The following is a 144179-nucleotide window of genomic DNA, read 5'->3' on the forward strand; positions in this document are numbered from 1 at the left end:
GAGAGGTATTCGGGAGGTAACACTGACAGGAGTTGGTTACTGTTGTTTGATCTTGGTGGGCGCCACACTTGGCTTCATTTTGTGGTACCTTTATCCCCAGCAAATGGGACTCCTTAAACGTGTTCTACGGAACAGCATGCATGCGGTCATTAAAAATGGTGTTAGGCCGGGCAGTGGTGGCGCACACCTTTAATCCCAGCACTCGGGAGGCAGAGACAGGCGGATCTCTGTGAGTTCGAGGCCAGCCTGGGCTACAAAGCACGTTCCAGGACAGGCACAAAACTACACAGGGAAACACTGTCTCACCCCCCCCCCCAATAAATAAATAAATAAAAATGGTGTTGTACAGTAAAAATGTTTAAATCTTTACATGTATGTATATGATATGTATTATGTGTGTGCATGGGGGCACAAGGGTGTCACAGCACATATGTGGAGGCCAAAAGATAACCTTGCACGTTGTCCAAATCTCTACCTTGCTTGAGACTAATACTGCCCACTCCTATGGCCTGTTTTTGTTTTTGTTTTTGTTTTTGTTTTATGTCAGACAAGCTAGCCTATGAACTTCCAGAGATTTCTCTGTCCCTGCCTATCCTGGGATTATAAGTGAACGTAATTCCACATCTGACTTCTCATGATTTCTGGAGACTTGAACTCAGCTCTTAAGATTGGATGAGAGCTTTACCCATTGAGCTATCTCCTCAACTATATTTTTTGATAAGAAAGATTTTAAAATATTTAAGAAACAAGTTACAAGATTGTGTACAATGAAGTAATGGCCAATTTTGTTTTTAAAAAGTTAATTAATAAGCTGGGCAGTGGTGGTGCACACCTTTAATCCCAGCACTCAGGTAGAGGCAGATGGAGCTCTGTGAATTTGAGGCCAGCCTGATCTACAGAGGGAGTTCTAGGACAGCCAGGGCTGTTCCACAGAGAAACCCATGTCTTGAAAAACAAAACAAAAACAAGCTAATTAATCAGTTAGTTAATCAGTGTGCATGTGTGTGCAGGTAAGCATATTCCACAGCACACACATGGAGGGCCCTGGAAACTTGGGGAGTTGATTCTCTCCTACCAGGTGGGTTTTGGAATTAAACTCAGGTCGTCAGGCTTGGCAACAGACGCCTTTCCTCCCTGAATCATCTTGCCAGCCCAATCGTGTGCATTTTAAAAGCAGCTCTGAGAAAAAAGCACACTGGTGTTGAACGTGATCTCTAGCTTGAATTTTTGAAGCAGTTTTACATTTTGGTTATAGATTTTTCAAGTTTTCCACAAAGAACATGCACTAATTATAAAATACGAAGAAGGTAATTACAAATATTACAAAAGTAGAGATGCGCTTTAAGAACATAAAACAAAAATACACAGAACCCCAAAGGGCCGGGAAGGTACCAGCAACAGCCCCTGCTCCTTCCTCCTTCCTCTCCGAAAGGCTTTTTACACTATGAACTTGTGAGCAAGGATCCGACCACTCATCCAGAAGTTGTGCCTGGAGGCTGCAGGACACGCAAGGGGGCGAGTTGAGTTCAAGCCAAGGGTTTGAAATCCACAGGCTTCCCCTGCCCTTGACTCCAGCCGTGCTGGTCTGCCCTACCATGGAACGTCTTGCGCAAGCAACCCAGACTATTCTTGCTGTTCCAGCCCCAGCCCTCTTCCTTCATGTAGTCACGGTAGAAGCACCTGAATGAATGGACCGACCCCTGCATTCCTCCGGGAGATGCTTCCTGGCGGCCACCCGTCCCTTCTTGCTCCAGTTTTCCAGGCTCCTTTGCTGACTCCTGTATCTCCCATGTCTTAGTTGCGGAGTGTCAGAGGGCACATCTCCTCTATCTATGCTTCTTCCCCTAGGGATTCCATCCAGTCTCAGCTCTCTGGGCTACCAAACACACTGCTAATTTCTAGCTCCCTCCTGGAGTTCCTCCCTAAACTCCAGGACTCGGCATCCCAGTTGACGTCCCGCATCTGATCTTTTTTTTTTTTTTTTTTTTTTTCTATTTTCATATTTTATGTGTATATTTTGCCTACGTGAATGTATGTATGCGCACTGTGTGCATGCTTTGTGCCCTCAGAGAGGGTGCCGGTCCCTGGAACTGGAGTTACAGACAATTGCTAGGTACCATGTGGGTGCTGGGAATTGAACTCAGGTGCTCTTCGCCACTGAGCCAGCTCTCCATGTCCCCATCTGATTTCTAATGGCTGCATAAGATAAATTATGTCCTGGGTGGAGGCCTGCTCTTCCCCAACCACAAATCATGTCTCCTCAGGTTTTTCTTGGTTTAAATTCACAGCAACTTCAACCCACCTTGGCCCCTAACCTTTGCCCCAACAACTGTCCAAAACTTACTGGTGCCAAGTTAAACCTGCAACGGGGTATGCCTCCCCCTGCCCAGTCATCTGCATTTGGCAGCTGCAGGTTTTTAAGGGTTTCTTGCCTCCTTCCTTGTCCTCTCCAGACCCTTTCAACTTTAGATGTCAAAAGACCAGTTCTTGAAGTGAACTTCTGATGAGCTCACTTCTGAGCTCAGATAATTCTTGACAGCCAAGCGAGAACAAAGCAAACCCCAGCATCCTGAATGTCTGTGCGGCCCGTGGAGGACTGCTCCTCATCTCTCACTGCGGACCACCCAACTCCCACCCGTTATTCAGGCCACGCCCTTCCCAGCATCCCCAGGCAGCTTCACTCTGCGTTCAGATTTCAAGTCCTTTGCTCAACTGTGAGGCCTTCCTTGACTTCAAGATTTAAAGCTGTAACCCTCCACCACATCTTCAGGGGCTCCTTCCCACAGTGGCTAACACCTTCTGGCAAATGCTAGCGTTTGTTTATTTCTTTTGCCATTTTTGGGGGGGCCCTTTGTCACATAAAGTCCCAAGCCCAAAGATTTGTATTTGTTTGCCCCCAGCTCCACACCCAGGAGTAGCACCTGCAATGGAATGCTGCTCTCTGATGCTGACAGTCAGTGTGTTGTGTGTTCTAGTTTTGTCTAGAGAAAAGTTTTGTCAGTAGCCTGAGAGCTTCTAAAGGCCTGGGTGGGTTCCATTGTAATCTCCCATACCCAAGTGTCTGTCACATAATTGGCAACCTGGACATAACTGAGTGATGGAAACCAGAAGCATCCCCCTTCACCGTGGAAAAAGGACCATCCGGGAGAGACCTACTCAGTGTTTAAAGGGCAACACAGCAGACACCACTGATGCTCTGAGACCACCTGAGTAAGCTGCACTTGCGGTACACCAATCCCTGCACCTACCTTATCCCCTTGATCCTGGTAGAGAGTACACAAGGAGTTAATGTTCTGGGGTTAACATTCAACTAATAGAGGTAAAAGTTAGTGTGTAACCGTCCAGCATTGAGGCAAGATGGTCAGGAGAAGATGATGGAACAGTGTCTTTTTTGGTTTTGTTTTTTTGTTTTTCGAGACAGCATTTCTCTGTGTAGTTTTGGTGCCTGTCCTGGATCTTGCTCTGTAATCCAGGCTGGCCTCGAACTCACAGGCCTGGCTCTGCCTCCCGAGTGCTGGGATTAAAGGCGTGCATCACCACCGCCCTTTAAACCTGATGGAACAGTGTTTAAGAGTTGGCAAGTAGAGTATTAAACATTTGAAGGGTCATCTTAACCATTACCATGCCACAGAGCAACCTTTCATTTGAAGTTGTTATTTCTAAAGCCCTTAGCAAGTGACTGCATCCAGTAGGCACTCAGTGGATGCCTAGAAAATGAACAATGTATGCTTGGAGAACTGTGTTATAAAAAGGTGAAACAATTATATTCTGAATGGTTCTATTTACCCTCAAACCCCAAGTGTACATACACTTTAAATTCCTCCTCCTCCCTTCCTCCTAGGAGTTCTGGGAAACGGCACCTCACCAGTGCCCTCACTGACCTAGGATGCCCCCCAAGATCACCTGGCTGTGGCCAGAACCTAAACATCCAGCCTCCCAGAGTCTAGTCTGGGTTTCGACGGGAGCCACTGCAAACATTCTGAAGAGAATAATCCTAGAGGCCAAGAGCCGTATTTTCAGATTTGATTTCAACCAAGTGTTCCCATTTAAGAAAGCCTGCCAAAAAGATAATGGAGACTTTAAAAAAAAAAAAAAAAGTGCTCTGTAAACTGTGAAGTGCTACCAAATAGTTAGCTATCTGAGGATCACTGCCAAGGTCAACAAATTGAAGCCTGGGTGTAGAGCCAGCTCTTCAATTGGAAGGGCTATGGAAAGGCTGGACACAGGGTCTGTGTATTTGCCAGAACCAGGACACAACTTCCTGTGTCCCACTGTGAATCCCTCTGACTATAGGAGGCACAATGCACTTGCACCCCAGAGAACCAGTGTTTCTTTTACATTTGTATTAGGATCGGTTTTCAGGACTCCTTCCACCCCCCACCCCACTTGCTTGCATTTTGAAGACACACTATGCTCCAACTCCCTGACTGTTCGTAAATGGCTCTTCCCAAAGTCCCCTACTGTCTGTGTTTTCCTTCCATACTCAGTCCCAGCTGCATTACAGTTAGACTTGAGCTCTGGCTTTCAAGCCACATTCTTTTGCCCTCAGACTACCTCTTTGTCGTCTACCAGCTGAATGGGCATTGTTCCTCTAACTTGGATCGTGAAAGGGGACCCCATGGAGAATAAACTTCCCATTTTCTGGCTTCCTGACCCCAGCATCCAACCCTAGCAGGGCAACCGTGTGGGGTGACCTCTGGCATTAGGTTAATGATCTGGGACTGAGCCTAGGCTAGATAATGAGCCTGCTCGCAACGGGGAGATGACTGTCGAAGCTTTATCAACAGAAATCTGAGAGGAGAACCCCTTTGTCCTGCACACCCTGCCCCTTCTCCCCGAGCTGCGTTTCCTCATCTGTGGGAGCTAATGGGTGTTATGTGGCAGACACACATTCCCCACAAGTTCCCATTGAAGTGGCTGTGTACCAATTCAATCTTTGATGTTTCTACACTTAAGGGCTTGTAAAACAGCAAAAGAAAGATAGGAGATAACTTACAGAAAGCCTTCTGTTATAGGCTCGAAGAGGCTCTACTTTGTCTCTACACTGTAACAGGAGTCTTGAACACCTCAAGTAAAAAGTGCATAGCAAGGATGAGACAGGAACCCTGCACACAAGATGCTACACAGCTTTGTCAATGACTTCCTTCCACATCTCTTAAGTGTTCCATGTGTGTGTGTGTATTGTATGTTATGTATTTTTTCCCAAGAGAATGCCATGGAGGAAAGATGCCAGAAAAAAAATAATAAAAACTATATATATATATATATATATATGAAACATAGTCTTTGTTGCTTACCAGTTTTCAAAATACCAACCAAAGGGGCTGAACCAGAAACTCTGTGACTAAAAACAAACAAACAAACAAAAAAACCCATCTAGTTAATCTTTGCACACAATCCAAGGTTCAAACGAATCATGCTTTAAGGAGAAAAAAATTACTAAGCAGTCCTGGGGGCAATTTTAGCTCGCCTTGTGTTGGGGTAGGATCCCTGCCTCCAATGCCTTGGATCAGATGTTTGTTTTTGTGTTTCTGCTTTTCAAAATAGGGTTTCTCTGGATAGCTCTGGCCGTCTTGGAATCCGCCCTGTAGACCAGGCCGGCCTCATGGATGAGATTTTTAACCCTTCACTTCTTTCAACTCCATCATCCATTTTAGTAAGGCTAATTGTTGAAGACGGGGGTTGGGGTAGGGAGTTCAGAGGAAGCCCAGGCTCTGGCTTGCTTGAAATTAAAACACGGAGGGCAATAAAGAGGCAGGTTTTAGGAGTGTATAAAGGAAAGCAAACTTCTTTATTGTACACAGTACAGAATATAACGCAGCTCGGCAGGATGTACACAGCCCTGCGCAGGGGGGAGTATCTCAAATCAACTGGCAGGCTAAAGCCTTTCTGCACTGTAGACTTTCCACACTCTGGAAAAGAAGCAAATGAAGGAAAGAACCCCCACACCCTGAAGGAAACAGCTATGGGGAGAGGGGTACATGAGTCGATGGGAATGCAAAGTGACGCTGCTGTCCTATGTCCCTTATAGCGCATGCTGCGCAGTCACAGCAGGGCAGGGGCAGTTCAGGTCACAGAAGGTTCTTTTCATACCCAGTAAAACAGCATAAATTCATTAAAAAACAAAACAACAAAAAACCCCAAACCAGTATAAGTAAAGAGAGGAAGAGAAAACAAACAGACAAACAGAAAACCAATCTATACAGCATTTACAACAAATAAATCTCTAGCCAGCTGGGTAAAATTTGCATCTATGTATAGACTATGTTTAGATTAGAAAGCTATAAATAGGCTTTAGAAAAAGTCCTTTCATTAGAGTACAATGCTCATTAAGGCCCAAGCTTCAGGCTTGACACCTCTGTGGGCTGACGAGCTTTCAAGAGGAAAACCTTAGTTCCCCTGTTACAAAATGCACCCCTCATCCCTGTGAACCTCTTCACAAGTGTGCTGTGTGGGGGTCATGAGAGGGTTATGGAGAGCCTCCTTGTAGGACAGCAAAGCCTGTCCCACACTCAGTCAGCTCTGTGTCCTGCACACGAGGAACACTCTTTAATGTATGTGGAGTGTCAAGGACAGCAGACTCCTGTAAATGGGGAGGGCAGCAGCAAGATACTGGTGCTTCCTGGTGATTTTTCCTCCACTCCACTCCAAACCCAGTTTTCATACAGCTTCAGTGTGGTTGTTTAAAACATTCCCAATATAATACAGCAATCAGAATAAAAATTGAAGAGAGAGAGAGAGAGAGAGAGAGAGAGAGAGAGAGAGAGAGAGAGAGAAGCCAGAAGCCGGAATGCTAGCTAGCGCTGTTTTACTGTCAGTGACAGGCAAATTTCAGACCCTAGGCAACCATTATGCAGGGTTGAAGGTCCAAAACTGAAAAAGGAGAACAGAAACTGATGTCTATTAGGTTCCCACCAGATGACCAGGTGTTACATGGACATGACAATGGAGTATGTACATCTGCTTCCCAGAGAGGGCAAGTTAGTGAGCAAGGAGAGCTATACACATGGAATCTAAGCTGTGTCCAGGCTGCCCTGCACACTTCAAAAATGTACAAATTGAGTGTAAGTGTTTCAACAGGTTGTTGTCTGGTGCCCAAGGCACCAAGCAGGCTTCTACACTGGCGAAGGGAAGCCTCAGCAAAGCCCCTCTCAAGCTGCAGTGTCTTCGGAAGTGGGCACGGCCCTCGCTACGTAAGGGATATAGTGCAGTTACCAAAAAGTTTTTGTTTTTTGTTTGTTTTTTTTTTTTTTGCTTTAAATACCAAAACTACAAAACTCAGTTTATATAAACTGTTTTCCCCCCCAAAACAACCACCAAAACAAAATGATCCCCCCAAATCAAAGCAAAACAAAATACTGTCAAGTGTTTATCACTTCTTCTAAAATGAAAGCCATCTACACTCAGCCATGAGACTGGGAGGAGAGGGGCTTGATCTACATGGTGACCACTCTGGCTGGAAGGCTCAAAAGGAGCTGTGGTCAGAACCATGGAGTGGGTAACAGCTGTCCTGGCCGCTCCAGTTCTGGACTAAGGGGAAACATTCCAAACTGAGATGCAGGAGTTTTGCAAATTTCAAGCCTTAGTAAGCTGCTTCCCAACCCAGCCTTTCAACTTTCCTATGGGTGTGCGGTTTTTTTCCAAAGAATTGTGCAAGTCAAAGCCCTTCTATGTAAAGGCATTTAGTAGTACATGCTCAACGCAGATTGTCATACACTCGGTCCCCTTTCATGGGCGCTAACCTGAACAAGGTATTGCTCTGCACATATTGTCCATGATGGCAAGGAGGGGCTCCACTTTCATCTCTTCCCAAGACTCAATCAGAATCACCAACCGCTTGGTGGTTTTTCTGTCTCTCCCTGTTCCCACTCCCTAGCCAAGGTATTTGTCTTTAAGGGTGTCAATCCAGAGACGGCTTGGGTTCTCCAGATAATACTCAAAGGGCAAGCTTTAGGAACAGCCAAGAACACAAACAAAACCACTGCCCTCATTTGCCTGAATGGGGACTGCTAGCTCTAGGGTTTGGCCACTCAGCCATTCAGAAACTTAGTAAGCAAAGCCTTCAGCATAGGGGAGGCTGCTGCAGCGATCCATGTCCAGGAGGTAAGCAGGGTTGTCTTCAAAATGAGTCAGAGGCAGGGTGTCCTCCTCGTTGAGGGGGCATTCAGACTCTGCCTTCAGGAACGGGCGCTGATTGTCTGGGAAGGCCATGGAGAAAAGCGCATCCGGGTCACAGACAAATTTGTAGACGTACCGTTCCCCAGCCACCTGCATGAGGACACACAACACAAGGCTCAGCTGGAACAAGGTATGGGGCTCGAGCAAAGAATTTTTAAGGTGCCAATCTCTCAAGGAGTCAAGAACCAAAAGGCTAATTAGTAGCTGATTATTCCAATCGCATCTCAGGGACCTATTACCTGCCAAGGATTTTGTTGACACCACAGCTCAGTATTTTAAAAGATGGCATTTGAATTTCAAACACATGCCAGTTAAGCTTTTAGCAGCAAGCCTCACTGTGTCTTACATGGCCAGCTCAGGCAGCCTGGCTGCACTAGGGTTGATTCAGGGACTTAAAGAATCAATGCAGATGCCAGACCACATTTCCAGTGACCTCCCAAGTGTACAGTTTTCCCAGGATGGAAGTGCTATTTTGAGGGGTTCAGAGGCCCCTGCTACTTATCTCTTTTTACGTGTGTGTGTGTGTGTGTGTGTGTGTGTAATGTGCAGAGGCCCATGGCATAACTCTTTCACCTTATTCTTTGAGGCAGGGCTTCTTCCATCAGACCCAGAGCTTGCTGAAGTAGCTAGCTTTAGAGATCCACTCAGCTGAATTCCAAGGCTGGAAGTGCAGATGGACTATTTATCTGGGGATCTGAACTCCACCCCTCTCACATGGAAAAAACTTTAACCACTGAGCAACCTCCCAAGCCTGGGTTAAGAATTTGATTAAGCCAGGCGGTGGTGGCGCTCGCCTGTAATCCCAGCACTTGGGAGGCAGAGACAGGCGGATCTCTGTGAGTTCAAGGCCAGCCTGGTCTCCAAAGTGAGTTCCAGGAAAGGCGCAAAGCTACACAGAGAAACCCTGTCTTGGAAAAAAAAAAAAAAAAAGAATTTGATTAAGACAGCCTCTGTGGAACTTAAGTATGTTCCAAGCCAAAAACCCTGCCTCTGACATATCTGTTATTACCGCTCATGCACAGGTCTACTGCACTGGAACTCTCTAGGCAGCTCAGGTTGGTCTTGAATTTAAAATTCCTCTGCCTTTGTTTCCACATACATTCGCACTTGATGATCGTTCACTCCAAAGGTAGTGATTATTCAAGGACCTTGTCGCACAGCTGACAGGTCAGCTAGTTCAGTGATTACCCAGGCTTTTTTAACAACAGTGAGAGAAGGGACAGATTCCTGACAGGCAAATCTAACTGTCAGGCATTGTAAGGAGAGCAGCTACAATTCCCGATTACGTAAGCAAGCGCCTAAGACTAAAATAGCCCAATGCTGGGCTAGCCCAGAACTGTCATTCTGCTGAGATCTCACATCCCACTGTTAACTGAAGCCTGGCCCCTGCTCCCCAGTCTTGTGTTTAACTCTGCTGAAGTTACTAGAAATCAGGGCACCAGGCTTATCAGCACGGAGAACACAAGCACCAAAGCAAGCTTCAGGGGCAGCAGATGTTCATAACTGACCATCCCTACAACTCATTCGTTCATCCATCCATTGATTTATTGATTTTAAGATGGAGTCGTCACTATGCAGCCAAAGCTGAACTGGAACTCACTATGTAGCTCAGGTTAGCCTTGAATTTAAAATCCTCCTGCCTGAGCCTCTTAAGGGACCACATGTCTGTGCTACCAAGGCAGGCTCTCTCTATACTCAGTTCTTGTGTGGATGGCAACAACCCAAAAGCAGCCTGCCTCCCAGCACGGCATCATCACTAAGTCTTAACTCTGTTCCCCTTACCAACTGAGGGCATGAACCACCTGTGACACCGACAGGCTAATTTTACCTTTTAAACCATCTCATTCAGCCAGTTGTAGTAAAGCAACGGGTAGCGCATTATTATTACTTAGATACTTTCAGATGTCTTACCCTGAAATTACAGCAGGGTGCTGCATTTTCCCTGTAAGGGGTATGAGAAGTTACTGGACCAAACAGGCTACCAACTAAGAACCCGCCAAAGCCACACTTCTGGGTTGTCCTATACTGGGAAATCACTAGTCAGTAAGAGGTACAACTCTTCCTTCTTAGTTCTAAGCCACTGTGCCTCAGATTACATTCCTTCATATTTGATCTAGAGCTCTGGTAATAAAGTCGGAACGATGACATTTTAGATGAGAAATGCACCCATAATCTCAGGTATCTGAACACTTGGTCCCTAGTTAGTGGCACTATTTGGGGAGGCTTAAAGGTGTGGCCTTGTGGTGAAGTACATAACTAGGGAAGGGCTTTGAGGTTTCAAAGCCTTGTGCTGGCCAGTTCCAGCTTGTGGCTGAGGATGTAAGCTCTCACCTAATTCCTGCTGCCCTGCCTGCCACTTCCTGCCATTGTGGACTCGTAAAGCCCTGGAACCAGAAGCCCAAATAAATCCTTCCTTCTACAGGGTGTTTGGTCATGGTGGGTTTTCTGTTTTTGTTTTTTTTATTCTTCCTCTTTCCAAGACAGGGTTTCTGTGTGTAGCCCTGGCTGCCCTGGAACTGGCTCTGTAGACCAGGCTGTCCTTGAACTCACTGATATCCACCTACCTCTGCCTCCCGAGTGCTGGGATTTGTGTCACCACTGCTCATGGTCATGGTGTCTCTTAATCAGAGCAACAGAAAAGTAACTAATAAAATGATGCTTTCTCCTGTATTTGAGATGTGGTCTGATAGTAAGTGGGTTGGGGGGAGGGGGGAGATGGAGGATAAAAATCCTATAAAATTGACTGCAGGACAGCTGCACAGATTAACTGTTAAAGTCTATGCAAATACTCTAATTTTTTTTTTTAAATTAAACTTCAAAATGTTAAATGCTTCTTGTCACAAAGGCTGCCGCAGTATGTGAATGCTAGACTCATCTGGGAAGATGAACAGCACAAACGTGGCATTGAAGAAAGATATATCAGTCTATCTTCTACTTACTAAAGGGATTTTAAGGCTTTGGTTCCTTAACCCCTATCCTAACCTGGACTCTATCCTGGCTTTTTCAAAATAAGCTTCATCTTCTACTCTCTAAAGGAAAAACTCTTACTGAATGACCACAGCTGCTGCTTGACAAATTTTGGGCTCTTTCAAGTTCCAGGCTGTACAGGTTTAAGAGAGATTTCCTTATTCTTCTAACTCCTTGAGATGGTTTCTCACTGAGATGACAGGGAAGATCGCTGTGCCCCAAATGTTTCTCCAACTAAGATGTCAAGCTCTACAGAGTAGAGATCTTAGGTTGATTTTCATGTCTTCCTTTACATGTACAACAATAGCTGGCCTAAGTGTTAGAGTTTTTCGTAACTGGAAGCAGCTTAAAGAGGAAGCCAATTTCCTCTTGTGTCTTTCACATGCAACTTCTGTCAGGCATGGACTCAACAACATTAAAAGCACTTTAAAAAAAAAGAAGTGTTCATTTTTTTAAGTGTGTACACTTGTGGCCTGAGTATGTGTATGTGTATCACATGTGTACAGTACCCATGGAGGCCAGAAGATGGCGCCAGATCACTCAGAACTGGAGTCACAGAAGGCTGTGAGCTGTCTGATATGGGTGCTGAGGTCTGAAGTCAGGTCCCACGAGAGCAGCAAGAGCTCTCAAATGCTGAACCATCTCTCCAGTTCTAAAGGGACTTTAAATATCCTATTTGTCTCCTTTTTATTTTAAGTTTTTGAATTTTATTTTAAGAATTTGATATGTAGGTGGCACTGGCCTTGACTTTTATCCTCATACTTCCACACCCCAAGGGCCGACATTATAGGTGTGTGTTATTCTGCCTTATAATGCCTATCTTTCTGTTTCTTCCAGGTTCTTTTCTACCAGAATAACTTAGGAGGCTCATATTTTCTTCTAGTTACTGTGAATGGCCTTATTACAGAGGTTAGGGACATTCCCTGAAAGGAGCAGAGGGATTTAAGCATCTGAGGTTGCTCACCTTCTGCATAATGCCCTTTTCATAGTAATAGCGTAGAGAGCGGCTCAGCTTGTCATAGTTCATGGCTGGCCGATTCTTCTGGATGCCCCAACGCCGAGCAACCTGAAATGACAGGACACCGAAGATGCAAACACATTTGTAAGAGTGACTGTTCTGTAATGATTAGTTTCTCTAGCTTGGAAAGTAAAGCATTTAATTCTCTCAAGATAAAATATTAGGCAAAGGTGATGATTCGGCTACAGTTCTTAGGGGGTGAGACCTGGGGGTAGAAGATTCCTAACACTGTAAGACTGTAGAGGACTTGGTTAGCATCCCAGAGGATACAGGCTCTCTATTTCTCCATTTATGAATTATTGACCAATACTCATGGACCATTAACATCTTGCTATTACGTGCTATGGTTTCTGTAGCAGTCAATAAGGAATAATTAGAACGGTCACTCCTGAAACATTAGGAACATGCTAGTGAGTTGCTAATGGGCCTGCAGAGCAGAAGTTCAATTCTAATAAGATTGGAAAGGGGCTGGGAGATGTTTACTTATTGCAGCTCATGGACTAAGGGGGATTCAGATCATTTTAGCCTGCTGCCAACCAGCCCTTCACTCCCAGCAGACCCACAGAATGGACAGTAAAGCGCACAGCACCATTATCCATTTAATGAAAAATTAACAGGGCTTCTCACATAGTTCTAAAGGGCATTACAGCAACCCAGTGAACTTGAGGTGCAGGGATGGGGAGATGTAATTGGAGCTTTGGGCAAAGGCGTTACAGCGGGGGAGTTTCCTACTGGACTTGACCCAGCTATCAGGGCAGCAACTTCTGTTCTCCAGCATCTAAACTTTCACGATCCCACTTAGGAGGGTGGCTGTCAAGGCAGATCAACCGTGGAAATGTGAGCTGTTTGACGTCTTCATTTTAGTCACCTTTAGAAACTTCAAAAAAAAAGACCACCTAACTATATCCTTTTGAAGTTTTTCTAAATTATGTGTTAATTGGAGGCAGGATCTCTCTATATAGAGCAGGCTGACATCAAACTCTCTATCTTCCTGCCCCTGCTTCCCAGTTGCTTGGATCACAGGCATGCACCACCAACCCCAACTTGCTCTTTTGAGACAGACACACAGACACACTCTAGCTGAAAAAGGTAAAGGTTAAATGTAGAGGTAGGTGGAGAGAAAACAGCAGATCACATCAACTATGTGAGGGGCAGGAGTTGACAGAAACTCTTCCTGAATTCAGGATTCTTAATATGACCTCTAGAAAACACCAGAGACAATCTGGGAAGGAAGAACTCATCTGTCCTAATTATATCAGAGCAACCCACCAGCTACGTTTCTACTTTGCCCTGCAAGAAATCCTGGGCAAGTTCAATTTCCGTTTATTGTTTAATGTTTCTCAGGCAACCATCTTGGGGCTCTCCTTTGCTCCATTTTTTATCAATTCAAGTCCATTGAATAAATAAATAAATAAATAAATAAATAAATAAATAAATAAATAAATGCCCCAAAGGCAAGACTTAGCAAAAACTGAATCCTGGTTAGAAGTCCTTTTTATTTGAGACAGGGTCATCTTAGGTAGCTGTGGCTAGCCTAGAACTCAGGCTGGTCTCAATTCACAGAGATCCACTTGTCTTGGCCATCTGAAGTGCTGGGATTCAAGTTGTGCACTAACCCATCTGGCAAAGAGAAATATTTCTAATCACTGGAAATACTGGTAAAAGGGAAATTTGCTAAGTTAATCTCAGTCCTGCAAGGTTCGACAGAAACCCACGCTCTGACAGCTACTTGCCAACCTGCCTGCCAGAAGTGACAGGGATGTCAGGGCGGCTGGCTCCATCTCCCTCCTCCACTGGGTGGTGGAGAACAATCTGCCTGGTCTTCAGCCTCAGTGGTGTCCACTCTTTGCTGCTGTCAGCGCATGCAATAGCTAACTGGAGAGCGGTTTTGTGTATGCGCAGACTGCAAGGCTGCTCTGGTAGCTACAGCTACTGACTCATCCTGCAGGCTGGTGCCCTATGATTCAGTGGCCTCGCCACACTCCTCCCTCTACAGCAATGCGTGATGCAGCTGGAGACTCGGGCAGTCCCTATTTGGTGTTAGGAAGAGCAGGCGAGAGCGCCTTGCCAGCTCGCTCCTTCTTTCTGCTCCCCAAGCACTAAGTTACAGAATTCACGTTTTGGGAACAGAGGCTAAAGTGGGGGACCTCACACATTCCTCTTCAAAGAGCACATAGTCACAGAACAAGGCGTGGCTCTCTCTAGCAGCCCAGCCTTTAAAACTTCCAGGGCATCATTTATCTGTCACATGTTCAACAAACAACCCTACCCCCCCCCCCAACAAATATTCATATTAATGCAGATTCACAGTTAAAATGGCTCCAGATTAAAGCCGAGTCAGTCATAATTGAGAGGGTGCTAAGCTGGATGACTATCAAAAGACATTTGATTAGGGGGCCTGCCAAAACGCAGTTCTAAAACCACAATTTCCATGCACAGTGTAATGGATATTATGGATAATTACCCAGAGTGCACTACTCAGCCACACAGCTGCCTACAATTACATCCCCAACAGCTTCCTCCTCTGCTTCACCCTTTAAGCTCCCCCTGACAAGTTCTTACAGCTTTCCCCGGGAGCTGGTGGTATCTTCCTGACATTAACAAGGACAGGGCTGTCACAGTTACACAAAGAACAGAAGAGGGAAAATCGAGCATCATGCAGGCCAAGGCTCCAAAGATTTCAAAGGGCCCTGCATTAAGGAGCGTGGGGATGCCAGAGACCACAAGGTAGGGAGTAAAAAGCAGTTCCTAAAGAAATAATGTTGGAAGTGGTGGGGTGGCTCAGTGGGCGGAGGCATGTGCTTCCCAGGATTGGATCTTCTGGACCCACAAGGAGAATTCACTCCTGTGGGCTGTCTTCTGATGCAGCACATACAAATTTGGATGTGTTGCCCCATAATAAAAAAGCAATTGTTATTACTATAATTATTATTACTATTATTTTAAAAATGCTGCTCAATCAAAAGAGAGGCTCAGGGCTGCCATGGCTTCCCATGTATGACTTGGAGCCGCTTGGCATTTATGAGCATTCTGGGTTAATATTAGTTCCTTCATTAAGTAAGAAAGCAGGGGCCCTCTGCCATCTGTTCATCATTTTCCTGACCGCTGGTAGGAGAGCGGCAGATTCAATAACAGCCTTATAGAGGCTTATAACCAGGTTTACTTGCAGCTGGACAGCCTGTGCTCAGGCCCGAGGCGGTGGCAATAAAGCCATAAAAGCTCCTGTTTGTGGACTGAGATGAATCAATAGGGCTGCCCTCAAGACAGGCTTACCTTCATTTCTAAAAGCCTGGGTGAGTCAAGGTACCATCCCATCACCAAGCCTCACATAAGCCAGGCTGCATCATAGGAAAGCAGTGACCCCACCCCCTCTCCCCCCCAGTACAACTGGAGCTCAGCCTCCATCTCGACACAACTGAGCTCAATCAGAGGCTGTGTGTAGTGCTCCTAGTTGACAGCCTTTCTGTGAATAGGAGACAGGGAATGCCATGGACATATTTGTGTGTGTACATGAGTGTGTATGTGGCCTTAGGTTCACACGGAGGCCAGAGACTCAAGTTGCATGTCTTCCTCGACTGTTCTCTACTTTCTGAGATCAAGCCTCTTTAAACCTGGAACTCATCCATTTGATTAGGCTGGGCAGCCAATGAGCTCCAGGGAGCTGCCTGTCTTTACTCACGGAATGCTGGGATTACAGATGTGTGGCGCCGTGCCTGGCTTTCACATCGGTGCTGGGGATACACAATGGAATCTCCATTCTTAGGTGGCAGGCACTCTGCTGACAGAACCTTCTCCCTAGCCTCAGGAACGTATGTATGTTTTATACTACTTTAAATGAAGCCTGCCTTATATTACCAATGCAGGACACCCCAAGATTTTATTCCATTTTTTCCTCCACCTTATCCTATATCTCAACTTTCAGTCCATGTCCTTCTTCCAAACACAGTGTCAGGTTGTTGCCTTCTGCTGCCAACTCTGCAGTCCTTAATGGAATGCTTCCCCAGAGGGCTATTCTCATTTCTATTGTACCAACTCAGGGGCAGCGTTTGCCTAACCACGCACTATCAAAGAAGTGCATGTCATCCAGTGAGTGTGTGTGTATGTGTTTGTATCTTTTCCAGCTACAATTTTTTTTTTTAAAATCCCTAAACCAAACAGAAATGAAGATGACTCCCTTTGGCATGGGATATACCAATAACCTGGTTTAATTCTCCATGCTATATGTTCAGGTCCTATGGGGGCATCTTTACTGAAGACAAGGCGGTGGGTTCTGTCTTAGGTTTTTCTGTTGATAGTTCTGGGCAAAAGGGTGGTAACAACGTATCCTTTTCTGAGGGGGCCTCAATGGAGAAAATGCCTCTGTGAAATTGGGCCAACAGGCAAGCCTGTAGAGAAGCAGTTCTCAACCTGTGGATCGTGACCCCTTTGGGAGGGGGACGTTGGACAACCCTCTCACAGTGGTTGCCTTAAATGATCTGCATATCTGATCTGATCTGTAAATAGCTATCAGATATTTACATTACAATTCACAACAGCAGCAAAATTACAGTTATGAAGTAGCAATGAAAATAATTTTATGGTTAGGGGTCACCACAACATGAGGAACTGCATTAAGGGGTTGCAGCATTAGGGAGGTTGAGAAACACTGCTGTAGAATATTTTCCTAATTAGTGATTGGCATGAAAGGGCCCAGTCCATTGTGGGTAGGGAACCCCCTGGGCTGATGGTCCTGGGTTCTATAAGAAAGCAGATTGAGCAAGCCAGTAAGCAGCATTCCCCCATGGCCTGTGTGTCAGCTCCTGCTTCCAGGTTCCTGCCTTGACTTCCACGGATGATGAACAAAGATGTGGAAGTGTAAGACAAACAAACAAACAACATCCCATAAAACCAAAACCAAACCAAACCAAACAACAAAAAAATTTCCTCCTCAAGTCGCTTTGGTCACGGTGTTTTATCACAGCAACCCTAACTACTACGACAACCAGAATCCTACATAACATACTTAAAAAGAAAAAGAAAAGCATTTACGCTCTGGGGCTAGATGGAGAGCTGGCTCAGCAGTTAAGAGCACTCTGCTCTTGTAGAGGATTCAGGTTTGATTCCCAGCACCCACACAGTAGCTAACAACCACCAGTAACTCCAGTTCCAGGGGATCCAGCGTCTTCTCCTGGCTTCCATGGGTACTGCACACACATGATCCACCTACATACACCCAGGCACACACACATACATTTTTATAAAATAAACACATACTTACAAAATTCTAGGCTTCAAGACTTAGCTTTGGTGGCTTTATTTTTCCAAGTTAGAGCCATGTGAAGCATGTAGTGGGGTCAGTGAGATGGCTCAGCAGGATGCAGGTTAAGGCGCCTACCGCCACTACTAATCCTGGCAACTTGAGTCTCCCTGAGACCCACATATAGGAGTGAACCGATCCCCTACAAGTGGTCCTCTGACTTATACACGCATGCCACCAATTTAGTGCATGTGCATGCAGACACATTAAATAAATGAAGGTTACAAAGGAAAAGAGGTATGTAGTGGGGTAAATGTAGTCCATTCATACAGCCTCGGCCATGGGCTGTAATAGACCAGGGTCGAGTCTGTGTTACAGATAGCATTAACAGGAGGAGCACAGCCTGTATCAGGGTTAACTCTTCACGGCCTCACCCCTCATTTTGTTTTTTTCTTCCTAGGAGTGTTAGGATACACTCTGATGGAGAACTCTGTGTTTGGCAACGTGCAGAAAACCGTCCTACCTATAGGACGGCCGCCGGCGGGAAAGAACATGAGAAGGCAGCGCACACTTCAAACACAAAAGCCACACTCACTCACATCCATCACCAACTGTGGTGGCTTAAAGAACAACCCCTACCCGCTCCTGCATTTGAATACTAGGCATTTGGTGGAGCAGCTTGGGGAAACCTAGGGGGCGTGGCCTCGCAGGAGGACGTGCACCCTCGGAGGAGGGCTTTGAGGGTTCAAAGCCCTGAGCGCTCACATTCCGGCGCTCCTGCTCTCTTCTCCTGCCACCATGCCCGCAGCCTGTTGTCTGGCTCCCCGTGCCAGAGTCCAACCCTCTGGAACTGGAAGTCTAAACCAACTTTTGTGTAAGTTTCCTCGGTCACGCTGTTTCGTCATAGCAGCAGAAAAGACACCCAGACTCACCTCCTCGGGTTCTATCAGCTTAAATTCCATGCCTCGGCCAGTCCAGGCAATGAAGTGGGCATTGGCTGGGTCATCAAGAAGGGTGACGAGGAACTGCCACAGCTGAAGAGAGCCTCGTCTCTGATAAGGGGGCCCCTCTCGATAGAGGGTGGGCTCCTGCTTGACCTTGCCTGTGTGGGACAGGGATACTGAGGTTATAATTGAGGTTGGAGTTTCTCAGGGATTTGCACAAAACAGTGTGGTTGCTGATGATTTTGTCACCGAACGGGCTGGAACTGACAGGTCAACCCTCTCCCTCAGCTTCAAGTCTTGGATGGGCATCTTACCTTCCAGTCTTTCAGGCACCACGCAGGTGTCATCAAAGTACAGCCTGGGATCCTTTTCATAGGTAAATCCTGAAAGAGTTGAAAGAGAAAGACCACACTGCTTAACAGCCTGTGTTGTACTGAGAACTAAGAGTTAAGGACTAAAGAAGCATCTTTAACATAATTTAAAAACAACTTTTCTATTGTGTGTGCATGATGTGTGGGGGGCACACACATGTGGAGGTCAGAGGGTGGCTCTCTGGGGTCAGTTCTCCTCTCCTACCTTTTACAGAGGCCTCTGGGGACCGAACCCAGGTTGTCAGGGTTTCTCGGCAAGCGCTTTTGCTGGTGGAACCCTCTCACTGGCCCATAACCTTTCATTTCTGGTTCCTAAGTCCTACTGTCTTACCTATGCCAGACTGAATCTTCAGAGACTTCCAAAGGACTCAAGTTCTGATGTCACTACCTTGGCTGAATCAATCCGTGCTATCAGGGCTCAGGCTGCAGGAAGCGCTGAGTCACGAAGGTTCCCTCAGATCTTAGGAAGTTTGCAGGGCCAGTGTGGCTACAACTAACCTATTTATTCTGGTTGGCCTAAGGAGATAGCTTTGTTTCATTTGTGTACAGAGCTGTCATTTTCCTTTCAGCTAATAGTAACTCAACCTTCCTGGCAGATCTGTCCAAACTATCCTCATGTGCTACAGCCAAGTATATATAGAAGGAAGAAGATGCAGGCCCACAGGAGACTGGGAAGAGCGGCACACTCAAACAAGTTGGAGCACTGTCCCCAGACACAGCGGAAGGAATTGAAGCCCTCCTCGTGGTAGGCTTATCACAGGTAGGGGGTCAAGAAATGGGAACCGAATGGTCTGAAGATAAACATCAAGAATGAAATAGCTGAGGCACAAAGCAGAGAGGACACGGGAAAGGACGGTCAGATGTTCTCCACATACTGGCCTAGGTGCAGTTCCGACCATCAACAAGATCTGTGGTTCAAACCCAAGGCAGCTAACAACTCCCTGATGAGGACCCCGTGAGCACCTCACAGGTATTGAGGTATACCCTTGGTATACAGTCCTTCATCCCGTCTCTTCTCTGGCTTTGTCCCTGGTTGATTCACCTGGCTGAAGACTACTAGTCTATGTGTGATAGATCTGCAGAGGGGACAGACAGGAGATTCTCTGCGACATGAAAACCCCCACAGGTCAAGGAGCCCGCATGTGATCCCTCCCCTGATATCCCTGGTTTCTCTGTAATCAGTTCAGGTGAGGGAATGTCTTGGCAGGCCTGGCGCCATCTTAAGATGCCAGGGCCTGGGGGGGGGGGGGGGGGGGGGGAACTCCGTGCAACATGCAACAGATTATTTTGATATTTAAGCCATTCACCTTTCTGTCTTTAGCCTCAGGCATGATTTATCTGTTATTTAAATCAACGAGACCTATATGGGCTGTAGAAATGGCTCAGTGGTTAAGAGCTGACTATTATACTAGAGAACTCAGGTTTGATTCCCAGCACCCACATGGCGGCTCACAACTGTCTGTAACTCTAGTTCCAGAGGAACCCACTGACATCTTCTGGCTTCTCTTTTCACTGAATGCACATGGTGTATAGCCATGCATGCAGGCAAAATACCCAGATACACAATTTAAGAAATAAGTAAGACTGGGCGGTGGTGGTGCATGCCTTTAATCCCAGCACTCGGGAGGCAGAGCCAGGCGGATCTCTGTGAGTTCGAGGCCAGCCTGGACTACCAAGTGAGTTCCAGGAAAGGCACAAAGCTACACAGAGAAACCCTGTCTCGAAAAACCAAAAAGAAAAAAAGAAAAAAAAAAAAAAAAAAAGAAAAGAAAAAAGAAAGAAAGAAATAAGTATATTTTATTGGCTTTTTTTTTCCTGATTGATTCAACTAAAATTCTAGGCCACATATTTTGCTACGCAGCCATAGACTTTGTTCTTATGTGTTTACATCTCAACTCGAAGCAGGAAGCAGATAGTAAAAGAACAGGCAATAAACGATTAGCATAGCATGGGGATTAAAGAGTGCAGGCTCTAGAAGAGACAGGCTGACCCCAATTAGCTGTGTGACTTTGAATATGTTAATTGCACTGTGTTCAAGTTTCCTTGCTGGGACCGTTCTGAGGATTGACTAGTTAATGTGCGGTCTGTTCTACCAGCCACTGCTCTATCTTTACAACAGGGTAAGTATAGCTTCTGGTACACATGTGCGAAGTAAATGCTACTTAAAAACCAACAGAGTTGCGGATTGTGACAAGCACTGTTAAGAAACTGTGTGATGCTGTGTCAGGTGGGGTGGCTCATCCTTCCACCCCAGCACTCTGAAGGCAGAGGCAGGTGGATCCCTTTGAGTTCCAGGCAGCCTGGTCTATAGAGGGGTAATAGTGAGACTCTGCCTCAAAAACAAACAAGCAAACAAACAACAACCAACCCTGAATGATAGTATGAGACCTGTCATCTTGACCCCCCTGCATGGAGTCCGATATTCTCAAGGATAAGGGTACTGTCCTATGCATCTGAGTGTTCTCACAGCGCCTTGCCTATAGTTAAGTGTTCCATCAATATTTGAAATACAAGATCTCCTGACAATTTAAGCAGAGAATGTTGACATTCTTTCCTTTGAGACATGGTCTCACGTAGCATAGGTCTACCCTGAACTTGCCATGTAGCTGAGGATGACCTCAGACTCCTGATCTTCCTGGAACCCTCACCTCCCAAGTGCACACCACCTGGCAAACTGACTTTTATGACAAGCTGGTGTACTTCACATTATCAGCAAGACATAATTCCTCATGCGTCACGCTTTTTCTCCTTTAGCTGCCAGGAGGTGATATATTTCCCACCTTCCATATGTGTTTTGATATTCCAGTGCTGTTTAAATGGTCTTATTATAAAGTCATTGTAAGGAAACCGCTTGAAAGTTTACACATCTGTCAAATGTGCCGTGGTGTTATTTCCAGCACTGCCCTCTAAGGGAAAGATCATTCATCCACAACCTCACAAGAATAAATTCTTGTTTTGGTTTTCAAAAGCTTATAAGGAACATCATTGGGAACATTTTGTGGTTTCTAGTTATTGCCACACAAGGCCCTCTAAGACACCTGGAAGATGTTTCTGGTTTGAGTGATAATGGCAGTTGAGTTTGCATCTGCAGTTACTTCAGTTGTGGCCAGAACCACTCAAATAAAGGCACCGGAAGGAAGGAAGACCCTGCTTGATAGGCAGTGGAAATGAAAGGCCCAAAATATCACAAGAGGATTCCAGGTGAGTCCCCGAGGCAGGACGGCTATCTTAGCAAATCAGAGATGCCAATCAGAAATGCTTGTTTTGATAACTGTTTCCTAGGCGTCTGTGGTCAAGACCTTAAAGGAAGGATAGAAAAAAATCGGACCAAGATAATTTAGAGCAGTTTAACACGATGGCTTTTTTGAAATTTACTTTTTCCAATGTGTGCGGTCAATTGGGCAAAGCAATAGGTTGGAGGGCGGAGGGCGGAGGTGGCTTCACAAGATGGTTCTGTGTGTAGCAAGCAACCCAAAATCTTACTAAAAATATTTCCCTTAAGAGCATACTCTTTGCTAAATGTTGTAATTATACAAAATGTTTGCCTCTCTCTCTTCCCCGCTCCCTCTACATGTACTTGCTGCAGACATCAACTGCCTCTGTAGAAACAGTGAGGAATCTGGAAGCAGCCCTGCACAGCTGTGTCTGCACAGCCAGCAGTCCAGTAGACAGCCGGCCTGCTCAAGTCCGGACATTCACTGAGATTATCACAGGGCGCACAGCAGGGGAGCGGCACTGGTCTTGCCTAGCCAGGGGGAAGCCATCTACCCAAGAAACCACTCTAGCCAACTAGTCACTTGCTTTTGTTTGTTTTTCCAGGCAGGGTTTCTCTGTGTAACCCTGGCTGTCCTGGAACATACTGTGTAGACCAGGCTGGCCTTGAACTCAGAGCTCTGTCTGCCTGTGCCTCCTGAGTACTGGAGTTAAAGGTGTGCACCATCACCATTCAGCTGCAACTATAGTCATTTGTAAGAAACAACCAATGCTTCCTTCCTGAGTATCTAAAATGCTATAGATGGGGGTTCACAGCCTCAGGTACATGAGATCTTACCCTGGAATTTGAGGGTCTCACCACTTAGGGTAAAGCTTCATTCACATCAAAACTTCAATTAAAAAAACCCTTCAGATGAGCCTAAGGTACAGCTGAAGTTGAGTGTGGTTTTCAAACTTGAAAAGAGAAACTTCTGGGCTCTACGTTGGGACTTTTGATTCAGTAGCTGTACTGGGTGGTTTTGGAGAGGAAGGAGCCTCAGTAAGGCATTTTCTCATTTAGAGATCAATGGCAGAGGGCCCAGTCCATGGTGGGTGGTGCCATTACTGGGCTGGTGGTCCTGGGTTCTATAAGAAAGCAAGCCAGTAAGCAGCACTCCTCCATGGCCTCTACATCAGCCCTTGCCTCCAGGTCCCTGCCCTGTTGGAAATCCTGTCCTGACTTCCTCCATGATGAACAGTGATGTGGAAGTGTAAGCCAAATGCAGCCTTTCCTCCTCAACTTGCTTTTTGATCATAGTGTTTCACTGCAGCAATAAACAGTAATTAAGACAGCAGCTCTTGAGAATTCATTGATCCAGGTTTCAAGAGAAGTCGGTGTCATCAGTTTGGGGGAGTCAGAGAGCTCTAATATATGTGGACAGATGTGTTTAACAGGAAATGAAACATACTTCCAGGGATCCACACTACAGCAAAGTTCTTCCCTATCCCAGTGTTTGGAAACGAGGTCCTGACCTCCAAACTGCCTAGAAGAGTAACTTCTAGCCCACTGCATACTCTCAAGGCCTCTCAGACCCCACAGGGCTGCTTCCCATCACATGAACTGACTGATCTGCCATGGCCATCCATTATTCACGAAGGAGCTGTGTATCCTGCAAATGTTCCCCGCAGCTCTGACAGTTCAATTACCCTCCTCCCACACTGTGCACTCACCTCTCCTCTGATTCCCATCCAATTACTTCTTCAAACAAGTCCTTAAGACTTAAACTTGTCAACTACACATTGAAAACATAACAAAATGCTGGCCTTCAAGAAACCTGGCAGCAGACACCCCCAAAATGTCCTATCCCTTTAACCCAGAAGGTTCAGGAATTTAGCTTCAAGAAGTAGTCAAGCTGGGGCAGTGGTGGCACACACCTTTAATCCCAGCACTCAGGAGGCAGAGCCAGGCAGATCTCTGTGAGTTCAAGCCCGGGCTACAAAGAGAGTTCCAGGAAAGGCGCAAAACTACCCAGAGAATCCCTGTCTCGAAAAACAAAACAAAACAAAACAAACAAAAAAAAAGGGTAATCAAGGAAACACGGAAAGATCTAATTAAATGAATATCCATTTATAATTATTTTGTGAGGTATCTATGAATATTTAAAACTTAGCAAGAAGGTCCTAGCCAAATGCATCCCCACACATTAAGTACTATGCAGCCACTACGGAAGAAGCTGCTGAGAAATGGGGGATCTGAGTGATTACACTGGACAGACACGTGGAGAGATGAAGGCTGGTTTCTGGGCCCTTGGGGGTTTGTCTCAGAATTTTGGGTCTACCTTCCAAGCCGTATCATTTAGAGCCAATCTTCTGACCTCTTGGAACGTCAGTGGCTAATACATCTATCTTACAGGACGGCAGGATGATTCAAGGCTTGAATGTGAGTCAAGAGCTTAGGACAGGGTTTGGAACGTAGTAGACATGGAGTGAATTAATGACTCCTTCTACAAGACTGAACAAAAGGAATTCTGGTATGAGCTGTACAATTCTGTACAGATGTATGCATAGACAAGCAAGTTCGTGACCGCCTTTGGACAGTGAAATCTGATTTTTATATTTGTGTCTGTCTATAATCTCTAAGCTGTGTGTAATCCATATTTATTGCTTACAGAAAGACGAAGCTATGAATGTTTACACTGTGAACAAAAGCAGCACAAAAGCAAAGAAAGGTTCTCTAGGATTCCAGCTCCATTCTGACCATTTCCTTGAGACTACACGCTAGAGAACATCTATGAATCTTTTAAAGAATTCTATTCATTACATTAGAGGGCATACAGTGTGCTGCACTGAAGGTCAGAGGATAATCTGTAGGAATCACTTCTTCCACCATATGGATCCTGATGATCAAACTCATGTCAGAATGATTGGCAGCACCTTTAACCTCTGAGCCGTATCGCTAACCCTTACTCTGTTTTAGCCAAGGATGGCCTTGAACTTCTGATCCTGCCTCTACCTCCTGAGTGCTGAGATTATAAATAGGCATGTGTGTCTCCGTGCCCAGTTATGTGCTATGCTGAGAGCCTCACACAGACTTCCTTGATTGGGCAGGCAGGTACTCTACCAGACAAGCATGTGGGTTGATTTAAATTAGTTAGTCCAATTAGATTGATGTCATTCGTGAAAGATAAGGACACAGGCCCGACTCTGCCCACCGCTCGCTCTTGCTCCTAGTTCTAAGTATCTCAGACATCTGATCAATTCGTGGATTCTAAAGGGACTTGTGTGTGCATAAGAACCTGAACAGACAGCACACAGCACTCATATTTTGTGTATATAGTTGTATGAAACCGTGTGAGTACACGTGGAGGTCAGAGGTCAATGTCAGGTATCTTCTTCCGCCTTCACCTTATTTTTTGAGACAAGGTCTCACATTTGTCAGAGTTCATCAACTGGCTAGACTGGCTACCTAGCAAGACCCAGATCTTTCTGTTTCCTCCCAGTGCTGGGTTCAGGCAGGCACTGCCATACCTAGCTTTTTCCATGGATCCCAGGAATCTCAAGCCAGAGGCTCATTCTTGGGCAGCAAGTACTTTATACACTGAGTCTTCCCTCAATCCCTAAACCTTTATGTGCATTCATTCAATAAACATCAAGACATTAGTTCATGCTTGTGGGCAAATCACTTCATTCTTTTTTTCTCATAGCTGTCCTTAGTTTATCCAATTAGAAAACACCTCTGTTGTATTCTGTATTGTTTTGTATGCAGTATACCTCTACATAGTCTTAGCAACCTTCCTATCTCTACCCCTTCCTTCTACCAGATGCCAGCTCTCTTCCTCTCCAGTTCCCTCAAGGCCAGTAAAGAACTCTTGCGATTTCCCTCTTGTATTAAACTCAGCAATCGCCCATTACATAATCCTTACAACAATGCACCACCCACCCAAACGAGGTGAAAACCAGAAACTTGTCCTAAATTCTTTCCCAAGATGTCCTTGGACCCATGTAAAACTTCCTGACCTAAGCCCCAAGGGCCCAGTTTAGGCTGACACAGCTGAAAACATAGAAACCAAGTTCCCCTTTTCTTCAGTGTCCTAGGGACTCTGAAGTTAGGGCCTTCACCATTTATAAACGATGACAGCCTCAGTGCTTAGCCGGCTGCTGGCTCAAAGCCTATGTGCAAAGGAACCGATGATTACTATTACTTAGCTCTCATCCTCATGAGCTACAGAAGGCCGAACCACTGACCTCAAAGCTCAGTTTAGAAACAGGGTAATTTTAAGTTAAGCATATGCATTACCAAAAAACATTTAAAAAGAAGAGGAAGAAGAGGAAGAGGAAATCCTCCAACTTCCATGTGTGCTATGGTGAATACAGCCCCTGCCCCCAAACAAACTAATATTAAAAGGGCAAAAGAAAGCTCCTAGCCCCTTACCTTCATGGTTGCTGGAGAAATACCCTCCTCTCATGTAGGACGACTGGCAGTTAGGCACTTCTGAAAGGGAAGCACAGATGCATGCATTCTTAACCATTCCTGCAGAACAGCAGAGATGCTGGGCAGCGAAGCCCCTAAACCTCACCCTCCAAGGTCATGGTGCTGCTTTGGGTTTTGACAACTTGACACAAATCAGAGGTACTCGGGAAGAGGGACCCTCCAACCGAGAAACTGCCTCCATCAGATTGGCCTGTGGGGCATTTTATTGATTAATGATTGATACGGGAGGGGCTGGCCCACTATGGGAAGTATGTGTCTGAGGCAGATCGTCAAGGAAGTGTGTAAGCTAAACAAGACAAGGGGGGAAAACATCACGCCAGTAAGCAGTGCTCCTCTGCAGTCTCCGGTACAGTTCTTGCCTTGGTACCCTCAATGATGATGACTGCAATCCCTCAGCCAAATACGCGACCCTCAACCCCAGCCCTGCACCGGCACCACCAAGTTGCTTTTGATGAGTGTTTTATTACAGCAACTAAGAATCGACCTATGACAAATGGCCAGTCTTTGAGGCCTTGTTCTGTGGATGGGTACCATGCTAATAAACAATATGGTAAACACTAGAACCCACCACCCGCAAACAAGACTCTTCTTATCAACAGTCACAGGAGAAAGAAGAGCCCTGCTTCATCTCGATCTCACTTTTTTAGAGAGCAGTTAACAATGCATCTATCTGGCTAGCGGTAACACAAGAAACTGGCTTTCACAAAAGGGCTTTGGGATGGAGGGGGTGGGGGAGGATGATGGCTTTAGATCTTTCCCAATCTGCTCCTTTGGCCACTGATGGTCATACCCAATTCTGTTGCCAGAGATGAGGGTATTTAAGGCCAAAGGGATTAGGGCAGTAAAGCTCTGAAGCCAGGATGAGCACTGGCAGGGTGGGTACTATAGCCTGGCAAACATGTTTTCTCCATGTTGGATCTGTTCTGCTGAAACTAAACCACACAAGCCATCTCCTCTTCAGGTCCCAGGAGAAGAGAGTGCTGGGTGCACACTGGGGCCAGACCTCTGATGGGAGCATTCTGGAGTGCCTTTCTTCAAGGGAATGGGATGACAAAAGGTGGTTGAGATAGACTACAATGTCAATGCTGGGGGGCTGGGGAGATGGCCCAGTGGTTAAGAGCACACACTGTTCTTCCAGAGGACCCGGGTTTCAATTCCCAACACCCACATCAGGCTCACAAGCCCTGTAACTCCAGCTCTATGAGGATCTGACTATTCTGATCTTTAGAAGCACTCACATACACTAATACATACATATAACTAAACTAAACTAAAAACCATACTATTAGTTATAAAATAATTCTATATAATAAATTATACATATATGTGTATATAAAAGTCAATACTAACCATAAAAGTAAAAAAAAAAAAAAAAAAAAAAAAGTTACCATTGTGACTTCTCCTGAGAAAAATATTTCCACATTTTCAAAAATATTCCAGTGAAAATTGGTATGGGTCACCAGCAGTTATTTTTCTATCATAATGTGGTAAATTTCTTCCTTGGCCTACCTTTTCAGATTCCCCAAACTACTTTCTATCCAAATGGCAATCTATGTGCTACCTCAAAAACCAAGAGCAGATCTACACCCCACCCCACCACCCACAAGAGCCATTCAGCTTCAGATTGCTCCTTCCCTCCAAAGGGGCTTAAGAAAGTCCACAGTGAAGGAAGAACACCTCCCACCCACTCTTGGGTCATTTCAGTCCTAACTGTAAGGAAAGCCAGGGAGCATTTCAGTGACGAGGAGAAACACATCCTTACACCTCCAGCTTGCCAGGTTCCAGGCCTGCTTTCCTCTCGGGGTCTCAAAGAGTCTGACCACAAGACACAACTTCTTCATAGCTGAAGCTGCTAGGCAAACAGCAGGGACCCTCACAGGTTACACCTCTGCCTGTGTTAGCTAACAGTCTCTGCAGGACATGAGCACCAGCCCACTGTAGGTAGTGAGAGAAGAGACTCTGAACCAGTACTCTGTGGGTATCAGGCACTTCTCAGAATGATTATTTCAAGTCACAGAACTGTGTCTGACAGGTGAACTCTTTTCCTTATTATACTGGGTCCTGCTGTACTGAAAACATAGCCACAAAACTAAAACACCCAATTCTATTCCTTGTATCCAGTGCACTTAAGGGTAGGGCACCACCCAAGTGTGGGACCAGCAATCTTCAGCCTTGACTCAGAGGTGTATTCTATACATTTTTGAATACCATTAACTAATTCATTAAGTTCTTTGAGGGCAGTTTTTTGTTTGTTTTTTGTAGTGCTGGGCACGGAATTCTATAGACTGAGCTACATCCCCAACCCCTGAAGGCAATTCTTATACAATGATTCCCCAAAGCATTGAGGGACAGCACACTCAACACTGATCAGGCAGATGAATGGGAGAATACCGACGTCAATACAATGGGTTTATGCTATGCTAACCTGAGTCTGCGCAGTAATCTCGGGGCTCCTGCTTGATTCCCATTGGTGACTGGAACCCATGTGCTGGGGGGCCAGGCATCCCAGGGACCCCATGTTCATAGAGTGGGTCATGGTACTCCTGCTTGAATCCCTGAAGGGGTGGGGGAGCTGCAGGGACAATAGGCTCTGACATCTGTCGGTGGTAGCCGGGGCGGTTATCTCCAGGAACTCCGGACTGAGGAGGGAAAGGGTGGCAGGGTTCCGACAGCTGCCGCTGAAATCTGGAAGAAGGAGAAAGTTGTACTGTTTAATACGAAATCAGTACTTACTATGATTCAGCATTGGGGATTAGCCACAACATCTGGTTTAAAAAGATGAATTAAGTTCTAAAACAAAAAAAAATGTTGTTTGTTATTAATGTGTCTGTGTATGTATATGGATGTGGGTGGGTGGGTACACATTAACATGGGGGGGGGTACATGTGCCACGAACACATGTGAAGGTCAGAGGATTGCTTTGTGGAAGTCATTCTTCTAAGGGTTCTGTCCTTAATTACATCATCAGCCTAGGACGTGGGTGAGCCCTCTGTGCTTCCATCCCCATCCCCGCCCCCTCTTTTCCCTCCCTGCGGTCTCCCTGTTTCTCTGGTCCTTTCTCCCTTTCTCTCCCTCAAGCACAAGGCCCTGGGTTCAATCCTCAGCTCAAAAAAAAAAAGAAAAAGAAAAAAAGGGGCAGGGCGGTGGTGGCGCAGGCCTTTAATCCCAGCACTTGGGAGGCAGAGGCAGGCGGATCTCTGTGAGTTCGAGGCCAGCCTGGTCTACAGAGTGAGATCCAGGACAGGCACAACGCTACACGGAGAAACCCTGGGGGTGGGGGTGGAAGCTCTAAAAAGGTAACCATGGCTTGTGACTCTCCAGCAGCCCCTCTATCAGCATGACCACTGCAGGCGGCGGCGGCCAGCCATGAGCAGCACCGATTTAGCCAACAATTTTTTCTTGCTACCTTTGTGTAGGTTCCAAAGATTGAACTCAGGGCATGTCAGGCTTATACAGCAAGTACCTTTAATAATGGCTGAGCCATCTCACTGGCTCATGAATTAATTTTGAAAAGAACCAATGGCTTACTTGGTATGGATGCATACCATAAAACTACCATGATTACAATATAATAAATGAAAAGTTGATTGGTAAATCAAAGGAACTGAATAAAAAATAGTTTTTATTACCTGTTAAATTACAAATATATACTTTTATTACCTGTTAAATTAAGCATTTCAAATTTGTAAGGAAGTTTAGGTTTCACTTTATACTACATTCTTTTTTTTTGGTTTTTGAGACAAGGTTTCTCTGTAGCTTTGGAGCCTGTCCTGGACTAGCTCTGTAGACCATGCTGGCCTTGAACTCACAGAGATCCACCTGCCTCTGGGATCACAGGCGTGTGCCACCACCGCCTGGCCCACTTTATACTACATTCTAAAGTAAATTTCATATAGACAAAAGATTTCAGACTATGAAGCAAATACATGGTTCCAGATCCTCCTGCCTAGCCTTCCCAGTCTTTTGATATGCACCAGGTGAGTATCACCATAGCTTTAAAAAGGACCTGAAGATCAGCATTTCAGTGTGGTTTTGAATGAGAATGCCCCCCCCCCCCCCAGGCTCAGGGAGGCAGGACCTGAAGGCTTAGGAGGATTAGGAGGTGTGGCCTTGTTGGAGAAAGTTGATCACTGGGGGTGGGCTCAGAGGTTTCCAAAGCCCATGATAAACCCAGTCTCTCTCCTATGATCAGGACTAAGCTCTCAGCTACTTTATCAGCACCATGCTTGCTGGCCGCCATGCTCCCTGCCAGGATGATAACGGACTCTGTAAGCAAGCCCCCAATTAAATGCTTGTCTTGATTAAGAGTTGCCTTGGTCATGGTGTCTCTTTATAGCAATGGAACAGTGAGTAAGACACTCAGTGAGTGAGACAAATGGGAAAATCAGTAATGAAATACTAATGGCCATAAATAAAGTTTATTAGTGATCATAAAAGGGGGCCGGAGAGAGGGCCTGGAGCACCTGCTGCTCTTCCAGAGAACTCAAATTCAGTTTCTGAACCCTGCTGAGAAGTTCAACTGCTCAGAACTCAAGCTCCAGGGGACTGGACACCCTCTTCCGGCCTCCACCCTGAACACACAGATACATAAGGAAAAGGGAGAAAAAAAAAAAAAAAGACAACGTTGGGCTAGTGAGATCTTTCAATGGGAAAGGAACTTGCCACCGGAGGAGAGTTTGGTCCCCGAGACCCACATGGTACAAGAAGTGAACTGACTCCCATAAATTGTTCTGAGCACACACATGCGGTGGTGTACATACTCACACACAGATAAATAAATATAAAAAACATTTTTTAACTAAAAACAAAATTACCTTGGGATTAGACTAACCAAGAAGTAAAAGACCTGTACCATGAAAATTTAAAAATATTGAAGAAACTGAGATGACAGCAAATGGAGAAATCCCCCGACCCTGGCCAGGCCCATGGATTGGTAGGATGAACAACATGAAAATGGCCACCCTAGCAAAAGCAACCCTACAGATTCAAAACAATCCCCATCAAAATTCCAGCCCGAAAATTTCCACAGAAATTGAAATAATAATAAAAAAAATAATAAAAATAATAAAAACCCAAACAACCAAAACAACACTTAACAATACCAACACTAGACATAACCATAGGACGTAAAAACAGCAGATCTTTGTGAGTTCGAGGCCCGCCTGGTCTACAGAGCAAGATCCAGGACAGGCACAAAGCTACACAGAGAAACCCAGTCTTGAAAAACCAAAAAAGTAAAAACAGCATGCTAATAGAATAAAAGCAGACACATTTATCAGTGGAACAGAATCAAGGACCCAAGTTAAGTTCACGTTCCTCTAGCCACCTGATTTTTGACAAAGACAGAAAAAAATTCCATGTGAGAAAAGACAACATCTTCAACAAATAAAATGGTGCCTGTCAAATCCGGCCAACTCCATGTGGAATGAAACCTCATCCTTTCCACTCACCCTGTGCACAAGTCAACTCCAAATGGACCCAAGATCTCAAAGTCACACCCAAAACCCTGACACTACCAGAAGAAAAAAAGTAGGGAGTATACTTCAAGATACAGCCTTAGGTAAGGACTTCCTAAATAGGATTAAAACCATCCAGGAAACAAGACCATCCACCAAATGGGACTTGATAAAACTCAAGTTTCTGTATTGCAGGAAGCTGTTAATGACTGAAGAGGCCACCTAAATGCGGGTGGGGAGTGGGGGGTTGTGGGGGCTTTGCAAGGTTATAGCTGACAGAGGATTAGTATCCAGAATATACAAAGAACTAAAAACTAAACTAAAACTAAACACCAAGAAAACAAATGATCCCAATAAAACATGAGCTAGAAGAAGAAACACATGTGGCTAAGAAAGCTTTTTTAAAATGTTGGCCACCCTTAGCCATCAGGGAAACACAAACCACATTCAACTAAACTACTTCGTGATTCCATCTTAACTCCAGTCAGAATTGCTAAGATTTAGAAAACAAAAGACATGGTTCTTGTTAATAGATTTAACCAAACAACTGGGCTTAAATTTTAATCAATCTGTGTCAACAGGTGGCTAACAGATTTCTATGGCATCAAAACTTAAACCCTTAACCTTAGAGATCTGGGTACAGATAACACCGTGAGATCAGTGAGATCAGTGCACAGCACAACTGCTCCTGGGGGCGGTTTTTAACACCTCCCACCCCCACCTCCCACCAGAAGCACCATAAAAATCACCACATTATAACATCACCTCTGAGCAACTTTACACATGCACATTCTCTTGTCCCAGACACAAAATGGCACTCTCATTCTCCAGGCCCACATTCTCCACACACCCAACCACTGTGAAGTTCAGGTCCGGAAGGTGCACTATCTCACCAGCAGCAGACAAGGGTCTCCAAACAAGCACCTGTTTGCAGCTCAGGCTTGGGCTTGACATTTCAAATACAGGCATCAGCCAGGGGCTCGAAACCCGAATGGGAGCCTTTCGGAAAAGCACAAAGACATTGTCCAGGCTTTACTCTTATTAGCTAACCAAATCCCTTGTTACTTGGAAGAAACAACAGCAGGAACAGCCCCTCCAACGCTCTCTTCTCTTGCCCCTCTGCCACCATGTTAGCACCTTCAAAGGTGACCCCCACGAGTCAGTTCCTTTGATGGCTCCAAGATGGCCCGCACCACTCAGTTCTGTAACCAGAGCCTCGGCAGCTGGTGGGACCGATGGTCCTGCTTCCGCCTCTTCTCACCTTCCAGAATGTAACTCTAGAGTTGGCCTGGGATGGCCTCCTTAGGAAAAGACGCTTTCATGAGCTCTAGCCAGCAACTATTCCCTCCCCACCCCCAGCTGAGTCCTAGGATCCATGAAGCCAAGGCCTGGATGGATCTCGAAGATCAGGTCAGAGGTTTTGACTAGCATTGCTCAGCATCGCATGTTTCGAAAATGGGGGGGTGAGGGTGGGTGGAAAAGGATTCCTGGGGTAGGTCACGAGACCAACATACCCCCAGAAAGGATTGGCTCAGAGCTGGCCGCTGTAATTGCTATTTGCAGAGATTAATAAAGTAATTCAGTTCTCATCCTCAAAATATATCCTGTGAACTTTACTCACTGGCCTCCATCTGAACCTCACCCACCCCCGCTCAGCGGCGATCTTTCTGGAGAATCTAAGAATGTGTTGTCCACATAAAACAGCCACAACCAAGATGCTGTTGGGATCGGCCCCAAAGGAGCGGCAGCACAACCAGACCAGTCTTTCTTCCTCACACCCGACCCGTGATCCCAAAGCAGCTCATGAGTGACGAACTCACATTTGGTGGGCAAAGGGAGACAGACTCCCGAGCAATGCCTCTGAGTGCCAGTTTATTTAAAGGACAAATTATTTATTTATTTGTCAGATTTATATAGCGCCTTTCCTCTCAAGAGCACGCCCACGCCACCAACATTTGGTTTACGTTATGAAAACTGTTAGATTCTTTTTCTGCATTTCCTTTTCGGTCTCAGCTGCCGACACACAGAGTAAACATAATGGTAACAGAAATAAAGGGGGAAAGTGCAGATTCAACGCAGGGCACTCAGTGTCTAGGGTTGGCAGATGAAACAATGACAGTTCAGAGGTCATCTCCGCGACGATAGGTAAGACTGAACAGGAACCACACCACACACTTAAATCTCACTGTTAGCAGCTGAGAGAACATGATGGAAAACAGAGACATAGCAGAGGCAACTGTGTGCCTGGCTGTGAGGTCAGAACAAGCTGAGCTGAAAGCCGGTCTCTACCACTGGCTCCCCGCGTGACTTTAGGCAAGTTATGCAACAGCTCTGAGCCTTCATTTTCACATCAGCAGAATAAGGATGACCAGGACACCTGCCCCAAAGGTCTGCTGAAAGATTACATAAGATAATGCATGTAACTGGACGGGAGCATGCTAAGTTCTCGATACACAAGACCTTCAGTCTCCCAGCTAGAATCACAAGCTAGGCAAATACAAAGACCTCATGGGGTCAGGTGATAGCCATACACACCTATCCAAGAAAGGCCCATGAAGTTGTCCACAATATCCAGTCCCCTTCTGAGACAGAATGTTGGGTTTTATTCTTGAGTGACTCACTTATGCCTACCTGGGAAGAAAGGTGAGGCGGCCTCGGCATGCCGCAAGGGCATCAGCGGGACAGTATCCACACACAAGCATAACTCCAAATGGCCAGACAGGGACAAAGACTTCACATTGTAAAAACTGTAAAAACACAGCAACTGAAGTCTCTACATTTGTGGCAGCCACATTTTAGGAAAGAATCCTTTTGTAAAAAGTACATTTATAGAAATAGTTATATTTTTTAAAATTATTTATTATTATGTGGGTGTGTATGATGGGGTGGGGTGGTGGGAGCAGAGGTCAGAAGATAAATTTCAGGACCTACAGGATCTCCTTCCTCCTTGCTTTCAAGTGGGTTCCAGGGATCCAAGCTCAGGTTGTCAGGCTGTGTGGCACAGATTTGCCTGTTGTGACATCTCACTGGCGCTGAAGTGACGTTTAAAAAGCACAATGGAGATGTCAAAGTACAAAGCAGGATGATGGCTCAGCAGTGAAGACATCTCCCAAGCCTGACCATCTGAGTGTGTTCCCCAGGACCCACACAGTGGAAGGAGAAGTCTGACTCTGTCGGCTTTGGGGCTCCACAACTACTTCCCATCCCCACAAAATAAATTTGAAAGGTGGGGGGGGGTAAGTAAAATATAGCCAGACATGATAATACAGCCTGTGGAACTGCAGGACGTGGCAAGCACTGCCAGACTCACCCCCAAGTAGCAGAACTGGGGTTCAACTCCAGGCCCCTCAGTCTATATAACTCCAGAGCCACAGGTCTACAGCTTTTGTTCTTTAAAGATATATTTTAATATTTTTTATGTGTGTGTGTGAGTCTGTGCCCTCAAAGGCCATAAGAGGGCATCAGATCTCCCAGAGCTGGAGTTGCAGGCCTTTATAAGCTGATGTTGAAGGCTAGGCTGAGCTCCTAGCTGCCCCCCTGCCTCACCTAAGCTACTCCTACAACTGCTTCCAACACTGTATCAGTGACATTTAATACAAACCACACTTGGATGTGCACCAGAAAAACCCACTTTCAGAAACTAAGAAAAAAAAATTAATTTAATACTAAAAGCTATGATAGAGAACACTTCAATGACAAAAATGCCACAAATCTAACTTAGGCAATACAACTAAAGGAGAGCTTGTGTAAAAAATTAGGACTAAGGTAGCTGACTGTCTACATGGGGGCACATTTACAGAAGACAGAAGCAGACAGCCCAGAAAGAGTAACTAAGTAAGATAGACAGCAATTGACTTGTGAGGCTAGATGTTTTTCCTGAGAAGTCAGCAGCGTCTGCCAAGACTTCAAAAATTCCAAATAAAAAAGATGACAGATAAGCCCGTTTTTAAAAGATATTATGGACCACTCTGTGCCAATTAATTTTAAAACACATAAATGGGCAAATTATCTTAAAATTTTTCATTAGATTAAACTAAGTAGAAATTTAAAGCAAAACCCTTCAAGGTGAAAATTTTTTTAAGTATTTCTCACAAGAATGTCGAGTAAATTCACTAGTAAATTCCTCAAACAACCTCAAATTCTAATTCAGATTTTACACGAACTATTCCAAATATAAAGACATCCTCTACTCATCTGATAAGCATAACTTCAGTGCTAAAGCCTAACAAAGTCCCCCCAAGAATGAAAAAACCACCTTATTCTCAATCACAAATTAGATGCGGAGGTCCTAAGCTCGCATGAGAAGCCAAGTTCAGCAACTGCAGACAGCCAGCCAGCTATGGAGCCAGGAGGGGGCTCGGCTGTTGGAGCTTGAAACAACCTGACACTGTGAGTTGATCCCTGGAACACACAGTGGAAGGAGCCAACTGACCCTTGCAAGTTGGCATCTGACCTCCATATACATGTTGTGTCACACAATCACAGAAATACAAACATTAAAAAAAAGTAAAAAAAGAAGTAAGAGAAATTGGGTTTGTCACAGAGCTGGGGATTGAACCGAGGGCCTTGTGCTTGCTAGGCAAGCGCTCTACCACTGAGCTAAATCCCCAACCCCGTAATGTAAAGGAGAAAAATAACTGGATCATTTTACTAGAGACAGAAGCATTGACAAACTTCAACACTGATCGACGTTAGCTTTTCATGAGGGGTCAAAGGAAATTTCCTTTACCTTGAGAAAAGGTAACAACAACAACAACAACAACAAAATATAATAAACAGTGAAATGCTGGGAACTAGCTCTAAGAGTCAGCACACCCTCTACTTCAACTGTCAGAAGAAAGTTAGTTACTCAGTTTGTCAAAGAAGGGTTCCTTAAGAATTCCAAGAAACACAACACAACAAAACAAATGGCTGCTGGTGGCGGACACTTTTGATCCCAGCACTCCAGAGGTAGAGGCAGGCAGTGAGTTCCAGGACAGCTAGGGTTACACAGAGAAACCCTGTCCCCAAAACAAAACAGAAAAAGAATCAAAGAAACTTGGTTTAAGTCACCAAAGGGAACCCATGCTGCCATACACAACGTGCTATTAGGCAGACATGTGGCGAGGGTACACCCCAGGCTACAGCCCAGGCTGTTACACATGTGACTCAGTCAACCCCCTTCCCTGTAACCACACGCGATCTGAATGGCTGTCTGTCAGGGATGGACTCCAAGAAGAAGTAAATCTTGTCATTTATCAAGCACCATAGTTTTCTATGAAATGAAAATTTGAGAAAACAGCTCAACTCAGGCTTTGGGCCTGGATTATACAGCTCATGCAGCAGACACTGCTCTCAGCAGGTTCCTCTTTCCAAAAGTACTGACCAACATGGCTGTGCAGAACCAACATGGCTGACCTCCTGGTGCCTAGGTACTACAGATGGTCACTGAACACCATAAAACACCCTACTCAAAAGCAGTTTTGGTTTTTTTGGTTTTATTCCTACTATAGGAACATTTCCTTAAGTTTTGTCTTGAGTTTCTGTTTTTCTTGATGTCAAGTATGAGAAACAGCACAGTACTTCAAAATTAATTCTTAGTGAAATCTCTTCAGTTAAACTGTGAGGCTTTCTTCAAGTTGAGATACAATGAGATATGATACAAGGATAGACAAAAACCATATGCAGCCACGCTGTGGGTAGAATACAGCTTCTACATCTCAGCACTTATAACCATCATGACTGGTCTGGCTGAAAGAAAAACACACTTCTTCAAGGAGCATAAATGGAGATGTGTTGGAGCTCACCAAATACATGATGATCCCCTCCCACGCCACGTGAGAGGAACCACCAATGTAAGACACAGCTTTCACATGCAGCGTTTGTCTTCTAAAAATAAACTGTGAAGAAGTCTAGAGGCAGGTTATACAAAACATTTAGAATATACTTTGACTATGTTATGTTTTAGTTGTCTAAAGTATGACCATAGCAAATGACCAACACGATCAACAAACATACTGGGGACAGTTAAGGTGCAGTTTATCAGGCATATCAGGAACAAAACAAAGATATCTTGTCCTTTAGACTTACGACTAGATAAAGCAGGAACTCCAAAGACACTGCCATTTAAGAGAGGAACAAGGTTCAAGGACAAAATGGTCTCATCGAAGTCACTCAGTTTGCAGTGGATTCTTGCAACTCAAAAAGGATCCTAAGCAAAGCCAATGGCATGTCATGCTTTGCTTTCTCACTGTAAAATTAAAACAGCAGCAGCAGCAACAACAAGAAAATTCTACTTTGGTCAGAGCTGTGCTCCCTTTAGTATACAAACAAACAAACAAAAAACACCCTACACTTAACAAAGGCATGAGGTGAGGCAGAGGAGAGAGCATTCTTCATGCTGTATCAAACTGTTAGGGTAACGTCTGACAGTCTTGCCGAAGATCCATGAACTCAGTCTTGGGTGGAGCAAGGAATCTGTTTCTGTGTGTGCCTGCCTGCACGCACATGTACACACACAATATGACACAGAAGGTCAACTTTAGGTTCTGTTCACCTTTTCGCCCCCAGCTAGGCAGTGTATCTGACTGGACCCAGACCTCACCTAGCAGACTACACTGGCTGGCTAGCGAGGGATGACAAGCGAGGACCACCATTCCTTGGGGGTTTTTCACATGGGAGTCTGAGAATCCAACTCTGTGCTTTCCCGGCAAGCACCCTGCTAGAATCTGCATTTTATCTCCACCTCCTCACTCCTGGAGCCTCCTGAACACCCTCAGCCTGAGGACTGCAGCGGCAGGGGAGGCCCCAGCATTCCAGTACCGCTCTCACACTGTTGCTGTAGAAGCCTACACACTACTTCACCTTTCACCCCAGTTTCCTAGAGTCTCTGTCACCTCAACGAGGTCTACTTGTTTTAGAACCATCATCATTACTATAGGCAAAGGGTAAAAGGCAGGAAGTTCAATGACAGATAGGCCACTTCACAAAAGACTCATCATGGAAAAGAAATACCAATGTGCTTTCCCTCTGGACCTGAGGGCAGACAGTCATAAATCCCAGGGATCTAAATCCTCTTTCTCGAGGGTGGGCAGCCAGGAGACACTCAGTGGAATGGCTTCTCAGTCAGCCATTGTGACAAGACAACAATGAGCCAGGTGAGCTATTTATTCCTTTAGCTCTAAGATCAACTCACGGAAGCTTTCACATTGTTCAGGGTAAGAAACAAGGGCTGAAAGTGCTAACCAAACAATTTTACAAGGCAATTTCCCTTGCCTACATTTGCTAGGCATTTCAAACCTGAAAAGATTCACTACACCCCCTGCCCCATTAATAACTCCTGCAGGAAGCAGGAAATCAGTGAGATGCTGTTTAAAAACACAACGTCCAAACCAGTAAAATAAAAATGGCCAAAGCCCACCTACTTTTGACCCAAAAACCTGTTTTTCATAAACACACTAATTCTCTTGAAAAAAGAACGAGGTTCTGAAAACGACGGCCGCCAAATGAAAAAGAATGAGGTTGTGAATATGCTGACCGCCAAAGCCTGGTGGCGGCTTGCTCTCCCTCAAATGGGCTCTCTGTGGCAACAGAAGTTCATGAACCAGCGTGTCTGCCCCATCACACATCTCACCCCATCCCCAAACTGGAGATCATCCCTGGAGGCCTATTAAGCACAAATGCTTATCCGGGACTCTTGGTCTGACTGTGGGAATGACCGTCAACCAGCTGTATCTATGCAGGTCAGATTAAGTGGGGATGGGACCATAACCCAGTAAAGTATCCTCCAAACAGACACTGGGGTGAACCAGGCTCAGGAAAGACCCCATCTACGCCCTCCCTTCTCCGTGCCCCCGCCCCTGCCCACACAGTGTGATAGATATGAATAGTGGCCTTCATCTTGCAGTCCTTGGTAACACCACTGATCAGTCATCATCATGTTATCTCATGATCCAACATAGATGGAAAAACATCTGACATGCAGTAAGTCTACAACCAGCCAAATTTCTGGATTCCCTGAGCAGCAGTTCTCAACCTGTGGGTCATGACCCTTTTGGGGGTGGTCAAATGACCCTTTCACAGGGGTTGTATATCAGATATTTTCATTATGATTCATAACAATAGCACAATTACAGTATGAGGTAACAACAAAAATAATCTTATGCTTGGGGCGGTCACCACAACACGAGTATTAAAGGGTCACAGCATTGGGAAGGCTGAGAACCACTGTCAGACAATGAACTTGGAAAGCCAGGTTTCCTTTCTACCTTTATTACTGATGAATGAAGGACTCTAGACAATGTCCCCTGATGATTTAACTGTTAGAAATATAAAACTACCTAGAGGGAAACCAAGAAATTTGTACCTCAAAAGCAGATGTTATCACTAACATCCTTAGTTCATTTTACTGCAGAAATATGCTAAAATCTGATGAATAATAATGCCTCCTATAATTAAGAACTTTCCCAGGGTGCAAACAGAATGCTAATAATTTAATTAAGAGGAGCATAAACTAGTTTCAGTTCTCACAGGCAGTTAACTCCTGAGGAGCCCAGAAACTTGTGGGCAGAGGTCAACTGACTGTACATCCTGGACAAGTCACCTGTCTTCATGGCTGGAAGGCAGTGGACAAGCTTCCTAAGGATGCTACAATCCTATAAACCATTCTGAGTACCTCGGGAACAGGGCGGTACATAACCAGCCCATACCCACAGTGTATCAGTAGCCTTGCTTCACTGATGCCTCAGTGGAGTGGTAACTTTATAGGTAGCTCGCCGACATAACTAACTGCTTCTCTCCAGATGAGGAAAAGAACCAACCCATGAGAGAGGGAATCAAGGAAAGTCCAGAGTAGTACCCACCTCTGTTCTGATGGATACTGGCTTTCAGGAATCATCTTTGGCATTTGCAGGGGCTGATGTGGTGGCCGGGGGACCGCAAATGTTTGTTGCTGTGATCCAGGTTCTGGAAGTGAGTGAGGGGTGGGGGCAGGACCCACACCTTGAACTGGGCCGGCTCCAGGGGCAAGAGCTGAGGTGGGCAGAGTTGCCTGAGGTGGGGGAAATAGGGAATTCTGATGGGTGGGTGACAAAGGAGTGGTCGGAGGGGTTAATGGCTTGAACCCAGAGGGAGGCTTCCTATCGTAGGCACTGTGAAAAGAAAGAGAGAAGGATCCATTAAGCTGCAGGGAAGCATTTGCATGGTAACCAAGTCCAGCAGATCACCAGTGTGCAGCCCATTGTTGCCAGGAAATGACATCATTAACATAGTTAAATTGCTCCAGCCCCGGGGGAATATTTGTACCTCTGAAATGTGACAGATACTCTGCGTCAAAGGACTTGTTTAACACTTCTAGTGATTTTTCTCAAAGATAATTTTAGCTTCTGCTTCCGGTTTCCTTTTTCCCTCCTTCTAAAAGAATTCTCTGTGTATGCGTGTGCAGGGTGGATGGGTGAGGCTGGGAATTTATGGACCTTCTCTGGCCCCCCTCTTCAAAATATTTCAGGGTTCCCAGAAATCGGTCAAAACCTTTGTGGAAGGTAACAGCACCTGAATTAAGCAAGCCTTCTCTGCTCCCAGATCTGTGTTTACCTTTTGAGTGCAAAGAATGATTAAAATTAAAGCCTCATTCCTGGGGCCTGGATATTCTTAAGTAAAGGGCACAAGTGTGGGGGCTTTTTTTGTTTATTCTGATTTGAAGATTATTTCCTTGGTGCTTAAAGTTCACATTAACATATGATAGACAGGAAGAAGCGTATATTACCTGTCTCACAGATCAAATGGCCCAGTATTCCAGGCTCTTTCCCTAGCTGGTCTTGGTTCCCTGTGGAGCCACAACATTTTAATGAAAGTTCTGCCTTTCATGCATAGCATATAATGGCCCCGGTGGAACCCACTACACCTAGATCACACTGCAAGGCAGGCAGGCTCTGCCCCAGGGCATGCTAGATAATACCTGGAACTCGACTCCCAGAGTGTTTCTGAGCTCCACCTCACCCTACCCCCCAGCCAGCCCCGCCCTGTGTTCCCCCACCCCCAACGCTTACCAATAATTGTACAGGCACTTTTCTCCATAGTTAGCACCAAGAGCCTGCTCATGGCTACAGGATGACAACTCAGAGGAGGGGCTATGCAGCTCCCGCTTGATCTTGGTGGGAGGTGGGGCGTGAAGCACCACTGAAATTAGAAGAGGAACGAGGGAGAAAGACAAGACAGCGGTCAATACCTCGGGCTTCTTCCTGCAAACCTGTGGTGCTGATTGTTCTTGGAACTCAAGGTCATGTAAAACTGCCACACCTACAGGCAACCTTTTGTCAAAAGACAATTCAGTGCCGGGCCCACGCCTTTAATTCCAAAAGGGGAGGCAGAGGCAGGTGAATCTCTGTGAGTTCGAGGCCGGCCTGGTCTACAAAGCAAGTTCCAGGAAAGGCACAAAGCTACACAGAGAAGCCCTGTCTCAAAAAACACAAAAAAGGAACAAAAACAAAAACAAAAACCAATTCAAGTTCCTCAGGAGGGAAGGGTAGTGCAAGGACACAGTCTTGACACTTAGGGTGGGTTGGTGGCTAGCCTGGGATACATAGTGAGAATTCTCCAAAGAAGAAAAGTCAGCCTGACATCTTAATGAGCAACCCCCATTCCTATTTCTTTAGTCATGGGTTTTGTTTCCGTTTCTGAAGTCTTGAAACACACTAGAGGTGATGAGGAAGAAAACACAGGTGGCAACACAGTACCAATGGGTGGACACCAAGAATTCTATCCCCCAAAGAGAAGACGGACAAACTGCGGTGGCAGGCAGCCATTATACGTTAGCTTCTCAAAGGCTGCAGCAAAACATTTCTTCCTTTCTTTCTCTGAGACAGGGTTTCTCTGGGTAGCCCTGGCTGTCCTGGAACTCACCCTGTAGACCAGGCTGGTCTCGAACTCAGAGATCTGCCTGCCTCAGCCTCTCGACCCCCACCACATGGCAGCAATTCATTTCTTACTCAGAATCATCTTTTCAAATTAAATATGGTTTTTTGAAGTCTTTTTCAAGTAACTCTAAATATTAGTTCTGAATAAGAAACATTCAGGTTAAAGAAATTACAAAACACTTTATGGAATAAAACAACTGAGTGGCCCTCAGGGACAGACTAACACCCTGAGGTCTGTGGAGGACTTTATGCCCACCCTATCTGCCCCCAGCCTTTCCCAGCAACCCATCAAGAAGGGCCAGTTTGCACACGCAGTGCTTCAGGACATAAGCCCCAGTGGCGGTCTGGACTTGTTCTGGCCCCTCTGACACGCCTACTGCAGTCTGTTTCCCAATGTAATGGCCATGCAGGGCTGTGTCTGGGTCACGAGAGTTCCACGTGGAAGAAGGAATGAGGGAAGGATGCTCTCCAAGGGCTGAAGTGGCCACCACAAGGGCTCTCCTTCCAGTGTGCCTAGCTTCCAAGTCTGGTCTTGTCTCATGCTTTGTATGAAGGCTTCACCAAATACCTCTCAATTTCCAAAACCATAACCAAAATAAACTTCATAATAGTTTATTTCAAATAAATATTAGTTCTTCAAAATAGACTGCATATATGCATATACATCTAGTTATGCAATATATTTATATATTCTTAATAAGTCTGGGTTATTCTGTTACAGCCACAGATGATGGCCTAAGACAATGTCAACAGCTTCTCCTGAATTCATGAAGTAAGCACATGTGGCTAAGGCTGTGTTTGGAAGCCTACTAGAGATTCCACATGGGATTCTGAGAGGGCAAATAAGTAAGACTTTTCGAAATGAAGGCGCTTTATGTACAGTGAGTGGATCCACACTCCCGAGCACAGAACACTAAGTCAGCCCTTTCTGTCTTACCTAGCTGCTAAATTGTTTCAGAGACCCTTTTCCCCAAAGGACAAACCCTAACAAAGACACTGTACCACAAGGGCCGTCCCTTCCAGCGAGGATTTAAAATGGCTACCCTCTGCCTAGCCACCTGGGTGCAGGATGAGGTCACATTTCTCCGAGGACTACTTAACCAAGGCTCATGAAGAACTAACCACAGTCAGTGTTCTGGTGACCCACCAAAACCTTCCTTGACTCAATGTTTGCTCCTAAAATACTTTTAGGAGTCTGGCTAAGTTCTAGTGATTATACTAGACAGAATTATCTACACCATTATCCTTTTCTATCTACTAAGACTGAGACAACCAGTTTCTCTTATAACGTTAAATCCAACAACCTGAAGCCGACCCCTAGAACCTATGATGGACAGAGAGAACTGACCTCTGAAAACTGCCCTCTGACCTCCACAAAAATGCTGTTTTGTATGCACAGGCACACACATGCATTCACACCCACACATCCATGTATGCACCCCCATACATATATGGACATCCCCGCCCCCACACTCCACACATAATATATTAAGAAAAGAAAAAGGCTGTCTTGCCAACAACAGACTGGAGAAGACCGATTTTCATAATTCCTTTCTTACATAACACCAAATGTGTTTTCCTGAATCCATGAAATAAGTTGAGAACTAACGGATTATATTTAGAAGTCTAATATTAGAGTCTCTGTCATGGGTTTTTGATGGTGACATCATGGCAGCCGAGAGTCAATTGTTATCAAATGTTTTCAGATCTCAGTCACAAGAAGTAGCTAAGCTTCTCTGTGTTTGTGTTTTGTTAATAAATGAGAAGCTCTGGCATCCATCCAGATTGGCCCCTTGGCCACTGCCTTTTTTTTTTTTTTTAATTACTTTCCTGCTGTCAAAGCTTTGTTTTGTTTTGTTTTGTTTTGTTTTAAATCAGAATAGTATCAACACTCCAATTTAAGGAAAAATTATGTGTAGCCTTAAAAGTCTAACTTTTCTTTGTCTAAAAAATTGTCATTTTATAATCAGTTTTATCTAAATTTAGAAAGTAAGTGATTATGGCAATGTTAAATTTTCTCATTTCAAGTTTTAGAAATATCTTCATTTTTACAATATTATTATTATTAAAATTCCCAGTTTTCCTGACAAGGCAAACTCTAGAATGCAAACCAAAGCCTCCCAGAGGCATAATCCATTTCAAGAGGGAATCTAGAGCGTTTGCCGTTACCACCTCAGTCAGTGTCTTCTACCACAGGCTCGCAGCGAGCAATCAAGACATTGGGATGAATAGCCAGGCATGGTGGTATACTCCTACAGTCCCAGTATGTGGGAGACGGGAGGACCCCAAATTTGTGGCCAGACTGGGACATGTGGTAAAACCTCTCAAAAAACAAAACAAAACAAAACAAAATAAAACAAAAAACCAAACCATCCCCTCATTACAGTAACTTATAAATTGACTCTATTACCAACCAGCTTTTAATGCTGAAGGCGGGTTCCACATTTACTCTTCAATTCTAGGTAAGATTTAGCCATAAAGATGCCACCCCACTCCATGTCAATCGTCTTGAGAGAAAAGGCAGGGCGGAAACACAATGGCAAGCTTCACAAATCTGTGCCGACAGGAGAGCTGGTGAGGCCTGTGGGTACCAGCCTACTTTTGGCAAGTGCCAGTCAGAAAAGACCTAAGTCAGGAGCTCCAAAGAGGAGAAATGCTCCATGACTTGGCTTTCCCCATCCAAATAATGTGAAATAATCTTTTTTGTACACTGTAAAGAAGTGTCACTCATATGGATAAAAAAAAAAAGAAAAAAGAAAAAAAGAAAAAAAATTAGTGTCATTCAGATTACTGGTTTAAGAAGAAGTTAAATGGTCAATAGCTAGGCAGGATTTTCAGGGCAGAAAGAATGCTGGGAAGAAGGGCAGAGTCAAGAGGAGATGCCATGAGACACAGAGCGAGCAGTATGAACAGTAAGGAGATGAGGTAATACATCCATGAGGCAGAAGGTAAATAAATAGAAATGGGTTAATTTAACAGCTAGCTAGAAACAAGCCTAAGCTATTGGACAAACCATCTTAATATTAAGCCTCTATGTGGTTATTTGGGAGCTAGCTGGAGGGACAGAAACATCCACCTACAGAATAATCAAGTACCAGATGCTTCTTTGAGAGTGAAGAACATGGCACTCAGATGGAGCCATGATGTTGCATAATTTTACCTGGTGCTTTAAAAACCTGAGTGCTCACCTTCCCACAGTGGACCTACCAAACGAAGCCACGCAGCTCTAGTTGTAAAGGATGGAGCTGGGTTAGACTGGGGTCATGAACACCTAAGAAGTCTGAGATGTTCCAAGTGTTGGCTATTTGAGCTGATACACATCTATAAGTAGAAAACTTTGTGCTCAAAGGGAGATGGACCCACAAAGTCAATTGCCTCAACAATAAAATAGACCACCTTCACTCTCAGGAAGATTTCATTCCTGCTTTCCTTCTCAGATCTTTTGTGAGACCATAGTACTGACAACGTGAGATTGAGTCAAAGAGCAGGATCTCCTCCTCATGGCACATATACATTAGAGACTTGATTTCTAGTGGTTTTCTCAGAGAAGCAGCTAAGAGATTGCCTGGGGCTTTGGTCTACTTCATTAAATCCCTACACATAAGAACCCTGAGGCCCAAAGGCCTAGAAGGAATCGTCCTGGGCCTTAACAGTTGTCAAAAGGAGACAAGTTCCGTGTTGTCACTCTAGCAGCCTTCTATTGCATGGTCAGAAACAGGAGATTCCAATCACCCGACTTTATCCATCCAAAGAAATAGAAGACATAAACATGCATGCCCCCTCCCCCAAACAATGAAAGCATCACATTATACCTGCTTGAAAGTATTTCTGTGTGTATGTGTGAGGGGATGTGTGCGTTGCGTGGGTTGTGTGTGCATGTGTACTAGAGGAAGGACATTAGGTATCCTGCTCACTCACTCTCTCATTTCTCTGAGGTTCTGAGACAGAATCTCTCACTGAACCAGACACTAGGCTAGCAGCCAGTAAAAACCCCTGCAATTTTCCTATCTCTAACCCCCACCCAGCCCCGCTGCACACATACACAACACTGGGGTTACAGGCACACATAGTCACACCTGGCTTTCACGCTCCTGTTCCCATCCCCTCAGCATGGAGGACACATCTGGCTTTTGACTTGGGCACTGGAGGTTTGAACTTGGGTCCTCATGCTCACCCGGCAAGTGCTCTTACCTGCTGAGCCATCCCCCCCAACCCCAAAACACTCCTGCACAAAGGAAAACGGACAGGAAGAGCCAACAATTTTGGAAAAGAACAAAGGAGACAGACCATAAGAGAAGCAACCAGGCAGACCCCCGAGCATTCCCTATGTGCCAGACGCCATGGCTTACTTTACTTCATTCAGTCTTTCCAACCCAATGGAAAAATATTTGTACTCTTTCCATTTACAGAGAGGGAAGCAAGGCTCAGGTTGCTGGCTACAGTCTCTCAACCAGTATGTGGCCAGGATTTCTACCCAAGCAGTTCTTAGGTAGCCTATTAGAATCTCCCAGAGGTAATCAGAGAAAAAAGGTCTATTTAGTAAAGTGGGTAGAGCTGGTCCTGTGTGTAACACCAGAATTTCGAAGTGGGAGGTGGAAGTAGGAAGTTCAGGAGTTCAAGGCCATCCTCAGCCATGGAGTAAGTTTGAGACCAGCCTGGGCCACATGAAACCATGTCTCATTAAAAAAAAAAAAAAAAAAAAAAGATGGTAAAGAAAGCCAGTTATAGTGGCAGGCATGGTGGGATATGCCTGTAGTCCCAGTGCTCAGAGGCTAGGAGGTAAGTTCAAGGTCACCATGGGCCTACTTCCTGGGAGGCAGATTAAAAAAACTAGCCAAAAAGATAGCAAAGCAAGTCAAATCAGGAAAACATGAGAAAATTCTTTTTGTGAAATCAGAAGGCTGTAGCCTCATGTTTACTATGCATTTTCCAGATGGGGTGCCCCTGACGCAATCCCCCGGGAAACAGACACCTTCCCCTCCTCTGCCCCACAGAATGTCCAGGATCCTCCTTCACTCTCAGTGGCAGCTAACCTTCCCCACGCCTACAGGTTTCGTTCTTTGCAATCCCTGCCTTCTGTTCCAGCATTCCACCTACAAGCTCTCATCTCCCCTTCCGCAGTCCAGTTAGCTGAAGCCTTCTGCTCACTCGGACAACTGCCAACACACCGGAAGACCTGGCTCTTGCCAGCCCTCTCTTAAACCACCTCTGAGGCAAGAACTCCGAGTCCACTCTCCAGGCTCCTATTTGACCACAAGAACTCTAATAAAGACCAAAAACAGGTAAAAAAAAAATTAGACGATAACATTTAATTAAGCCCACATCTAGGCACACATTAAAAAGTACAGCACTGTCTCAGAGCCCACCATAATACCATTTTAAATTTAGATACTGTGTTTACCTATCAACCAACTTAACCTCATTTGTCATATCACTCTAGGAAACTCCTCACAAGGGACACAGGATTAATCAACACATCAGCTGGTCCTCAACAATGGAGGACGGGAAAATAACAAAAACCACACACACAGAGGGATCAGAAAAGAACTGTCATTCTTCACAGACGGGCTAGGCAGGTACAAAGAAAACATAAACATACTCACAAAGAATAAAAAATAACAGGCTCATGTGGCATGGTCATTTGTTACAAGGTCAACATACGAAAAGAACTCTATCTACTGCCGGTAACCAAAACAATATGAAATGAGAAAATATATTTAAGGGGCTGGAGGGGGGGGGAGGGAGGGGGAGAGAGAGGTGGTTCTGTTGTTAAGAGTACCTGGTCCTCTTGCAGAGGACCTGGGTCTGATTCCCAGCACCCACGTGGTGTTTCACAACCCTCTGTAACTTGTTTCTGGGGATTCAATGCCCTCTTCTGACCTCCAAGAGCACCAATGCATGTGGCACTCACACACACATGAAGGCAAAACATGTTGTGGAATAGTCTTTTTGTATGCTGTGAACATTGGTTTAATAAGGAGCTAAATGGCCAATAGCTGGGCAGAAAGAGGTTAAGTGGGACTTACAGACAGAGAACACAGGGATGAAGAAGGGCGGAATCAGGAGGAGAAGCGAAATGAGCATACAATAATGAGGAAAAGTACTGAGCCATGTGGTAGAACACAGATATAAAATTGGGTTAATTCAAGATGTAAGAGCCTAAGCTATCAGCCAAGCATTTTTAATTAAAAAGTCTCTATGTGGTTATTTGGGAGCTGGCTGGTGGGACAGAAAAATCATGCCTACAAAAACATACATAAAAAAATGAATGAATTCAATAAAAATTAAAAAAAAAATTTATCTAGGGCCAGTAAAAAGGCTCAGCGGGCACCTGCCAACAAGCTCAAAAACCTGAATTTGATCCCCAACAGCTATATGGTTTGAGAGACCCAACTCCCAAAAGTTGTAGTCTGACTGCCATTTGTACGTTGTGGCATGTGCCCCTCCCCCAGACAATTAAAATGCAATGAAAATTTTAACAGCAACAGAAATATCAATTACCTAAAAACAATCTAGTAAGAGATTCCCATAAAGCACTAGCAAAAATTAAAGACAATAAACGTAGAAACTGAAAAGCCTGATACAGTAAAGACATCAATTGTCTTCAAATTTATCTACAGGTTCAATGTAACACTAAACAAAACCTCTGCACCGTGCAGAGATTAGAATGAGTAAATTACAGCCACGTTTATTCACAGAGGTGAATCACAGAACAGGAATAAGCAAGGCATAAAGGTAGACACACTGTATCAATCTACATACAAAATCATGTTAAGATACCAACCTAACTAACCTGTGGAGCTCAATGTTAGAAAGGAAACACAGGTCACACAGCAAATTAGGAATGAAGAGTTAGGAGGTCACTTGTTTCTCAGCTGTATCACCAGAACAGTCAGAAATAGTTCACCATTTTAGAAATCAGCAGACTAGAAATTCATCTCAGGCATTTTTTACTCTCTCTGACAATTTCATACATACACATAATGCATCTTGATCAATACCCAACTTTATCTGCCCCGCCACCCCTAGCACTATCCCAGATCCCGCACCATGTGCCTCTCACATCCTCATGTTTTGTTTTTATAATATTCCACTGAATCCAATTAGTGCTTCTAGGGTGAGGATGGGTAACCTACCAGCAGCTACTCCTCCAAAGAAGGTACCCACCCCCTGCAGCCATCACTGCCAACAGATCCTCAGCTGGCAGTGAGGCCTTGCAAGCCCCCTTCCCTTACCCAAGCCAGAATCACTGACTGGAACTTGTGCAGATCTTGTGCAGATCTCCAAAGCTGCTCTGAGGTCCTGAGTGCACCAGCCACCTAACATCATTATCATCACCTCTACATATGTTGTGTTGGATGCAGCAGCACCAGTGAATGGTGGAGATGGCAGGCACCTCCCCACACTGGAAGATGAGCTAAGTAGACAGACTCCGTTACTTGAAGGGGATGTTGGGAAAAGGAGGTATCTAAGATTCCCAAACCCAGTAAGAGGCAGCACCGTCAGATGTGCAGAAAGGCTGATGACCACTCTGTCTGGCAACTGTCTCAAAAAAACAAAAACTAGGAACATTACCAATTATAGTTAGGGGGCACAAGTTCCAATAGTGGAAATCAAAGAAGTATAGGGGTCCTCACCATTTTCGTATCTAATATAGCTAACTTCTATAAGAACAAACTCTCAAACTGAATACAGTGAAATCAATTACTAGATGAGCTATGCTAAATTTTTAAAAATTGATTTATTATGGATGTGTGGTATGTTTGCATGTATATATTCACCATCACCCACGGGGAAGCCAGAGATGGATCCTAGGGCTCCTGCTCTATTGTTTTATGCCTTATTCCTTCGAGATAGACTCTCTCGTTGAAGCTGGAGTTAGACTGGCCGCCAACAAGCCCCAGGCACCCTCCTGTCTCCACCCCCTCAGCACTGGGGTCAGAGGCTTGCAGTCACACCCCCTCCTGTCTCCATCCCCTTAGCACCAGGGTTACAGGCACGCACAGTCACACCTGGCTTCACTTGGGTGGTAGAGATTTGAACTCAGGTCCCACGTTTGCACAGCAAGCTGAGCAATGTCCTTAGCCTTATGCTAAAATCGGTAATGAGCGTCCCCAAAGACCTCTCCTCAAGCATGCACAAACTCTTTCTGATATGATTATCAACATCTGATACTATTCTTTTAAGTTCAACACAGTAACATGAGTGCAAGCGAGGATCAGCAGTAGAGATGTCCAAGCTGAAGATTATCATTTCCACATGCTGTTTTCATCTCTACACACTCTTTTTAAATATACCCTTAAAATGGGTCAGCAACTATAAAGCAACTTAAAACACTCCAAGGTGGCACACACCTGCAATCCTAGCTAGCACTAGGGAGACAGAGACAGCAGGATCATGAACTTGAGGCCAGCCTACAATACATACCAAGACCCTGTCTTTCAAAAATTCAGTGTTATATGGGAAAATACGGGTGGGTGGAATCAGGATCAGACTGGGATCTGTGAGACCCTGCCTCAAAAACAAATCAGGGAGACTGTTACAGATTAAATAGTCCAATGAGACACACACACAAATGCAGTGGGTGGGTGATTCTTAATTCTAAATCAGAAGCAATGTCAATATTAACTCGAAGAAAAATCCTTGGGGACAACCTGAGTTTGGAATAGGACCACATTACTTTTCTTGGACTACAGGGAAGAATTTCCCTAATTTTTGGCAATGAACACTAAAGTATTTGGAGGTGAAATGTCACGGTTTTTACAGCCTGCTGCTAAACGACTTGATGAGAAGAAAGAACATGTAATAAACAAATGTAAAAAATGTAGTTATCTGCTTTTAAAAATAAATCAAGAACCCTTTTTTTTCCCCCCCAAAGAAAGGGACAGAATGGATCTCGTATCTGTGGCTGCCTAACAGGTCAAAAGTTAAGAACTTTGAACCTGGAGACAGGGAGATGGCTCATTAGGTAAAATGCTGGCTGTACTACTCTGAGGACTTGAGTTCAGATCCCCAGCACCCATCAGAAAGCCAGGCATGACAGTACGCACCTGTAATCCCAGCTCTAGCCAGCTGATGAGGTCCAGCTTCTTCAGTTAGAGACCCTGTCTCAAGAAAAATAAATCAATAAGGTGGCAAGCCACAGAGGAAGACAACTCATGCTGAACTTTTTTTTTTTCACCAACATATGCGTGGGCATGTACACCTGCACACACGCATATCCACACCCATGGGGGCTGGGGGGAGAACACACCCCCTTCCGTCTCCACCCCCTCAGCACTGGGGTTACAGGCTCGCTTGAAGCCCATGCATTGACTTATGAAGAAAGCCAGCCTCGGCCTGTTACCAAACCAGAAGCGTAGGATAAGCCTGGGAATCTAAAATCACATAAAAAGAAATGCTGACCGCGTCCTAATGCTTAAGACTGGGCTTCCCAAGTATTTTGTTGGCTCTGACCCACTTAGAAAATAGTAAGAAAAGCATCCTAGAGAGGGCAAGATGAAAACTGTCACTGTCACACCACTGTTCTCTGCTGCCCTGTGGCAGAGTAGAGAGTGACTGAAATAAAACCTATCAGTAATTTCATACACATATGGAACCACATAGGGCAGGAACTAAAGCATATGTCCCACTCAGAACCACAAGCATTCTTGGGGGGCGGGGAACAGAGAATTTCCTCTCCTTGTGAATATATATATATATACATACATACACACAACAGACTTTCGGCGGCACCAGACCAGCTGGACACCTCATTAGATTCATGTCCACAGTCCTCAAGGGAGCACAAAGCAGCCATCAACAGCCTGTGACAATGGAAAAGACTTTGAAATTTTAAATCTTTTCCTTCAAGTTCTCCTAGTCAGTCTCTTCCCAAGTAGCTGCCTTGGCCCCCACTTCTGCTCATGAAGTCTGAGCAGGGCCAGGACCAGAAGAGCAAAGACGGGGAGGCTGGGGCTTAAGCATTTCTGAGGACTCTGGAGAGCTCACCCTAATGCACCAGGCTGGGGCGATCAGAAAATGACGTGAAGCCGAAGATCTAAATATCATTTAAAAACAAAAGTAGAGCCAGGCGGTGCTGGTGCACACCTTTAATCCCAGCCTTCAAGAGGCAGAGGCAGGCTGATCTCTGTGACTTCAAGACCATCTTGGTCTACAAAGCAAGTTCCAGGACAGCTAGGGCTGTTGCACAAAGAAACCCTGTCTTGAAAAAAAAAAAAAAAAAAAAACCCTAGATAGATAGGTAGGTAGGTAGGTAGGTAGGTAGGTAGGTAGGTAGAACAAAGACAAAAGTACTGTTAAATTGAGCATGGCAATTTATGCCTGTAACTCCAGCACATTTGTAGGCTGAGGCAAAAAGAAAAAAAGTGCAAATTGGAGACAGCCTGGGCTACATAGTGAGTTCCAGGCCAGGCAGTTCTACAAAATGAGATTCTGTCTCACACACCCTCAAACCAAAAAAATTGGAAAAATTTACAACGGAGGAAGCAAAGATGGCCATTGAATGCTGGTATGGCGTCGAGGCTCTCCACACAATAGGAGACAGGACAATCCCTTGGCACAGTACGCCACACAGGGGCTGAGGTTTTGGGGGGGGGGTGCTCATTCTGCAGTCTTAAACTACAAGGGCAGATATATCTGTGCCAGGCAAAGTCTTACATCCAGAAAGCATAGCTTCTGCTCTGGGTAGAATTTTCCATCTGTGTGCCTGGGAAAGGCTGGTTCAGAATTGGTGACATTCATTATTCAGTTATTTAGATTGGTTATCAACCATGGTGGTATGAGGGGGTTTTAGCATTATAAATATTCTGGAAAATATCCATATACTCTGTATGTTTCTCACCCTCTCCATCTTCCTCTCCTTCCCAAACAGTCTCACTATGTGGTCTTAGATGGCCTGAAATTCTTTATATATACAAGGCGGGCCGCAAATTTTCTGCCTCCTCAATGCTGAGCTTATGGGCATCTGCCACCATGGCCAGATGAGTTATTTGTCTTGTATGTTATTTCAGAGAGGACCATAGGACTGTCACCCTGGTGCTATGGTTCAGAGAACACCGCCGGACTGCGCCATACCTTTCCCAAACCCTGCAAACTATCCCTTCACTTGTAAGTTACCCCACAAAATAAACCTCCCTTTTAACTACGTGGAGTGGCCTTAATAATTTCACCAATAGAGACAGGAGGGTACCTTGAGCTTATTACTTCCAGACCAGCTTGGAGACTTCATTTGAGGAAAAAACAGAATCTTGGATCAGGGGCTAAGCAATAGCTCAGTGGTATAGGACTTGTCTGGCACGTGTGAGACTCTGGGTTCAATACACAGAGTAGTGAAGGTACAAACACCGGCCAGTCTTGTCTGTGGCCATCTATCAGAGGTTGCCACGGGTCTGGGAACACTGGCTTTGCTCTTTCTTTGACCCTATCAGTACTAACAACAAATATGACGGGGTTTTCAAAGAAAGCATAGCTGAACGGAAAGACTCACTGTATTAACTAAAGCCCCCTTCCTTCTCCCTAAAGTTGGTCTCGGAGTGAGAGGAGGCCACCTTGGGCACAGGTTCCAAGACAGGCACCGCTTACTTCACAGACCTCACGAGCTGTGGACTGTCTAGCGGTCTAACACTGAACTGCCTCTGGCTCTTGATATCAAATTGCATCATTTATAACTACAAACAGAAAACCTGTTATCAAATAAGGCAGGAAACTGGATGCCAAGAATGACTGTTGCCAAAGACAATGACAGCACTTTTTTTTTAAACCCAGGTGAACTGGTTTCAGATTCTTTCCTTCATCGCCATACTTGAGCATCCCTCTCAAAGCGCTGGGATCTGTGAGGTTCCTTTTGGTTGGTCAAAGGATATGTCTACACCAACAATGCAAGCCTGGTGCTTTCTCATTCTAGGAGAGGGACTCCAGAGACCTCAAACCCGAAAGTTAGAACTGAAAGGAGGAAAAGGATCAGAACAGAGACCCAGGCTGAGGTAGGGATCATGCTATGGGTCTCTTACTCTGCGGGCTAGAGAGGCGGCTTAGCGCTTGCGCTCTTCCAGATAATCTAAATGTGGTTCTCAGCAGCTCACAGCCTCCTGTCCCTTCACCTCCAGGGGATCCCATGCCTTCTTTCAGCCTCTGTGTGTACACACACACACACACACACACACACACACACACACAAATAAATAAATAAAAATCTTTAAGAAACATCAAGAAACATTTCGTGCAGAGTAAGCACTCTTAAGTGAGAATTATCTACTAGAACATAGAGGCCACTAAAAAACAAACAAACAAACAAACAAAAAACCCACCTTAATAGTCAAGGAAAGGGCTTGTCCACCTGTACAGAGCCAATCCCAGGGAAAGACAAGGCAAACTTCTGGACCTAAAACAGCCCAGCCACCCATTTAGTGTAACAAGTGACTGATTAGTCTGAACACCCAAGGAGGAGCTGAGCGTCCTACAGACTATTTTACTACTTGCCCAGAATATTAATAGTCAACCTCTACCAGAATGAGATTGAACAGAAAGAGGCCTCCAGAGTTTTAGACTCCAGGCTCTAGTGTGGCTGTACAGACCACAGCAGGCCTGGCTGTGAAGTTATGCGCGGCAGAGAGCCCCAGCAGGGTAAAGGCATAGAACATTATTTTGAGAGAGTGGGGGGACCCAAACTGAACCTTTAGCTTTACTGTCTCTTTATCTCACTCTGCACAGTTCTCATCTAAACTGACATAGAGTAAGTTTCAGAAATATTAAAAACAGGCTATGTAGAGAAACCGTCTCAATAAAGCAAAAAAAAACAGACAGACAGGGAGAATGTTAGAAGTATTTGAAATGCATTAAGGCCTGTGCAAACTCTTAGCCTTCAACTTTGTGTTTCAAGTTCACCTTTGGGGTCTGACTTTAGGCAGGTGGCCTCTCCCCAGGACCATTCCTCTGTCACTTGCCACCTTCTAGAGGCAGCAGCCCATCCAGGCACCTGTACCGGGCACGCTTCTCTAGAATACGCAGATTTCCTGGGAGGTACAGAACCAGCTGCTCAACCCAGACCACCATGAACACTTTATTACATGCATCTAAAAGAGGAAACAGGACATAAGAACTAGCCCTAATTCATTTCTTTCTGAGGTCATCACTGGAACCTAGGCTTTGGAGTTCTTTGTAGCGTTACTTCCTACTGTTGGGAGGCCAGCCCTGGAAGGTGGGGAGGGGATAGGATGAAACAGATACCCTGCTTGTGTGCTAAGAACAGCACCAGGTCTATAGCTGAGGAACATATCAAGAAACATTACAGGACTTTTTCACTGCTGGAGGTATTTGGAAACTAAAGGAAATTCTCAGCGTGAACAGGAATGGAAAATGAGAAGCAGGGATTAAGATTAATGTTCATAAAAATAAAGGGCAGGTTAAAACACCACATGCTGTTTCCTCAGCATTGCTAAAAAAATAAAACACTATGGCTGCCAAGGAAGGAAGGAGATGACAAAGGACCAGTGGACAATGGAAAATGTCAGGGTACTCAGGTAACAGGGGTGATGATCTCCATTCAACTGTTTCCCATTAAGATTCAGATTAGGAGCACGGTGGAGGGAGCAGAATATTTGTTTACACTGTGAAGATGTGTCTTCACATCTGATTCATTCAACAAAGAGCTTAGTGGAGAATAGTTAGGCAGGCAGAGGTTAGGTGGGACTTCTGGAGGGGGGTGGGGGGAAGACTCTGGGAAGAAAGGTGGAGTTGCCAGCCACATGGAGGAGACAGGAGATATAATATAGAAGAGAGGTAACACCACGTGATAGTACATAGATTGATATAAATGGGTTAATTTAAGTTAAAGAGCTAGTTAGGAACAAGCCTAAGCTAATTAATAATTAGTAAGAAGTCTCCATGTCATTATTTGAGAGCTGGCCGGTGGGATCAACTTTTTACACACCCACCCTCTATTTGGTGTACATACATGACCCTTGGGAATAACTCTTCAGACCGTTATTTCCAGGCCTGCAGTTGAAATGCTGATGTCCACGACAGCCTCCTCAGCCGGAGTGTGCGTGTGCGTGGGAGTGTCTTAGGAGCTGGCTGTTAGCCAAGATGCTGGAGGGTATTTAAGGGTATATCCTATTGAGCTGGGTACCCCTAAAGATGAATACTTCCTGCATGTGCGAGGAGGTTCCTCTGGCTTTGGAGTTGTTCCAAGGTGGAGTTCTTTCTGGTACTCTCTGAGTATTTAATTGGAGAGGCTCAGCCCTTTCATAGGTGTTTGGGAAGTAGCAAAGCCACAGTGAGGGTAGCCTGTAGCTAAGTACTGAAGTTCGGGAAACACCATTTTAAAGTTAACACTTTTTGAGCAGAGATGAAAATGAAACGGAAGAGAGGCCAAGGGGCTGAGAGAGCTCAGTTTTATTGGCCATTATAAAAGTCTTAAAAGCAAGAAATATCTGCCTCGGCCTTGCAAACACCCATCCTCCAGACTCGGATAAAGAGCAGAGTCTGGAAGACCTGGCAGCCATCTTCCGGGGAGAAGTAACGCCACAGCCCCAGAGGAAATAAAAGGCTGCCCTCCTCAGATCAAGCCTTGCTGGAGAAGCTAGCCTGCCCTGGCCTCCACCACTACGTTAGACCGCTGCTCTAGAAAATGGCAAAGCAAGGAGGGGGGACCCACTGTGACTCATAGCTCAGGTCATCGGCCTGGAAGTGAGAGAGTTAAAAGACAGCCCTTAAAAGAAAACTCATACCCCATTAAGCTCAGGCTTGGAGAGCAGGGAGCAGTTAGCAGGCCAAAGGAAACTAATTCTGGAGGCTCTCCAAGCTGCCAATCACACACATATTTCTAACAGTCGAGCGTTGTTGGAGTTGGTTGTTTTTCCACAGGCTGCACAATGGGGTCTGGTTATTCATTGAAAAAGTCTGCCAGTGGGCCCCGCCCTCCATTCACAACCAATTTGGAATGCTCCATTCAGACAGGAGGGGGAGTCTGCAGTTCAGTTAGCTGGGACAGACCTACTACTTGTGCCCAGGGCTCAGCTGTCGCCACAGAGAAGCTTGCTTGCCCAGTGTGCTGTGTTTATGTAAGAAAAATCAGACGCAATAAGGGGGCGCTGGCTGGGTCTGCACCCTCCCTAGGACCCAAACAGCTAGGATTACTGCTGAAATCCGCAAGGCTGATGCGGTTCAGAAGTGCCCTCAGGCAAAGGGGAAAAGGAATAAGCAGGACTACTCAACCTCCATTTAGAATCACTGTAGCTTCCAGGGGAGAACACCAATTTCCCTTGCCCTGGTTGATAATAAGGAGAACTTAGTTTGCCCTGACAGACCTCTTTTCCCCACTTATCCCTGGTAGCCAACCTGGGGAGCCCCATCGCTTCCTCCCCAGGGCAGAGGGACTTGGGATACATTAGGAATTTCAACAATTCCTTGGCTTCTAAGTGGCTCCTGAAGGGTTTAGCATACCCTCCTGGATGTCCAGGCAGCAAAAGGGAAGACTGTGTAATCTGGAGTGGGAGGAGAAAACCTCCCAAGACTTCAGAGGGTACAAGGCTAAAAACTGGTTTGGTGTCTTAGGTCTTTTTTCTCTCTCTAAACACTCAGTAATTACCCCGACGGTGAATGGAGGGAGCCTGTCTTGTCAACCAAACTTGATTTCAAGGAAAAGTGTACTTCTTCAGGAAAGTTGAATGAGATCATCTGGGGCTTGTAGGCCGTTTTCTTCATACCAGACTTATTTTCAAATATCTTATGCTTCTGCTTCTCAGTGCCCATCCCCTCACCAAACAAGGCCTTGCCTGTTTGGGAGGTGAGTCTGGGACTCCTGGCCTAGATCTTAGCCTGCTCTAGATATCCTCTACCCTCTGGGTCAATTCTCTAACTTCCTCTTTCTAAGCAGAGGGAGCCTCAGTTGTTTGCTGGGTGGGACCTTTGGGGGGGGGGGCTCTTCTTCCAGCAAAGCTGAGCATGTCCACTGTCACCTTATGCACCAGACCCCCAAATGAACCTAAGAGTTAGGACTTATGCCCACACACACTCACATGCCACGTCCACACCAGGGATCTAGTGTCTTGCCACTCTTTTGAAAGAAGCCTAGAAAAGGGACAATGGTGGGAACTGACGTCCAGAGCCTCCGTTACCCGAGCTTGATGAGTTCACAAAATGAATTTTTTAAAAACCAACCTAATCCGGTAATGGCATCAGCACACCTGGCATCCATCCAAGAGCTGGGAGCCGCACCATGACGAGACTCTGAGCTCCCTGGATTCCAAATGGAAAAGCAGTGAGTGCCAGGGCACAGATGGGGCCCAAGCTGCTCAAGGGCACTGTATGCCCAAGAGGGGGAAGTCAGTGAGGCTGCTTCTTCACCGCCATTAAAACTCAAGAAATGCAGCAGCTGACTGTCTCACACACACACCCAAACCTGCCTCACCCCCAGGAATACTCTTTTCTGGGGCTCGTAACACAATAATGATACTATGGGACAGAAGAAACAGCAGACAACATGGACTGTCAGCTTTTCAGCTCCTGTATCTTCATCTTATAAAGCCAAAGGATGCCGGGGCTGAATGGTGAATTCTTGATGGATGCCAGGATTTTGTTACTTCTGGCACCTACAAGACTGCTCGGCCTGGCAGACAGATTAATTCCCCTTCTCAAGGTTTTCTCACCAAATACAAAGGAATGGACAGGCTTCCAGGCTCAACTGGAGGGGAGTAAGAGAACCACCACTGTTTTAAATATGCCTAACTTGACCATATGGCTCTCGTTTAGATCAATGGTCTTAGGTCACTAACAGTTCTTACATGCTAGAGGCTACGGAACAGGAATGATGCTAATCACTGAGGGCCCTGTCTGCAACGAAGGGGAGGACAGCTAGCAGGGGCTCTGGAAGTCACTGATCAAGTCTGGGGCCAAATCATCTCTCCTCCAGGGTTTTCCTCACACTTTTCCATCAGCTTTCTTTTCCCATCTCTCCCTTCTCTCAGTACTAATGCCCATGAAAAGCACACACCAATGGCCTTGACTTGGTCAAGCCTCCTCTTCCTAAGTCCATTATAGTTTTCTTTCTTGTCTTCCAACAACAACAAAGCTAGGGTCCTTTCACTTACAAGTGGCCTCATTCCACAGAGCAAGGGCTGCTACCAGCACGCCCTCCCCAAGACACATGGCTAGAACTCCATGTTCTCTTCAGAAGGGCCTCAATGTCACTACTGTAGCTGCTGTTTGAGGCTCTAGGGCTAAATTGTATTTGGTACAGAACTATGACTCTACAATAAGATTTATCATTCCCTCTTAGCAAAAACTATTTCAGTTACTCAAGATGCTGGTAATTATTCACAATGCCACCTCTGAAACAGATGAGATGTTTTAAAGAAATCAGAATTGAAACCTGCATTTAAAAACGCTCATTAGTACCCAGGGAACCAGCTCAGAGAAACGAACATAACAGCTTCCTCATGCCCCACATCAAGTTCCAAAGTACTCCTGAGTTCCAATCTTACCTGTGGCTTTGACTTAACTCTGTGAAAATGTGTAGGGAAAGGGTGGAGAGACCTACAGAAACCCCAGAGCCCATGTTTTGTTGTAACATGTGGTTTGTAACATACTCACTTATTACAAAACACACACGAGGTTGGGGATTTAGCTCAATGGTAGAGCACTTGCCTAGCAAGTGCAAGGCCCTGGGTTTGATTCTCAGCTACACACACACACACACACACACACACACACACTATATATGTAGGACATGCAGTTTTACACCTTTTTCTATACTAATGCATCTTTAAGAAATTCTGTCAGTTGTAACAATGTTTTACATCTCTTCCAAGTCCTAAATTGAAAACCCAGCTACCTCCCTAGCACTCTCCTGAAAGTCACCTTCTGGACCTTAAATGATGAGTCCTGATCCACGGAGCAGGCTGGTAACAGGGCTGCAGCTTTCTTTAAGGATTAAAAACTGTATTTATTTCACTGAATTCTTCCCATTCACACTCAAACTATATGCTGGTTTTTTTTTTTTTTTTTTCCAGACTATTAGAAGGGATTTCCAGCTCAAACAATCTTGGATCTTCAAGTCACTTCTCAACACCAAGGGATTATTGGGAGAGGGTGTGCACACACAGGGGAGCAGCAGTTCTCACGGGGCGTGGGGGGGGGGGAGGCAGGGGTGGGAGTCTCAACCCCTTTGGGGGTGGGGGTCCCATATCAGATATCCTGCATTCCAGATATTTACATTATGATTTATAATGGAAGCAAAATTATAGTTATGAGGCAGCAACAAAAAAAACCATATGGTTGGGGTCACCACAACATGGGGAACTGTAGTAAAGGGTCACCGCATTATGAAGGTTGAGAACCACTGGTCTAGAGGATGCACTTTCTGCTCTCTTGATTTGAACTTTTAAAATTTCCAACAAGGAGCTAGCAAGATGGCTCAGAGGATAAAAGTGCTTGTCACCAAGCCTGATGACCCATACACAGGATGGAAAGAGAACCAACCCCGACATGTTCTCCTCTAACCGCTGTAGGAAAGCTGTGCCACATGTAGAGTGTGTGTACTCCTGAGACAGAAACAAAATCTGCGTCACTACAGGTGAGCGGGGCATTTCCTTTAAACTTACAATGGGTTCTTTTCTTTTCTTTTCTTTTCTTTTGGTTTTTTGAGACAGGGTTTCTCTGTGTAGTTTTGTGCCTTTCCTGGAACTCACATTTCTTTAAATCACATTGTCTACAGGCAAGGTACCCTAATCTGGAAGAATTACATAGTCTCTTTTAGAAATTGAGCCTATACTGTCCTTCAAACAAACAAGAAACAACAAACACCATTTTCATGTGTCTCTTCCAAAAGACAGATGGGAGAGCTGGTCCTTCACACAAAGCCATGGAAAGTGCTCACAGGGAAGCAAGGTATGTAGTCTGAAAGTAGCTGGAATCCATCGGCTCCCCCGGGGGATCCCTTGACGGGCTGAAACTGAACCACAATCAAACACAGCAACCTGAATGAAGGGTTCCTTCCAGGCTCACCACAAAGCCATACTGGGGTTCTTGCCTCAACACTCAGGGCAGGTCAGTCTATTTGACTCCGCCCTTCCCCAAGCTCTACCTTGGGAAGAGTCAGGAAATAATTATTACAAGGTTTTCTTAGGCTACTCAACCATCTGTTTTATCCTTAAAATACAGACAAGCTCGACCTTAAGCAGTTATGACAAAAAGCAAGCAGACAAACAAATCATCATCAACAATAACAAAAACTCCCATCATATTTGGTAGGCAGGGACAGCTCCCAAAGCATACCTGTACTTAAAGGTATGGTATTTTAATTAAAGAATCTAGCACATTCTATTTGCTGAGCAGGAATTATTTCTAGAGCACCAAGACACATTTATTGATTTCTTTGCTGGAGCCTACTCCCACAGATAAGAATCTTTGCAGATAGAAACCCCCACTCACTGGCATCACCCCCCTCCAGCCCCTCCCCACTAACAGGCAAGGAACGCAACAATCAATCTGAGCTCAGCTGTCTCATCTCCCTTTTAACTCTTTCAGGTTACAGAGAAACAAACTATAATATAAAAAGTGTTTCAAAGAATGTCTGCCATGCAAGCCACCTCCCAAGCAGACTGCAGCTTACCCTGCTCTGGAAGAACTGAAAAGGCAGAGCCAGGACCGAAACTAAGTTTGAGTAGCTTCTGCCTCTGACCTTGAAAACACTGCCCCCACGCCGCCCCCACGAGTTATCTCTATTTAGCATTTCAATGGCAGGCTCCCAATCACTTGAAAGCAATCAAAGGGCAATAATAAGCATTTCCTTTTGTATAGACAATCTCCACAGCAAGCTGTGACAAAGCTAAGGTAGCCATTCATCTATGGGTTGCAGCCTATTCCCTTTTCAAGTTTCATGGCATTTTGCCTTGAACACGAGGCCTATCATTACAGAATGCTTAGCTGGTACCTCTGTTCTTTTATCTAATAGATTTAGAATACCCCGTTTTTATACACACCCAAATACTCTCTCTCCCAGTGGCATTTTTACACACACATGCACACATACACCCCAGAGATAAAACAAAGCTTTGAGAAGAATCTGTTGGTGCAAAATGAGAAATCAACTCCGTCTGGCTCAGGTGCTTGCTATTATAAACTATGACTAAGAGACATGAATTTTTCTATGATGCAACTCTCAAGAGAGGCAGCGTTCTCCAGCCCGCTCTTAAACCTGCTCATTCGCCAGTGACTAATGCTCTCTAGAGCAGCCCTGGGCTGCTCCAATTTCATCAGCCAGCTTTGTCCTTAGTAGCTCTGCCTGGACCATAAAGCCCCCCAATGTGTTGAGGACAGCCCAGGAAGACTAAGGCAAAGTAACTATGCTCTGCCAGCATCAGGAGCCATTGTAGAACTCCTCGCTGCATTTATTAAGAATGAGTACCCAACAGTGAGGTCATAGCAACCACGTGACAGGTAAGAGCCAATCAAGCCATTCTGTGACGACCCTTCCATTAGCTTAGAAGAAACAAAACTGACATGTTAGGTGGAACCACAATCAACAGGAATTTTCCATTAAGTATGTGCTGTACCTTTCAAAGGAAGAAAAATGGCAGACTCATCACTGGTTTTGCCTTAAGCATAACTTTCTTTTGCATTCCTGGTGACTGAGCTTAGAACCCTGTACATGCTAGGCAAGTACTATCTCACTGAGCTATATCCTCATCGCAAAGAGTAAGTTTATAAAACAAACAAACAAAAGAGGATTTGAAAAACGTATAATCCATAGAAACCTGGGGCTAGATGGCTCAACAGTTCAGAGCATCTGCTGCTCTTCCAGAGGCCCCGAGTTTGCGTCCCAGCACCCACAAAAGGCCACTCATGACCACCTAGAACTCTAGTTCTCAGGGATTTGACACCCTCTTCTTGTCCCTGCAAGTACCAACACACATTACAGACACACCTCTCACCCCCAGATAGATCTAAAAAAGGAAAAGGAAACGCTTGACATAGATCATAGATAGTAAACTAACTTAAAATTCTGGAGTTCAAGCTTTTAAGGTAAAAAGAAGTTTTATTGAAATTATGTTGAGTAAATCTTGCCTTCAACAGAGCCAGAAATTATTAAAATACATGCATACCACTGTCCAAAATCCTCTGGCTATCACTTTAAAACGTATTCTAGATGGGAACGATCCAAGACCAAACAATTTCAGAAGGAATGTGTCAGCAACAGAAAGGTACTTACAGTTATCAGACTGGAAATCTGGGACAAATTGTTCATCATCAGGAACTTGAGCTGAAAAAGAGATTTCTGTTTTAGATCTTTGTATTTTACTGAAAGGCACAGTAGAATGTTTTACATGAAGAACAATACAGTCAAGAAACTTGCCTTCAGCTAACCAAGCCTCTTGAAGTTGACTCAGATCCTGAAACAACTCTGCAATTAAAAAAAAAAAAAAAAGATTCAGAACGAGGATACTGCTTGTGCTAAGGAGAAGCACAGGACACATCATACTGGCGATCTGAGGAAGCCACAGCATGCAGGGACGGATCCAGTACCTTCAGAATCATGAGCCAGATCTGTGTCCAAAAACTTCCTCTTTCTGTCAATCACAGGTCGTCCTCGACATTCCTCTGACCGAGATTTCTGGAAGAGGCCAACAAATGAAGATTCAAATGCAGGAAAAGAGGTGGGTGGGGGTCCGCCCACTTTTCCAGGAAGAAGAGGACCCACACAAGGAGATCAAGAACTCAACAGCACAGATGCCAACTCACCCCTGGAACCATAAAAGGGACTTGCTGATCACAAAACCCATCCATGGTGCTTCCAAAGTCTCTGGTACCAAGGTGAAAGGCTTCAGCATTGAGTAGTTTCTGGGGGCGTATAGAGATCCTCCTATAACATGAATTTGGGAGACTTAAAAGTGTGGTGGGGGTGGGGTCTACTCTTTCCTTCTTGCTGGTGCAGTAAGTCACCTCCCCTCTCTGAGGTTCCTAAAGCCTCCTTCAAGGTGTAAACTTTCAGGATAAGTTTTTAAAGCTTACTAGGCACTTAGGCCAAATCTATTTAGTTGATCATTAGGGGGATGCTGTCCAGTGGTAGAACACTTAGCCAGAAGTATGCATTAAGGTCCTAAGTTCTATCCCCAGTAGTGACAAAAAAAATTATATATAAAAATTAACATATATAGTATTGCCTGCCTGTCTACCACATAAACTAAAACCAACCAACCAAGTCTCTCAACTTATTTTCATTGTAAAATGATCTTCCAGGACATATTTGTTGCAGGTTTTGTTTTGTTTTTTAAGATAATAAGTTTTTGACAGTACAGAAACTGGAACTAGAGAAACTGGGTGTTAAGTACTCCAAATTATTGGCAATTAAGAAACTAAGATACATGTGTTTCTCAAAAGTATTTTGTAGATCTATTTGTGGGTCTATGGTAAAAAACACTCGGTACAATTCCAGGAACAAACTGATCAAAAGTATATTTTCTTCACACACAATTCTTTATTTAAAACCTAAACCTTCTGTCCAAACAGGTGTGTAGACCTGAAATGACATAAACATCTCCATGGCAACTTACAAAGATTATCTGCCATCAACTCAGCTTCTAAAAGAATAAATCATCTGTAAGAGCAAGAGATAAAGGAAGCTCCATTCCACTTCACTATCATCTCTACCAAAGCACAACCCCCCCCCCAAAAAAAACTTTCAAAGCAAAAAGATCCTCAGAAAGAAAACGCCCTTTACTGAACAGTGAAGTCAAATTTCCCAACAAAAACAGTAAAACACTGGTAAGAGCTGGGCTTGTGAGAGAGCCACAAAAGAATTAAAGGCACTTTTCTAATGTGGCGGGAGCTAATAAGCAAGTTTAGAAAGTGTCACCTTCCTAAACACTTAGTTTTCCAACTAAAAACTCAGGTCAAAACAATAGGGGGTTGGCATGATAATTCATTCACCCCAGGCCTAAATGGCAATTTCTTTAAACTTGCACACAAACCAGAATAACTTTTTTCACAGTAGCCCTTCCATCTGACTTGTTTTTCATGCTGAGAACACCGTATCAAATTTTCATAAGCGAGCAGGATACAAGAAAACCCTTCGCAGCCAGCTCTTGGCCCAAGTAACCAGATATTTTCAAAGTCAAAGGAAAGAGAGTTCACAACTTCCTAGAAAAACACCCCTGCCTGCCTTCCACAGTGCAAACACCGTTCAGAATGAGGCCTCTCCCTCCATCCCTCCCTCCCTCCCCACCTCCCGCCCGTCATGTCACCAACCAGTACCCAAATCTGAAAAACCTTAGTAAAAAGTCATGAAGCATGAAAGAATTGTGTGCTGTATTTAAAAAATCTGTCTGATTAAATTGTGGCCTAAGGAATTATTAAATGTCTGTTGTGGGTAAGAGAACAACGTGTAGGAAACCGGAGGGTAAAATATTTTTAGACTCTCATGATGCACAAAAATATCTTTTGAAAAAATTGTTAAAAGAAACTGCCCTAAGGAATCCAAAAGCAGAATCGAGGACCTTCTAAGCAGCCCTTGGAGTTCAAGGGTTGGAAACATTGTGTTCAAAGTATCTTTTAAAAGCCTGCAGGGAAGGCTCCAGTTCATCCTGGAGTTTTAAACCACTTCCTTTGTGTTGTCGTCGTCGCTCACCCCCACCCCCAAAAAATCCGAGTGCCCCCAGGAAAACTTTAACTCGGCGCAGCGACCGGATCGAGGCCCCTCCCCGAGGCGCGCAGCGGGCCTGGTTTTATGAATGGGAGAACGAGCCGCGGCCGCCACCGCAGGTAGAGGCTGTAACTGGATCCTTCGCGCCGGGCCCCATTCACAAAACAAGACACACTTCCACCCAATTCCCAGCCTTCCCATTCATGAAAACTCCTTCAGCTGCGCCCCCGCCCCCACTCCCAACGCACGCCTAGCCTCCGACGCAGGCCCCTCACCCCAGCGTTTTAGGGTTAAGAAAAAAAAAAAAAAAAAAAACTCAATGCTTCATTCACAAAAAAGGGAGAGGAAAAAAAAAAAGCCTCAGGGAGCTCGGAGTCCACGAAAGAAACCTGCTTCATTCATAAAAGTCACCCACATTCGGAAACGAGGTGCGGCGCTGGGTGATAGATACCAACTGCCTGTAATTTACTCCCGACCCCACACGCCTTCCTTCATCACCCCCTACTCAAGCACTCCCCCCCAACCCCTCATGCAAGCCAGACCCCGAATCCTGCACGAGGCTCCCGCATCACTCTTCTGCCGTCTCGGCACCGGTCCTCTCCCCTCCAGGCCGCAGCTCCGGAGGCTCCCGGCACCCTCAGCCCGCAGAGAGGGAGTGGGGGCCTGGGGGTCGGCTTGCCCGGTCTCCCAACTTGCCAGGCCCGCAGAAGTTCGGACAGAACCCGCATCCGCAGGCTGCACATGTCGGTGTCATTTAACTCTCGGGGTCCTGGAGAAGCACCCCTGGAACTGCTGCCCGCCCCCCTCCCACCTAAGAGTCGCGGAGCGTTTCTTCTCGCGAGCCTCCCGGGGCCCTCGGGGGCCCACAACTCCGCGCCCCGCACCCCGTTCTTGCACCCCGCTCCCGCAGCCTGCGCCCCGCACCCCGCTCCCTGCACCCGCTCCAGCACCCCGGGTGCCTCCTCCGCGATGTACGGAAACCCGTTTCTCCGCTCGCTCCGGAACCGCTAGCCGCCCCCGCCCGATGCCTCCCAGGAACCGAACCGAACCGGGCCTCGGGGGGGAGGGGATGGCTAGCTCCTGGAGTCACCCCAGGCACGCCCGACTGAGGACTCGGAACCAGCCCGCACCTGAGTGGCCACTCCGCGCGCCCGCCTGCGCGCCTCGGTGGCGGGCTGGGCCGCAGCGATCGGGGTTTGAGGACCGCTCCGCGCGCCGGCCTCCGGACTCTGCACCGCCCTGCAACCCGCTGCAGCACTGGCCCGGCCCCCGCCGGCTCCGCCCGCCGCCATTGGCCCGTGGCCCAGAGCAGACACGTCCTCATTGGTCCGCGGTCGTCCCCCCGGCTGCCCATCACCCCTTGTTTACCCTGTCTTCAGGCAAATCCAGCTGGGCCGCCCCACCAACTGCGGCGCCCATTGGCTAACGGTCGGCCTCTTTCAACGCCCACAGAGGTCTGTTTTACATAATTTATGCATTGGGCGCCATTGACCAATCAGCACCGGCTTGTTTATATAATGAATGTAAGGACGTTTTTCATTCATAAAAAACGCGACCTGAGGGGGAGCTGAGCTGAGTCAGTGATGCTCTTAAAGGGGCCACTCGCGAAGTTCCCGCTGGCCTCGGCCTGCGCCGTTCCTCCCGCCACCCCCGCGCGGGGCCGCTTGGCGCCAGGCGTTCGCAGCTGCAGCAGCGAGCTAAGTTATCATTTTAGAACTCAGGCGAGAGGAATTCGTCATTCCACACACAGAAACTCGCTGACCCGCCTGGGCGTTCGGCCCATAGAAACACAGAAAACGGAAACCGAGCCCTCTAATCTTAGCTACCTTGAAGAGGAGAGGCCTTAATTTCTTTTAACCAGGTTTCCAGTGGAAAGAATAAGCAGTTATCTTCCTTTTAAAACCTGAGGTCTTCCAGGTTTTAGTTGATGTTTCATGTTGACAAAGCCTTAGGCCCGACCTGATCGCATCTCCTCGGGCTAATTGACTCCGGGCTCGGCAAGTTTGAGGCTCCAACCAGAAATCCGGTTCTCGGACTGCACGGGACCAGTAGAGGGCCTCGGAAGCACAAATCCCTCTGAAACGTGCGTGCAGTGAGACGGTTTGCGTCCCTCCCAGGCTGCTTGTTTTCCATTTAAGTGTTGAATGCAAGATGGTGTATTTGCGAATTAGATCCCGTGCAGCTGGGAACTGGGAGAAGCCGCGTTTGCTTGCCAAAGGATCGGGCACTGACTGCAATAGCTGAGATTCTTAACAGGGTGTTCCAGGAAACAAACAATCCTCTACCCTCCACCTCCTCGCCCCGCTCCTGAGACCCGACATTGGCGGTTCTCTTCTCTTCCCAAGGATGCTAGGACGCCTGTAAGGGAGTTCTGTTCTCTCTGCCAGCTGGAGAGCAGGATGTCAAAGTTAGAAGAGCCTCAGCAAAGGGTTCCTAAGTTGTTAAACTACAGGTGTGGGTCCCCTGAAAGTGGGAGACGCGGTGTGGATTCCTAGGGTCCGCTTGTGTACCAGAGCTGGCACTTCGTGTGTTGATCACAGACCTTGACCAGTTTGAATGCTGGGGTGAAACCTGGTCCCAGGACCAGTGGGCTGAGTTATCGGTTTTGCCAGAGACTGGGAAGGGCACAGATTGATGTGTGGGAAGGTGCTTTGAACTTTTAACGAGCAGTTCCTTGATATTTAATTTCCTGTTTGAGCACTGTGCTTCCCTTAGCACCAATTCTCCTCAGTGACTGGAGATTCGGCCCTGGTCTATTAGAGCCCCCAGCTTGTTCCCCGACGTCCCTGAAGGCAACTTTCAGGGCCCACACTAGTTCCCAGATCTTGCCTTGCCTCTTGGTCCACTCCCCACTGCCATCCCGCCCTGTTCTCATCCCAGGCCAGCCTCCTTTTGGTTGACTTTCTCCAAGAGTTCCCTACCCCACTTGTCTCAGGCCCCTGTCCTCCTAAAGCTCATAGCTTGCTGTCTGAACTACAGGAAAATAGTGCAAGCATCTTCCCAGTGAGCACTTACATTCCTCACTTCATGCCTGGACTGTAGTTCTAGTGACCTTTGCCTCAGACCAAAGCTCTCCATTCCTCTTTGGGAAGAGGACAGGAAATTTATAAGTAGAGTAGCAACAAATAGAGGCTAGTCAGGATGAGGGGGAGTGTTGTGTGTTGTGTGTCGTACTTGCTTTATTTATTTGTTGCTTTTTTGAGACATGGCCTTGATATACAGCTAGATTGGCCTGGAACTCAATGTGTAGCCCAAATTACAGTGATTTCTCTATTCTCCCCCTCCTAAATATTGGGGTTGCAATCATATGCCAACATTCCTGGTAGTTATCATAATTTGGGGAGATAGCTTGTCATTGAGAACTTGCCTAGAAGTACAAAGTCCTGACCACAGAAAAGAGGAAAGTAGATAGACTACCATATGGTATCATATGTGGGGAATTATGCTACATTAATTAAATACATTAAATATGCTATTGGTATTTAATAATTTAGTCACCCAGCAAACATTTAATTTTGTACCAAATATTCAGCCAGACTTTGTGCTAGGTTAAAAAAAAAAAAGAAAAGAGGCCGGGCAGTGGTGGCACACGCCCGTAATCCCAGCACCCGGGAGGCAGAGGCAGGTGGATCTCTGTGAGTTTGAGGCCAGCCTGGTCCACAGAGCTAGTTCAGGACAGGCTCCAAAGCTACAGAGAAACCCTGTCTCGAACAACAACAACAAAAAAAAAAAAAAAAAAAAAAAAGAAAGAAAAGAAAAGAAAAAAGAAAGAAAAGAAAGAAAAGAAAGAAAAAAGTTACAGAGATTAATGGAGGGCCCATTGTTACAGAGTTCTCCATAGCTTATCTAATTCCTCACAGTGAATGAGAGTGTGAGAACTATTAATATCTCCATTCTACAAATGAGAAACTAAGGCGCAGCACTAGTCCATCCATTGTCGAAAGCAGATAAGAACAGAGGTCACACTCTAGAACCCCCACACAGGAGTCCCACTGGTGTCTAGGATAAGAGCAAGCCACCCAGCAACATCAGAACAGAGTCCAGAGGCCAAAATGGGTTCCACTCCTCTCTGGCTCTTCCAGTCCATTCCCACCCCAATCCCTTCTCTTGTTATCTCAGCCGATACGGGAGTTAAGGTTAGAGTGGAGAAGGTCCTTGTCTGGTACATTGGATCTTTGCTCCTAAGAACGTATTTACACAGGGGGGTTGTAGAACAAGTGCTTCAATTACCATTCCTTCTCCTCCAGGAGAGAAACAGAATTGGAAAAGAAAACAAAAAGAGACCTGCCCCCTGGGACATTCATCTTGTGTCAATCTGGCCTTTGTCCTTGGGCAGCAGCAAAACTCGGTCACAATGAGAAACTGGACTCTTGCTCTTCACATTCAGTGTCTGTTGAAGGAGACAAAGGGGGAGGGGGAGGGGAGGAGAGGTGGCTGCTTTTACCAGGTCCCCCAAGACTGCCAAAGGCAGCTGGAGTAAGGCAAGCCACCTAGCTGGTATCCAAACTGATGCAAGCAGTCATGTGTCAGCAACTGGCCTGTTCAATCAGAAGTGCTGTGGTGAGTGTGGCCCCGGGGTGCAGGCACAGGTTTCTTTCTTCCTTTACAGTGTGGAAGAAAGGATTTGAAGACAAGGGATACATGGTACAGAGATTTTTTTTTTCTTTCTTTCTTTCTTTTTTTTTTTTTTTTTTTTTTTTTTTGTTTGTTTGTTTTCATTTTTCAAGACAGGGTTTCTCTGTGTAGCTTTGCGCCTTTCCTGGAACTCACTTGGTAGCCCAGGCTGGCCTCGAACTCAGAGATCTGCCTGCCTCTGCCTCCTTAGTGCTGGGATAAAAGGCATGCGCTACCACCGCCCGGCCAGAGGTGTTTTCTTCAAAGGAAAGATCAAGAATTCAATCTCCCTTTCGAAGGTTTAGAAGTAAGTGCCCTGAGACCTGAAGGAAGAAAAGAAAATATTACACGGTTGATGTTTCTTTAAATAAATAGGGATCCTATTGCCCACAGGGCTCCTTAGGTCCAGGGCATAGTGAAATCAGACAGTTACTAAGAACTTCCTATAAGGCAGGCTCTGCTCAGTGCCACATAAGCACCAGTATTTCCGCCTATGTCATTTCTAAAGGGAGGTGCACTGTTATGATCATCCCCACTTTCTGTAGGTGAGAAAGCCTCAGCACAGAAACAATCATGGGGCCAGCACCGAGCAGGCAGTGGTACTCTTTGGAGGGCAGCAAAATCTTTAGGAGATGGTAGACTAGAAGCGGGGGACAGGCTTTTAAAGGTGACAGGCTTGCCCTGGCTTCAGCCATTCCCACTGTTTCTTTGTAATGCCCCACCCGGGCTATGGCAGAGCTGCTCTTCTTGCCAGACTAGAACTCATGGAAACCAAAAGAAATCTTTCCTCCCTTCAATTGTTTCAGTGAGGCATTTTGGTTACAGCGACTGGCAAGTAACTAATACAGACAGTGTATCTCACAGGTTTCCCCAGAGTCTGCAGATAACCACCAGGCTATGCTGCCCAGTCCTGTAGAAGCTGGGTGCTTAAAGACAACAGCTGGCCCTGGAAGAACCAGGATCTGTGTAAAGGCTTTGCCTAAATTAACCCACTTGATCTCTCTATTGACCCTATGACATGGATGCATGCCAGCATTCTCCCATTTTCTACGTGGGGAAAGTAAGGCACAAAGCCTGGGAAATGTTTTCAAGGGCACATAGCTAGTAAGATGGACTCGAGCTGAATGCAGATCCTGAACAGGGTCCGTGTTCTCAGGTCCTCTACCATGTTGCTCAGTCTCTCTGTGTATTAATCGTCCTGTCCCATCTTGCCTGTGGGGTTCTGGTTCTTCATCTGCCACTCTAACAAGAGTAGTTTTCTGACATGGTATGTGCTCACTCATAAGTGGATACTAGATGTAAAGCAAAGGCTAACCAGACTACAACCCACAGCTCCAGAGAAGCTAGGAAACAAGGAAGACCCAAGAAGGGATGCATGAATCGCCCTGGGAAGGGGAAACAGATGAGATCTCCATGAGTAAACTGGGGATGAGGGGGGCAATAGAGGGGAAGGGATGGGGGATGAGAACATAAGGGAACGGGATGGTCAAGCTGGAACAGGGACGGAGGGGGAGAGCAATGAGAGAGATACCATGATAGAGGGAGACACCATGGGGACAGGGAGAAACCTGGTGCTAGGGAAGTTCCTAGGAATCCACAAGGATGACCCCAGCTAAGATTACTAGCAATAGTGGAGAGGGTGCCTGAACTGGCTTACCCCTGTAATCAGGTCAGTGAACACCCTAACTGTCATAATAGAGCCTTCATCCAGTAACGGGTGGAAGCAGATGCAGAGAACCACAGCCAAGCACCAGGCTGAGCTCCAGGAGTCCAGTTGAAGAGAGGGAAGAGGGATTCTATGAGCAAAGGCATCCAGATCATGATGGAGAAATCTACAGAGACAACCAAACCAAGCTAATGGGAACTCATTGACTTTAGACCGACAGCTGTGGAGCCTGCATGGGACTGGACTAGGCCCTCTGCATGTGGGAGACAGTTGTGTATCTTGATCTGTGTGAGGGTTCCCTTGCAGTAGGATCAGGTCTATCCCTGGTGCATGAGCTGGCTCTTTGGAGCCCGTTACCTATGGTGGGACGCCTTGCTTAGCCTTAATGCAAGGGGGAGGGGCTTAGTCCTGCCTCAACTGAATGTACCAGGTTTTGCTGACTTCCCATGGGAGGCCTTACCCTTTTGGAGGAGGAGATGGGGCTAAGTGGGGAGGGGAGGCTGGAAGGAAGCAGGGGGAGGGATAAGGATCTGTAGTTGATATGTATAATGAATAAAAACAAATTCCTTAAAAAGAAAAAAAAAAAAAAAAGAGTAGTTTTCTGGGAACTCCAGAAACTCCACCTAGACTTCTGAATTCTCCTGAGCCAGCAGGATTCACCTTCATGAAAGCCACATCAGAAAAATAAATTGTATTTATGGAGCATCCTCCGTGTACTAAACGCTTCACATACAGTGTCTCATTTAATGTCCCCAAACCCTTTCACAGGTAGTACTAATGCACAGTTTGCTGCTGAGATTCAATGTGAGGGGTTCAAAAACATGCCTGAAATCAGGGCACTGTGGTGCAAGCTTGTACTCCTGGTTCTGGAGAGGTGAAACAGGGGTCCCTGGGGCTCCCCAGCAGGTCAGCTTAGCCTTCTTGCTGAGCTCCAAGCCAGAGACCATGTCTTTAAAAAAAAGTGTATATTGTGCCTAAGGGATGACACTGGAGGATGTCCTCTAGTTTCCAGACATGCATACACAATTGCACACACGCTTGTGCAATACACACACACACACACACACACACACACACACACACACACACGCAGAGCCATACATATCTGAGATTTCTCATGAAGCAGCAAGTCAGGTTGACGGCACATTCCTGACCCTCAGATGACTGGGGTGCTGAGAGGCGCTCATATCGCTCTCCTGGCTTATTTCCGGAGACATTCTCACCCGTGTCTCCTGCTAACTCTCCATTCTTAGAGCTTATGAACATCAACCATCAGGGGACTCTGGAGGAACATGAACAATTAAGATTTCTGATAGAGGAAGGATGCCCTCCTTCAGCTCCAAACCTGGAAAACAAACAAACAAATGGCTTCCCATTGCCTTTAGAACCAGGACCCACCTTGAAACAGGATCTGCACCGAAGCACTCCCCTGACCCAGTATTCTCTCCCGAGCCCCTCCCCCACCTCTAGCTACAGACCGGCCTGCTTGTGGAGCCAGTCACACGCCAAGTTTCCTGCTCTATCTCTAAGGGTCACAAAAATTGCCTGCCCCACAGGAGAGACCCTCAGGCTACTGATTTTTTGTGGGGAACCTGTCTCCTCTGCTCTTTAGTGTTTCCCTGCTCGTCCCCAGCTTGGCAGCCAGAACTTGTAGTGGGTTAAAAACATGGATTCAGGGGTGGGGATTCAGCTCAGTGGTAGATTGCTTGCCTAGCAAGCTCAAGGCCCTGGGTTTGATCCTCAGCTCAAAAAAAAAAAAAAAAATGGATTCTCCACCTTAGTTTTCTGCCTCTGATCTGCTAGCTTAGAAACCCCAAACCAAGACAGGTCTGCCATGCCTTCAAACCAAATGACTTGGAGGCGGGTGTGGAAAAAGAGTCCCGGGGTTCTGACTGAAGTCTGATGTGCCTACTCCAGGGATTCTGTAGAGGAACTTGATGTGTGGACTTGGCAAAATCTATTTTGACTGACCTAGAGTCCTCTTTTTGCTTCCCTTAATGCTCTCGGTGGTGAGCTTCAGATGGGCAGAGCCTAGGCCTTGCTTTGACCTTTGCAGACTTTATTCCCACAGCAAGAGCAGCGCATCTCACAATTTGTCTGCCAGGAGCTCTGAAAGGTCTGGCTTCGGTGCCTCCCAGCAGCACCTACTGGAAGACCTAGGCTAAGGGAGGAGCTGGCCCACTTCAGAGTGGTACCTGGAGGGCAGGCAGCGAGGTAGGCTGCTCTTTGGCTTTTGGCTCGGTCCGTAAGCACCCACCTACACTGAGGTCCTGCTGGATTTATTGAGTGGCTAGTATGCAGTTTGAGTTGGACAAAGGGGAAATTAACCACAGCCGACTGGTAGTGGACCTCCAGACATGGGACATCCAGCCTGCCCTTTTAGCCTGAGGTAGGCTCCCCATGCATTGCCACTTGAGAGCAAACCACCATAGTAAGTATTTAGAAACGAATGCCTATCTTACTCCCTCTGGGTGTGCTTTGGCTCTAGGAATAGACAGCATTGACTCAAACCATCTGAGAACCTCTCCGTACCTCTTGCTCCTGTCCCCACTTTGCACCCATTCCCATTAAGAAGCCAAACCAGGCCTGGTGTGATGGCACACACCTTTAACCCCACTACTTGGCAAGCAAGGACATACAGATCTCTCTGAGTTTGAGGCCAGCCCAGGCCTAAAGATGAAAAACCTTAGAGAGGTCTGCCCTGGGCCAGCCCTGGTGTCTAGAATTGTAGATGTGCTCAGGCCCCTGCTTCTTCTTCCCTGTTCTCTGGCTTTAGCTCATGGCAGGAATCAGGCACACTCCCTGCACCCCAAAGAATCAGTTATCTCAGTCACCATGGCAATCCATTACTGGATATCTAGGAGGCTGAAAGGTTGACATCTGACCCCCAAGTGGGATTTTCAGCCTCTTGGAAAAGAAGGCTTAGATGTCTCAGCTGGCCTGTTTGACCTATGTGCTTTTTATTATGTATAGCTTGTATAGCAAAGTGCATGGATTGTTAACTGTGAACTAAGTAAGTTTTCACAGAGCAGGGACCTCTGTGTTTGCACTATCCAGATGTCTTAGTTAGGTTCCTATTTCTGTGATACAACACCATGATCAAAATCAATACAGGGAGGAAAGCGTTTATTTGACTTTAAAATCCTGAGTTATAGTCTACTGAGGGAAGCTAAGGGAGGAACTCAAGGCAGGAAATGAAGCAGAGACCAAAGAGGCTTATTGGCTTGCTCCTCTGGCTTGCTCAGCCTGCTTTCTTATACCAGTCAGGACCAACTGCCCAGGGATGGCATGTAGGCAGATTTTCTGTCCTGGCTAGCCATCTCCAAAATAACCACACAGAGACTTATTATTAATTATAAATGCTTGGCCAATAGCTTAGGCTTGTTACTAACTAGCTCTTACAACTTAAATTAACCCATATTTCTTATCTACGTTCTATCTCAGCATGGCATGTTCATCTTCCTTCTCCCCATGTCTCCTTGTAACTCTGCTCTTCTTTATCCCAGTGTTCTCTCCCTGTCTGCAAGTCCTGCCTAACCTCTTCCTGCTCATTTAGCTCTTTATTCAACCAATGAGAGCAACACATCTTTACAGTGTACAAAAAGATTATTCCATAACAACAGCACCACCCTCAATGAGCTGAGCCCTCTCACATCAATGATCAATCAAGAGAATGTCTACCAACTTACCTACAGGCAACCAGATGAAGGCATTTTCTCAGTTGAAGTTCCTCTTCCCAGATGACTCTAGATTGTGTCAAGTTAACAAAAAACTAACCAGGACAGCAGACTGAGAAATAAGACTTCACTAGCTTACCTCCCAAGTCTTAACAGAAAGCCTCCCCACCACTAGGCTGCAAATCCTCCTCCTCCTCCCTTCCTTCTATCTCAGTAGGCACCTTCGTAGCTCCTAAAGTTTTATCTATCTCTATACTTCATATAAACAGAATCACCCAGCACATATTTTTGTCCTGGCTTCTTCACATGATGTTTAGGAGAGTCACCAGTGGCAGCTGTGTTTCGTTCATTTTCTTTGTAATATAATATTCCATTGTATAAATAGTTTGGAGTTGGTCTGACCATTTTACTGTTAATGGACAAATGGGAAGTTGCTATGCACATTCTAGTGAGACTCTATTGTGTATGTTTCGGTTAACATCAACCTAATTTTAATTGGTCCATTTAATTTCTATTTACAGGATTCATTCTCATTTCTGATCTCTCTGAAATGACAGAGACTCCTGACAATTTTTTTTTTTTTTTTGAGCTGAGGATCGAACCCAGGGCCTTGTGCTTGCCAGGCAAGCGCTCTACCACTGAGCTATATCCCCAACCCTCCTGACAAAATTTTATCATAAAAAGATATAGAATATAAGCTCCCATGTTACCTCCCTGCCTGTATCCAGTTTTCCCAAATTACCCACTAGTAACAGTTTATTCTATACCACTGCGTGTATTTTCTGTTGTACAGACAACCACACTTAAATTTATACATTGTAGCCATTACAAACCTACATGGCAGGTTTTACTGTGCCATTGTTGGTTGTTTTGCTCTTTTGTCTCTGGGATTTTTCCTTTTCTTACTTCTGCATATCTTACTTTCACTCTTACTCCGTGGCTGGCTGTGTGGTGTGTGGTGTGTGGCTGTGCGGCTGTATGGTGTGTGGTGTGTGGTGTGTGGCTGTGTGGCTGTGTGTGGCTGTGTGGTGTGTGGTGTGTGGCTGTGCGGCTGTATGGTGTGTGGCTATGTGTGGCTGTGTGGCTGTGTGTGGCTGTGTGGTGTGTGGCTGTGCCGTGTGTGGTGTGTGGCTGTGTGGCTGTGTGGTGTGTGGCTGTGTGTGGCTGTGTGGCTGTGTGTGGCTGTGTGGTGTGTGGCTGTGTGGTGTGTGGCTGTGTGTGGCTGTGTGGCTGTGTGTGGCTGTGTGGTGTGTGGCTGTGCCGTGTGTGGTGTGTGGCTGTGTGGCTGTGTGGCTGTGTGGTGTGTGGCTGTGTGGCTGTGCGGCTGTATGGTATGTGGTGTGTGGCTGTGTGGTGTGTGGCTGTGTGGTGTGTGGCTGTGTGGTGTGTGGCTGTGTGGTGTGTGGCTGTGTGGTGTGTGGCTGTGTGGTGTGTGGCTGTGTGGCTGTGCGGCTGTATGGTATGTGGTGTGTGGTGTGTGGCTGTGTGGCTGTGTGGCTGTGCGGCTGTGTGGTGTGTGGTGTGTGGCTGTGTGGTGTGTGGCTGTGTGGCTGTATGGTGTGTGGCTGTGTGGTGTGTGGCTGTGTGGCTGTATGGTGTGTGGCTGTGTGGCTGTATGGTGTGTGGCTGTGTGGTGTGTGGCTGTGTGGCTGTATGGTGTGTGGCTGTGTGGTGTGTGGCTGTGTGGCTGTATGGTGTGTGGCTGTGTGGTGTGTGGCTGTGTGGCTGTATGGTGTGTGGCTGTGTGGTGTGTGGCTGTATGGTGTGTGGCTGTGTGTGGCTGTGCGGCTGTATGGTATGTGGTGTGTGGCTGGCTCCTAGCATCCTCCTCTCCTTGTTCTCTCGCTCTTTCTTCTTTTGCTCTTTTTCTCCTTCCATTATTCTCTCTGCCCACCAGCTCCGCCTATCTCCCTCCCTGTCTCTCGGCCATTCAACTCTTCATGAACCAATCCTGTGTCTTAGACAGACAAAGTAACACAGCTTCACAGAGTTAAACAAATGCAACACATCTTTGCATCATTAAACAAATATTCCGCAGCATAAACAAATGTAACACATCTTAATACAATATTCCACAACACTGTGCTGTGTTCATGTCCCCAGGTCCCCCTCCCATACTGACTACGGAGCTTGGACAGTAAGTGGCCATGGCAGGTTGATGGCCCCTCCTCTGTGAGAGGAGGGGCCATCACTATTCGAGGCCCTTCCGAAGTAAGTAAGGCATGGGGGTTTACGGAGCAGTACATTTCACTTCCACTCACTTTAACATTTGTTTCGCTGGCGTCCTCAGCCTGGGGCTTGTCTGAGAAGACCTAACAGTCTGCTAGTAGGGAGAAAGGCAAGGAACAAATAGCTACTGTGGGGTGGCTTGGAGTACCATAAGAGAGGCGTGGAGGTGAGTTCCGGCAATATACACGAAATACTTCCTGTGAGGGTCAAGGAAGACTCCAGAGGCAGCTGGCACATGGGCCAGCCCTGGAATTGATTACCAGAGCTTTGCTGTACACACCGAGACAGAAAGGGCTTTCCATGTAGAGGAGATAACACAGAGAAGCACACACTGACTTGGTAATAGTCGGGATGTCCCAAAGCTGCCAACTGATTGCTCCTACATGTCTAACTAGTAGGACATTAGATATTAGAGATATTTATTTTTAGAGCCAGGAGGATCCATGGCTGAGACAGGGCTAGAACTGGAGTTTGGATGACAGGACATCAGGTGTCTTGTATTGGAGAGAGGATCATTCACATTTTAAAATCATGGGCTACATCTCACAGGTAAAAACAATCATCAAAAACTAGAAATGGTTCCGAATACATCCTTTGTCATGTTTCTGATTAAAGCATAGATCACCTCATAGGTAAAGCCATGGTGCTCAGGGTGCAAATTCCTTCAATACAGACCCTCTTAAAGTTTTGTCTGAACCTCGCGGCTCCCACCTTGCCCTGCAGGACTCCTCCCACTATCTAGCCACTCTTGCCTGGAGAGAACAGAGGACTTTGGGGTCCCTGGCTTGTCTGGTCCTCACCCATGTCTCTGATTTCCCCGAGAGAGACCCCAGTGCACCTAGAGAGGTGTTCTTTAGGCATCCAGGAAAGATGAGCATCCTAAGGTGTTCTGTCCCACCTGCCCATCAAATAACATTCCGGCTGGGAGAACTGGACGCCCCCTCTGACTGGAATCCCTTCTGCCTCTCCCCCATTTTCTGTGCTCCTTCCATAGCCTAATTGCTCTATGTATTTATCTGAGTTTCATCTGGACTTTTCCTCTCAGGAATGTTTATGTGTGGAGGCTGACCTCAGGGCCTGCTCTGACAGAGCCTGGCAGTGTCATGATAGGATGTAAAAGCTAAATATGGTCTTCCTCTTCCTCCCTACATGCTAAGCTGCTTTTAACGACAAGATGTAGCTTTTCATTACAGGATCCATGTTTTACCTGTTCTGGCCCACGCGTTCCTGACTAGAGTGTGGGGAGCATTCATTTACACTTATGTGTACACCTTGTAAATGTGAATGATAACTAGGTAATCCATATGGCAATATGGTAACAGCGTCACAGACTTATGTCTGGAAGAAGGCACCCCCACACCTTCCTTCTCGGTGTAGCACTTCCTGTAGGATCTCAGTGTTAAACTCATAGCTACGTTTCCTCTAATGCTTTTGTACCTTCTTCATCTTCACTGACTGCCAAAGAAACGCAAAGGGTTCCATGCAGGGGTGGGCAACTTCAAGGGGGATGGGATTCTGGAGAGTGCTGCAGTGTTCTTTGGTAAGACAGGGACATGGGAATATAGGCAGAATGTATTGAAAAGGGCACAGACGTGCATTCACATGTGGCATGCTGGGAAAGGGCTGGAGTGTCTGCCATAGTTGTTGGCATAGCTTTGGCTTACAGCAATCATGTCTTTCTAAGCAGATCATCATGATTTTTTTTTTTTTTAAATTATCACTGAGGGCTGGAAAGATGACTCAGAGCTTAAGAACACTTGCTGTTCTTCCAGAGGATCGGAATTCAGTTCCCAGCACCCACAGCAGGCAGCTCACAGCCACCTGCAACTCTGACACCCTTTTCTGGCCTCTGCAGGAAGGCACCTGAGCATACGTGCCATACACTCATTCACACAGACACAGGCCTGCAAATGAGAGTACATCATTTAAAAAGAAGAAAAGACCATCGTGAAAGTATAGGGCATACATTACATGAACCAAGAACAACTGAACGATAGAAAATGGGAATGTAGATGGGCCTGAAAAACCACAGCCATGAGCACGTGTCTGAGAAATGCACACACTGTGGTAGGACATGTATTGGGCTGTCCCTGGGGCTTCTGTGATCATTCACTGGGGACTTAATCATTCGATTTGCCATCTGTGAGTTCTCACAGGAGATAGGCAAAGTTGCAGATGCCAAAGGTTTAACAAAAATTGACAGGGTAAACTTAACATTGAGAAAATTGTATTTTGGAGCACAATTTGGACAAGATGCCATTATTCTATTTTAGTGAAGGAACATTTATTTCCAGCCCATGAAACTTGTGAGGGCCACTGAAGAACCATCTGCTGGACCAGGAGGCCTGGGCTGGAGTCACAGGGCAGGCAGCAGAATGGGTGCTGGACAGGCACCATGTACTGAAGAGCCGGGAGATTTGGATCCCTCTTTGAGCGAGAGAGCCTCAGTAAGTTCTGGAGGAGGTGAGTGACAGAGGAAAAGGGCTCTGGTGCACTGGGCAAAGACGAATGTACTGATCATAAAGTGTGTTAAGTACATTAGAGCAGTGTATGAGAGAGCAGGCACAGATTTGACCTGGATAGACAGAGAACTCACTCTGTAGACCAGGCTGGCCTGCAACTCCCTCTGTAGACCAGGCTGGCCTGGAACTCCCTCTGTAGACCAGGCTGGCCTTAAACAAAACAAAAAAAGAAGAACCTCTGTTTTGTTTTTCAAGACAGGGTTTCGATATATAGTCCTGGAACTCGTTCTGTAGACCAGGCTGGCCTCGAACTCAGAGATCCTTCTGCCTCTGCTTCCTGAGGGCTAAGGGCTGGCATTAAAGGTGTGTGCCACCAGACCCAGCAACAATCTCACTTTTTTTTTTTTTTTTTTGTGGAGCTGAGGATCAAACCCAGGGCCTTGCGCTTGCTAGGCAAGCACTCTACCACTGAGCTAAATCCCCAACTCTTCAATCTCACTTTTTAAGATGGGAGATAACTCCAAAATTATTTGGTTTTGTTATATTTATTTATTTTTTATTATCTTTTTTCTTTTAAAAAATTTTTATTTATATGCATTGGTGTTTTACCTCCATGTATATCTGTATGAGAGTGTTGGAATTACAGACAGCTGTAATCTACATTTGGATGCTGGGAATTGAACCCAGTTCTCTGGAAGAACAGCCTTAACCACTGAGCCATCTCTCCAGCCCTTTATTATATTTATTTATGTTGCAGTACTGGATCTTGTACAGAGGACCTTGGTATGGGTAGGCAAGCCCACTGTACAGACTACACCCCAGACTAAAGTGATCGATCCACAGGAGTGTGTTTAAGAAGTATTAGGGAAATTTATTAAGATAAATTGAGGAAATACACTCATGAATACAGAACAGAGTGGAGAGCTAAAGACTTCCTCTGGTCTGACTAGGAGCAAATCCAGCTCACAGGCAGGAGCAGGGAGAAGAGGCATGTGACCCTTCTCCCTCTCCTTTTAAAAGGTCACAGACAACAGCAGGAAGCACCGCCTCCTTCCGGCCCTATAGCCCAGTGTCATAGGTGGAGCAAATATCACTACATTTCTCTTTTTGTCTAAAAAAGAAGGTTCTAAACTTAATGCAAGCTATATACAATAAAAGTGATTATCAAGTATTGTCCAGGAAAAACAAAGGGTAATAACATAAACAAACAAACCAAAAACAACCAACAAGAATAACATCAAACAAGAAAGACATGCTAAATGTCCAGAAATGTCCAGAACATAGGTAAATGGCAAATTACTGAGATTACTCTAATAGCTGTCCTATCTTGAAGATTCTAACTCTAGTACTAAAATGTTCTAGCTAAGATACAAGCAGATTGTAACTGTAACTATTCAGGGATGGTCCATCATGCTATACTTCTAGCCAGAGTCTCAGACAGTTTTAACCAGAGACCGATGCAGACTCCACGCTAGCCCTATTGAGACCGGACTATCTCTTACGGGACCCCACCTAGATACCATCCAGACAGCAGGAAGTAAATTTAAGAAAACAAAGCCCACAATCCAAGAGGTGGGGTGGGTGGGTTTTGGTCGTTCAATGGGTTATGGTTATTTGTCATTGTTTTGGGTGATTGGTTACAAGTCGTATTGGTAATGGTCAGGAAAAAGACTGAGCAAAGGAGATTAGATTCAGGGTTCTTGTTTGAAAAAAATTAAAAGGAAAAAAAGGGGATACAGATATGATAGGATAAAAGGGTAGATTATTGAATATACTCTGGAAAAAATATAGAAATGTAGGATAAAGGGTAGATTATTGAATTTACTCTGAAAAGAAAAAAGGGAAGATACAGATATAAAATCGATAAAAAGGTAGATTATTGAATCTACTTTTAAAAAGCAGCTACTAGTTTTAAATATTTTACATTGGATTGGATTTTTGTATATTGATACAAATTTGAGATTTTTGTTTTAGAACATACTGTACATACTTTTTTGGTCTTTTGAGAGAAGGTTTCTCTGTGTAGTTTTTGGTTCCTGTCCTGGATCTTGCTCTGTAGACAAGGCTGACCTCGAACTCACAGAGATCTGCCTGCCTCTGCCTCTTGAGTGCTGGGATTAAAGACATGTGCCACCGCCGCCCAGCTGTACGTACATTTTTAATCTTGTTCCAGGTATTTTATCTATACAATCATTTAACAATGGCAAGCAAATTTCTAGTCCTTGAAAGTTATTATTATGAACTATTTGGGATAATAAAGAAATGCCAAAAAAAAAAAAAGCAAAAACAAAAGAAAAAAAAAGAAACGCAAGTTAGTAATTATCATATAATCAAATTTGTAGTCATGTTAGATATGTTTTCAAGGTCAAACAGAGATATATTTTAGATAGACAGGTCATCTTCAAACACTTCAGAGATCTTCAGAATATGGCATTTAAGATGTTTTAATAACATAGTTTTTGTTTTGTTTTGTTTTTTAATGACAATGAGACATGTCTGCTCCTGGTACCATCAATATACTTCAGAGAAGATGATGGGCATTGAAGAAACTTCATATGGTGTTTATTTGCTTTGTGGCAAAAGTTAGCGATTGGACAAGAAAATGCCATTGCCTCAACTGTTGACAGTATGCTGTCCAATATGGACAAGCAGAACACAAAAGAAAAGGATGGCTGAACCTTACCAAGACAAGGTAGGAAGGCCCTTTAGAAAATTCCTGCTTCACAGATGAGTCTGTCAGATATGCTAGGCCTGAAGGCCAAAGATGGATGCCTCAACATTGCAGAGGAATCTTGGGTGACTGTCCAGGCAGCCAGCTGTTTCTGTCATTTCTCACAATTTTTGGAATTTGCTTGCTTGCATTTCCTACTTACTCAGTTAATATTATTTCCTTCTCAGGTCTCTGAGGGAGCTGAAGACTAGCTAGTTTAGTTTTTTTGTTAACAAATTCAGAAAAGAAACTCACTAAAGAAGTATAAGGTGTATAAGTTTGAGAGACATCAAAAGACAGTTTGGTTTTCAGTTGGTAATGTAAGTTAGGATAGAAAGTGAATTAGGTACAACTTTGGACTCACCAAAATAGAATAAATAATGGAGTATTTTCTCTGAATTTGTCAAATGTTAATGGACTAGACATTATTGATGTAATTATTGTCTGTATATATTGTATATAGTTATTGTACTTATTGTATATAGTTTTTCTTATATAGTTATAATCTTTTTATTTTAGACAAAAATGGGAAATGTAATGATAATTTATGTATGTCCTAACAAATAAAGCTTGCCTAAAGATCAGAGGGCAAAGCCAGCCACTAGTTAGCCATAGAGGCCAGGCAATGGTGGCACACACCTTTGCTCCCAGTACTTGGGAGGCACACATGCCTTTAATCCCAGCACTAAGGAGGTTGAGAGAGGAAGTGATAGGGCTGGGTGGAGAAAAGGAATATATGGCAGGAAGAGGGAGGAGCTCAGGCTCTTTCAGGCTGAGGATTCCTAGAGGTAAGAAATCTTTCTAGTGGCTGGCTGCTCTGCTTCTCTGATCTTTCAGCTTTCACCCTGATATCTGACTCTGGGATTTTATTATTAAGACCAATTAGGATTCCTGCTACACCAGACCATGTTATTTTCTATCTTTTTAACCCAGACAGGGCATTCATCTTTGAAAAGCATTAAAACAGATCATATATTACAAAACACAGTTTGCAATATAATATACAAATTATAATACAATGCTAATTGCAGAATGTGTATGTATTGTATACAATTATGAAGACTTTTAAAAAGGTTAAAAACAAACCAGCAAGCATCCATCATCTCAGGAATGAATACAGTTAATATTTGCACATACTTCCTCCTCTTTTCGCTGCTGCTTTACATACTGGAGATGTTTTTAATATATAATTTCACATTTTATCAGGCATCTCTCCAGGATATTAAATATTCTTTATAAACTTCATTTTAAAGACTTACCTAATGTGTCTTGTACTGGTTATATTTTCTTAATTGTTCTCCAAGTGCGGAGGATTAGTCTTGCCACCCAGAGCCGCTCTCTGCCTCTTCTCTCTCACGCATGTCCATGCTTGTTAGTATAAATATGGCTGTGGTGGTCCTGGCCAGACCCTGCTGCCCATTTGAAATGAAGGTACGATTGTGAATGAATGCCGTCAGGGGAAGGGAGTTCTGCCCCAGATACTCCCAGTGTGGCTTTTGGGGGCAGATATGGCACCGGCTGTAATCTAGGAGACCCTCTTTCTCAAAGAAACATGCTTCCCAAATGATTTATGTATTGCTTATCTATTTATTTATAGTGTGTGTGTGTGCATGTGTGTGTGTGTGTGTGTGTGTGTGTGTGTGTGAGAGAGAGAGAGAGAGAGAGAGAGAGAGAGAGAGAGAGAGAGAGAGAGAGAATAGCCACCAGTACAAATGTAGAGGCAAAGGACAACTTTCACGAGTCGACTGACTCTCTCCTTCCAGCTTTTTGTGGGATGTGTGGGCTTGGCATCCAGTGTCCCTTCCTGAGGAGCCTTCTCACTGGCCCCCAAAAGCTTTTCAAATTGGCCAAATCAGCATTGTGTAGTTTCAAAATTAAATTGCAGAAGATAAATGAAAGCAGTGTGTTGAATGAAAGTAGGAAGAGCAGTTACGATTGAGTTGAGTAACAAACAAGTAGGAATGCCGTCTGTAAAGTTCTGTATAGGTTGGCATTCTTGGTAGAAGAGTTCCCCAGGGTAGCCGAAGGAGGAGTCAGCAGATAGAATTCTGAACCGAACTCGGCCATTTTGGGCATGACGCAGAGCCTCTCTGAGCCTCCAATGCTCGCTTATGAAATAAAAGTGACAATGCTAATATTTCTCACTTACTGAGTGGATTCAAACACTTAAATAGCACATTAACACCTGAATCTGCCCAAGGGGTGGATGAGGCTCATTCTGAAGTCAGGTTCTAAACGCTGTCCCTGTCTCAGGACCCAGTCGACCGAAACTTCTGGAACAGAGACTGAAGGGAGCTCTGGGCTGCATTTTCAGAAGCCATTGCAGGGATCCCAAGGCTTCTCCCCTCAGCTGCTGAATAAATGATTGAATTTACACACTGGCTTTCCTTAACAGACAGCTGGCATAGTCTTTGTCCCAGTGGGGAGAAGGGCCAGAGATGGGATAAGGGAGCACTGAGACCTTCTCTTCCTTCCTTAGAAGTTTGAAAACCCTGCCACCAAACCCAAGGCCTGGTTCAGAAACAAGTGTTTATTAATAAACAAGAGTTTATTACCCAAGATCCCGAACTTCTAAGAATTCCCTAGTAGGAAACAAAGTTTATCACAGACCTCCCTCATTGTCTGTGTCTAGGAATTGCTTCTTCTTCCTGACTTCTTCAGGCATTGTGCTGGCTTATTCATGAGCAGGCATGCAGGTTTCGGGTCACATGACAGACACCCCAGTGAGAACACAGCTACAAGATAGGGTTCAGCACATGTGTTTGACGGCTGGACTTCTTCCTCTATAAAATGAAATCAAGGTCTCTCTCTCTCTCTCTCTCTCTCTCTCTCTCTCTCTCTCTCTCTCTGTGTGTGTGTGTGTGTGTGTGTGTGTGTGTGTGTGTGCTCAAATTCCAGCTCTGTATGTAGAATGACGGGAAAGGAGAGCCTGTGGTGCCCAGGATCCTAACAGGCCTACAGCAGGCATTATTTACAATTGGCCAACAGGATGGTTATCATCCAGTCTTGGTTTGCCCTGCTCTCTGGGGGGGGGGGGGGGGAAGAGGCACATTTTCTCCACCCCAGTGTGGACTTTCTGTTTTCACAGTCCTTTGAAGTGCTCTTGAGATCCAAGCGTTGGGCTGAAAGCAGCGCTGTGTATCTTTGCAACAGATTAGAACATATTCACATTTTATTTGCTCACAGAACAAATATTTCCCTTGGAATGAGGCCGAGGCAACAGAACAGGACCAGACAAAGCCAGCCATCCAGGATGGCCCCACGGCCCCCAAGGCCACATGGAGCTTCTCTCCCCCATCCCTTCATTCAGTCCTGTACACACATACGGGTTGATAAAATGAGCCATTTATTCACTTTGAAATATATATTGAGCTCTGACTTCATACAGAACACTATGCAGGCCAGAAATGAGAAAGTAAATAGCCAGTCCTGAAGGGCTTGGGGTCAAGTAGGGAGATAAGCTTGTTTGGTATTAATGACTCTAATCAAGGCAGCAGAGTCTTCAAAACTAAGGAGAAAAGGGTGTTCTGAGGCTGGTAATAATTCTGTTTGTGTTTTGTGCACACGTACGAGGGAAAGTATGGGGTGTACTATGGGGTGAATTTGCCTCTGTGTGAGGAATCCGTGCAAGTGGGAGGTTTGTATGGTTGTGTGTCTGAAAACCTTAAGTCTTGACCTTGAATGTGAGTGTAGTGGTAGATGGTGTGTGCACATGAACTCATATCTGTAGTCATACAGTTAGAAAGGAGGTAGGAAACTCTTACTAAAGGATAAACTGGTGTCTTTGTTTGTACGGTAGGGTACGTGTGTGTGTGTGTGTGTGTGTGTGTGTGTGTGTGTGTCCATGTACTTGTATATGTGTGTGTACAAACAGTGATATGGTGGTGTGGGCATGAGGTTTGAAAACCTTCCTGTTGGTAACAGGGTGGTATAGGGCTGGCAGGGTGGACGGAAGACACCACAGACAGAGGAGCCATAGCAGCTAAGGCGACAAAGGAAAACTCTGGTGGGAAGGTGCAAGGGGAGGGGTGAAGAGGGAAGGGATTTTACATCCTGGCAAGGATTTCCTGATGAGGATAATGGCGACCGTCTACTCTCCTATTTCCTTCCTTCCTTCCTTCCTTCCTTCCTTCCTTCCTTCCTTCCTTCCTTCTTTCCTTCCTTCCTTCCTTCCTTCCTTCCTTCCTTCCTTCCTTTCTTCTTTCCTTTCTTCCTTCCTTCCTTCTTTCCTTTCTTCTTTCCTTTCTTCTTTCCTTTCTTCCTTCCTTCCTTCCTTCCTTCCTTCCTTCCTTCCTTCCTTCCTTCCTTTCTTTCTTTTCAAGATAGGGTTTCTATGTGTAGCCCTAGCTGTCACACTATAGACCAGGCTGGCCTTGAACTCACAGAGATCTGCCTGCCTTTGCCTCCTGAGTGCTGGGATTGAAGGCAAGTGCCACCACCGCCTGGCTTACTCTCCCATTTCTTAAGCTCATGTGTGGATCTTGGTTAAATAGATCTCTTCCTTTGTCTCAGGATCAAAGCCCAGTGTGGAGTTGACCGGGTCTGTCTCATGTATGTGAATGTTTGAACATTTACTAGGCCCTTCTCTACCTAGGCTTTTGTACCCGGCTTGGTTTTGAGAGCTTCCAGTCTCTATAGGTCTCAGGAAAGCAAAGGCAGGTTCTATTAGGTGTGGGGACAGAGACATTAGCATGGTGGGATCTCAGTGCCAGAGGCCTGGAAGCAGCTGCAGTGTGTGCCTCTCTAGGTGAGCAAGGGGTTCTTTGGACTATGCACAATGGCTGCCTGGCTCTATCTGCATCCTGTGGACTAGGAGGCAGCTGGCAAGAGTGGCTCCCTGTCTCCATTTTGGTTGGCTTTATGTGACTAGATAGGTTCAAAGCTGTCTCATAATCGAACCTTGTTCAGATAAGAATTATTTGTTTCATTAGATACAGAGGAAACCAACATTTATAGAAGGTATGCTTGCAAGATGCTGAACAGATCATATCTTTTTATGTCCGTCTTTGTAGTCCCCTTTAGGAAACACACCATCTTCATTTTACAAATGCAGAGACTAAGTCTAAGAGAATGTAGGCAAACCACTCTAATAACCGTAGCAGTGAATTCAATCACTGCTCACTCACTGAAATATGAACCCGAGTCTCTTTGCCTTAAAGTTCATGCCCTTATGGCTGTGGGAAGTTCAGGAGGCCACCTGGGCTAGGAAAGGGAGAGTGGATTTTATTATCAGCCAGGCTGAGGTTCAGACCCAAGCTCCGTCCTGTGCTGGCTAAGGATGTCACTGGTTGGGCCTATTGCCTCCATGTCAAGCTCTATGCTGAGAACCTGAAGTGTAACAGGTCACCACAGAGTCCGTACCCTTCCACGGCCAGTGCAATGGACCCCACAGATCAGGAAGCAGTACAGTGTAGTGCGGAGTGCTGTGATGAGTAAGCCCCCAATGCCAGGGCATCCCCTCTAAGTGATCTCAGTGGACCAGCATTGCAAGCGTCAACTCATGCTAGGGTTTAAAGACCTACTACAAAACCAACAATGCCATGTCTCCATAATATTATATATTGATTATCTATTGAAATGATAGTATTTAAGATATGTTGCTTCAAAATACTTCATAAGAATTAATTTAATCTGTTCCTGTTTACTCCTTGTATGTGGTTATCAGACATTTTAAACTTATGCATTGACTCACATTATGCTTCCATAGGACAGTGCTGTTCCAGAGCAATGAAAACATGGTATGATGTTTCTGTGATGCACTGATCAGAGAACATTGATCCTATGACATCTACAGGAAAGCACACAAGAAAGGCTTGACCAAGGTGAATTAGTAAGGTCATGCAATTACTACAAAAAGCTAAAGTTATAATCCAAGCAAAGGATGCAACTCTGTGATTGTTCACATGTTTCTAGGGCACGGGATGGTCTTTAGTTCTGAATCATTTCAAGTACTTTGACAAACTATTGCTGTCTCAGAAAAAGTTTAAAGAATAACAGATTGAGACTTATAATATATAAGGCTTGATTTAAGAATCTGGAGGATGTCCCATACAGAAGCAAAATACATACATACATACATACGTATGTGCACACATGCATATGTAGCTAGCTGTGGTGAGTAGTGAGTGCTTCCCAAACACCATAAGGGAGGAAGACATATTCTGTGTTCCAATGATGAGAGCTCCAGGGATGTTTTGGATGCAACTGGATCCTATCTAAGGCTCAGAGAGTCTGCTTTCATGGGGATTCTCTGAGAAGGGAGTGAGCTGTCCATCAGTGGGTGCCTCCCAGTGTGTTTAAGGAAGGCTCCCTCTGGGCGAGAGGTTGGGTTGAATGTTCTCTGTGACTCCTTCATTTCAGAGGCCAGGAAGGGTTCCCTCTGATCTTTCTGATCTGCTTCTCTCACAGTTACTTTGTTGACTTTTGGTTCCTTCTACAAATGGCTGAAGGGTTTTAGGTTCAGAACTATTTCCGTAATAATGGATAGTTTGACTTAATGGCGAGTGGGAGGAAGGGGCATCTGAAAACAAAGGCTGTTTTGTTGCTTGGGAGGGCGCTCAGTAACCTGTTCAGAGCCGGAGGGACAGGAACATGGTTGTCTGTGTTAGACGCTTAAATGCTCCAGCAAGTGGACAGGCACTGTTTGTTTTTGGCTATAGTTTAAAACACAAGCCCAGCAGCTCCCAAGCCTTTGTTCTTCAACAGACTGTGTTTTTCTTGTTTGCACAGGTTAGGGTAGCTGCACAGATTCAAGCCAATTCCCACTTTAACTTATTTGTTTATTTATTTTCGAGACAGGGTTTCTCTGTGTAGCTCTGCCTGTCCTGGAACTTGCTCTGTAGACCAGGCTGGCCTCGAACTCGCAGAGATCCTCCTGCCTCTGCCTCCCGAGTGCTGGGATTAAAGGTGTGCGCCATCACCGCTCGGCTTTTTTTTTTTTTTTAAGAGCAACTTTTCAGATTCCTAATTGAAATGATTTACTGAGTTGGTTAGGTGAAATTCTGTTCAGGAATGGTTTTTCTAGGCTCTTGACTTCAGAAGGCCATTCTCTGCAGGAAAATATTCTTCATGCACACTTAGTGTTGCCACCCAAGAAGACGGTAGCTGAGCCTCTGTGGGAGTGGGCTGCCTAGTTATTTCTAATGTTTTGTTTCTGCCCCTGAGTAGTAATTGCGTATCTGTCTTACAGTGAGCCACCTCAGACATCCCAACCATCATTTCAGAAACCCTCAGCTAGGCTGTGAGGCACAAAATAGAAACGGGCAGATCAAGACAGGAATGGGTGTCACGGAACACTATCTTAGTCAGTTTCCTGAGCGCAGTATCCTGGTCCTGTCTTAGAATGGCAGAGGGACATGGGATAGACGGAGGATTCAGGGCGCGACTTCTTTGCTGGTCAGTTGTGGCCTCAAGAGTTTGGAGAAACATCTGCAGTGGTTCTGCAGATCTCCAGGCCTGACAGGGAGATGGGTGGCAGCTATGGGTCATCCATGGCCACCCCTCCCACACACACACATCAAGCTGTTGCTCCACTGCAGGACAGTCCCTAAGTCTACACCTCCTGTGTAGCCCTGTGCAAGTATGAACTTGAACCTTTGGCTCAGGGTGGCCTCAGCCTAGAGATGGGTAGTGGGTAGCTGGAATGGTTACCCACTACAGAGATGGGTGTAGATTTGTTCCCAGGTCTGAATTCTGGGGACGGGGACCAGGCAGCTCTGAAGTAAAGCCAACAGCTTTGCTTCTTGTCTTCCATCTCAGACCTGCTTCCTTACCAGCTCTTCTCTACCCCAGCATGCCTATCTGGGTGGAGCTGTTCTGATGCCCTGATGGTCTCCCATCTGCCAAGTGGCCCTGCCTTCCAGGATGGGACAATGCAGTAGGTCTCCTGACTTCCAGGAGCATTGGAGTCTATATGCAGCTGCAGCTTGTAAAATATCAGATTTCAGAGTTGAGCTCTTGGAGAGCATAATTAAGGAAGTCCACGTGGAGCCCAGGGATCTGGAGTCCAGGCATTCTAGACATAAATGGTTCATGGGCCTTGCTTGGAAAAACACTAGTTTCAAGAAAAGAACACAAATTGGGAGAATGAAAGACACACACAGAGAGAGAGAGAGAGAGAGAGAGAGAGAGAGAGAGAGAGAGAGAACTTGGTAACTCACTGTGTTTGTTACTTGTTGACTAGTCACCATTTTCTGAGCCCTTCTGCTTAATACTCTATAAAATGCTAACCACTTCACAGCAGTTCTCCGAGTCAAGTCAATAATGTATAAAACATGCTTGGCTGGGCGTAGAGAACAGGGCTTTTGGATTTCCCTTCCTCTCTTTCAACACCAGGCAACTGGGGAAAGAGAATTTCAGTTCCTCCCAGCCCATATATCAGAAGTACCTCCTTGGCAGTAGGCAACTTCGAAAAGGTTCCAGAAGATTCTAATGGAGAATAGACACCCCCAGAGCTACATGGCTGGTCAGACCGCCCAATTTCTCCAGTAATGACATACAAAGTAACTCCCGGAAAGTGGGGTTCAGCCACCTGCTGCCATTTCATTTCTATTTGCAATGAACTGCAAAGTCAGGATGCACACAGAAACAGTGCATTATAGAACAAGTCCCCAGCATTCTACCCTCTCTTCTGCAGGGAAGGGGACAAGACAAGGCAGATGCAAGTGTGCAGAGACCCAGCCTTCCATCACAACCTTCGAGAACTGCCAAGAGCACTTGTACAAGATCCAGTGAGCTCACGTGTTTTCAAGAATGTCAGCAGCTCCTAGGCTTCAGGGCCTGGGTGAGGCTGGAGGAGGGAGTTTAGAAGAGTTGTTTTCTTCCAAAGAGGGCAATCTCGGGGGAAGATATGTGCCTAAATTAAGAATGATGGAAGCAATTTCCATTTGTAGGCTAGTCATCAAAGACCTACATTCCTCAGTGAAGGGAAAGGGGATGTCTGGTCTTGGGAACCCTGCGGCAGGGGAGGGGCAGTAGCGAAGTTTAAATGAACCAAAGGTATGCTTTTGTACGTTTGGAGTATGGACAGGAAATGTTTCCTTGTGATGTGTGAGCAGCTACATGGGTGCTGAGTTAGGTCCAGCGTGCACAGGCTGGGAAGCTGTCCTTGATCTGCAGTTGTTGTTACTAACTAGGTTAAACTCAAATGGGAAACTCATTGCGCTTAATGGCTGTGGCAGACTGGATCTTTCGGATCCTGCTCTCACTCAGTTCACCTGTTTGCTTTTTGTGTCGCTCAGATCAATAGACATGTAGACCTTTGCAAGCAAACTGATTAAATGTCCTACCCACTCTGTGGGGCATTTGTGGTCCGTCCCTGCCCCACCCTGAGCCGAGTCAAAAGCAAGTTGGAAGATGGGTGCTTTTCTTCCTTTTTAATCACTGAAAGACAGTCTCTTAGACTTGAGGCAATGCTTTTCAATCAGATTTCCCAGACGTTCTCTCAGGGGCTGACACACTTCCAGGTTAGTTGTGTCTCAGTGGAGGGGGAGGAGCTGTCTGTATATCTCAAAAGCCTGCCCTCTCCCCAAATCTGGTTTCTTATTCTTCACTAGGTGGGGCAATGACTGTGTTTTTACATGAATATGTAAATCTTCAAACATGGATGTCCTATTCTTTTGACCACTTCAAAATAATAATATTCCAAGCCTCCCTATAACTAGTTCTTTAAACATTTTTTGTTGATTTGTTTCAAAAATAAGAACGGGATTTTCTTTGAGACAGATATCCAGTTCTTCTCAGGGTTTTGCTTCGTCCTCTTGGTACGATTGGTGCATTTAACACCCCCAATTTAATGTCATCTGAGAATGCTGTTTGCTTTTGTCTTTCCAGCTTGACCAAAAATGTTTTGAATACAGGCAGGACCTTTGGCTTCAGTCAAAACTCCCTCCTTGTGGGAGATAACAGTGATGTCCTCATTCATTTTTATCTGGAGAGTAACTGGATTTATTCATCTGAGAAACAATGGAGTTCATTTGTATGTACAATGTCTCGAATCTTCCTCTGGCAGTGTGAATGATGTTTGCAATCTGTGGTTCTTAAGAAAGACCCCCCTGATGATTTGTGCTTAAGTGTTCGGCTTTAAGATGTTGAATATATGACTTGAAGGGATCTCAGGCCCTGCACATGGCTCTGACAGAGTATTAACATTATTAAGGCTAGATCATAGGTCCATGCTTGCTTGCACACTACACTCATGGCCACAGTATATGTGAACATTTTCATAGAACGTGAAATGATTCCCTGATGTTTTAATTCCAAGAAATATGGTCTTTAACTTTTGAGGTCTTTAGGAGGCAGAGTGAGGCAGGTGGAGGTGACTTACCAAAGCCCCTCCCCTCTTCTCTTTCTTTTTTTTCTATTTTTTTTTTTTGTCGTGTGTGTGTGTGTGTGTGTGTGTGTGTGTGTGTGTGTGTGTGTGTGTTTGAGAAAGGATTTCTCTGGCTGTCCTGGAACTCATCCCATAGACCAGGCTGACCACAAACTCAGAGATTCACCTGCCTCTGCCTCCCAAGTGTTGGGATTAAAGGCGTGCGCCACTACTGCCTGGTTTTTGCCTAAACCTCTTACATTTACCATCCTCATTAACTTGTGCTAGGTGCCAAAAGGGTGTGCTGATAGCAAACCCCATACGGCAGGTCCATGACACTCTGTCTTCTCTTTGGGTATCTCCTGAATTGAGATCTAGTGTTCCATCCCTTTACTTCAGGGATGTTGAGGAGAGAGGAAATATTCACTGGGAAAACCATTTTTATTTTGTTTTCTTGAGACAAAACCTCACCATGCCACTCAAGGTGGTCTTGAACTTTCATTCCTCCTGCTCAGCCTGCTGAGACAGGTGTGTGTGTGCCATGAAGTCTAACTGCCACTTTTCCTTTCCTCAAGATTGTGCAGTTTTATGACTTCCAATTGCTACCTCTGTCTGTCTATCTATGTATCTATTTATCAATCTATGTATGTATGTATGTATGTATGTATGTATGTATCTATCTATCTATCTATCTATCTATCTATCTATCTATGTGTCTATCTTCTATCTATCAATCATCAATATTACTTTCTTTCAAAAGGGGGAAAAAAAACAAGTCCAATACTGATTTGAAAGTGCTGCTGTGTAATTGTACAACAGAAAACACAGACTTTCTAAACTTTTGTTGATTGCTACTTCTATGGTGGTGTAAAATCCCTTTCTCTTCTGCTATCAAAGGTAAAAAGAACTTCCATTTTAATTATTCCACGCTTTGTAATTCTTCCTAAGATTCCATTTTAAAAATAAGTTTATATTATGGAAAGGAAAGTGTTCAGTTTTATCTACCATTCTCGAGGCAATAGTCATCTAAATTATGATTTGCTCAATAGATATTTAAAATGACGTTTTGATTCTCTATCCTTTCAATTATTGAATCCAGTACCTAGCCTCGTTTCTCCTGTCTTAGTGACTGTGCTCTCTATGTATCTTTTAAAATGACCTTTAGTATGGTGTGAGGATTCTCTGATTGGTTGAATTCTGCACCATTCTTGGCTGTTTTTTTTTTTTTTTTTTTCTGGATTAGAGTCTTAGGACAGAGACCAGCTGGTGCTTTGGAATAAGGACCTAAGAGGGTGGAGGAGAGGATAAGGTGCATGTCAGCTTTCTGCTGCCCAGAGTCTGCCCTGGTCTACAGAAGAGGGAGAAGGGGATTGTGTGTTCATTTAGGAAAGCAAGGACACCACACACAGACACACACAGACACACACAGACACACACAGACACACAGACACACACAAGCACACACACACCCACTACACACACACACACACACACACACACACACACACACACACACGGCTGGTTTGGGGGTAGAAAGTCACTGTCACTGTGTCTGAAGCTCTGAGGACCTTTCAGTGGTACTGTCAGTGGGGAAATGGCTTTGAAGGCAGCTTCTGAGACATCTGAATCCTGGATTTACTACTGTGAGATTTGCTGTTTCTTAGTTTCCTCGTTGTCACAAGATGGCCTGACTTTGTAAGGTCCTTGTTAAGTTCAAAAGGAATAGACTTTGGATTAAATGACAAAAGGTGATTGTTATTTAATAACAATTCCATTAATTCCTGGATACTTCTGTGAGCTGGCCCTCCCTCCCTCCCTCCCTTCAGGGCTTCTAAGTCCTTTCCTTCAGTTTTGGAGACATTGTTCACATCCCTTGCCTAGGCCGATTGTCTGAACAGTCTAGTTCTTTCTCTCCATCTCACGAATCTGTGTTTCATCGCGCTGGCCTCTTCCTGGGTTGTAAGTCTCCCTCAGGGCCGCCTTTTGTCCTTTGTCACTTCGGACTCTAAGAAGTAGATTGCGAGTATTTATGCCCTCTGCACAAGCTGAATTTCATATTTTTTGAATCATGACGCTGCCCTCCATGTGACCCAGAAAGCCCTTTGATGATCCATATTTAGCTGTATCCATCACTCAACAGATGGCTGGGGAAAGGCCCCATGAGCTCCCTCTACATCCTGTGGTTTCAAGTTCCTGAGCCGTTGGTTAGAAAGCTTTCATCCTCCTGCCCCCTACCCACTCTAGAACAGAAGGACAAATACCTACATTAGCTGTTCACTTATTCATTAAAAGATATCCACTCATTACCTACTACAAGCTTGATGCTGGGCTGGGTAATTTTCTCCTTGCTTCCAGATTTCTTCACTTGACTCACTTCTGTACACCATACATACCGATCATTCTTCTAGAATTACAACTCTCACTTAATTAATACCTCCCAGCTACAGTCTTTCTTGACTCCCGTGAGACTTGAAGTCTTCCTGACAAGCAGATGCCTTGATACCATGCACCTGCTTTTGCACCTTCATATTTCAGGTAAAACAGGTTCGTCACGGCTCTGTCCAAGGGACGCAGGCTAGCAGATGAGCTTGCAGGGCTCTGGTGTCTTGTGCCACAGAGGAAGAATGGAGTGATGATGGCAATAGCAGAATGCCCAGCAAGTCAAGTAGGTAATTTCCCAAACCCTTGGCCTTCTGCATCTCTGCCTCTTACAGAGATGCCCACAAGAAAAGCTATTTCTCTGCTTCCTGAGCACTTTGGATCTTCCCATTAGATATCTTGGCATCTGAAAGGCAGCCTGCCATTCTGTTCCTGTGGAACACAGATGGCTCAGCCCACACCTATCACTAATGAGGATCACACGCTAAGCCTCTTTTGGGGAGGCTCTCTTAACAACCCAGCACTCATTCCTCATGCTGGCTGGTCATTGTTGACTGTGGCATTTAAGCCTGGAAAGACTGTTTGCTGTTCTCTACTCACGGAGCAGAACAAAAGCCTATCAGGTGGGCTCTGGGCCCCACTCTGGTAGAACCTAAAGACTCTGAGGATTAAGGGATGAGCACCAGTTGGATAGCAAGGATGAGGCTTGGGGATCTAGCTTGTCCATGGAGGCCAATAGGTTTAAAGGTGAGATTATTTAGTTGAAGATGATTAGATGGCTATCCAAAGGTTGACTAGATAGGATATCAGTCTTTCAATGCTGGGTCACTTCTGGATTCAGAGTACTAGATGAGTTGAAAACATTTTGGTAAGAATGACAGGATACAAAACCTGTGGGAAAGCGTAGATTTTGGTGAAGATAGACAAGCCCTTGCTCTACTGCTCTCTTTGGCAAAAGAATTTTTTCTTCCTATGCATGAATTCTCTTCTCTGTGAAGTGAGTCTGATGTCCACATTCTAGATGGCTTTCAGGATTATAAGGGATAATAGTGAAAAGACCTTGATTGTAATAACAGGCAGTGAGTGATGTAATGGATAGGAATTTCCTTTTTTATAAAATTGCCATTTATATTTCCTCCCTTTGAACAGAGTGTGGAAATATATACTCTAGTATGGTGGGATACCAAGTAAAACTAAAAAACAGTGGCTCGTGTGATTCTGCTCTCTGGTTTAAAACCTGATTATTGGGTCAGCAAGACAGCTCAGTAGGTAGAAGTCTTTGCTATGCAAGTCACCTAATATGAATTTGATCCCTAGATTTCAAGGTGAAGAGAGAGAACTGACTCCTGAAAATTGTCCTCTGAGTTCCACATGCTCACCTCTCGCCCCGTACACACACAGTAGGATAGCAGCTTTTGCTTGCTATTATGGTGGGCCATAGGTCTTACTAGGAGACTTTCAAACTACGAATTTGGGTCCCAGTGAGAATGTGACGTGATGTCTCTAGGAGTCTTTTCTTTCTTTCTTTGGTTTGTTGTTTGTTTTTTTGAGACAAGGGCTCAATGTGTAGCTTTGGCTGGCCTTGAACTCACAGAGATTTGCTGTCTCTGTGCCCATCACACCTGGCAGTCTCTTTGGTCGTAATGGTACAGTCCACTCTTAATGGACTATCAGAGCTGCCAGGGAGTGGGCACAGTCACCACCAGCTACCCTTGATTGGGCCAGTGTGCTAGACCAACCCTGCCATGTGTAAGTTTGGTCTGACTGGTTAGTGCCCATTGATCGAGAAATATATCTTAGAATCATTTTTCATTCTTTAAGAAAATAAGGGATTCCAAGAAATATTTATCAAAAGGCTTTAATAAATCTGACTTTTTTCTTCCTTACCTCCTATTCCCTTCTCTACCCTACCTAGATCTGAGTTAATACTGATGCCTACCAAACAGGTTCAGCACCTTTATTTATTTGGGGGTGGTGTGGGGTGGGGAAAGGTGAAGGGATTATAGCTTGCTTCTCACCCAAGCAAGGTCAAGGTTCTTTCTCTAAGAACAGGTACATGTTCGCTCCCTCCCAAGGCAGCCCTTTCTGGAGTAGTCATTAAACCAGAAGTTTCCCCTCTCCACAGTCTTTAGAGGTGGTTTTGTTCTCTGGAGCGTCACAGGTGATGACAGCTGTCATGCTTCCTTTTGACTTGCTCCCCTCTTTAAAACTCCTTCCTATTTCCTTCCACGCTTGAGAGGCAAAGAATCCAGATCCTTGGTTCTTGCTTAAAGATGTACATAGAACTGCAGTAAAAATGGGTACTATCATAGAAGAAACAAGAGATTCTTATTTGGTACCCTGCACTCCCAGTTACTCAGGAGGATCATTTGAGCCAGGTTTAAGGCAAGTCTTGGCAACATGGTAAGAATCACCCTACGCCCCATTGTCAAAAAAGCAAAAACCATTTATAAACAAAAACAAAACAAAACAAAAAACATTTTAAAGATAGAGTCTTTTCCTAGAAAATAATTTTGGGGGTTATTATTTCAGAGAATGGTTACTTCCATGTTCATTTGAGAACAATAAAAACTGGTTCTTTTAGGGGATAAAAAACTCCATGATTTATCGTTTACTTATTATCTATTTAAAAAGTCTGAGAGGTGTGGTTTGAATGAGAACCCCCCCATAGGCTCATAGGTTTGAATTCTCAGTCCCCAGTTGGTAGAACTATTTGAAAAGGATTAGGAGGTTATAACCTTGTTGAAGGAGGTGTGGCTTTATTGAAGGAGGTGTGGCCTTGTTGGAACAAGTGTGTCAATGGGGGTGGGCTTTGAGGTTTCAAAAGCCCATACCAAGTCCAGTCAGTCTGTCCATCTGTCTGTCTGTCTCTCTCTTCCTCCAACTTGCAAATCAGATGTAAACTCTCAGCTCCAGCACCATGTCTGCCTCCTGCCATGTTCTGCCATTGGGTTATGGACTCATTCTCTGAAACTTTAAAGCCTCAATGAAATGCTCTCTTCGGTAGGTTGCCTTTGTCATAGTGTCTCTTCATAGGACTAGAGAAGTAAGCCAAGTGTGTTGCCTGTGCGTGTGCCACATTCGTGCTTAATGCCCTCAGGGTCAGCAGAGGGAGATGGATCCCACTGGAGTTATGGACAGTTGTAAGCTGCTGGGAACGGAACCTGGGTCCTCTGCAAGAGCAGCCAGTGTTCTTAACTGCTGAGTCATCTCTCTAGCCCTCCATGTTCTGCCTCCATGTTTTTCTCCAAGCCTCTCTATGTATTTCTTAGAAGGCATCTAGTACTTGAAGAGAAAACTCTATTTCCCCCATGGGACATTAAAATAATAATTATTACTGTGTATATTTATGTGATGTGTGTGTGTGCATGCATGCACGCACACATGCATGCATGCCATGTTCATGCTAGGGTCAGAGGACAACTCCAGGGAGGCAATTCTCTTCCTTTACCTTTGTGTGGGTTCCAGGGATTGAACTCAGGTAGCAAGCTTGCATAGCAAGTGGTTTTTTTTTTTTTTTTTCTATTGAGCAATTTCCTCAGCCCTTTTATGAAACATTTTAGGAATACTAGTTTGTGAGTCATATTCTAGAAAGTTATGGTTTCAGAAAGGGTGTAAAGTCTTAGACTAGACATGTGAGATGATTTTAATTAAATATTTGAAGTTATGTTCTCATTGATTCCTATTGGACCCTAGAGCTGGTAACTGAGCATGACTATGTGGTTTTCTTCTTGAGAGCTGGGAGACCCTTCCTTCCTTCCCCGCCAACCCTCTCCCTTCCTTTCCTGTTGACATCAGACACCCACCCACCTGCTTGAGAAAGTTGATGTGCAGGCCTCCGACACAGGGAATCTGGTATCTAGACCCTGTTTATCCTCAGGACTCCATATTTTTGTAGATCCTGATTGTGGTAGTATTGAATGGAAGGTTCAGCCTAGCTTGGACAGAAGGTAACTTGAGAGTTTGGGCTAAGAGAAGAGGGGGCTAGAGATGGGAAAAGTTGATGCAATTATTTTTGGCAGTAGTTGGAACCAAAGCAGCAGGGGAGAGTAAGTTTGAAGACGCTCTGGCAAAGAAACTTCCTAATCTGTCACTGAGTATGTGTAAAAAAGTGATTAGTAGGTCTCTATATTTATCGTGATTACTCACAAATACGTAATTTACATAATATATACAGCACATTAAGTACTATGTCACCTTATATAATGTGCATATGTATAATATATATATGCATGTTATATAATGCCAGTCTGGAGGCTCTTACAGGTTCTGCCAAGTATTTCCTAATTTATTTGGCAATTTTAATGTATTTTTTCCCCATCTGTAGAATGAACTCTCTTGAGAGGAGTTGGTCTGTGACCTGAATTTAATCGTCCTACAACATCTGTCTCCACTCCCAACTCACTGGGGAAACCCCATGCAAACCACCCCACACTGAGCCACGATTCCTAGCCCATTAGCCCAGTGACAAGAAGCTGCACTGAAGGTTTCTGGTTTCATTGTTTTTATTGCTAGTGGGGTGGAAGCATGAAGGCAGGTGAGAACATGTCTGCAGCATGGAAAGAAATCCGAGCAGGACAACACATTAGGGACCAGGCTCTCCTCTGACTGTGCAGCTTTAAGAAGCCACTGAACACCAGAAAGACCCATTCTCGGTAGGGTGGAGATGATAATACTTCATTGGCTAACCTTAGAGCTTGGGGTGAGGGTCACTATGATGATGCACTACACAATGAGAACCCCCCAGTCAGGGTGTTTAAAAGATGACTGGTAAGGTAAGGTTAAACAACAACACAAGACTTACTGAGATTAGCAAATCAAAAGTGCAATGCCATGACGTTTTTGTCCTCTGTGCCTCTGAAAGGACTGGGCTGTGTCACTCAGGTAACATTCAATCTCTGGAGGGCCCCCTTCACAAGACTTGTGAGTCCCTGGGAATCCATTTCACCTAGCAATGGTGCTGTATCAACCTGCAGTCTTGGGGGAATCAGAGCTGAAACATATATAAACACTTCTGTAAATGTCTTCAAATCATGAACCCTGAAGCTGAGCCTATGTCTTCTGAAATAGTACCTGCTGCCATTTGGGAGCATGTTGGTCACATCGCCAAGCATCCTATCAGTATGTTCTTTAGGTGACCTGCATTTCCCCTTGCTCAGCAAAAACATGTTAGGTTGAGCAGTCCTCAATTCTAGATGATGGCTTCCTTCAGAGGTGGGCTCAATTTGTACACATTCTTCATATTCCCTTCCTTGTCCATTGCAAAATTAGAGGCAGCTCAGTGGGGTGATGTCATTGGGCCCAAGTTTTCTCTTGAGAAATCTGAGACAGAGATGAAGGCCCAGGTGAGCCAGGGGGCTGAGGCAAAGTTGACTTTTCACCAATGATGTTCTGTGTAGAGTTACTCTCCATAGAGGAGGGGATGCTGGTACCAGCTAAATGAAGCCCGCTGAACATGACTAAGACTTTACTGAAGTCACGTCTGTAGCCAGGAATGTTTCCAAGGCAAGAAGAACTGGTGACCATGAGTGACATGGGAATTCAATCAGATGACATGTCTGGGGCCTTCAACTTCAGGCCAACTTCTGTCCAGGCAGGACAAGCTATTGAGAACTTGGGAAGTGGCCCAAGTCCCCACGTCCCATTCTCTTGCGTGGGCTTGTTCCATCCATGCATAGGTTATAGGATGATGGTTCCTCCCTGACAACCTGGATCCAAGTACAACCACTTCTTGGTGACTAGAAATGACCCTGTTCCCAGATGAGGGTTCTTTTGTCTGTACACATTCTTAGTAACATTTACAGTTAAACTTTCAGGATACCATGGAGAAGCCTTTTAATTTTTCCACAACTCAGTTTCCTTATCAACCAATGGGGGAACAAGTCCTGAACAGCGTGTGTTTCATGGTTGTTCCCAGGATCTAGATCATCCACGTAAACGCCAGGGAAATGTGTCTTTACAATCAAATGATGGTCGGAGAGTAGGTTCCTTCTTTTTTCTTCCTCATTTTTCTGTTCCCACACTATCTGTGTTCATTTCTAATGAGGAAAAGTCCAGCAGTAAATAAATATTTATATAATATATATAAACATATATGCTACATATGTACATCTATAAGACCCTCAGAAGGTCGTCTATCACACTGTGAGAGTGGGAAGTGCAAAGAAACAGGCAACCTCCTGACGGGCTGTCTCCTAGTTTTCCCAGCAAAGCCCTTCCCTCTCATCATCTGCCACCGGGGCTTGGGATTCAAACAAGAGACACACTTTGGCTTGTGTGGTAGTGAGGGGTGGGAAGTACTGGGAGTGGTTTTTTTTTCCGCCTTTCCTTTTTACACAATATTATGACATCAATTTGAAAAATAAAGTCCACTTTCTCAGTTTTCCCGCCCAGAGGTTCATAAGAACTATGAAAATAAATACCACATCTAAAGTAGACTGCCCAGGCAGTCTTGTTTGTTCTCTGAGCAAAGAGCCACCAAGAGATGCTTCAGGAAGCGAACAAGTGCCCATGGACAGCAGAGAGAACCGAGAATGGAAACGCTTTCTGCGGCTTCTTGGCTCTCCTCAGCAAGTGAGGGGAGGAGCTGCTGCTGAAGGACGAGGAAGAAACCACCGTGTGCTTGCTGAGCCCTGCCAAGGGTTTTGCTTGGAGAGCTAGAGGCTGTTTTGTTTCCATACAGAAGGACTTTTGTGCAAAATTTCTGGGTTGGAGCTCTTTCCCCTGGCCACATCCGATCTCGCTGTAGGCAGGAAACCTACAGCCTGGAACCTTACAGGAGCAGTGGAGAAAAAGGAGATTTCTCCTTCAGGCTCGAAGTCTACCCAAGGCCTGTGGGAATGTGGAAGTTGCTGTATGAGCCAACCCATCCTGGTGGGCCCTGAGTCCATTCAAAATATTTCATGGGTATTGGCTCTGTTAAGAGTGGATCCGTTTTCAAAATAGGTAGACTATACGGCAGGATGACATTTTCCTCTGGAAGGGTGGCTTTGCTTCATCTGCTTACAGGTGTGTGTGTGTGTGTGTGTGTGTGTGTGTGTGTGTGTGTGTGTGTGTGTAGATTCTTCTTTCTTTTCTTGGGGGATCTGGTATTTGTTTGGCATACTGTTTAGTCTTTTGAACGGCTTTTCCTCCTCAATGAAAAGAAGCTGCTCTTTTGGGGAGGCCCCATCATCATAGGTGCCTGGTTTTTGTGAGTGATTTTAATCTGAAATAAAGAAACAGAGATAAATTAGTGGTAATGCAAAACCCAGTAACTTAGGGGAGAGTGAGTTGTGGAGAAGAAAGGCGGCCAGCTTTGGGCTCAAAGGAGCCCCATGCAGAAGGACAACTGTCCTTGAACGGTTTCAAAATTGGCAACTTGACCCTGCCTGGGCCTGGAGTTTGGCACTGCTGGAGGTGAGGGGCGGAAACACTAGGGAGAGACAGGTGTGAGCTTCCCACGTGGCGATCAGCTCGCACCTGTCTTGTGTCCTTGCTATTCATAGATTGTCAGAATGTCACAGCCAGAGGGGACCTCTGGAACCTTCCCATTCACCCCTCTGTAGGATGCATAAGGAAGAGGAGCCAGAGCTCTGTCAGGGACTTAGCTTAGCCCACATGGTGGGTGGTGCCTGAGGGGCAGGAGAGTGACAGCACAGTTCTCCATGTTCCCAGTCCTGATTCAGCCCAGGCAGCAGACATATGTCAACCAGATAACCTGAAGGCTCCAGTGTAACCTCTGGCCAAGCAACCTCATACGGACAGTTCCCAAATGAGTCCCATAGGAATATCCCTTTTCTTAGACTTGAAGATGACCCTGCTTTCTTGGATAAGATTATTACTGTTATTATTATTTTTTTAATTTTAAGGTTTATGATTTTATTCTATAAACATTCCGTTAATTATAGACATGGCTTCAAAATGCTTAATTCCTATTTGAATGTGGCCTGGTGACACTCCCACACTAATAATCTACATTATCATTCCATCGACATTTATCAAGCATGATAGATGTTCGGAGTGGGTGGCTGATACGGGAACAGGAGGTACTTAGGATTCAAAGACTAGGGTGTGGGGCTGGGTACTTCTATTTCCTTGGTGCAGAACTTTGGACAAATAATTTATCATTTGGAGAACAGTGCTTGCCAAACTTCAAAGCGAGGATAACATTGATACTATTTCTTTACACAGAGATCATATGACAGACTGTCAATGAAAGCCCATTGTGAACTATAAAAGGGAAGCGAATGGCTGGGTATTACACTGGAGAGAGAGGGGATGGCTGCCAAAGGAAACAGAGCCTTATAACTCTGTGAACCTACTCTTGGGTTTTTACCATACTATCAAAAGTGATAGTGTGACATAGAGGAGAAAAATATAGAATTATTGAAGAGACACCCATCATCAACTTTAAATTAATGTCGGATTAGCCAGGGGGTCTAAAAAAGAAGTAAGAAACAAGAAAGGTCTGATGAGAATGGGGGTGGGGTGGGGTGAGGAGGAGGGGGACCTTGCAGTTTGAAGGCAAGGAGAAGGAGAAAAAGAGAGTATGGGGTAGGGGAACCATGTATGAACAGGCTGGGCTGAGGGCAAAGGATGAGAAATGTGGGAGACTGGGCAGTTGGTTGATAAAGGGACTTTAAAAGGGAATGGCAAGCCTGGGTTCCTGTGAGGTAATCAGAAACTACAAAACATGGCTGAAAAATAAGATGAAAAAAGACTGGGCCATTACTCAGCAGCTGTCATCAGAGTGAGCCCAAGCGGGAACGTCAGGCAGTGAAGACGTCACTGTGCGTCACATTCACGAGCCTCCAGGAACAAGAAAGGAAAGGATGGAAGCGAAAGACGCTGGACAACCAGCAAAGCCTGTGATAGAACTGAAATGACTGCCCTGTTGGCTTTCCCCCCCAGCAGGGTAAGATTCTCCGCCGTGGATCCTGGAGGAGCGGATCGAGAATCCCCCACAGGCCATTTTGTATTGTGCACCATATTGCATCTGTTAGGTTTGCTCCAGCTCTGATGGAGGTGAGGCATAGACGGGGACTCTGGCAGCACCTCTCCATGGCCTGCACTCTAGCACGCTCAATGGTAGAGATCTGTGACACCGGCTTCTCTCACTGCTGAGCTCAGCCGCTCATCTGAGAAAGTCTTCTGCCTCCTCACTTAGATATCCCTGAACCAACTGGATGCTTGCTGGGAAAATGTGCTGGGGAAGAGGAACCAGGCCAGAGAAAAGAGCATTTTCCTGGCATTCGAGATGGCTGTGTTTGGGGAAGCGGGTGGCAGCTGTACAAGGCCCTTTCTTCGTTCTCTGCCTCTAACTGAACTAAGACTTGCCTGTTAGCACCTCGAAGGCTAACAGGGGAAGCGAAACCCAAATCTGTTTTGCATTTTTTTTTTTTAAAAGATGGGCTCACTGTGTAGCCCTGGCTGGCCTAGAACTCCTTAGGTAGCCCAGGTTGGCCTCAAATTCATGGTGATCCTCCTTCATCTCCAGCCTGAGAGCTGGGATTCTAAGTGGGCTCTGCCACATCCAGGCCAGTAGGGTGGGCTTTTGGAATGTCTCTTTAACATGATAATTTAGTCATGTTTGAGGATTTGATTGTTGCAGCTAACTGAGAGATGTATAAAATCATATCCTCATTTTGAGTAAAAAAGGTATTAGGCCTTTATCCCCAAGTTAGAAGGGCATGTGGATAAAGTAGTCGAATCCAGTGGGGAGATAGTTTGATATAGGTAACCCACTTTGTCAACCTTTACTGAAAGAGCATCCTACATTTCTTAGTCGAAGCTCAGACTTGCTTGCTAACTGAGCTGGAAATTAATTGGGGGGGGGGGAGGAGGGAGGGAGAGAGAAAAGCTATTGTTAGTGTTCTGTTCCACTACAGAATGAAATGATCCAGTACTCCCCATCATAGTTCAAACTTCATGACACCACCATAGCTTGTGAGTTCTCCTTCTCCTCCTCCTCCTCCTCCTCCTTCTTTTTGAGACATTTATTTATTTATTTATTTATTTATTTATTTACAGCCCTGGCTGTTCTAAAACTCACTCTGTAGACCAGGCTGGCCTTGAAACAAGTAAAATGCTAAATTTCACTCCTTGTTAGAGATTTCCTTTGCACAAAGAAGCACTAAAGGGAGGGAGCTCTTGGATGTCGCCACCTGAGAGCAAACGGCTTACAACTAGTAAACACGCCCCAAGTTGTGAGTGCGAAGCCTTCCTAAATCACATGGGAGGTGTCCCAGGCCTTCTCTGATCACTGGAGTGCAGAAGGGCACAGGCCCAAAAGGACTAAAAAGTTCTCTGTGACTTTTGAGAAATTAAGGTTATTTTCTTTCTTAAAGTTATCATAGAAGAGGGGGGCCTTCTAATGAAAGAGATGTGATCATCGTTTACATCTTAGATTTTTCTGCCGGGAATGGTGGCACACACCTTTAATCCTAGTGGGAGGCAGAGGCAGGTAGATCTCTGTGATCTCTGAGGCCAGCCTGGTCTGCAAAGCAAGTTCCAGGACAGCCAGGGCTGTTACACAGAGAAACACTGTCTCAACAAACAAACAAACAAACAAACAAACAAACAAACAATCTTAGATATTTCTGGGTTCTCCACAGTCTTGGAATCCTCTTTCAGGAGCGTTTGCTAGCACAAGAGGCCTTTGTGACACGACAGTCAAAGACCAACTTGGCAGAATTTAGAATCACCCTATCCTGATTATGGTAATTAAGGAGTAAGACCCGCATGTCCTGGGCACCACAGCCTGGCTGGGGTCCTAGACTGTGTAAACGGAGAACCCGAGTGGAGAAGAGTGCATTCATCTGTTCCTTTTTCCTCACTGTGGATGCCATGTGACCAGTTGGCTCGTGTTCCTGTTGACTTGACTGTACCCTTGAACTGTGAACCAGAAGTTGATTCTGTTAAAATCTCTGAAGTTGATTTTGCTAAAATAGTTCATAGCAACAGAAAAACAAACTAAGACAGGCTTCACATGTGGTGGGGACAGCTAGGCTATGCAAGAGTGAGGCTAATTTACCAGTGGGGAGGTTTAACTACATCAGAGGTTCACAAACATTGGTCCATGAAACTACAGCATTAACATCTCCCTGGATTTTTCAGAAAGTCCGGTTCTTGGACATCAAGACCAACTAGGTTAAAACTCTGAGAAGTGTTACAGTCACATAAAATTTAACCCTCATCCCAGCCTCACATTTACTCAAGTTTGGAAGCCACTGGATTGAATAACTGTGGTCATTTTCAATGTAATGATTTTTAATTAATTAATTAATTATTCTATTATCAGCTTGACGCCGTATAAATTCTTATCTTAATAGTGAAATGTTTCATTGAGGCTTGCTCAGTAATTGAGTAAGACCAAAACTTATTATAAGCCACAGTCATCCTAAGGTCCCAACTGCTATATAGCCTCCCTGGTTCTGTGGGTTGCAGTCTGATTGTTCTTTGCTTTATATCTAGAATCCACTTATGAGTGAGTATATACCATGTTTGTCCTTCTGTGTTTGGGTTATCTCACTCAGGATGATTTTTTTCTAGTTCCATCCATGTAATAATGATTTAACTATTTATCCAGATTTAGAAGGAGATTCTTTTTAAATTTTACTTTTTGAGAGAGTCTCATGTATCCTAGGCTGACCTCTACCTCATCATGTAACTGACTATTATCTCAAACTTGATCCTCCTGCCTCTACCTCCCCAGTGCTGGGATTATAGTGTGACATATGAGATACTATTTTACAGCATTGTGTAAGCAAACGTTCTTAATAAATATAGATTTTTAGATATGTCTATTTGTTTCTATACATAAACAGATATCTGGCCATTTTTAGGAATTTATAAGACAACTTTTTGTTTGTTTGTTTTTTGAGACAGGGTTTCTCTGTGTAGCTTTGGTGCCTTTCCTGGAACTCACAGAGATCCGCTTGTCTCTGCCTCCCAAGTGCTGGGATAAAGGCGTGCGCCACCACCTCCTGGCTTTATAAAACAATTTTAAGATTGATTGATTGATTGATTATGTATACAGTATGTATGACTGCAGGCCAGAAGAGGGCACCAGGTCTCATTACAGATGGTTATGAGCCACCATGTGGTTGCTGGGAATTGAACTCAGGACCTCTGGAAGAGCAGTCAGTGCTCTTAACCTCTGAGCTATCTCTCCAGAACCCATAAAACAATTTTAAAGTTTAAAAATCCTACAGATAACAACTTGTTTTCTTGGTATACTGCTTTAATTTATTTCTATGCTTGCACGTCTTGACTAAAATAAAACCAGCATCTAAATCTGCTGTGTTTTATTTGATATTATGTTGACAGTGCTTTAATATACTCAATGTTTTATTTAAAATGAAAGTTTGTCTTTAATTAATTAGTTTCTCTTACTCAGTTCTGGAGAGTGAATCCTGGACTTTGTATATGTTAGGAAAGTCTTTGCCCACTGCACTACACCTCCAGCCCTTAAAATGTTATTAAATTGTACTTTCAATGTTTAAAAATTATTCCATTTGATGAATATCATGTAAACTTAAAACTCTCCAGTGGGGCTGGTGAGATGGCTCAGTGGTTATGGACACTGGCTGCTCTTGTAAAGGACCTGGGTTCAGTTTCCTGAACCCAAACGGTGGCTCACAACTCTATCTAGACGAGGGGATCTGGTACCCTCTTCTGCCCTCCAAGGGTATCAGGCATGCACACAGTACACATACATACATGCAGGTGAAACATTCATACACATAAAATAAATTTTACAAAAGTTCAAAAAAACCTACCACCCTCACTAAATGTTGGGCTTTTGTGAAAATTCCGTTTTTTTTTTTGTTGTTATTTATTTTTATTTTATGTTTATGAGTGTTTTGCCTGCATGTCTGTGCCCCATGTGCATACAGCACCCACAAAGGCAAGTAGAGGGCACTGGATCCCCAGAAACTGGAGTTACAGACAGTTAGGAGTCACCAGGTGGATGATGGGAACCAAACCTGGGTCGTCTGCAAGAACAGCAAACACACTTAACTGCCGAGCCACATGTTTCTTCCTGATACATGGTTCAAGATGAATTCCAGAAAAGCTGGACAGACTCATTCTCCTGTCTTACATATCCTTGACAGAAGGAAATATTTTCTTAAACTTGGCATGTGTAGAGTTACATGGTGTTCTCACTGTCTTAAGTTGAAAAATCTTTCCCCCATTTTTAAAAATTGTCTTATCATATATTACTCCATAGGTTAATAACCTGAGTCATCTTACCTGCAAATTGTCTGCCCATTCTTACATTGGTAGTACTTTTTTCCTACTGGATTCCAAGTATAAGTTTCTTTTTATGGTATAGGAACTAGCCTGTTCTTTTGTATTGTTATTTTAAGTATCTTGACCTTAAGATTATAGATATCTAAATAAATTTCTGCTTTTATTTTATTTTGTTGCTTCTGTTGATGTTTCTCATGTACCCTAGGCTGGCCTCAAGCTCACTCTGTAGACGAGGATGGCCTGGGTCGCTGATCTCACGGCCTCTGCTTCCTGAATGCTGGATTTATGCAACGCTGGGGATCTGACTCAGGCTTTGTTCATCTACCACTCTTCAAACTGAGTTTACATTTCCAACTCTTCTATACTGATTCTTGACCTCCAGAGCTTGAAATTTACTAGTAATAACTGATATGAACAGATACTACACTTGATCTTAGCCAAAAGGCCAAGAAGCGATGAAATTTACCAGTAATAAAAAACTCACTTTTTCAATAGAAAGGATCTGCCTATAGGGTAACTAAAATAATCTATTTTCCCCATAGGTAATAACATTTTATTTTTAATTTAATTTCAGTCTTGTTGTGTAGTGCTTATTTACCCAAATAAGTAAGTTTTTAGGTACCCTATGTACCCTAAGATTTCCTAGGATTCTATTATGTACTATTGATTTACTTATCTAATACTGTAATAAGAGAATATTATTGAAATTATTGTGACTTTATAAGTATAATACTTTAGTATCTTGTGACAGTATTTTCTTTTCCCCTCTCCCTGCAATAGCATCAAGGGTGAAAACTCTTCTCAAGTTCCTTTATTAATTCCTCCAGGAACTGAATTGTTTTGTCAGGTTAAAAAATTTGAAAGGGGACTTGGGGATCTCTATTTAGGACATGGAATATCTCTGTGATGGCTATGTTTTATTGATTTGATATAGTCCAGAATCATTGTCTGGGATGAGGTTTCAGTGAGGGCTTGTCTAAGTCAGGTTGGCATGTGGAGGAGTGTCTTGTTTATATAAACAGAGGTGGGAAGTCCTGCCCACTATGGATGATACTGTTCCCCAGGCCAAGGGATCCTGGCGTGAAGAGCATATCCTCTGCTCTTGACTGCAGATGCAATGTGACCAGTTCACTCAAGCTCCTGCCTCAGTGATACCCTGGAACTGTGAGCAAAACAAACCTTTTCTTCCTTAGGTTACTTTTGTCGGGGTATTTTATCATAGCGATGGGAAAAGAACCAAGATGGTTTCCATACTTACCTTTTAAAAGTTTACACCTTATGGGAATGCTCATTAATTTCCCACAATTCAGCTGTATATTTTATAGCTGTGGCTACTGTTATAAGAACTACATTAAAAACAAAAACACAAAAGAGAGCTTGATACTTGAAGGGCTCCAAAGAGAGTATTATCAAGGAAGAGTAGAGATGCTCAGAAAGACAGCGTCTGTCTCTTTTGAGATGACATATTTGCTGTTAGATTGAGGGCATTACTCATGAAGTACCCCAGTGGATGCCCTGAAACCAGGAGCTGGGTCCTTAAGGAGGAATGACCCAAAAATGAGGGGGCCCAACTCTCATAGTAGCACTGACTGGAACTAATGAAAGTCTAGCTAGACAGCAGGGAGAGTCCTATTTATTTTATATTTCTGTTCATGTGTACGTGTGTGCCTGCATGAGCTTATGTGCACCACTTACCTGTAGGTGCCTGTGGAGGCCAAAGGGTATCAGATGCCCCTGGAGTTAGAGACAGTTGAGAGCTGTCTGATGTGGGTAGGAGAATGGAAACTGTGTTGTGTGTAAGAACAGCTCTTAATTGCTGAGCTTTCTCTCCAGTCTCAGTCTGTTTGAGGCAGAGTCTCACTCTGTAACCCTGGTCCATGTTGAACTTACTCTGTAGCTCAAGTTAGTCTTGAACTCATAACCCTCCTGCCTGAGCCCGTGAAACTATAGCTTTCTTGTTCCATGCCCCCTATTCATTTGCTGATGGCATTCTAGGGTTGTCATTACAAGTCTGGCACCATGCTCCATGTTCTGGTACCATACCAAAGCAGATAACCAACTCGTCCTTCCTGTGGAGTTTCCAGAGAGGTCTTCAAGGCTGTGGGTGCACTAAGGGAAGTGTGTCTGGGTGCTGGGTAGGATTTGGGGTGTGTAGGCTTGGCTCCAGCTAAGGAAGCATTCTCTGACATCTGGACTTGCTCCTCAGCAGACCAGTGTTTCTTTTGACCCAACCACTTGGGTAGGTTCAAGCTGAGGCTGTCAAGATAGCATGGATGAAGTCTCAGAACAAAGTAGAAAAGGGGCAATTCTAGACAATCTTCCAGGGTCCCTGTTATGTGGAGATGCACTGATTTTATATCAAGTCAGTGTCTTCAGGGGTAAAACAAAATCATGCTTCTTATACTCACCTCCAAGACAAGCAAACTTACCGTGCAACATGGCTGCATCCAGGGCTCTCCATCTACTTGCATTGGTAGAAGCTTGTTGGTCCTGGAACCCCCAAACCAAAGAAGCAACAGTGAGACAGACCCTCAGAGCTGGAGAATCATGGTCACTCCCAGCCGAGAGACACGTGAAGACCTCACCTGCTCATTTAGGAGAGGTTCACTGAGACCAGGGGAACGTTCTGAAAACATAATCTTCAGCCCATCTCAGGGACTGGACTTGGCAGGTCTGGAGGCAGGCCTATAGATCTGTGCTTTAATAGTTACTATAGGAATTTCTCTGGGTTCAGTCTCCAGACTCCACTTTGAGAAACTGTCATGGGCACACCGAAAGCCACAGCCACCCGGACAACTGTCCAGCAAACATGACAGCCCCTCTGCTGAGCAGTTCCACCTCAGTCCCCCAACCAGCCAGAGGGGAAAGTGGTTCATGCCAAGCTCTGCTCTGGAATAGGAAGAGGCCTGCACTCCCGACTGAATGAGTGATTGCAACATATCCAGGAGGCAATGTCTCTAAGCTACAGAAGTTACCATATGCACTCAACTCCAAGAGGCAGGATGCCCTGGGTTCATACACACTGTGGCTGTGATGGGAAAGGGACATCTAGGAACAGTGACCCCAAATGCAGGAGGAGAAGTGAAGAGAAAGTGTTGCCCTCTTGCTTGGGAAAGACTCTTTTATATATATGGGCTCTGTAGAATCTGCTTGTCCTCCAATGCCTTGGGAGGAGGGTAGTCCTCTGGACAGAGGCATGTGAACAGTCCCTACCCACTGGACAGGAACCCCTTACCTGAACTTGGTAGCTTCCCTATTTTTGAAATTACAAAATGCGAGGGGAAAGCATCATATTTTGATACAATAATTCTCTGGTGGACTCATTATATTTCATAATAAAAGTAATAAATCTAATAATAAAAGCAACCTATCAGCAGAAAGGAGGCCTTCGCATACTTAGGGATAGAGAAGTATCTGAGGAGTGCCTAGCAGGATGGAGCTTTTAGCTCAGCTCCGTGTTTCCATCTGGAAATAGATCTGTTGACTTCTGGAAAAAGTCCCCCTCATACTTAACTTCTTAGATTTCTTGGCAGTCAGGACACTGTATTCTCTGTAATCTACAAAAGCTATGACTGCAATATTCCACAGGCAAACTGGCTCCATACGCTTTAGAGCTCTGGACAAAGGCTGCAGAGGTTGCTCTGAAAACAAAGGTGCATCCTATCACAGTGATGGCTCCGAAAGAGAGGGAGTATGATGTTGGGGATGGAGATACAGATGATACAGAGATAGGCAATGACAAGGGGTAGTGGGGTAGACCCTCGGGGGACCACAGAAGGGCTCTGACTGAGGGATGGTGGAAGGCCAAGAACAGACTCCTCCACTGTGCTCTTGCTGACATTTGCCCAAGGGTTTCTGGGAGAAAGGGATCTTCAGTTAAAGGCCTCTGGGAAACCCTTTACCCTGTAGACCTTCTAAGAGAGCCCCAAGGCAAACCAACAGATAGGATCTGTAACAAGAGGGAAAAAGGTAAGGAATGAAGACAAACAGCCAGGTTGGGTAAGAAGCTGAGGGGGGAAATGTAACTAGAGGGAGCTGAAACTGGAAAAACTCCTATTAGACCCCACAGCATCCAGACTTGCAGTGACTGGCTGTGTCATCCATATCCTAAAAAAATGCCACCCTCTTGGTGAGTACAAGAAGTTTGTTGATGTTAATGGTTTAGCATATGAAGGCATCCTATCCGTACACAGAAGAGCAGCTGTGACCCCTGGCATTATTCTAATGTTTTATAATTATAAAGAGAAAAAGACAAAGAATTGGACCTCTGGTGCCCTGGACTTTATATATGCACTGTTTATGTCATCAGGTAATTTTCAGAGATAGGTTATGATGGACTCTCTAGTTGATGACAGCATTATTCCTGGCCTGACACAACTCTTCCACCTGAGGTTCAGGAGTCATAGCAGGAGATGGGGCAGAATGACTGTAAGAGCCAGAGTGAGGGGCAGGGAGCTTGCTGTGGGGATTGTGTCCCTTGGAAATGACAGAGAAGCTGGAAACGACAATGACCCGTGAAACCTCACCAACATGGCTGCCTAAAGAAGACATGCTATCGTGGATGGGGGTGGGGAGAGGTAGGGGAAACTCACGGGGCATCAACCCTATACCAAGAACTACAGGCAGCCAAGGAATGCCGAGAGCAGGAGGAATAGTTTCCCTTAGGGAAGGGCACACCAATTGGTTACCCAATACCAAATGGTCGTCCCTGGAATCATATACATACAAATGACCACATGGCCTGAGCAGATGTTGGGGAAAAATACATATGTAACAGTTAAAGAATCAGTCAAAGTATTCTTTTTCTTTTTCTTTTCTTTCTTTTTTTTTGCTTTTTCGAGACAGGGTTTCTCTGTGGAGCTTTGTGCCTTTCCTGGATCTTGCTCTGTAGACCAGACTGGCCTCGAACTCACAAAGACCCGCCTGCCTCTGCGTGCCACCACCGCCCGGCCAAAGTATTCTTTATAGATACTGCTGAGTTTCTTTTGCCAATTTGCCATAGCCTGAAGTCTGAAGGTAGCCCCCTAGTTATTTTATTATCTGCCCGAATGTTCAAGGGGGCTGGGGGACCCAGAGGATGCCAGGTAACAGAGGACTTACCTAATGGTGACAGAGGAGCACTGAGCTAGCCTCCTCCCTGCACTCTTCAGGCCCGTGTAGATCTGTCCCATTTCCATGGCTCCCTCGAGACCCACCACTTCAAGGAGCTGGTCGCTGAGGTCTGTGGGGGAATAGCAAAGACCATGCACACTCTTCTCTCTCACTCAGGAGAGTCTAAGCAGAAGTTTCTGGTCCCTTGATGGTCAACCCAGGTCTGTTACCTCCCACTCAAGTGTTTTTTCATACACTGAGTCAGATATACTTCTCAAAAAAAAGAAATAGAGGTACCTTTTTGTGAGCACAAGTCAAGTTACAGTTTTTTTTTTTTTTTTTAAGCTTTGATTTAGAAGATTAATATGTATCCAGTGAATGGGCTGACACCAAGAAGCCTCTTCACATATAGAATATCAAAAATGACAAACCCTTGTTTCTGAAATTTGCCAACCTCGCTGCTAGAGACATAAAGGATTGGGACTAGGATAAGGAATGTCGAAGAGTCTAAAATCTATTTTTTTTCTTTTTTGCTTTTTTTTTTGAGCTGACAACCGAACCCAGGGCCTTGAGCTTGCTAGGCAAGCGCTCTACCACTGAGCTAAATCCTCAACCCCCTATAAGCTATTCCTAATGTCACAGCAACATGTTGGCTCTGCTAATGATGACCGATGGTTAATTAGCCTCAAATTTGGCCTGTGCTTAGCTGCTGGTGAACCATCCTCCATGGACATCCTCAGGAAGATCACGGGCCTTTTTCAGCACACCCCACACCTAAGTCAAGCAAAGGAGAAGAGCATTTCACCTACGTCAGACCATTGTGGCTCACAGTGGAAAGGAGGTAGACAAACATGAATCCCAGGCTCCACAGCACAGCACCAATGGCCTGCAATGGTGGCGATGGCTTCTGATTCCAGCCTGGGAGGAGTGTGATCCATTTTGCTTGGGTATTTGCCTCCATTTTCCACTGTGAGAGTGATAGCAGGGGTAATGTTGGGTGCTGGGTCCCATACTCACTCTAAAATGCAACTGTCTGTTCAGTTGGAGCTGAAGCAAAAATTAAGATGCAGAGTTAAAGACCAGTCTATTCCCTTCGCTTGCAGCACAAGAGTCCATTTTCAGACTGAGGCAAGTTACTACTATCCCACTAATAGCCACAAGTGAGGAAACTACGCCAAGGCTTGTTTGTTCATCAAATGGCGTCTGTCCTCTAAAGACATGCTGTTTAAGATTAGCGAAGAAATAGTTATTCTTTTGTTTAGAAGATTTTGTTTTTGTTTTTTGAGACAGGGTTTCTCTGTGTAGCTTTGCGCCTTTCCTGGCACTCGCTTTGGAGACCAGCCTGGCCTCGAACTCACAGAAATCCGCCTGCCTCTGCCTCTGCCTCCCAAGTGCTGGGATTAAAGGCGTGCACCACCACTGCCCGGCCAAAGATGGTTGTTTTAAAAACACTCCATTGATGGGTGTATATCTAATAGAGGCAGTTAACCAAAGCACTGGAGTGACTGTAACATGTCAACACTGAAGTCCAAATGGATGATCATTGAGAGACCTTAGCTGCCCAGAGATACACGAGCCTAATCTACCTGTGAGGAGCACAGAGCTTCCCCTTCTGCAGCCATTCACACCCAACTCTCCTCAAGTTCCCCTTTCTTTACATCCCTGAAAAGATACTGTCTCCTTAAGCTCTCCTTCTCATTTGGACTTGGGACAAGAAGCCATAAAAGGGTAAGGCTTATTTAGGAGAGCACTCCAGGCTCTCTGAAGGAGTTTAGAGCTAATCAACAATGAATGTCTAAATCTCCAGTCACTTAATTAGCTCCCTTACCATAGAGGGTTGAATAATCTTTGCAGAGTCTTAGCTTATTGTGCTGGCTTAATAGTGTCCATGCAAACAGCATAGGCTTTGGAGGGAGGGGAACCAGGGAGGGAGGAAGCAGGAGAAGGGCATGCAGATGAGGAGGGAGGAGAGAGAGTCGGGCAATAGAATACTTCTAGGGGTGAGGAGGGCAGGCGAGCTGTGTTGTGACAGGAGAGAAGAGAGGAACACAAAGGCAGATGTTTTTAGAAGTTCCTCTGCATAGTGGCAGAAACGGACACCTTAGAAAATGCTGCTCTTGGACCAGGCTTTGATCTCTGACAGAGCTCAATGGTTTAGTGTTTTCCCTCCGTGAAACATGCCCTGGTAACAAAACGTTCTAAGAAGCAGGGAACTTAATAGACTCGAGTGTTTCAGCTTCACAATGTCTCCGTCTTTTAACAAATTTTCCCGTTGAATGGCTTTAAAGTTGTTATCACTTCCCACACATTACCTTGCAGCTATCACTTCCCACACATTACCTTGCTTCCTGGCTCCAGAGGAGCTGTAATGAAGGCTGATCTCATCAGCAGGAGTGGGCAGGTGGGGGAGGGGCTGGCACAGATGCGGGACTGAGGAGGCAAATGCAGGGGAAGGGGCTAGGGGCTCATTATCCCTTTTTCTCGTCACTTTTGACTATGTACTCTCTCCTCAGGCATAACGAAGGTGACTCCTGTCTGTCACACTATCCCTAACCCTAACCCTCCCTGACCCTGAGTGCAGGACTTAGCTGCTCTTTGCCCTCTCTACTATTGTCTAATTTTTTCCAACTTTCTAGAATGCCTACTGAGGAAGTCTTAAAGAAATCTATTTTACATTCCTTCCTAAAGTAACTAAGCATCAAGACCCTTCTTTTGTGTGATAGCTATAAAGAGCCCATGGTTTCAGTTTTCTTTGTGTCATACTTAAAAAGAGTCCTGTCGTCACCTAACCGCTTTCCTTCCTCTACCACAGAGAGACTTATGTGTACAGTAAGTTTGGTACTAAAATGAAGGAGATTAGAGTGTAAATCAATGTCTAGGAACAAACAACAATGAATGTTTAGATTCTGTGTTCTGAACACAGAATCCAGGATCGGGACATCTGGTACACCAGGTGTCTGTTTTACCTTGGGTTCCAATGATTCAGAGTGAGTTTGGCAATTGTGTCACGATCATATTGTCTTTATACTCTTCACTCATTAATGTTTAAGGGAGAGTGTCTATGCACCTTAGCTAAGCAGCATTCATTCACTCAGTCACAGAACTGCTACTGAGCTAGCAACAACGTTCTAGGCACTGTGTTTGGAAATGGCAATATAAGCACTCTGTTGCTGATCTTGTCTAAGAAGGTGAAACAGAATTAGGTGAAGAAGATGCTCACATTGAACTGTGAGGTCAGGGATGTCTAAGTAGCTGGTGCTGAGTGGGAAAGATGAGAAGGTGGGTGTGTAGAACATACAAGGGTTGCTGAGTATCAAGCAGTGATTTTGGGTTGGGAGAGAGGAACATAGGAGAACATTCCAGGGACAGAGACGGTCCTGTACTATATAGGGTTGACAGCCACAGGACAGGGAAAAGTTAATTCAGCAATAAACCCACTTGGAAATTTCATGGAACAATAGTATATAGTATTTTCCCCTATATTTATTATTATTTATTGTTTATTATTATGTTTTAGAAAGATGTCTGAAACCAGACAAGGAGATCTTGGGGCCAGGCACAAGTTTGTGTAGCCTGTAATCCAGGCCTTCCAGCCCTGCTCGGACTGTTCCTTTGTGCATGCAGGTGTGCATACTGAATTCAAACCTAACATTTGCATTCTAGGAGAGAAGGAAGACGTGGTGTGGGAAAATGGAGAGGGAGGATATGGAAGCAGGGGCTAGGGCAGCAAGGACAACAACCTCAGCTCCAACCTGTTCAATGGTCAGCATTCAGGTTTCTAAATACACATCTGACCATGTCACCCCCAAACCCCACAATTCTTAGTGACACCAAGCAAAACACCAAGGACTTGGCAAAAGAAGACACAGATAACACACCCAAGATGTTACAAGGAGAAAAAGTTTTGAAAATAATTTGCCAGTTGCAATAAGTCTGAGGGTTTTATGTTGCTTCTTCTGTTACTTTCTTGGGATTGTGTGAGAAATTATGGACAGAACCAAAGTTCACGAAAACACATGCACTGTAGCATCATTTATAAAAGTAACCCCACTGCCATATTTCTTCCTGCATGGGAATAGTTAAGCAAACAATATGGTATCCACATGATGGAAAGTTTTGCTGCCATTAAAATATTTACAAGCCAGGGGTGGGAGCTCATGTTCTTAAGCTCAGCACCCAGGAGCATGGGGGAGGAAGTCTGTGGTAAATTCAAGGACAGCCCGGACTATAAAGTGAGTCCCCACCAGCTTGGTCTACTATGTGAGACCTTGTTTTAAAATTGCAACACACATATTTAATAACTACAAATGTATTTATATGATGTTTAATTTTTATGTCAAGATATAAGCTTACTTATGTAGCATGTACTCAACTAGGTAAGAAGATACCTAAAAAAAGGGACAAATCTCTTGGGCCAGAAGGTGGTGGTGCACGCCTTTAATCCCAGCACTCAGGAGGCAGAGGCAGGTGGATCTCTGTGAGTTCGAGGCCAGCCTGGGCTACCAAGTGAGTTCCAGGAAAGGAGCAAAGCTACACAGGGAAACCCTGTCTCGAAAAACAAAACAAAACAAAACAAAACAAAACAAAACAAACAAAAAAAGGGATAAATCTCAGCAAAATCTTAACAATGGTAATACCTGGATAATTAAATTAATGCTAATTTCTATTTCTTCTTTATGCTTTTCCAAGTGTTTCTTTAAATAGATATTTGTGCTATAACCAAAAAGTAATCTTTTTTAAAAAAAAAAAAAGTTAGCTTCTGCTCATGGTAACAAAGACCAAGCATTAGTTCTAGAAAGTTCTCTGGACTGCTCTTCCTTTAGTTTGACTTAGACAGTCCTCAAGGTCTTCCATGTAGACATAGTCATCGAGAGGAGGGGTGGGGTCATGTCCACGGTTGGCAGACTACAACTGCAGTTACTGTACCACAAAGTCTGGGTTGAATGGGGAAACAGATGAAGGAATGGCAGAAAAAATAAGAGACCTGGGAAGTTCTAGCAAAGGTATTCTGCAACAAGGGGGTGAAATGTGGCTGAGGTGCTGTGAATGAATGGTACTGGTCAGTGGCAGATTACCTGTGGCCTCAGTAATGGGCAGCTGGAGTGGATAATGATGATACCAATTAAAGTGGCTATGTCAGTGGTTCCCAAACTTAGGTGTATGTTGACCTTACCTGAGGAGCTTTTCAAAAGCAATGGTGCCCAGGCTGTACCCTCTATCAGTTAAATTAAAATGTATCAGCATGCAGGCATCACATTTATTCTGAAACAGTCCTCAGTGATCCCAAAGTGCATCACAGTTTGTATCCAGTGTGCTAAGTTTCTGTTGCCACTGGCCAGTGGTTCCCTGAGCACGGTCTTAGACCATCAGTCTTTTCGTTACTTGGGAACTTGTTAGAAATGCACATCCTTGGGCTCCACCTTAGCTCTGTGGAGTCAGGTATTCTGGAGGTTGTGTCTAGCAGACTGTGTTCTAACCAGCCCTCTGGAAGATTCCAAGATACATCCAAGTTCGAGAAGTTGAGCCTGAGGTAATAAAAGTGCCCACAGGAGAAGAATAGAAGCAAGTTACTTCCCGGCTGCTTTGATCTAGAACTTTCTCAGGTGAAAATGAGGGAGGAGAATGCTCACCCAGAAGTGTAAAAGCACCTGGCTGAGATGGGGTGCTTAAAATAGACTGTTTCTTTCCCTTCTCTCCCTGCCACTTCCAAGCATTTACCTATTTGGCTTCTTAGAGCTGTCCTCAAACCACAACATTAGACCTCAGCATAACATCAAATTGTGGTCCCTTTCATCTCTTACCTCCATGCAGAGGCCAGAAACCAAGGTGTGCTTTGGATAAAGGGCACCCCACCCTGTCTTTACACTCTACCCGACTACTCTCCTTCTGACTTCTTATCTCAACCCCATTTTTCTTTTATTTATTTGGTCCTAACAACTGTCAAAAGGAGGGATCAGAGCTCAACAATGACAGGTAAAAGCTGGCAGAACCCTGGTATCCAAGGGGACATGACTCCAGACCTCCCAGTAGCTCTGGAAGCCAGAGGAATCATGCCCAAGTCTAAAATCAAAGTGCCAGAAAGGTTGGTGTGGTGGTTTGAAAGAAAATGTCCCCCAAGTAGGTGGCACTATTAGGAAGCGTGGCCTTGTTGGAGGAAGTGTGTCCTGGTGGGGGCGGGCTTTGAGATCTCTTTTGCTCTAGCTTCCCTCAGTGTGAATCAGTCAGTTGACTTCCTGTTGCCTGAAAGATGTAGCCTCTGAAACTGTAAGTGAGCCACCTCAATTAAATGTGTTCTTTATAAGAGTTGCCATGGTCATGGTGTCTCTTCACAGCAATAAGAACCCAAACTAAGACAGATAGCTTTCCCTGAAGCCTTTCCTTGGCTTACAGACCACTGCTGTCTTGACTACACAGACACCCTTCTGTGCACACACATCCCTGTTGCCTCTGGGGCTCCCAAATTTATCTCGTATGAAGACAGCAATAAGATTAGATCATGGCTTATCTTAGCAGTTTTGTGTTTGCTTAATCACATCCTTAAAGGCTCCATTTCTAGAATGCAAACTTGTGCGTTATTGAGGTTCTTCAAAAAATAAAACTAGAACTACCATATGACCCAACTATACTACTTGTAAGTAGCTACACCTAAAGGATACTAAGGCAGCATGCCATAGGGATACAGGCACACCCATGGTCTTAGTGCCTCTAGTCACCACAGTTAAGAAATGAAACCAGGCTGGGCGGTGGTTGCGCACACCTGTAATCCCAGCACTCGGGAGGTAGAGGCAGGTGGATCTCTGTGAGTTAGAGACCAGCCTGGTCTACAGAGCTAGTCCAGGACAGGCTCCAAAGCTACAGAGAAACCCTGTCTCGAAAAACAAAACAAAAAACCCCAAAACAAAAACAAACAAACAGAAAGAAATGAAACCAGGCAAGATGTCTATCAGCAGATGAATGGATAAAGAAAACATGGTCCATACACACAACACGATCTTATTTAGCTTTAAATACAAATGAAATTACACCATTTGCAGGAAAATGGATGAAACTGGAGATCATTTTGTCTAGGCAAATAGGCCAGATTTAGGAAGACACATACCATATGCTTCTTATCCACACGGACTCCAGATTTAAATTTTTGTGTGTATCTGTGTGTTCACACACTGGTCATGGAAGGAGAAAGGGAGGGAGAGATCTTAAGGAAGAGAAGAGGGGAGGAGAAAGCAGTAATGATTACATATGACACAGCTGCAGAAAGGGGGTCTATTTAGGGACCAGCAAGAGGGGAGGCAAGGTGATAGAGGAGGAGGGAAATAAAATATATTGATTTATATACCAACATTACCAAAAAGAGCCAGTATCCAATGTAATGACATTCTTATGTACCACAGTTTAGGGCTTTCAACTTAGGAACTTAGGAGGTGATCAATTCTGCCTGAAACAGGGGTAATAATAGAACCTGCCTTGATGTGTTAGAGAGTGTGAAGGCATTCTGCAAACAGCAATGTCCCTTGCCACTGTGCTCCAAAGAAGCCAATGTGTGCTGTAGGTAGACAGCCCCCCCCCCCCCGCCCCGTCCCTCTGCAAAAGGAAAGACATGGCCTAGACATGGCCTCTGCCTGGCAGAAGGACAAGGGTAGTCCCACTGTCTAGACAGGTGAGTGGAAACTGGCAGGCCTTCCTACACACTCAACTACCAAGGCTGAGACAGGTGTTGCCTAGAGCTCCTCTCTTGCCTCTATGTTTCCAGGGAGATGGTCTATGCATTCTTGGTAGCTCAATGCTAACGCCCAACAAAGCCAGGCACTGGTGGGCTCCCCTGAGCCCCAACTGGAGTGAGTCCAGATGCAGCATAGGTCCTGGCGAAGGCATTTCAAAGCACTACAGCCCGAAGGGTAGGGCTCTGCCTGGAGAAAGGCCCAGAGACCTGTCCTGGTCTTCTCCAAGGAACACTGTTGTGTACAGAAAGTCCTCACAGCCTTAGGGGATGATGCAGAACATGAGCTCCACAGACTTGGGTCTGAATCCTGTGACTCAGTCACTCACTTCTCCTTGGGGACTTGGTGTGCACCATCTGGAAGGTAGGCATGACATCCTCCTGGCAGGGCAGTGAGTGCTCTGGACAAATCCCACCTCATTTGAGCAGCACAAGGAAGCCCCCAGGAAGTAGTCACTGTCGTTATGATTTTGTGTTTCCTTGGAAAGGCTGTGCTCAGATCTTGACAGGAGATGCATCCCATGTCTGTTTTCTTTATGCTAAAAGGGGCCTAAAATGGGCCCTCGGGTATCCTAACCATAACTGCGGTGCCCTGCACCCCACTTTCTTGTGAATGCAGAGAGAGAGAGAGAGAGAGAGAGAGAGAGAGAGAGAGAGAGAGAGAGAGAGATGGGGTGGGACCTACTTTGCCTTCTCTTGTTCCTGATGCTCTAGGAGCAAAAAGGCATGGACTTGACTTTTGTCCTTGCAGGGCACTCCTTCAATGTGCCACAAGCTGGTCACATTGGTCCTTAGGCTTCTCACACGCATCAAGAAACCTCATTGAGGCACAAAGGTAGCCAGAGGGCTTAAGTCAGTTTTGTCCCTCACTGAGGCAGGAAAGGGGTAGGCCGGAGAGACCAGGTTCTGAGAAGAAGGAAAGGGCAAACTGTGGGGGAGGTGCTGGTCTGACAGGTGGGAGGTGGAATGCTGCTTTGATGGGCTCCATCTAGTAGCACGACCTTAGGGAAATCATGTCCCCTCCCAGGGCCTCAGTCTCCCTCATCAGGGTCATGCACCGGTCCTTAGACATGTTTGAGCTCTCCTGCCAATATGAAGGACCGTTTCCTGACTGGTTTAAAAGCAGCCTTTGCCTGTCACTACCATGCAGAACACAGAATGTCCAGTACAAGTGTTGGTGAGGCAAGAGAAAGCATAGAAACAGGGATGCATATGGCTGCTTCCGGGTTCTGCAGGCCTGCCTGTGTGAGCAGCAGGGTGGGAAAGCTGCTCCCTTCATTCTGTGGCTGTAGCTTCTGAGCTCAGCCAGAGCTTTGGCGAAGGTGCTGCTTGGGGGGAGGAGGGCGTCTAAACCTCCGTGAAGAGGTGCTTTAGAAGGGTCGGAACCAAGTACCTGCAGTGGTGGGGAGAGCAGGGGAGGGGGGATTTCTCAGGAAGAAAGGAGGTCCTAGAAAAAAAAAATGAAGAGGTCTGACATCACCAGGCTGCTGAGGTGAGACTGTGCAAGCAGAAATGACCCTTCCATCTTGGATATCCCAGCTTCCTGAGCTGTGGTCTGGGTCACAGCTGAAGAAAATGGACCAAGGCAGGGGTGCTATAGGGAGTTAAAATGAGATGATGAATGGAAAATATTTTTAGCATATGGTGCTAAATATAACTAGATGCATAACAAATGTTGGGTGAACTGACCTCAACATGGGAAGAAATATGAGTTGGCAGTGTGCTGGGAGAAACACGGGTCTCTGCTTACAGTATCCGCTCTGCCAACAGAAGCCTCCACTCAGGAAGAGGCAGGCCGTCAAGGCTGAGCTTGTGCATAGAAGAAGCAGGGAATTGTGGTAGTTTATGGTGGAGGGGGCGGGGGGGGGGCTCATCTATAATCAAAGGATGGTAATAGCAGCCTGTGTCTACCCGCCACTGCTCTTGGTTCTGCCCATTCTCTCTCTTCAGCCATTGTCTCCCAAATGAAGGCTTCCCAGTTGCAAACCCATATTCTGCCTTAGCTCATGGCTTCTTTCTCTCTGTCTCTTCAAATCCTTGCCAGCATCGTGGACTAGCACACATCTGTTCTATCTTGGTCATTCACTCATTCATTTGGCCATTGAATATTTATTGGTCACCTGTTTTGTGAAGGGCATAGCGCCAAGTAGCTAAGAATCAGGTTCTGAAGGAGATACCTCCTCTTTCTTGTGTCTCACACTTTTGTGGTACCCACTGACTCTGCTACTGCATGGCACTTGCCTGTTGTGCTAGTATTGACATGGTTGCTAGGTACCTCTTGATCCGTCCTGTAGCCAAACACCATGCTGGGGGCGTTGTGGATTGAGGACTGGACCACACTGTCTTTTTATTGTAGCCTCTGCAGCACCTGGATCTTCTTCAGTACCTGAGGCCATGTGTGAGTCCAGCTTGATTAGACACTGTCCACATGATTTCACCCTAGTCTTTTAATCCCACAGGGTTTCAGCTTCCTCAGACATAAAATCAAATAGTGAAATAAATCACACCAATCTTTTGTGTCCGAGTCTTTTGTTTCCAAAGTAGGTATTCACTAAACGGCAGGCCAGCATGTTATTTGTTAGTTGACTAAACCGTAACTCTGAGGGCTGAGAGCTCACAACAGTAATCCTAGCATTTAAAGAGTCCTTTGCCAGCCTGGGCTACATGGTGAGACTGTCCAAAAACATTGAGATCAAATACTGCTATGGATTAAATGTCGGTGTCTGCCCCACCCCTCCCCCTCCAATCCATATGTTGAAGCACCGGCTCTCAATTTGAGAGCAGGCTTTGGGGACATCATGAGGGTAAATTCTTAGAGAAAGAGGTATATAGAGAGGAGCTTTCCATGTGACTGATGATACAGCAAGAGGTGTTCAGCTGCAAGCTGGGATGTGGGCCCCCACCAGGAACTAAATTGCCTGGCATCTTGATGTTGGACGTCTCAGCCTCCGTAAGTATGAGAAAGAAATTTCTGCTGTTTAATCCACTCAGCCTATGGTATTCTATTACAGCAGCCCCAACTGACTAAGACATACACAGTCCCCACACAAAATAGAAACTAGCCAAGAAATCTGAACAACAGTGTCTGGGCATGCGGCCAGCATGGTGCTTTGCTGTGGGGGTGGATCTCAGGAAGTGCCCAGTATTGAGTGGCTTAAAAGCTGTGGCCAAGCACAGTGACAGGTTTGGAAACCAAAATGGTGCACGCAATGGAACAGCACCGTTTAAAACGAAACAACAAGGTGTTTCGTCCTGTCAGAGAATCTGGACTAGCTGCTCCACCTGCTCGTCAAGGGTGAAGTTTCCCTAGTCCCTCTTTTATTGTGAGAGGCAGATGGCTGTGGGCAGGAATCAAGCTAGATTAGAGTTCAGCTCCAGCTTGAACCCATGAGAGCAGGTTTCCCTCTACAGATGGTGAGCAGCCTCCCTGGAACATTTCCACCTCACCAGCCCCTCCCAGCTCTCAGGAGCTAGGGGTGGTGGGAGGAGCCCCAGCTGGAATCTTCTCTGCTCCAAAGTCAGCCAAAGACCAATTGCTTCCCTTCGATTTCCAGCAGGGCCAGCCCAAAGTGACAAGGCTGGAACTAGCTAGGGTGGGTTATTTGGTGTGTAGCATCCCATGTTTGGAATGTTAGAACTCAGACTCTAGTTACAGACCCACCAATTGACCTGGGACAGGTTGGTTAACCTCCTCACACCTCATTTTTCTAGTATACAAAACTTCATCATGACATTCTTGGGGGGAAGGGGGAGTGGATCATCCAGGACAAGCAACAGAGTCTTTCTTATAGGCCGTGGGCAAGCAGGTTCTGTTCCAGCATGTCTGTGTGGGCCTTGAGAGTCTGCATTGCATTCAAATGATGCCTATCCTCTTGGTTCATGGACCATTTGGGGTTCTAAAGCACAAACTAGCTAATCATGGTATGAGGGCCAAATACAATCTATTTGTTTTTGTTGATAAAGTTTTATTGGAACACAGACCCACACACTTATTTAATTACTCTCCAGGGCCACTTTTATGCTAAGTGAGCTGAATTGGGAAGTTACATTGGAGTCTCTGGCACACAAAGCCTAGTTACATGTCTTATTATAGAAGAATATCTGCTGCCCTAGGAGACGGAGGTTCTCTGTGGGCTAAAAGACCTATATTTCAATCCAGGTTTGACTAAGGGCAATCCACTTCCCCTTGCTATTTCTTTCTCCTTATCTAGAGAACAAGGTGATCACTAAAATTTAAAGAGATCTGTGATTGTAGAGTTTCAATACTACATAGAAAAGTCAGTTTCAACTGAACTACTTTGTGTGGCCTAAAACAAACAAACAAACAAGGCACCAGGCCTTACCTGCAGAATCCAGAGGGGCAACCCCTGGTGGTCACTGTGAGTTCCCACTGACCGTGGTTTCTGCCTGACAGAGTCAGTTGGGAATAGACAGGGCTTAGGGGGGAGGTCAGAGGCAGGCTTCCCAGGCTGTAACACAAGCTGTCACTGGCGGAGAAGTCCTGGGACCTTGTGTGTGCCAGCATCATTCACAGAGATTCCATTTTGCTGATAGATCAACTAAAAAACAACAGCCCCATAGCTTATCACTCCATTGTGCCCTGGCTCTGGGTGCATTTGGCCAGCTAGTACGCAGAAACCCATCTGAGGCCTCAGAGACTCTGCCAAGTACAGGGACCATGACATTTGGAGCTCCCTCAGGAGCTCCCAGTCTAGTTAGGGAGATGGCCTATGAAGGAGGAATCGCAGGAGAGTTGGACCAGGTAGCTTTGAGGCGGAATCTTGGGCATCTGGCTTGGGTACCAGGTGAGACACTAACCAGGCAGGGGACATGTGGTTGTGGGGTGGCAGTGGGCTTGAGGAGAGGAGAAAAACCATGGGTAGAAGGGGAAAATAATGACTAGTTTGGGGTTTGTTGATGCCAGCGTGGGCTGCTAAGGCTGAATGGCAGAGCTGTGATTTCCTGTGCAGAGCAAAGTCAAATCTTTCTGTAGGCCTGCAAACATTTAACAAGATGACACATGTTGCCATGGTGATTTTCCAGCACCGAGAAGAGTCCCAGTGCACACACCTAGTACTCCAGAGGCCCTTTGGAGTTCACATGCCTCCTTCTCTGCCAACCCACAGGAGAGATCATCTAAGCTAGCTAGTTCTTGTCAATTTGACACAAACTAGAGTCACCTGGGAAGGGGGAGCTCAACTGAGGAACTGCCTCTGTTAGACTGGCCCATTGGCATGTTAGCTGGCATTTGCTCGATTAATGATTGGTATGGAAAGGCCTAGCCCACTATGGATGGTGTCATCCCTGGGCAGGTGGTCCTGGACAATTTGGGGAACAAGCCGGCAGGCAGCTCTCCTCCATGGTTCTGTTTCGGTTTCTGCCTCTAGGTTCCTGCCTTGGCTTCCCTGGATGAGGAACAGTAACCTTCAAACCAAATAAGCCCTTTCCTTTCCCAAGTTGGTTTCTGGTCAGTGTTTTTGTCTCAGAAACAAAAAGTAAGCAGTATACCCCCATGAAATGTACCATTTTAGGCTAATTAGGGAAAGCCTCGGCCATCTCTGAACCTACTGGGCCCTCCTCTGTTATGACTTTATTTACAAGTGGGAAGAAAGCCACAAGAAATCATGAACTTAGACTCACCATTATTTCTGAGTCTCAACTTAGCTGTGGTTTCCCAATTGGCAGTATCAACATTTGAGATGGCTGGACGGTATCTGTGCCCTGGCTTTGGAATTCAGGGCACTCGTCATATGGTTGGTGAAAACCCATAAGGCACCATGCACACATGAGCAAGCCATCCATGCTTGCAAAGTAGCAGGGTCCAAAGAGCAGAAGAACCCTGTGATCTTGCAAGCCTGGGGGCAGGGATGTACTAGGGTTTGCTTCTCTTTCCTAGAGAGAGCCTCTGAATCTGTGAGGAGGGATGATTCGCATGGGCTGGGAGACTGCTTAGGTCAGCAGGCTCGAGTACCAGGCTAGGGAGGCCATGGGTGTGCCTGTGAATGTTACACTGGCAGGCTGGACTCATTCAGACCTGGAAGCCATGCAGCTCTTAGCTCTTATCCAAGTTCTATGTGTCTTATTGCAGGGTTATCTTATGGAGGCCATGCTGTGCTAGTCCCCTAGGGGCTGGGGAAGTCATTATTCCCCATCATGCTCTAGTGCCTGGTGCTTGGTAGGTGTGTTTGCATGGATGTTGAATGATCTGACAGAAAGCCTGTCTGTAATGCTGTAAAAACTACTCAAAGTAAACTCTCTACCAGAAGTGTCTGACCCTTGCTTTGTTTACTGGGAGAAATTATTACCTGCTCATAGTCTAGAGAGATTTTGGCTTAGAACTTTGTCTAGAACACTCTATTTGTGGTTCAAGTGGGACTGATAGAGAAGCCACACGTGAGATAGCCAGGGGATGCAGTGGGGTAACTTATCGCCAGTTCACCATTGGCTCCGGACTGAAGACTGGATTGAGGGTTATGAGAAAGTGTGTAGGAAGTCTCTCATTGTGTCTTGGGCTGGTGCCAGAGGGGATGGCAGAACTCCAAGGACTCTGCTTTCCAGTTTCACTCACTTACCCAGATTTGTGCTTCACTTGGCTACCAGACCCTGTGCTTCCCCCTGCTTGTCTGGACAGCAGTCTGCTCAGGTGTCTTCCTAAGCCCTCCAGCAACAGCCAAATGCACTTAAGTACTGTCCCAGTAATAACCCAAGAGGTGCAGACTGTTAGAGCCATGGGTGGTTTAGGGAAATCTAGGTCAAATTTCCAAAGAAGTCAAGAGAGACTTTCTAAGTTGGCCCCTTTGTGTCACTTAACACAGAGCAGCAACAGCAATGGCTGTTGGTCACAGCCTCACTGAGTTCTAGGTGCTGCTAATGCCCTACAAGGATGATCCAATTCAACCCTTGAAACAATCCAGAGGAGCCATTATGGTTCTCTTTGGTCAAGTGCTGAAATTGGTGAGATTGTAAGGTCACATAGGTGGAGGTGAGGAGGCCCCTCCACTCCACACAGATTCTCAGTTGCAAGTCCTATAAGCTGCATTTGAGTGAGTTATTTAAAGATGGCTAGCACATCTCACTTGTCAAGAGAACGTTTAACAGTTCCCATATTCACATAATGCTTTCTAAGACTTTTTCTTCATCATTTTTGCCTCCTGCCTGATCCTGTCTTCCTGCAGAGTCTATTGCCCACTATGCTGACTGAAGGCAAGATTCCATCCTCTCTCTTCTTGCAGCAACAACTTCTGTAGGACACGCTACACCCTTTGGGGTAGTAGGCTGTGCAAAGGACACAAAGGTTGTTGAAACACAGTCCAAGAATGGAATCACGTGAGAATTCTGGGGGCTTGTGAGAAAACTCCAAGAAAACAAGACACGTCTTGCAGGTCGACCTCAGTTTCTTCAAAACACAGAACTGTTCTTGGAATGTGTTTTCATGCTCCCCCCAGGTGCAGCAGACAGGAGTGAGTTGACTTCAGCTGCTGCTATTCATGTGCCTCTATGGAAAAACATGTTTTTGCCATGTGTAGCTTGTCCTTGTGATTGTATACAGTTTGAGCCCATACGAACTCTACTCAGGTGACCTTTTGTAACCCTCAGGGTATAAACTGTCCGATGCTCCGAATAAAGCTGGCTATCTAATGCGACTTTAGTTTGCCTCCTTTTTAGGGCCCACTATCTCAGGTGTCTGTGGAATGTATTTCCTTCGTTTTCCAAGACAGACAAGGGAAAGAGATGACGAGGACATGCAGCCTATAATTCAGGGCAACCTACAACCAGTTTTCTAGGGAGGCTGAGGCAAAGCTCAGTGTCCAGGAAATTCAGAGTTGGTTTCTGTGTTGGGGGTTCTAGAGGGGTGAGTCATTAAGGGAGAGGATCAGAGTGTCACCAAGTAGATTGAATCCTCTTATTGGACTGCATCTTCCTGCCACCCATGCTGTGAAAACCTGGCTTGTACAACATACACAGAAGTCTCTTCAGTATATTTTCTATATCCTCTAAGGGCTGGTTTGGAATCATGGACACAGGTCTTTGTTCCAATGCTACTTCTGGTTATAAACTGACTAGTTTTATTTCCAATTTTAAAGTAGGGATATTTAGCTAGGCACATAACCTTTTACATAGGTTTTTGGTTAGGATTATATTCATTTGCATAAAATTACTTGCAGGCTATAATGGAATATAAAAATTAAAAATTAAAGATTATTCCTGACCATCCTTGATACAAATACTAATGATAACAGATGCCATGAGTTTCTCTTTTATCTAATGCATTCCGTTTTTCAAACTTTTATTTTCTTATTATTTTAAAGTGTGTGTCTGTATATCTGTGTGTGGCTAAGTGCTGAAGCCTATAGAGGTCAGAGGTGTCAGGTCCCCTGGAACTGGAGGTACAGGTGGTTGGTTATAAGCCACCTGATATGGGTCCTGGGAATTGAACTTGGGTCCTTTGAAAGAGCATCATTATGTACTCTTACTTGTTGAACCATCTGTCCAGCCCCTTGTTTTTTAGTTTTTGATACTTGGGGACAGTTAGTAGGGCTTCAGAGATTCATAATCCCTAGCCTCTGTCCTTGTGATCTAAGAAATCGGTGGTGGGGGGGGCAGTGGGTACAGTCTACAATCGTTTGTGTGAGTTTTCTGCGCTGAGACAAGGTTTAGTGGAACTCTGTAGGAGCGTTGCTCTTTCTCATTGGTGGCGCATGCTGAAGACTGAAGTGTCAAAACCAGATCCCTACTTGCATGCTCGGAAGAGGATGGAGGACAGTTATCTTTAAGTTTGAGCTCATACTGCGTCAGGCACTTTTACGCCCACCATCTTCTTAACAAGCCAGGGAACTAGGTGTTATTATGCCCAATTTGTGGATGAGGAAGCTGAGAAGGTGGGATAATTTTCAAATTTTAATAAAACTGAAAAAGTCAAAATTTAAACCCAGGTTATCCACCTGCAGGTTCCCTGCACCCTTGATACCTTCTCAGCAGACTGTGTAATCATAGAACTCACTCCATGTTAATCCTGAGCGACCTTCTTACTTGGGTCTTTTCCCATGAGAGAGGTTATGAGATTTGGCATAAGCATTCTGTTACTCTTCCCTCTTGTACTTCCTATGATGAGACCCTTCTCTTTACACTCTGCCCCGTCTTCTCCCTCTCTTCCAGTCCCAAAGAGAGGCCAAGGAGTCAAGGATCTCGATGTATGAAGAACCTGCAGAGAGCTCCCTGCCCCCTTAGAAATCCTGGGACAAACACACAGAAGAAAAAATACACATACAATTCTGCTCAAGGAGGCCACATAGACCTAACCTTGATTGTCAGTTTTTGGAGACGTGGGAAGTCTCAAAATAAGATTTCCAGGTTGCTTGTTTTATAGGTAAGAAAGATGGAGAGCTAAGAAAGTGCAAGGAATCCACAAGACCACATACTAGTGAGAGGCAGAGTGTGGGGGGAGCCCAGGAGTGAAGGGAAATCTCTAGCTTTCCCACTGGGATCTCAACTTGATGGGAGGATGGCTCTTTCTGGAGGAAGGCTCAGAGTTGAGCCTCTGTGAAGTCCAGAGGCCAGGGCCTCTCCTTTGATCCACTCACACTCCTGCTGAAGAACAGGAAGTGCTTCGTCTCTCAGCTCTGAAAGTGCATTTTGGGGATGGGAAAGGGGGTTTGTCGCTAAGAGCGACCAACAGTTTACTTTTGCTTAAAGAGCAGACAGATGTAAGATCAGACACTTCAGGAGAAAAATGCAAGCTGACATTGAACCCTAAGACAGAATGTGATCTTAGGAGAGTTCCTCAAGCCCCAGGGTGGATATGGGAGAGGGTTCAATCTTTGCTAGTTCCTTCTCTGCTCTGATAGAGCTGGGTGCTTGGGAGGTGAGAGTGGGGTTGAAGTGGGAGCATGGGGGGTGGGGTGCCGGGAACTTTATGCAACCTCCAGTATTTCCCTTACTCTGCTAGCACCCACAACTTCCCCTGCTAAGGGAGGAAAGAGGAATGAATTACTCAGTTTAATAATTCATACAAATTGAAAAGTTTACTGTGTGAAATAAAGGGGGCATAAGAGGGCAAGAGAGAAAAATTCCTGAGTCCTCTTTGAAAGGACAGAGGTATGAAGAGGATGTTTCTTGATTAGCTTGCTTGAGAATATAGATGATCCACGTGGAATAAGCAAGTAGCTCCTCCCTTCAATGGTAGGTAGCCCCCTCCCTTCAATGGTAGGTAGCCCCTCCCTTCAATGGTAGGTAGCCCCCTCTCTTCAATGGTAGGTAGCCTCCCTACAATGATTGGTAGCTCCCCCTCTTCAATTATAGGTAGCCTTCTCTCTTCAATGGTAGGTAGCCCCCTCCCTTCAATAATAGGTATCCCTCTCCCTTCAATGGTAGGTAGCCCCCTCCCTTCAATGGTAGGTAGCCCCCTCCCTTCAATGGTAGGTAGCCATCTCCCATCAATGGTAGGTAGCCCCCTCCCATCAATGGTAGGTAGCCCGGAGTCCAGGAATCCTTTTCACAAAGCAAGTCTGGTTAAGGAGTCAAGCTTCTTGTTCAGCCCCCATCTACCCAGCTAAGAAGATTTTACCTGAAAAGCTGGTTTTACAGCAAAGAAAACTGAGGTTCCCCCCACCTAAAAATGGGTTGGTAGCAATACCTGGACTAGAAACCAATCTTCTCTTAGTACCCATACAATGTCCCCATCCCAGTTTCTCACCCTCCACTCTCCAGGCAACTAAGATACCATGAAAGCCAAATAATCCTTAGGGGAATCAGCAGCCAGGTGCTTTGACCAAGTCCTTGACTGATAAGGGTTGGGATGAAGGTCATTTAAGGACACCTTAGAAAGCATACAAACTAAGGGCCTCTTAGACCTACTCTCCGGCTCTTCTGGAAAGGACAAGTTGGTTCATGCAAACCGCCTGCACAAGTGGCAGAAGCAGAGTGAGTGATGGGGAAGACTCCGTGCAGAAGAAGAGGTCTGGGAGCTAGCTGAAGGCTAGACCCCTGAGGCTACAGATCACTAAGACCGCTGGCATTTTACTTGGAGTCAGTACAGGATTTGGCCTGTGTCATGATGGGACATTTTTTCAGGAGTCTGTCTTTATGTGGTGGTGAGAATAGACTGTTTTGGAAGGTTGTTCTAGGTAAATAGCCTAGGCTGGCCTCACACGCCTGCTTCTGCCTCTCCAGCGCTGGCGTCACAGGTACACACCACCGCACTTGGTGAGCCCACATTATGTATAGCACCAGCCGAAGAAGGAATCCAGGGAGAAGGGTTTTTAGTAATTCAGAAGAAGAAAGACAGTGGCTTCGATCCAGGTGATCAGAAGTGGCTGGACTGGAAACTGTCCAGAGAGAAGAGAGACTGAGTGGTGAGCAGTGGGATGACCAAGAAAACTAGGAGCAAGTAGAGTTCTAGAAGCCGTGAGGACGAAGGGTTTCCCGGGGGAAGGAGTGATGGATGGGGTCTGATGTTGCTCTGGGAGTTGAGAGCAGGTTGAGAACTGTTGGATGTAGACACCGGAAGACATTGGTACCCACGGCGGAAGCAGAACTTGACTCCTAACCTCATGGAGCCCTGGTTTGCCTACTGACTATCGCTTAGGGTTCCTTTATTGTGAATCTTGCCTTCTCAATTAGATTGTAAACTTTCCACCCCCAGGGATGATGAGTCAGCCTGTTCCCAGAGCACCAGGTCCTTGGCAGCTGGTGGAGGGGAGAGGTTGGGGGGAGCTCATCAAGCCTGCTGCAGGTTCTGTGTGGTTGGCCAGCACTGTCGCTGGAGCAATGGCTAGAGCAATTCTCCCCATGCTTGCTTACCTTGGACACAGCATTTCAGCTCCTTTGGGTCTGTGACGCTCTTCCTGCTTTCCCGGATCACAGCCCTGTTCTTCTTGGTTTCTCCCCAGAGATTGGTGCCTCCGTACATGCTGGGAATGTTAAGAATGGCAATGCCTTCCAGGAAGATATTGCTCAGGTCCACCTCAACTCCGTCACACTACGAAGCAGAGAGAAAGCAGATCATGGTGGGGCTGTGCATGGTGGGGCTTCTTAAAGGGTGTGGCGGGTCCTCAGCCACCCCACCACTGTCAGTCAGCAGGGGAATATCTGGCACTTAAGGCTTTGACCACTGTCATGGGATGGAGCCGTCTCGTCCTGGTTGGCTCTAGGAAAAGACAGCACAAAACTTCCAAAGGGCTAGTAACGCTTGGGGATGCAATTAGACCAAGGCAGCTGCCAAACTCATATCCTCAGTTTGGATGATTCCTAATCACAGTGGGGATCTGCTGTGTCACTGGGTCCAGAAGCCAACATTAGGTAGAGTCTCAACAAAAGACTATTTTCATTTTATTCCTTTATTTTACCCGCTCCCTCTGCCTGCTGAGAAGTGCGAGACTTTCAGGTTTGGGAGAACTTCCAATGTGCCTGTCTCTCAGAGCTTCCTAAGTGTTGCCCTGGCACAAGCGCCTGCTGATGTAGCTGAGTTTCCTTACCTAGTTTCTACCACCCCCATCCCCCACGGGGTCTGAATGGTTGGAGGGCTTTGTCTGTGTGCGTCACCTAGCTGTAAATCCTATTTTGGCATGATGCTTACTGACACAGAAAAAAAAAATGTACTAGCTTTGATTCTTGTTCCTTGGGATTACTGGTGATTTATTTCATTTACAGAAGAATGAACAGGATCTAAAGAGATGTCCTATGCCCAAGAATGGACAGGTAAGCACCACATTTGTGGAATTTGACTATAAACTCCATGGGTTTATTATTATTATTATTTTTTTAGTTTGCTTCTTTTAAGAAGGGCAAACAGCTGAAAGCGTACAATAACATCTACTGCCACCTGGGGTGTCTGCTGCTATGGTCTGGCTGCCTCCATCAAGCTCATGGTGGGTTAATTCCATTGTCTCAGTATTCTGAGGTGGGGCCTAATTAGGATTAGACGAGAATGGAGCCTGTGATCTTATTAGCCTTGTGGGAAGGGGGAGGAAACCACAGCGTGCTTGTGCTGCCTCCAGACCGCAGGGCCCCTGGGAGCCAAGGACCCTGCCACATGCAGCCCCTGACCCTGAACCTGAACGGTAAGAACTAAACTTTCGTTACTTACTCTTCCCCCAGTTTGCGGTGTTCAGGAACAACAGAAAATGACCTAAAATACCCAGAAATATGACGTTCAGCGTCTTCGCCAGAGGTGGAAGAGAGAGTTGGCACTCTTTACCATTCATAGTGACTCACCACCTGAGCTCTTTGAAGTTCCTAATCAATGCTGTTGCCTTCTGACTTGTCCCAACCATAGAACAAGAATACAGTGTGCTTTTCTGATAACTGGGGACACACTTCTCCATTGGGGTGCTTGGATCCTCTCAACGTTCTCTTAAGTGGTTTCCTCACTGGTCCTATCCTCCCTCTTGGAGCTAGGTGGCATGGCCTTCCTCCTCCTTGCATTCAGCCAGTCCAGTAAGCACATCACAGAGAGAGGATCATCATTATCACGGTGTATGTGGGGGCTGGGGCTGGGGCTCAGGGAGCAGGATGTCAACCTAGCATGAACAGAACCATCCCTAGCAATGCATATGTTGGGCATGTGGCACAGGAGGCATGGTGCTCAGGAGGCAGAGGCAGGGTGGTCAGAGGTTCAAGGACATCCTCGGTTACATAGTGAGTTCAAGGCCAGTGTGGGCTGCACTAGACCCTGTCTCAAAACAAACAAACAGACGACAACAACAACAAGGAAACCACCACCAACACCACCAACAGACAACCCATTCAAACAAAAACTAAAACCCTCCAAATCCCAAGAAACTCATTGACTATTGCCACACCATTCCCTCGGCCATGATGGCTGCTTTCCTTGTGGATCTGGGAACACGGAGGGACAGGGGAAGCTGAGTATGCTTATGGCATCACACAATGTTCAGACTTCAAGGGAATATTCAACCATTTTCTCCTCCTCTCATTCATCAAGCTGTGCAATCTCTGGACTGAGTGTGGCCAGCACTTTGAACCTCCTTTCCAGACTTTTCTTATTTTGACTGTTCTATTCTGCACACAGCAGAGTTTATTACCTGGTACTATCCCTGGCATAAAAAACAATAGCACTAACAGGATTCCATGGACAGGTGGCAATCACACGACTATTTCTTGGGGCTGGAATTCTATCACATTATCATGCCCATAAAACAAGACATGTACAAAGCACTGGGAAGGGTGTAACACATTACCTACCATTGTTCTTCTCCTTAATGTGGTCTGAGCCTCATTAGCTCTTTTGTTTGAAGCTAAATGATGACACTACTACTTCCACTGGCATGGGATCTCTCAATCACTCTGATTCTCATCTTACTATGTGTTCCTCTCTCTCGAGCTTAGGCAGGATTGAAAAATACAGTGTAGATACAGGACTTTGTGTTTATGTTAAGTTATTTCATCCGGTTCTCAGTCCAACCTCCAGTCTAATCAGACCATCATCCTGTGACCTTCATCACAGCTCTTCTATCATTTGGGGGATTAAGTTATATAATGGCAAATCCAGGGATCAAGTCTCCCCTCGGTCAGTGTAACACATCACACATGGTACAGTGGTGACCTTAGCATGCAGGTGCTTTACTGAGGCAGGATCTTCAGGACCCTGCTCCTACCAGCCCACTTGCATTTTAAGGAAGCGTCACAGAGCTTTAGATGGGATGGACCTAAGAGCGCATGCCCTTACCTTGAAGCAGGATGGAAATCCAGGTCTGCAGACCTCCATTCTGTGGATTTTGTTTTTTGTTTGTTTGTTTTTGTTTTTGTCAAAACAGAAGACACTACGCTAAGTTCACATTGAATTTTCTAAATGATTTCCTGACAACCTCTATCAGAAAAGTAATAAAAGAATCTATCTTTAGTCAGCTATATTATCTGTGCGTGGGTGTCAATCATTGACTCAAGTTCCCAGGGACTAGAAAGAAGTGCCTTAATATATAGTTTCCACTGTAACCCCTTCTGTCTTTGGGAAAGCAATGTGACATTAGTCTCTTTGCCTTTCATGAGATAGAATCTCCTGTTTTCTACATGGATCAGAGTGACTTCTGAATATCAGGAGAATTTCCTACAACTTGGACTCAAAAGTGTGTGAATTTTTGAAGGCCATTAAGTTCTCCATTGCCATACCTTAGACATGGCGGGGATGATAGCATGTTTCCCCATATTTAATTTAGGACCTGATCCAGTTTGATACTCTGTTGCTGTGGTAAACACTGACCAAAAGTAAGCCCAGGAGGAGAGTTTACTTGGCTTACACATCCCAGATCACAGTCCATCACTGAAAGAACTCAGAGCAGGAACTCAAGTGAGGAACCTGGAAATAGGAACTGAATCAGAGGCCACAGAGGGGTGCTGCTTACTGACTTGCTCCCCAGGGCTTGCTCAGCCTGCCTTCTTATACAATTCTGACCATCTGCTTATGGGTGGTACCACCCACAAAGTGCTAGGTCCTCCTACATCAACCTCAGTCTAGACAATACTCCACAGACCAGCCCTCCAATCTGATGGAGGCAATTTCTCTATTGTGGGTTCTCCTTCCCAGTCCTATGTCAAGTTTATAAATACTAACCAGCAGAAAGCCACTAGCAATACAGAAAAGAAAAAAATGTCCAGAATGGCAGAGCCCTACTGAACTATACTTTCCACATTTCATTCTGTTCCTGTTTGTTGTTTTGCTTTTCATATCACATCATGTTCTCAGCTGCAGCTTCCCAGAGCCAGGCTTGTATGTCGGAGGTGTTGTTTGCACAGTTCCTCCTGGGCGTGGCTACATGGTGCCTTTGTCTTTGTGTATCCCCTTTAGCGCATGCGCATCCTGGCCCCTCTGCTGCTGTCACAGTGACTTGGAAATAACAAGAGCCCCTTTCCCTTCTCAATGTGTTTAATGATGTGTTGGGAGTTTATCTTGGAAAGTTTTCTTATTGGCCCACCCTTCCTAGGCTATTGCTAATTAGGAATTTAGGCTTTGGTTCACTGTGCCAAAACTTGTCTGCACTTCAGAATGGGCTTTCCTAACTCTGTGTCTGGAATTGTCTCCTTTCCTGCATCTCTTCCTAGATCCGATGGCTACTTCCCTTCCTGGTTGGAGTAACTTCCACAGCACTTCGATTTATTCATTGTTGATTGAAATCTCTTCCCTTCTGAGAAGTAGTAATAGTCACAGCTACCCTTGGCCAGACTTCCTCAGGCACCAGGCTGGCCTTCACCGAGGATCCTAGTGGTGAGGAGATACCACTGCTGCCCCAGCGGGTGGTGGAGGCGCTGGCTCAAGGTCATTGCACAAATGTAGCCAGAGGTTGCCAATGCCAGCACTGATGCCAAGTTCCACCCTAGAGATGAGGTGGTGAAGCTGATGCTGATTTACAGCAAAATTCAGCTTGCAGCTGTTGTTTGAATAACTGGATCTCCCACTGCTGTTCTATCTTATAAGGGCTTAGACATTAGTGTTATGAAATCCCGTCTCTAGGCCAGATTTATTTAAAAACAACCCACAAAACCAAAGAACTAGACCACCAGCACTCTCCTTGACAAATAGGCAACTCTCTTCCTTGCCAGCAGCCTTATGTGTCCTCTGTCTGTCTGCTGCCATAACCTGCTACGAGTGTTCACTGTTGCTGCCTCCCTAGAAGCGAAGTCCTCCTCTGTCTTCTCTTGGTAGACCGTCCGTCCTCTTCCATTCTCTATCCGGTGTAAACAGGAGGCGTGGGAGGATTCCCGAGGTGTTTGACTCTCAAGTCTCTACCCACCCTGGGGCTCTGAGACAGAGGGATTTAAATCCCAGCTCTCTTGTAAAACTGCTGTGTGATTCTTCTGGCTTGGTTCTTAATCTCTCTGAGCTTTAAGCAGTCAACTAGAAAATGAAGGTGGGGATGACGGAGTTTTGGTGGGAGCAGAGGCAATCCCTAACTCCTGCATGATTTGACTTCCGCCTGCTCCCTGCCATTGGCTGGAGCAGTTTAACACCGCCGCTCCTCTGCACACCTGCCTCCTAGCTCCTGTCTCTATTTCCTTCGGAATTCCGTGAAGATGCAAAGCTTGCTGTACTGAGTCTGAGAAAGTGGAGCTGGGAGTGCAGCACTGTGGGCCTATCTGGAACACAGGACATGGCCTGTTCCCCAGCTAAATCCTCCGTGTTCCATGACGTCATCCCCCCCCCCCCCCCCCCCCCGCGTGGCTCCAGGGACAGCCTGGAGGCCCTTTCCTGACGCCCTGAGCTGGGCTGGGGTTCTCAGGCTCGGCTCCTGAGCCCTGCTTGGGGCTGCACTGCCCCAGCTTTTACAGCTAGAGGCCTGCTCAGCTCCTACCCTGGAGCGAATCGAGGCCCCAGCACCCACAGTTCTGACCTCTTCAGAGCCGGATGGTTCTGGATAGAAGGTCCTTGTGTAGGTTACGTAGACTAGGTTAGGAGGCCACAGTCCTTGATGAGCAAATTACTAAAGAGCTCAGGATTAGTGGTGTTCTCTCCCGCGCCCCCCACCCCCGCCCCGGGTCTCTGCAATTCTGGGCTGAACCTAGTCTCTCCCAGCTCTCGTCTTCGCTGAGGGGGTCGACAGCATCAGAGGGGAGGAAGGCAGAGCATCATGCACCCTGCAGCAGGCCCCGCTCTGTAACCTGAAAAGGTAGAGAGGGGAGGCCTCCTGCATTCAAGCCCTGTCGACCAGGACCCTGTCGAGCAGGTCCTCGGAGACAGAGAATCTATTTATTTGACGACCTCTTTCAGTTTTTAGGCTGCGTTATCCCTAACCTGGATTCTCCACACCACCAGCAGGCAGGTTTTTCTCTAGTTTGGCAGCAGACTGTTTTTGTATCGAGGCTCCACCCACCACTGGGCTGGGTCAGCTTGGGGAGTTAGGAGGTGGAGCTCAGCCTTGAAGAGCTCTGGGGGCTCCTCCCAGCTCTCATCTTCCGGCTCCCCGGGTTTCCAGGGTACTCTGCCCCCCTCTTTCACTTTGTTTTAATCTTTTTATATGGGTATTTCTAAAGGTGCAGGAAAATAGGGAGAGAAATGCACCCAGCACAGAGGTTCTGGCATGCATGTCGAATTGTTCTACAGCAGACCCGGATTTTCTCTTTCCCTCTGTAAATACTATGTATCTTTAAAATTACTTCCGCCATCGACACTCTTCAATGGCAATCATAATTCCTTAACTTTCTCAACAGTCCCCTTTTTTTCTAATTACCGGTTTGTCTGAAGGTGTTACTGCTTTTAGTTGAGATATCTCATGGGTTTTTTGTGGGGGGGGGGGTAATCTATAAATTTCCGGTACTTTTTCCTTTTGGGATTCAGGATCTGAGGCTGATACTGAGCCTTTTCCCAGTGAGTGACAAAATCCAGGGAGGAGCTGCTGCTGAGGGAAAAATACTGGGCTGTATCTATAGAAAAGGTCTTTCAATTGCAGTGTAGGAGAGGGCTGAGGTTGAGGTGGACCACATCCTGACCTTTAACTGGGTTCTCACCTCTGGCCTTCACCACTTCAGACCCAGCCTGAAGGGGAAGGGGTGGAGAACTGACATAAGCCTGGGCAACCCTCCCCTCCCGTGTCTCTCTTTTGAGGGAACAGGATACCAATAAGAGTCAAGCAGAGAGAGCTCCAGTAAGTCTCCCTGTGTAGTCTCAAGGTCTTGTAGAGCCTGGCAGAAGACAGCCAGCGGAGGGCAGGAGGGGAGGGGTCCTTGCTGATTTGGCTCGGCAGCCTAGAGAGCATATCAGGGTTCTGGGGAAGACCGGACCCTAACTGGTCTGCCCTCTTTGGTTTGGAAAGAAGATAATAGCTGCGGTTGATAGTTAGCTGGGTCCCGGTAACTGCCTGCTACAGAGACTACATTGTTCTGTGTGGCCAAAGAGTTGGGGACTGTTTATATCTGATAAATCCCAACCTGCCTGAGATGCAGTGGCTCCTCACAACTCTTCCAAGGGTCTAGCAGGTAAGCAGTTCTCTGCATTCCATTGCTTTGATTTGGATATGGCGTCTGTTCTGCCACATGTCCCCCAAGAGACATGAATCTCAACAGAAGGTAAGGACAGTGTTGCACACAGCTCTGTGTCCTCCACAGACCCAGGCCTATCTAACCTTGGGTGTTCAGCATAACTACCTGTGAATGGAAAGCAGAGAACTTGTGGAGAAATCCTTGTTTTCCTAAAATGGAAAACAGGCTGTTCCATGAAGACCACTGACAAAATCTTCCCAGATGGATCTGCCCAACCTCTTTAGATGAATACAGTGGTGGCTAAGTGGACTTATATGCCCATGACAGGGAGAGATGTGAATGGTAACCCTAGTCTGCAGGAAGTAATCCTCTGATCATGACTAAAGTACCACTCTCTGCACCCCACAACAGGAAGAGGCACGGGAGGCTGGCTGCTGAGTCAGAGAAGACAGACCACTCACTCCCTCATCAAGCATCTACGCTAGATCTAGGGATGGAATGGAAATAGGGCATGACCCAGTTCCCCAGGTGCTTTCTCAGGTCAGTGTTGGAGACAGGTACTGCTAAGCTCTCACCAGCAAGGTCTCCAGAAAAACAGACCAAAGAGCAACTGTGTTCTAAGGTGGAAATACTCCAAATCTAGCCAATCGCAAGATACAACAGTATCAGCAGAAAGAGTCGGGAAGAGAGGCACCAGCAGGCAGGCTGGCTTTGATAACTGATAGGCAGAGACAAACAGACCCAAAAGGAAGCTCATAGCTTTCTATTGCAGGGCCTAGGGCTGAATTAGAGAATTCACTCTGAGTGTAAGAAAAGCAGCCAGGAAATCACTGTATTTGTTTTCACTAAAGAAGAACAAGAGTGAATGCTTTCAGAGGCTGCTACGTATTGTAAGGGAAGAAACCATGCTACATTGAGTGAAGAGAGCGGACTTGGGAAGACAGTCTACCTGTCTCCATACAAAAATGGGTCTGGTGTGTAGGTAAATCTTACAGGCAATGGCTTGCCCTGTGTTTGGAGAGGCTATTTGATATGATTTTAGGAGCTGATGTCTGTAGTGGGCAGTAAGATAATAACACCACATATAATAATGCACATCATCTTTAGCAACTTATGAACCAGGCACATCAAATAGTTGATATCTAATCCGTTTAACTCTGCAGTGTCAGTATTTATATGCTCATTATGCACATGAGGAAACACTGACTTGAAACTAAGGAAGGTCTTTCTCTTCCAAACTTCTCTTTAGTGCTTGTCCTCTCTCAACCTCCTGGTTTCTTGTATGAGATGCAAGTGGCAAGACCAAGAAGTCAGACCAATGTAAAGAGCTTGTGCAGGAGATCTGTTACCTATGAGACAACATGTAGGGTGTTCTAACAAGAGCAGTCAGTGGAGAGATGACCCTGTGGTTAAAAGCACTTGATGCTGTCATAGAGGACCTGGGCTGGGTTCCCAGCACTCACATAGCAATTCACAACTGTCTGCAACTTCAGTTCCAAGGGACTGATACCCTCTTCTGGTCTCCAGGAATACTGCACACATATGGTACACAGACATACACACAGGCAAAAATGCATACACATAAAATTAAAAACAAAAACAAAAAAACAAGTCTTTAAAAAAAAAGTAGAATTATGGATCTGTAAACAGAGGCATATAGGAACTGGGAATATACAGCTCGTTGTGAACTAATGTGATACTATGTAAAAGATACATCATTAGCCCTATGAAAGACAATCACACAGAAGAGTGAGGATGATAATATGCCTGCAATGAGGATTTCACTCATGCATCCACAGATACTATATATTTCCTTTATTCCAAGCAATGTGCCAAATGCCAACTAGGGAATCAATCGTAGGGAACAGGACACACAACTCTTGTGCAGCATCAGGGAGAATGTTCTGAACGTCCATGCTATCGAGGCATGAACGGGCTTCCTACCCTTCCAATAATCAGGAGGAGGTCAAAGCCTCACTTACTAGAATGTGCTAGAATGACCCTTTTGTTGAGTGTGTAAGTTAAAATAAAATCCCTTCCAGTGCAGAGATTTGAAGTTGAGGGTTTACTCTGGCACCCTACTACAGGCTGCATTTCAGTTTCTTGTCCTAATATCCCTCTTTGACCAGCCTTGATCTCCCAGCTGTGTGCTCCACATTCTTTGACAGCTAGCTCTGGTGGGCTAGCTAGCCTGGAAAGGAGCCACCATCTGTGACAGGGATGATGGCGTTCTGGTGAATTGTGTGGGCTCAAGGAATGTGGCATTGGAGCCACGCACACACAACCTGCTGAAGAACATCCCATGGGCAGAAACTGTTTTCTTCCTCTTTAGCCCTGCTCTGTTGCTATGCCAGGAGGGCACAATGGTGCCTTTGACAGGGGCAGCTGGAAGGGGGTATTGGCAGAGAGGCTGGAAGTAAAGTGCTGCAGCTGGGGGGGGGGGGGGGGGGCTCAAGTTCATGTCCAGGAGTGAGCCTGCACTGGGTGCCAGTTTCCAAAACAAAACTGCTGTTTCTCAGAGCTGGTGGTGGCAGGTTGCCTCAGAATTGGACAGAGGGCAAAGCCATTTCCTCTCGACAGCTCCACCTCCCCAAGTTTAGAAAAACTTTGGTATGTTAGGGCATTCTTGCTCAGGATGCAGATTAATAGGCTTTGCTGCCTCTCTGGAGAGCTGAGGCCAGTGCCTGGATGGTATTTTCTAAGAGTCCAACTCCATTAAGCAGAGCAGGACTGGTTGACTTAGGACTTGGCAGAGTTTCAGGGCAGGTAGACTTC

At 45.5% G+C, this 144179-nt stretch overlaps 2 protein-coding genes and 1 pseudogene across 9 annotated transcripts in view; all 3 read right to left on the reverse strand.

Annotated features, from left to right (window-relative positions):
- Nucleotides 1-5772: 5772 nt before the first annotated feature.
- Nucleotides 5773-67644, reverse strand: Etv5 (ETS variant transcription factor 5). 3 transcript variants are annotated; one of them, XM_036203817.1, is made up of 14 exons: nucleotides 67518-67644; nucleotides 64488-64608; nucleotides 64272-64359; nucleotides 64102-64149; nucleotides 63958-64008; nucleotides 51797-51850; nucleotides 41880-42009; nucleotides 40695-40982; nucleotides 28824-29083; nucleotides 26339-26398; nucleotides 18658-18726; nucleotides 18332-18501; nucleotides 12110-12211; nucleotides 5773-8268 (listed from the first exon to the last, which is right to left on the reverse strand). In XM_036203817.1, exons 2-14 carry the CDS (start codon nucleotides 64530-64532, stop codon nucleotides 8047-8049), a joined length of 1587 nt encoding a protein of 528 aa, XP_036059710.1. In that variant the 5' UTR covers nucleotides 64533-64608; nucleotides 67518-67644; the 3' UTR covers nucleotides 5773-8046. The 3 variants fall into 3 exon arrangements, with proteins under 3 accessions (XP_036059710.1, XP_036059711.1, XP_036059712.1); XM_036203818.1 differs by lacking the exon at nucleotides 67518-67644 and adding an exon at nucleotides 66930-67092; XM_036203819.1 differs by lacking the exon at nucleotides 51797-51850.
- A 33270-nt stretch (nucleotides 67645-100914) lies between these two features.
- Dgkg (diacylglycerol kinase gamma) overlaps nucleotides 100915-144179 on the reverse strand; it is a 200951-nt gene continuing 157686 nt past the window's right edge. For all 6 annotated transcript variants that reach the window (XM_036203478.1, XM_036203477.1, XM_036203475.1 and 3 more), the window contains 4 exons: nucleotides 134277-134454; nucleotides 114770-114890; nucleotides 112099-112159; nucleotides 100915-103640 (listed from right to left, as the gene is read on the reverse strand). In XM_036203478.1, the coding sequence (XP_036059371.1) occupies nucleotides 103542-103640; nucleotides 112099-112159; nucleotides 114770-114890; nucleotides 134277-134454 (459 nt within the window). In that variant the 3' untranslated portion in view covers nucleotides 100915-103541. The remainder of the gene's footprint in view (nucleotides 103641-112098; nucleotides 112160-114769; nucleotides 114891-134276; nucleotides 134455-144179) is intronic.
- Nucleotides 110007-110126, reverse strand: LOC118594354 (annotated as a pseudogene).

This window comes from Onychomys torridus, chromosome 12, assembly GCF_903995425.1.
Source record: "Onychomys torridus chromosome 12, mOncTor1.1, whole genome shotgun sequence".
NCBI classification, from domain to species: domain Eukaryota; kingdom Metazoa; phylum Chordata; class Mammalia; order Rodentia; family Cricetidae; genus Onychomys; species Onychomys torridus.

Excerpts from the sequence above, each read along its gene's own strand:
- Etv5 (XM_036203817.1), bottom strand. The coding sequence starts at position 64,532 with ATGGATGGGTTTTGTGATCAGCAAGTCCCTTTTATGGTTCCAGGG. Across the intron at positions 51,851-63,957 it reads AGATTTCCAGTCTGATAACT|GGTCTCTAACTGAAGAAGCT; the intron begins GTAAGTACCTTT and ends TTCTTGAGACAG. Across the intron at positions 12,212-18,331 it reads AGCTGATAGAACCCGAGGAG|GTTGCTCGGCGTTGGGGCAT; the intron begins GTGAGTCTGGGT and ends CTGTCATTTCAG.